The sequence below is a fragment of the Aquarana catesbeiana genome, linkage group LG02 (assembly GCF_042186555.1).
Source record: "Aquarana catesbeiana isolate 2022-GZ linkage group LG02, ASM4218655v1, whole genome shotgun sequence".
In the NCBI taxonomy this organism is placed as follows: Eukaryota; Metazoa; Chordata; class Amphibia; order Anura; family Ranidae; genus Aquarana; species Aquarana catesbeiana.
In genome coordinates, this window is record NC_133325.1 from 315,159,913 (window position 1) to 315,304,091 (window position 144,179).

Genomic DNA, 144,179 nt, shown 5'->3' on the forward strand with positions numbered 1-144,179 from the left:
CGTCTGCTACCGTGAGTGTTTCTGAAGGAGATGTCGCTGTTACCGCTTCATCAGCGGACATCACTCTTATTTCTACTTCTACTACACCTATCCCCGTTGCACCTGTCCCAAGGAAGGTGGGATATGTGAAGGCTTCCCGCGGCCGTGGTCGAGGCCTGCCCCAGAGACTACCCGAACTGGAGCCGGAGCAATATATGGATCCGGAGAAGTCCACGTCAGGAAAGGGTGAGAGATCAAAGGGGAACATATCTGGGACTCTTTGTAAATATTTGCCAGCGGACGAGTTGAGAGACTCGGAGATAGATTCTATGTCAAATCTCTCCTGTGATGATGATTTGTTTGAGACAGTGTCACAGGAACTATTGTGGGCCCAAGGTGAAGATGTTGCTTCTGCCCTTACTTTCTCAGAATGGATAGCCATCGATTCTGGGAAGACATCACCTTGTGTGGAGCCGCACAGCACTACTAAAGAGACATTGTCTAAAGTTGTAGTTTGCTTGAGTTTGAGCCGATGCCCATCGGATCTATGGTGCGTAAATCACCAAATTCTTGTGTCCATCCTGGTTTGGGGAAAAATAGAGCTTTACCTAGACTTGCCCGTTTACAGAGAGTGCTCATCAAATGTGTTGCCACAGAATATGATCTGGAATTTCCTTACGTTACTCAGGAAATTATGCAGGAAATTGAGGCCAACCGGGAACAGTGGTACTGTGAAGCTGTCTGGGACTATTTGTCTGTACCAAAACCTTTCCGGAGAACTGGGTATTCTACTACTATGGATGAACATTTCAATGGATGTTTGCTGCATTGGAACTATGGTCGGCACATCTATGCTGACAAGGTGGTCATTTGCAGACCCGGAAAAGATGACATTGTTTATTTTATCACCACCGTGGATAAACAAGGGAAGAAACTGACATTACCAGATCCCGGTTTTATTGGTGATTATGCAAAGAGACTGTTGTCTTCTGTTCTGCTAAAGGAAAAAAGAAAAAGAACTTTGGGGTATATAGCCAGATAGTGTCAGGGTTTAGAGAACTCCGTGGTCAAGAGACTTTATTCACCTCAGCACTTCTATATCCAAAGACTTTTTGCTAGCTGGATTTTCTTTTACTGAAAAAGCTATAATTTGCTCAGAGATAGGGATGGACTTTTCAAGTTACTTTTAGGTCATTTTCATTAGAAGAAAAATATATGTGGAAGAAAGTGTCATTCTCTGGGGAATGAGGCTTTGCCCCTAAATTGTTTAGTGATGCTACTGTACATTTTTGTGTGCGTTTAACTGTGTTTTTTTTCAGGAACAACTAGATCTCCTATCAAGCTGTTAGGCTTTTCAGCTAGAGAGATAGTGGGGTTTTGTGACATTACTGAAGTGAATACGTTGTTGTATAAATGTTTGAAGCTGTAACATTTCTTACTGCCTTTCTATTTTCTCATTCAAGTTTTCAAAGTTCAAATACCTACTCTCAGGCTTGAGAGTTATACTTTGGCAGACGTTGAGGACAACATCTATTGTAGTGGGGGGAGTATGTAGTGCTGGTAGATTTTTTAATCTACCGCTTATATGTAAATTTAGTAGGTCATCTGTTCTGTACATAGTTCAGATTCAATCTATTGTTAAATTAGCCTCTGTTCCAGTTTGGCTGTGTTGCGTGCACTTCCACATTGTGCCTGCGGGTGTCGTTGTCACCGTAGGTCGGTGTTGGAAAGCAACAAGCTGAAGTATATGAGTGCTCTTCTTTCTCAAAAGTAACTCGGTAGAGGTTGTCCCCTGCGGTGCATTCTGGGAGGGGGTATTTAAGGGACAGACACCATATTTATTGGTCTCTTTCTTTCCACCTGCTGGCCCTCCTGGCCGACAGGTATGTGCTAGGAGTCCTACCTCGTGGTCCTGCAGCATGCGGGTGGGCCCAGAGGTCTGTCTGGGGCCTACTGCAACTGCTGCGGAGATGGTCCTGGGCTGTCTGTCCTGCGGGAAGAAGCCGGACAATTGGGAAGAATCCAGGGGTGGACCCGTCTTGGAAGGATCATGTGGAGCGCTGGTCTGGAGAGGGGCCTGGTGACTCAATTGGAGGAAGCATCTTAAGTTAACCTACCACATAGTACTGCTGGGTCGGCTTAAAGGTTCTGGTACTGTGTTGCTGTTCATCTAAAACTACTACGTCCTGTGGCAGAGGATCGTACAGTTTTGTTCTACCCAAGTCTGTGGCAGAGACTTTCTGTTCGTGCTGCGCTCCGGCTGCTAGGTCAGTGAGAGAGGCCTATCCGGGCGGGCAAAGATTTAATCCTGAACTAAAGATACATTCATCCCTGAGATTTCAATTCCTTAGTGCTACACCAAGAAAAGGTATTTGAACTTCCCTGCAACTCTTCTTCTACCTCTTTCCTGCTACTTCTTCCAGTTATCTCCCATTAAAGCATTGGAAAAGTACTAAAGTGACTGGAGCCTACATTGTCAGATAATAAGCTCAAAGTGGACTCTAAAGGGTTGATTTACTAAAGGCAAAGACTGTGCACTTTGGAAAGTGCAGTTGCAAACGGCAAGAGCAGTTGCTCCAGAGTTTAGTAAATGAGCAGAAGCTCTGCTGACTTTCATCAACCAATCATGTGCAAGCAAAAATGCTGTTTTTTTTTTTTTTTTTTCCTTGCGTGTGATTGGGTATTCTTTACAAAGTGAAGCTTTACCTATTTACTAAGCTCTGGAGCAACTGCAATTGCAGAGTGCAATTGCACTTTCCAAGGTGCACAGTCTATTGGCCTTTAGTAAATCAACCCCTAAGTCTGGTATTGGTGAAACTACAGGTAAAAAGGTGATGGTAATAGCCCACTTTAAATCATCAGCTCCACCGTAAAGAAGAAACGAACACACTGGTTTGTAAAAACAGTGATGCTTTGTGGCTGTTTTAAGATCTAGACAGAGGAATAAATAAAGCGGTGGTGCATGTAGTGAGTGGAATGTAGAAGGCTGCGCTCCACACAACAGACAAAGGCAGCTGTTCTTCCTACCTGCCCGGCTCATGACACTCACAGGGGAGGGGCCATGCAGCTGTCGGGGGCGTGGTGATGACTTCCAGGGGCGGGAGCTGAGCGGGGTTGGTGTTAGGGGCGGGGCGGTGGAGGAGCGCTGCCGTTGAGTGTAGAAGTTATGGACGCTTCTCCTGATCTGTCCCGGCATCTGGTGAGTCAGACTTTGCCCGTTCCGCTGTGTATGTGTGGGTGAGAAGTCAGGAGGGAGGTGGCTGGCAGCCTGGCACACTGCTGTGTGTATGTGATTGTGTGCGATGGCACAGCCAGCATTAGTGTACATAGAGTATGGGTGGGGATGTGACACACCCAGAATAAATGGACATAGTGGGGGGTAGTGTGGCGATCAGATCACTCCTTCCATACTGTACTGTGCTCTCCTGATATACTCCCACTACATGGCTAGTATTGATCACTGTGATAGGAGTCCTCTTCTCATTTCTGAGCACCATTGTCCAATCAGTGACCACAGCATGGAACTTTCTACTTCTACTTTTGTCTAATCATTTAGATGTGGGAGGGATTGAATCTTTCTATATCATATTCAATCAGTAGGGCTGATCAGCATCATCTACAATGGGGCACTCTATGGGCTGCATGGTAATGACACACAGGATATTGGTTTTACTATTAGGAGACACTGAAATCACAAAGAAGAGTTTATGACTTGTAGCAACTTTTCTACATATTGTTATTATTATTATATGGGATTTATATAGCGCCAACAGTTTACACAGCTCTTTACAATGCAAAAAGGAGACAATACAGATATAATACATTAAAATACAAGAGCATTAAGAGGGCCCTGCACAGAAGAGCTTACGATCTAATATATACATATATACAGACAGAGCATGTTCCGGATGGTAAGCTGTGTCTGGATCTATGACTGATTGTACAGTTAGTGGTGTACAGCTTTTCTCTTGGCTCATACATGTCCAGAAGAATGAATGACCACTCACAGGACATTTATTATTAGATTGTAAGCTCCATGAGCAGGGCCCTCCTATTCCTTCTGTAGTCAACAGTGGTGGCTGGTGGTTTTATTTTTGCGGGGGCGGCAAACAATTGCACAGCACCCCCTCCCCGGTTGATTGGCGGCAGCGGCAACCCCCCACCCCATCGGTTGCAGGCAGGCTCCTATGGGCAGCGGGTTGCGGGCTCCTGTGTCCTCCTCTCTGCATCATGGCGGCTTCCGCCATGCGGCTCCTCCCTCCCTCCTTCTAGGCATCCAATAGGATCGCCTGTCCTTTCAGCCAATCGGGTGACTGACGTCAAAACCAGCATCCTGATTGGCTGGGTGGAGGATCAGTGATACAATGGTGAATATTGATTCGCTGTTGTAACACACCTGGGTGGGCTCGGAGCGCACTCTCTGCAAACCAAGCCCACCTGATATTGAAGACTATTAGAGTCTCTGGCTCTAATCGGTGCTTAAAAAAAAAAAAACAGCCCCTCAGTATTGGAATCCATGCGCCGGTGTCCTGAAAGAGGCCAGACGCATGGGGGGGGGGCGCCCTTAATGGATGGGCTGCCCCTAATGGATGGGCTGCCCCTGGTAGTCAACTATATTGTAATTGTCCCCCCCCCCCCCCCCACCACATTGTAAAGCACTGTGTAAACTGTTGGTGCTTTATAAATCCTGTATAATAATAATTATTTATTACAGGGATTTATATAGCAGGAGCACTTTACATACTGCACATGTACATCACTCCCTGCCATCAAGATCTTCCAATCTGAGGTCCCTGTCTCACATGCCTACATACACTAAAGACTCGTACACACTATAAGAAAATCCGGCGAACATTTTCGTCCAAAGCATTTTCTTCCAATTTTCATATAGTGTGTACACAACTTTCAACAGCCGGTTCCAAATTTTCTAAGGGACAAACTCCAAAATTTTTCTCGTATGGGAACAGAACGAAAGATTTAATGTGTACCATTTTCGTACAAGAACAATTTAGGAAAGAGAGACTGCGCATTAACCACTTGCCGACCGCCTAACGCACATATACGGCGGCAGAATGGCACGGGCAGGCAGAATCACGTACCCGTACGTGATCTGCCTCCCGCGGGCGGGGGGTCCGATCGGACCCCCCCCCCGGTGCCAGCGGCAGTCGGCATTTGACTGGGAGCGTCGGGAGGCGAGGGGGAGACCATCCGATCGTGGCCCCCCCCCCCCCTCGCGATCGCTCCCAACCAATCGGAATCCTCCCCTGCCTGTGTGTAGTTTCACACAGGCAGAGGATGTGATGTCATCTCTCCTCGGCTCGGCAGTTTCCGTTCCAGCGCCGAGGAGAGAAGACATGTAAGTGCACAACACACACACACACACACACACACACACACACACACAGTAGAACATGCCAGGCATACTTTACACCCCCGATCCCCCCCCCGATCGCCCCCCGATCCCCCCCCCAATCACCCCCCCCCCCCCCGTCACAAACTGACACCAGCAGTATTTTTTTTTTTTTTTTCTGATTACTGCATGGTGTCAGTTTGTGACAGTTACAGTGTTAGGGCAGTGAGTATTACCCCCCTTTAGGTCTAGGATACCCCCCTAACCCCCCCTAATAAAGTTTTAACCCCTTGATCACCCCCTGTCACCAGTGTCACTAAGCGATCATTTTTCTGATCGCTGTATTAGTGTCGCTGGTGACGCTAGTTAGGGAGGTAAATATTTAGGTTCGCCGTCAGCGTTTTATAGCGACAGGGACCCCCATATACTATCTAATAATTGTTTTAACCCCTTGATTGGCCCCTAGTTAACCCTTTCACCACTGATCACCGTATAACCGTTACGGGTGACGTTGGTTAGTTCGTTTATTTTTTATAGAGTCAAGGCACCCGGCGTTTATTACCGAATAAAGGTTTAGCCCCCTGATCGCCCGGCGGTGATATGCGTCGCCCCAGGCAGCGTCAGATTAGCGCCAGTACCGCTAACACCCACGCACGCAGCATACGCCTCCCTTAGTGGTATAGCATCAGAACGGATCAATATCTGATCCGATCAGATCTATACTAGGGTCCCCAGCAGTTTAGGGTTCCCAAAAACGCAGTGTTAGCGGGATCAGCCCAGATACCCGCTAGTACCTGCATTTTTCCCCTCTGCCCAGCCCACCCAAGTGCAGTATCGATTGATCACTGTCACTTACAAAACACTAAACGCATAACTGCAGCGTTCACAGAGTCAGGCCTGATCCCTGCGATCGCTAACAGTTTTCTTGGTAGCGTTTTGGTGAACTGGCAAGCACCAGCCCCAGGCAGCGTCAGGTTAGCGCCAGTACCGCTAACACCCACGCACGCAGCGTACACCTCCCTTAGTGGTATAGTATCTGAACGGATCAATATCTGATCCGATCAGATCTATACTAGCGTCCCCAGCAGTTTAGGGTTCCCAAAAACACAGTGTTAGCGGGATCAGCCCAGATACCTGCTAGTACCTGCGTTTTGCCCCTCCGCCCGGCCCAGCCCACCCAAGTGCAGTATCGATCGATCACTGTCACTTACAAAACACTAAACGCATAACTGCAGCGTTCGCAGAGTCAGGCCTGATCCCTGCGATCGCTAACAGTTTTTTTGGTAGCGTTTTGGTGAACTGGCAAGCACCAGCCCCAGGCAGCGTCAGGTTAGCGCCAGTACCGCTAACACCCACGCACGCACCGTACACCTCCCTTAGTGGTATAGTATCTGATCGGATCAATATCTGATCTGATCAGATCTATACTAGCGTCCCCAGCAGTTTAGGGTTCCCACAAACGCAGTGTTAGCGGGATCAGCCCAGATACCTGCTAGCACCTGCATTTTGCCCCTCCGCCCGGCCCAGCCCACCCAAGTGCAGTATCGATCGATCACTGTCACTTACAAAACACTAAACGCATAACTGCAGCGTTCGCAGAGTCAGGCCTGATCCCTGCTATCGCTAACAGTTTTTTTTGTAGCGTTTTGGTGAACTGGCAAGCACCAGCGGCCTAGTACACCCCGGTCGTAGTCAAACCAGCACTGCAGTAACACTTGGTGACGTGGCGAGTCCCATAAGTGCAGTTCAAGCTGGTGAGGTGGCAAGCACAAATAGTGTCCCGCTGCCACCAAGAAGACAAACACAGGCCCGTCGTGCCCATAGTGCCCTTCCTGCTGCATTCGCCAATCCTAATTGGGAACTCACCGCTTCTGCAGCGCCCGTACTTCCCCCATTCACATCCCCAACCAAATGCAGTCGGCTGCATGAGAGGCATTTTCTTTATGTCCTCCCGAGTACCCCTACCCAGCGAACCCCCCCAAAAAAGATGTTGTGTCTGCAGCAAGCGCGGATATAGGCGTGACACCCGCTATTATTGTCCCTCCTGTCCTGACAATCCTGGTCTTTGCATTGGTGAATGTTTTGAACGCTACCATTCATTAGTTGAGTATTAGCGTAGGGTACAGCATTGCACAGACTAGGCACACTTTCACAGGGTCTCCCAAGATGCCATCGCATTTTGAGAGACCCGAACCTGGAACCGGTTACAGTTATAAAAGTTAGTTACAAAAAAAATATAAAATAAAAAAAAAATAGTTGTCGTTTTATTGTTCTCTCTCTCTCTATTCTCTCTCTCTTGTTCTGCTCTTTTTTACTGTATTCTATTCTGCAATGTTTTATTGTTATTATGTTTTATCATGTTTGTTTTTCAGGTATGCAATTTTTTATACCTTACCGTTTACTGTGCTTTATTGTTAACCATTTTTTTGTCTTCAGGTACGCCATTCACGACTTTGAATGGTTATACCAGAATGATGCCTGCAGGTTTAGGTATCATCTTGGTATCATTCTTTTCAGCCAGCGATCGGCTTACATGTAAAAGCAATCCTAGCAGCTAATTAGCCTCTAGACTGCTTTTACAAGCAGTGGGAGGGAATGCCCCCCCCCCCCAACGTCTTCCGTGTTTTTCTCTGGCTCTCCTGTCTCAACAGGGAACCTGAGAATGCAGCCGGTGATTCAGCCAGCTGACCATAGAGCTGATCAGAGACCAGAGTGGCTCCAAACATCTCTATGGCCTAAGAAACCGGAAGCTACGAGCATTTTATGACTTAGATTTCGCCGGATGTAAACAGCGCCATTGGGAAATTGGGAAAGCATTTTATCACACCGATCTTGGTGTGGTCAGATGCTTTGAGGGCAGAGGAGAAATCTAGGGTCTAATAGACCCCAATTTTTGCAAAAAAGAGTACCTGTCACTACCTATTGCTATGATAGGGGATATTTACATTCCCTGAGATAACAATAAAAATGATTTAAAAAAAAAAAAAATGAAAGGAACAGTTTAAAAATAAGATAAAAAAATAATAATAATAAAGAAAAAAAAAAAAAAAAAAAAAAAAGCACCCCTGTCCCCCCTGCTCTCGCGCTAAGGCGACCACAAGCGTCGGTCTGGCGTCAAATGTAAACAGCAATTGCACCATGCATGTGAGGTATCACCGCGAACGTCAGATCGAGGACAGTAATTTTAGCAGTAGACCTCCTCTGTAAATCTAAAGTGGTAACCTGTAAAGGCTTTTAAAGGCTTTTAAGAATGTATTTAGTTTGTCGCCACTGCACGTTTGTGCGCAATTTTAAAGCATGTCATGTTTGGTATCCATGTACTCGGCCTAAGATCATCTTTTTTATTTCATCAAACATTTGGGCAATATAGTGTGTTTTAGTGCATTCAAATTTAAAAAAGTGTGTTTTTTCCCCAAAAAATGCGTTTGAAAAATCGCTGCGCAAATACTGTGTGAAAAAAAAAAATGAAACACCCACCATTTTAATCTGTAGGGCATTTGCTTTAAAAAAATATATAATGTTTGGGGGTTCAAAGTAATTTTCTTGCAAAAAAAAATTATTTTTTTATGTAATCAAAAAGTGTCAGAGAGGGCTTTGTCTTCAAGTGGTTAGAAGAGTGAGTGATGTGTGACATAAGCTTCTAGATGTTGTGCATAAAATGCCAGGACAGTTCAAAACCCCCCCAAATGACCCCATTTTGGAAAGTAGACACCCCAAGCTATTTGCTGAGAGGCATGTCGAGTCCATGGAATATTTTATATTGTGACACAAGTTGCGGGAAAGAGACAATTTTTTATTTTTTTTATTTTTTTTTGCGCAAAGTTGTCACTAAATGATATATTGCTCAAACACGCCATGGGAATATGTGAAATTACACCCCAAAATACATTCTGTTGCTTCTCCTGAGTACGGGGATACCACATGTGTGAGACTTTTTGGGAGCCTAGCCGCGCACGGGACCCCGAAAACCAAGCACCGCCTTCAGGCTTTCTAAGGGCGTAAATTTTTGATTTCACTCTTCACTGCCTATCACAGTTTCGGAGGCCATGGAATGCCCAGGTGGCAAAAAACCCCCCCAAATGACCCCATTTTGGAAAGTAGACACCCCAAGCTATTTGATGAGAGGTATAGTGAATATTTTGCAGACCTCACTTTTTGTCACAAAGTTTTGAAAATTGAAAAAAGAAAAAAAAAATTTTTTTTCTCGTCTTTCTTTATTTTCAAAAACAAATGAGAGCTGCAAAATACTCACCATGCCTCTCAGCAAATAGCTTGGGGTGTCTACTTTCCAAAATGGGGTCATTTGGGGGGGGGTTGTGCCACCTGGGCATTCCATGGCCTCCGAAACTGTGATAGGTAGTGAAGAGTAAAATCAAAAATGTACGCCCTTAGAAATCCTGAAGGCAGTGATTGGTTTTCGGGGCCCCGTACGCGGCTAGGCTCTCAAAAAGTCCCACACATGTGGTATCCCCGTACTCAGGAGAAGCAGCTGAATGTATTTTGGGGTGCAATTCCACATATGCCCATGGCCTGTGTGAGCAATATATCATTTAGTGACAACTTTTTGTAATTTTTTTTTTTTTTTTTTGTCATTATTCAATCACTTGGGACAAAAAAAATGAATATTCAATGGGCTCAACATGCCTCTCAGCAAATTCCTTGGGGTGTATACTTTCCAAAATGGGGTCATTTGTGGGGGTTTTGTACTGCCCTGCCATTTTAGCACCTCAAGAAACGACATAGGCAGTCATAAATTAAAGGCTGTGTAAATTCCAGAAAATGTACCCTAGTTTGTAGGCGCTATAACTTTTGCGCAAACCAATAAATATACACTTATTGACATTTTTTCTACCAAAGACATGTGGCCGAATACATTTTGGCCTAAATGTATGACTAAAATTGAGTTTATTGGATTTTTTTTAGAACAAAAAGTAGAAAATATCTTTTTTTTTTCAAAATTTTCGGTCTTTTTCCATGTATAGCGCAAAAAATAAAAACGGCAGAGGTGATCAAATACCATCCCTATTTGTGGGAAGAAAAGGACGCAAATTTCGTTTGGGTACAGCATTGCATGACCGCGCAATTAGCAGTTAAAGCGACGCAGTGCCGAATTGTAAATAGTGCTCTGGTCAGGAAGGGGGTAAAACCTTCCGGGGCTGAAGTAGTTAACAGAAACAATAAACAAAAAAAAATCCTTTGTTGTACAAGAATTTTCGTACCAATTTTCGTTCATCAGTTCCGATTTGTGAGGAAGATCGGACGATCGTTGGCCCGGTTTTCCTATAGTGTGTACCCCACTTTACTGACATCATATTAGACAGGAGCCAATACACCTCCTGGAGTTTGGAAGAAAATCCAGACAAGCACAGGGAGAACATGCTAACTCCATGCAGATAATGTGCAAATTGCACAATTTCAGCAAAGTAGAAGTGTGACCCTCTAAGCCACTGTACAGCCTATAATGTTTTAATGGGACTGTACACCCCATTAACACCCATCATACCATAAGAACACCCCTAAATAATAAAGTAAACCCATAGCAAGGATTGTGTTAAGGCTTCACGTACACTGGCCGCAGGAAAGAATATCGCTCAATTCCTCCATCAACAAAAATAGTATTGATGGGGGAATCCCTCCCCTCCCCTGGAGTCATTGTGTTCTTTTGGTGGGGGAAGCTGTCCCCAGCAGAAGAACACAGTGATTATTGATAGCAGCTGTAATAGCCACTAGCAATAATTGCATGTAAAATCCAACAGGTTGGTTGTATCCAAGTTGATTGACCAACTTTGTACATTCAGCTTACCCATACATGGTTCAAATCTTGGCTGGTTCCTGCTGAACTGGCCAAGATTCAAACCGTCTATGGCTGGCTTTAAACTCAAGCAGCAATATCTTATACCAACAAATAACAGTTTAGAAACCACTGTGCACCCACAAAGTGGGTGACATTACCCAAAAGTCAGGTTACCAACCTGGTCCCACCTCCCCACCACAGCTTAACCCCTTGGCACCAGCCGTACGCAAATATTTGGCCTCTCAGCGCCTGGTCCTTAGTGCAAAGAGGTCGCATATTTGCGTGAATTGCTGCCACTACACCTGTGCTGAGAGCGCACTCCTGGCACAGTTACAATCACCTAACCGAAAGCTCCTGATTGTTCCTTGCGATCGGGAGTTTTTGGAACACGTGACCGCCAATCACATCGGTCGTGTGATCTTAAGCCCGCCCTGCCTCCTGGCGTCATAAACCTCTTAAAGGGCCGTGAGGCGTCGGTGCTAAGAGGTTAAACAATCGTTTTTTTCAATCTAGCATTAAAAAAGACTATATCTCCTACATTTCTATAATTAGGCACACCCTTTAGCGAGTACAGTAAGCAGCAACAGACATATCCCCGGTTGTACAGACCTCAAAGATCTATTTTGCAGAAAATGATTGGCTGAACACCACAAGTGCTCTTTTTCTTGCCTCTACTTTTCCTTTGTATTGGCTTTTTAAAAATAACAAATGCAGTAATCTAGAGGCTGGATAAAAAGTTAGTGCAACATAACACTTTTGGAAGTAAAATAGTACATTTTATATAGAGATGTACACATCAGACCAAAAAGAGGGCAACTGAGGCTGCATAAGGGACAAAAGGTCCAGTTGGGAGCTATGACAGAATACTGCTAAAGAGAGCTATGATGGAACCCTCCAGTTCACAATAAGACCCCTTTCACACTGAGGCGCTTGAAAACTGCTCATGAAACGGCGAGCACTTTTGAGGCGCTTCTCAAGCATTGTTAGCGGTGCGCTTTTTTGAGGGTCACGTGGCTCAAAAGAACCACTTTGAGGTGCTTTTCAGGCGCTTCCCATTCATTTCAATGGAGAGGGGCACTTTTGAAGCATTTTTTTTTTTTTTTTAGTGCTTCAAACATGCTCCAAAGATGCTGCTTGCAGGAGTTTTTTCACCGCCCTGCCAGCGCACCGCCCCAGTGTGAAACCATTAATTGATCTTAATGGAAATTCGTTTTCGTGAGCTTTTCAGGCTCTTTTTTTTTTTTTTTTTTGTTTTTGTTTTTGTGTGAAAGCGCCTGAAAAACACCTCAGTGTGAAAGGGGTCCAAGAGAAAAATTTACACTCTCGACTCTTGACACTCTCTCCAGTTCACAAAAAGAGAAAAATTCAAGTCACCAAAACTGAGTATACAGATCCGCATAGCCATCAATTCACATTTTTACCATGAACTGAAGCTCAGGCCTAGAAAACCACTTACTTGCAGACACAACCAATTACCGTTTTATTTAGGTCTATAAGTTTGAATCCACCCAAATAATTTCCTTCTATGTGGACCTTCCCACAATTGCAACAAATAGGGAATGTGATCAGCCATTCCAGATCCATACACCATATACCACACAAAAGAATTGGAATTTTACCAGGAGGAAAAATTTAAATCCTTTGCACCAGAAAACATATGAATGGACATACTAATTCATACTAATTTAATTAAATGAAATTCATTACATTTTTTTCTTTTTTTAATAATTATTAAAGGCGGGGGTGCATAATAAATGAAAGAGCAGGAAGGCTCTAAAGAGCACCCATCTACTCAAGCACTGAATGCAGGCCTGATGCACTCCCAATGTAGCAGCTGCATATCCTGCACCATCAACACCCTTTTAAAGGACAGATTTAATAGATCTGCTACTAAATGTTTTGCTACCCTGAAAATGTCTTACTTTAACACCTTCCTGGCCGGCCTATAGACAAATGGCCGTGTGAGACATTTGCCATTCTTGGTAGACATACAGTATCTCACAAAAGTGAGTACACCCCTCACGTTTTTGTAAATATTTGATATCTTTCCAACACTGAAGAAATGACACTTTGCTACAATATAAAGTAGTGAGTGTACAGCTTGTATAACAGTGTAAATTTGCTGTCCCCTCAAAATAACTCAACACACAGCCATTAATGTCTAAACCGCTGGCAACAAAAGTGAGTACACCCCTAAGTGAAAATGTCCAAATTGGACCAGATTAGCCATTTTCCCTCCCCAGTGTCATGTGACTCGTTAGTGTTACAAGGTCTCAGATGTGAATGAGGAGCAGGTGTGTTAAATTTGGTGTTATCGCTCTCACTCTCTCATACTAGTCACTGGAAGTTCAACATGACACCTCATGGCAAAGAACTGTCTGAGGATCTGAAAAAAAGAATTGTTGCTCTATATAAAGATGGCCTAGACTATAAGAACATTGCCAAGACACTGAAACTGAGCTGCAGCACAATGGCCAAGTCCATACAGCGGTTTAACAGGACAGGTTCCACTCAGAACAGGCCTCGCCATGGTCGACCAAAGAAGGTGAGTGCACATGCTCAGTGTCATATCCAGAGGTTGTCTTTGGGAAATAGACGTATGAGTGCTGCCAGCATTGTTGCAGAGGTTGAAGGGGTGGGTGGGTCAGCCTGTCATTGCTCAGACCATACGCCACACACTGCAATAAATTGGTCTGCATGGCTGTCGTCCCAGAAGAAGCCTCTTCTAAAGATGATGCACAAGAAACATACAGTTTGCTGAAGACAAGCAGACTAAGGACATGGATTACTGGAACCATGTCCTGTGGTCTGATGAGACCAAGATGAATGGTTCAGATGGTGTCAAGTGTGTGTGGCGGCAACCAGATGAGGGGTACAAAGACAAGTGTGTCTTGCCTACAGTCAAGCATGGTGGTGGGAGTGTCATGGTCTGGGGCTGTATGAGTGCTGCCGGCACTGGAGAGCTGCAGTTCATTGAGGGAACCATGAATGTCAACATGTACTGTGACATACTGAAGAAGAGCATGATCCCTTCCCTTCGGAGACTGGGCTGCAGGGCAGTATTCCAACATAACGCCTCCAAACACACCTCCAAGACGTCCATTGCCTTGCTAAGGGTAAAGGTGATGGACTGGCCAAGCATGTCTCCAGACCTAAACCCTCAATTGAGCATCTGTGGGACATCCTCAAATGGAAGGTGGAGGAGCGTAAAGTCTCTAACATCCACCAGCTCCGTGATGTCATCATGAAGGAGTGGAAGAGGATTCCAGTGGCAACCTGTGAAGCTCTATTGAACTCCATGTCCAAGAAGGTTAAGGTAGTGCTGGAAAATAATGGCGGCCACACAAAATATTGACAATTTGAGCCCAATTTGGACATTTTCACTTAGGTGTGTACTCACTGTTGTTGCCAGCAGTTTAGACATTAATGGCTGTGTGTTGAGTTATTTTGAGGGGACAGCAAGTTTACACTGTTAACCTACACTCACTACTTTACATTGTAGCAAAGTGTCATTTCTTCAGTGTTGTCACATGAAAAATAAATATTTACAAAAATGTGAGGGGGTGTACTCACTTTTGTGAGATACTGTAGGGTTGCCACCTCATCCTTTTAAACCCGAACACTTATTAATTACACAGGTTCTGAGGCCAACTTAATGCAGATAAGGCAGCCAAAGAACCTTTGTAATTAATATATGTTCGGTTTTAAAGGGATGAGGTGGCCAATCACAGCAGATCACATGACAGTTGTACACAATGAATGGCTTCAATTCATGCCATTCATTATGTACTATTGTGTTGAACTCTGTGATTGATCATATGGTACAGACAGGGCCAATCACAACCCTTTGGTACCATGTGATTAGCTGTGGCCAATCACAAAAGTAAACACTGAATGAATCGTTTTCATGCAGTAAAAAAAAATGGTGGCTTATAACATTGAAATTCACTGTTACAAGCACAAAAAAAAATCCTGATCACCTACCCAGAGTAGTACAGTGCTACTGTGGTTACACTGTATTGCTCTGTTCACAGTAGCTAAAAAAAAAAATCTTAAAAAAAAATGTAATAAAAAAAAAAAAAAAAAATTGAAAGAGATTTTTTTTTTTTTTTTTTCTTTATATACTGTCACCAGTTAGTGTCCCTGATCACCGTGGCACCAGTTATATGATGATGCTGTACTGCACTTGTAATAGTATGTAGCAAAAAAAAAAAATAGAAAATGTTTTTTTATTTTATTTCATTTTCCAAAGAATTGTGACAAAAAATTACAACTTCAGAAAACTTGCCAAGCCTCTTGCTTTCCAGAAAAAAGGGGTCATTTTGGGGATATTTGTACTGTCCTGGCATTTGCAGACCTCAAGAAATGAGTATTGCATCTAGGCTTCCTTGGTTGTTTTTTTCCTTATCCCTGACTTGCCATGTCTTGTTCTGCACCATGTTTCTTTTGGAAGCAGCCATTTTGATAGAGACAGGCCATTGCTTCCTCATGTCAGAGCCTCCAGGATGGAGAACAGAGGGCAACAAAGTAATGACATCACCAAAACTCGCTCCAAATCTCCTGAGATTGGCAGTCCTAAACAGTAAGGATGAGCTCAGGCGTGTTCGCAACTCCACATGCCCGTGCCGGCCAGGAAGCTGACACTCCACAGTGCTAATCACAGGCAGTGAGACACTTCCCGATCCGCGGCTGCAAAGATTGGGAAATGTCTCACTGCCTGAGATTAGCGCTGCGGAGTGTCAACTTCCTGGCTGGTGCGGGTACGTGGAGTTGCGAACATGCCTGAGCTCATCCTTGCTAAACAGTAGTGCCTTAGATCTTACACTGCAGATATACAGCAATGAGACTGTAGACAAAGGAGAGCCTAGGCACACTCACTTACCAGGAAGTGCACTGCTATTTTCCGGAAAAAATATCAATTTTCCATGGTACTAATTAGGCACTATTATTTACTTTATTAAGGTACTATACCATCAATTTATGCAGCGCTTCACATATTGCATATGCCCTCAAGGAGGTTATAATCTAAGGTAGGGCTTATCTACACTTGCAATTTGACGGGTGATCTGCAGTGAATCACTTTTCATAGGGCATTTGACAAGCAGTAAGGCCTGTTTTAACCCCTTAAAGTCCACACCACAACTATGTTCGTTGCACACAGTTGTGCAGTAGTTGTGTCTCAGCCCCAGTTACAGTGACAGAGGGGGGGGGGATTTTTGTGCTGCAATGCAAAGCATCAGAGCTGTGATGGTTGTGGGGGGCTCAACCATCTCTTTTTTTACTTTTTGGTACACTAAAGCCTCGTACACACTATTTTGTTTTTTGTTTTCTTGCTCAACCTAGAGGGTTGAAAGAAAACAAAACCCTGTCAGCTCTGGTTGGAGCTGCTGTACTAAGGTTCCGATGTTAGTACATTGATCTCCCTCCGCCGAGCTGAGACGGGGGACGGTCCCCCCGCCAGAACACTCTGATCAGCGCTTTCCGCCATTGGCGGAGAGCGCTGATCACGAGCTGGGCAGCTGCTGGTTTTCCAGCATGCTCGCCCAACAGAGGCCATCCAACCCTTACACACAGGCCGAATGTCGGCCGGTTTTTATTGTACTAGCGATATCGGCCAGCATTCGGCCCGTGTGTACGGGGCTTTACCTTATTAGTGTACCCTCCTCCAGCACTGACTGATCTAGGCTGTCAGTCAATACGCCATCCCCTGCCATCTCTTCTGCCACTGCTCTTAGGTTATTTGTACTTGCGGGCATGCTCCACATCGTGTACACAAAAAAAAAAAGAAAATTCTATAAGGAAGAAGTTTTTGGCAGAAGTGACTTTGCATGTCTCCTGCCAAAAAAAAAAAAAAATCGACTTTTTTTTTTTTTTTTTTTTACAGTTTTTGCAATTTTTGAAGCTTAGCTCTGCCTTCAGAAGTGGCATGTGTTTTTGCAGTTATCGCAGCTGTTTTGTTGCCTGTGCTCTACTACATTGCCGCTAAACAGAGAATGCCATAAACAAGTGTGATAAAAGTCACACCCAGCATGCAGCTTCTGTGCAGACACTGGCCTCTCTGTCCTCCCTAGCCCTGGGCTTTTCCTTCTTCATTCATTGTGTGAGTACATAACTAAGCACTTACACAACCAGAAGAAATGAAGGGAAAGGCTGCTCCCAACACTGCTTTGGCCAAACATGATGTTTTCACACATCTTTCCTATCTATATACAGCTGGAAAAATGGGTACCTGCTCTCTGCTGACTGGCATTTACAGTACTACAAAATGGGGGTTTGTATAATGACAGTGTTTCTTAAAGTGCTTGTAAACCTCAGACATGCAATATGAACAAAGCATATCCCTCTATAGTGTGTACTTGTTTCACTCCAGAGCACTAAGTGTCATTTCTGTCCACTGCCTCGTTCTTCTATAAGCATGAGTCACTTCTTCTGATGAGTTTTCCTGACACCAAGAGAAAAAAGGTAACAGGGAAGGGACCTCCTGCTGATTGACAGCCTCAGCTCTGTTCCTGTGTGCTGTGTGAAAGGAGGGGGGGTGTCCCTATCTTCCAATCAGCTCTCAGAGCTCTATTAACTAATGTAACATCAGGTCTCTGCCCCATGCTTTTCAGAGCCGGGAGATAATGTGTAATTTCTGTACTTTGAATGGATGTGGGGGAAAGATTGCTGTAGATAAACAGGTACAAGTTACGTAGGAGAATTTGTTTCATCTCTGTGTATCACCTGAGGCCAGTCGCTTCACTGGGTATATGTAAGGGTTTACAACCACTTTAAGGCCCCATTCACACCTAAGCGTTTTGTAGCTCAGAACTCTCAGCAAACAAAATTCCATGTCGTTCAATAGTGGGCGCTTACATATGAGCGCTCAGGCACCTGAAGCTTGATGCCTGACGCTCTAAAAAAGCTACATGAGTTACTTTTGAGGCAGATTTTGGCATTTTAGCCCCCATAGACTTCAATAGGAATGTCAGTAAATGAGCGTATTTTAACCACTTGCTGACAGCTTAACATAGTTGTACGGGGCAGGGTGGCTCTCCTGCTCCAAATCATGTACCTATAGATCACATACTGTCAATTGATGACCGCCTTCACCCGCTGATTGGCGAGGAGGAAGACAGGACAGAGCTCTGTCTATGTAAACAATACAGAGCTCTGTCCTGTCAGTGGGGATGTTGTAGTTTTGTTTCCCTGCAAAGCAGGGAATAAAAACTGTTGCATCCCTTAGTAAAAGCAGCAACAAAGCACACACACACTGGGTATGCGCACGTTTAACCTTTTGATTTCCCTAGATGTTAACCCCTTCCTAGCCAGTGTCATTAGTATAACGACAGTGCATATTTTTAGCACTGATCACTGTATTAGTGTCACTGGCTCCCACAAAGTGTCAGTTACTGTCAGATTGCCCGCCATACTATCCCAGTCCCACTGTAAGTCACTGATCGCCGCCATTACTAGTATAAAAAAAAAATTCCAGTGCGTGTGATATAAATCATTGTTCGTAGATGCTATAAACCATTGTTTGCGTAAACCAATTAATATACACTTTTTTCTTTAGCAAAAATGTGTAGCATAATACATATTGACCTAAATTAATGAAAAAATTATTTTTTTTTTGTCTAAATTCTGTCTTTTTTCATTTTTATAGTGCAAAATAAACGCAGAGGTGATCAAATACCAGCAAAAGAAAGCTGTATTTGTGGGGAAAAAATGATACAAGTTTGTTTGTGTACAGTGTCGCATGACTGTGCAATTGTCAGTTTAATGCAGTGGCAAAATGCAAAAAACAGCCTGGTCATGAAGGGAATTAAATCTTCTGAAGGTCAAGTGTTTAAGGGGTTTTTTTTTTCGGCGTGTAGGAACTGGTCTTCTTCCCCTAGTATATCATTTTGGCTGAACCAAAAGTGCCCCAAGCTTGAATACACATGTAAAACACTTGAAATACACTTCTGTACACACAAAAGCATGCAAATGAAGATTGCTGAAAACACCTGAAAATCGATCTGTCTCACGCCTGCACGCTTCCTAAATATGTGACAATATACACAAAAATATGTGTTTTTAAAGCTTGTTTCGGAAAGGTGCTGCAATCGTATGTTGTGCTTGGGGTGCCATTAATAGTTAATGGCACCCCAAGTGCGAGTAGCAGACATGAATTTTGCCACGCGACAAAATGTGCCAAAATGCTCACTGAAAAAACTCCAGATGCTCAATGACCAAAATAGTTCTTGAGCTACTTTGGGGCAATTGTTGCGCACAGGGCAGCCCATTCAAGTGAATGGGCTGCCCTGGTCATGACACGCGTTAACGCTTGGAAAACTCGTCAGTTCCTGCTATGCTCAGGTGTGAATGGGGCCTTAACGCGTAGGCCAGTGCAAAATATAAATACCTGTAGATCTGCCAAAAATGCACTCGGCTACTAATGGGATTGTACACCCCATTAACACCCATCATACCATAAGAACATACCTAAAATATAAAATAAACGCACAACAAGGATTGTGGAAAAGCTTAGGCCGCGGCCCCTTTATTGGGTTTAAAACTATTTTAATTATGAAGTGATCTTTAACCTTTAATACCAAACAGAACCGCTGTTAACCATTAACCTGACACAGAGGACACTTGGCAGGGCAGACCCTGACACAGAGGACACTTGGCAGGGAAGACCCTGACACAGAGGACACTTGGCAGGGAAGACCCTGACACAGAGGACACTTGGCAGGGAAGACCCTGACACAGAGGACACTGGGCAGGGCAGACCCTGACACAGAGGACACTGGGCAGGGCAGACCCTGACACAGAGGACACTGGGCAGGGCAGACCCTGACACAGAGGACACTGGGCAGGGAAGACCCTGACACAGAGGACAGTGTCAGCCCTGCCCAGTTTTCTTTTGCTAAACTACTCAGTCACTCCCACTCCTTACTTTCCCACTTACTTTCCTTGAGATAACACAAGAAGTGTGCAGAGGACACAAGACCGCTCTGATTTTCTAATGTGATCAACAGGTCGTTTTTTTTTTACTTTTACTTTAGTCAAATTGACATAAAGAACACTTTCAATGGTATATTTTGAAAGACCAAAATGAACAAATAAGTGAAGTATGTTGTTAGGATTTACGTACACTGTACCCCCCCCCAACAACCACCCAACACATGAATGCAGTGGCAAAAGGGTGGGCTTTAACATCCACATGGCGCATATATGCGTCACTGGGCGGCCATTGTTTGTGCTGAGTGTGCACTCACTGCATGCTGTCAGCACAAAGACAGCTCTCAGTCTGGGGTAAAGTATGATAGCTGGCGGGACTAGCGTCCAATCATGTGACCACTGTGACAGTGATCCCTCCTGCAACCCCAGCATTCTGAACTGTTTAAAGGGGCATCAGGGTGGGCAAGAAGGGGTTAAGGGCTTCTTCACACCAGTCCACTTGTGTATTAGAAGTGCGGGGTGATTTTGATGTGCGTTAGTGTTTACATTTTTTTTTTTCTTTTTACATTTTATTGAAGTCTAACTCCATTAAACCCCCAGTGACACGCAGTTCCAAATCACATGATGAAGCGCACCCTACTGCCAGCAATGGTACTGTTCAAATTGGTGCGATGCCCACTTCGCGGTGTCGCACTGATTTGAAAAAGAAGTTCCTGCACTATTTTAGCTGGAAGGACACGATGAGCCCTCCCAGCTTGCAGAACACTATGATTATTGCTAGCTGCTATAGCTACTGGCATTAATCATATGTAAAACTTCCAACAGGCTAATTGTAAAGTCAATCAATAGACTGACTTGTAGTAAGGTTTAGAGTGTGTGTGTGTAAGGTTAGTTCTGGTCACATGTGATGGTGGAGGGTCTCATCCATAAATTCATAAGTGGTATGATTGTATAGTAGGAATTTAAATATTCCCCCATTAAGCACATATCACATAGTTCATATAAAAAATATACAAAACTATTTCGTCCAATAAAAACGTGTTTCCTATATGCATTTGTACATAGATGCCCTCAATTGACATCTACCACATGAATGGAGAACAAAGTAGTTTAGTTGAAATAGGAAAAAGTTGGGGTCGACGCGTTTTGTGGGAATACCACTTTCTCTGGACCTCCTGTCTCCTATATTAACACAAGGGAATCAGTCAACTCTGAATACAAAGAATATATATTTGGTTCAAAGTACATTCACAAAAAAGAGAGATTAAATTATGAAAATGACAAAACCTACCATGCGTAGTATTGTATAGTAACTATCCCTGGGGTGAGGAGGAAAGAGACCCCCCAAAAAAGAAAGGAAAAAAAAAAAGAGGGGGGGAAATGAATCCTCTTTTTTTTTTTTTTTTTTAAATATACTTTGAACTAAGTATATATTTTCACAGTTGATTGATTCCTTTGTATTTATTTAGGAGATAGGAGGTCCTGAGGAAGCGGAAAATGCATATTGAAAACCTGTTTTTATTGAAAATGTTTTTATTGGACGAAATAAAGTTTGATTATTAATAATAATAATAAAATATATATATGTGAACTATGTAATATGTGCTTACCGGAGGGATATTTAAATTCCTACTATACAATTGTACCATGATAGAGCGACTTGGATGCAACCACCCTGCCCATACATGGATTGAATCTCGACTGGTCCCTGCTGAACCGGCTGAATTTCGATCCATGTATGGCCGGCTTAAGAAATTTGTTTGTTCCATCCTGCTCCCATCAAATTTTCTCATCACCATGGTCAAAAATGAACGTCCATTTGATCCCATTAACAATTAGAAGATTAGTTGGAACGTTCTTTTAAAAATTTTGAAATTCTACTAATGTATGGCCAGCTTAAGATTTAATTTCCTTTCTATAACCTCTCTCCCCCACCTATTGCTTTTCCGTTGCAAATAATGTGACTCAAAAAAAAATATGACTGATTGCTATGGCTAGAACACAGAATACATTATATTATTGGAGTAGTTTGTTTTGTACTTCCTTTTTTTTTTCAGTAAGGCTCACCAGAAGGATAAGAAAGAGGAAAAACAATTTACAGTATCATGTTCTATGCTCCAGGATATACAATAAATCACATTGTGGCAGCTTCCTGTCACCAAAAACTGAAGAGCTGACAATGAGGCTGTACTAGTATATTGATGTATCTGCCTCAGAGAGTTACACGTCCATGTTTTTTTTTTTTTTTTTTTTTTTTTATACAAAAGACATGAAAAATCTTGTGGTCTTATTAGTGAGGAGTTCATTGCAATTCAAATTAGTGGTGCCAGCTGGTGGCCCAGGGCCAGTGCTCCTTTGGCAGCTCTTTTTTCTGGGAAGAATGTGTTCTAATAAATACCTTTTTTTTTTTTTTTTTCCAGCTTTAGCTGTTCACAGGTTTTAGTAAATCTAGAGGGGGTAATATAAGAACATTCATAAGTGCTGCACTGAAAATACTACTGGGCGATACAGCTCTGCTGGTAATTCATGAATGCAGGTCGCTATAGAGCTCTGGTGCCCAGGCTGTGAACCCAAGGCCTCAGCCAGCCCCTTGGTACTCGTGTGGCCCTCAGGCCCCAGCAGCCAGTAGTGGGAGCTTTGTTTTGTAAAGGGGATGTAATGAAAGTGATCTAGCGGTCTTCTATAACATACAAGCAAAAGAGATCCTCTTTGCTTAACCCAGTCCCCAGTGCAGGTAACGAGATGCACCAGTGCTTGCCCAACAGCCCCTGTAGGCAAGGTTCAACCAGTGAAAGTCTAGAAAGCTGGCACATGTCAGAATATGAAGGCTTTATTTAGACATGGGGTTAAAAGCAGAGAGCCAGTGACTGATAGTCAGCAGCTCTCTGCTCAGGGAGCCCTGAGAACCGAGTGATTGGCGGTGTTAGATCACTTGGCTCTCACTGTTAGAGCTGGCGCAGGGGACAGATGCAGCATCAGACTGATGCTACAGCCACCTAGGTAAGTATGGTTGGGGAAAAAAAAAAAAAAAATCATACTTCTCTTTAAAGTGGTTGTAAACCCTTACAGACCACTTTTGACTACAGGTAAGCCTATAATAAGGCTTACCTGTAGGTACTGTGGATATCTCCTAAACTTGCACGGTTTAGGAGATATCCACTGTATCAGCATGTGCTGACGTCATTGGCACATGCACACTGAGGAAACGGACTGAACGTGCCGTTTCTTCAGCTGATGTGCCGTTACCGGCAGCTTCCACGCACGCGCGAGGGTGGCGTCATCGCGGCTCCAGCCAGTCACAGCGTCGGAGCCCGCGATACGTGGAAATAACTCCGGGAGACATGTCGCCGACCAGAGCAGTGTGTCGGGACTGCTGCGGGGACTTCAGTCTAAGATAAGTATTTCATAATGAGCTAGTATGCTATGCATACTAGCTCATTATGCCTTTGTCTTGCAGGTTTTTTTTTTTTATTTTTTGTTGTTTTGGGTTTTTTTTTTTCCTCATGGGTTTACAACCACTTTAACAAGAGTTTTTCTTTAAGTGCTTCTGGTGTAAAATTTGAGGATTAATTTTTCAACAACTGTCTGCAAATACAGAGGTCACTGATGGCTTATTTTAAAGCTCGTTCAGCAAGTTTGTAGCCTAGTCACATGTTTACTTTAAAAAGAAGTGTAGGAAGCTGTATGTTCTCCATAGAGAGAACAGCAGTCTCATCAACAAAAGTAAAGACTTGATTTAATCTTTTCTTCTCTCCATCACTCAGCCCTTTCACCCTTCATGGCTCAAATACTCACATTAATGACAGTTTGCCAAGTGTGCTTGTGCAATTACCAATATGGCATTTGAGCTCAATGATGTCACAGGGATCTCCAGGGACTCCCCTTCATAGATGCTTCCTGGGCCCTTACACATCATTCTCCTGTTGGTACCCCATACCTCTCCAGCTTGAGGCTAAGGAGTGAGAAAATTGGGGGTGCTTCTTTGTTTACCACAGCCAATGAGTTTAACCCAATAAAACAAAATATTATGGATATGATGAATTATTGAGCTATGTAATGTGAAAGGCTGGACCGTATGGGATGCACAGTAATGTGCACCAGTTTGCAGTGTGTTGCAGTGCCATACATTCGTTTTGAACCTGACCCCAATGCACTGTTACCGTAGTGGGCAAGGCAGCGGAAGGGAAAAAATCCAGTGCGCTATTAATGTATGATACTTTACTCTATTTGACTATTATTATCACATACAATTATTTTGCTTGAGAGGCTACTTTTGCATGCAGTAAGTGCTTTGTGCAGCTTGATGAATCAGTGACAGCAATTATTCTTGTCTGGAAATAAGCCTAGTATGTATCAACAGTTTTCTTTCAGTTCAACGGAGAAAATAAAACCAAAGAGCTCGGGAGAATATCCTGTACTGAGAAGCTGATGTTAGTACAGCGAACTCCCCGCTGAGCTATTGTGTTCTGGCAGGGGGATGCCACCCCACCATCCGAACACACCAGTCATTGGCTGAGAGCGCTTATCAGATTCCGATCGTTAGACCTTTTTCGGTCATGGCCTTTTGAGAGAAACCCAATGTTTAGCAGGCTTCTGTCGGACCAGCTGCTGTACACATGGGCCAAATGTCGGCGGGTTTTCATTGAACCAGCTGATACCACCCGATATTTGGCCCATGTGTATGGGCCTTAAGTGTGAGCACGGCACTTTTGTGCTTCAGAGAAATGTTTAGGCAACACCAATTGATAAATTGCTTAAAGCTGACCTTCACCCTACTCCAGTAATTTCCACAATTTTCTTCCCACTCCCTTCTGTTACATAATGGTATTTCTACATGAATAAATATCTGATTATGTGGAACTTGGCCCCCACTTCCGTCTTTCATGCCTAGGCCAACTGCCAGCTCCCCACAGCCTCCAAAAATACCACGTCATGCATCTCAGAAGGCTTCTGGGCAATCTACAGCGTGTACATAGTGGCACATCATCAGGGGGGCATCACTTTCTGGTTCGTGCAGTCAGCCTCCTGATGATGTGGGGCGGGAAGAGCCGACTCCCAATGATGTAGGAGAGGAAAATGGCGGCAGCATGGGATGTGGTATGCAGCAATGGATCCTTGATGGACAACACTGGAAACGTTGGTAGGTTGAGTATAATAATGAATGGAAATCAAGTGAAAAAGATAAGGATTTGAAAAAAAAAAATACTAATACATAGAAATGAGGATGAAGTTACTGTGTACAGGCTGCCATTGAAATGCAAACATGGGCACCAGAAGATCATAGCTTTTCACAAGCCATAATTCTGTAACTCCAAAGTATATCATTGAGGGTTTGACGTAAGAAAAACACAACTTGGGTGGGACGATACTTGGATTTAGGTACTTGGATTTAGGTATAAAAACTGTGAGGAAGGAAAAGCGGCGATGCTATTTATCATTTTCCTGGTGCATTACTAAAGTCCTGAATAATAGGACAGGCTGCTACACTTGACATGCTTTCCTTGCAGAAATCAGTACATTCATATTTTGAGGTTGACTAGCTCGTAAAGCAACACGCCACACAAAGACAGCCAAATCCCTATGATTACTCATAACCACATTTTAGAAGGATTACTTTCTAATACAAAACAATCGCCAACATTCTTTAACTTAGAATGTGTTCCGAAAACAAAGGACAGGCATCATTATTTGTCAAAGTAGAGGACCTTTGAAGCTCATTTAAGGCTTTGAATTTCATGTAAAATCCCAGTTACCGCAGTTAGCGCTCTTGTGGAAAATCCCACTTGCTTGATTTTTCTTTGGCTAAGATACACAGGGAAGTAAAAGCAGTTTTGTCTTTCTGTGGAGATCATGATGGAGAGAATGCTTTACTGTAGCTCATTTTAACTTTCAAATATCCAATTTTCCCATAAGACCTATTGAATATTTGATGCAAACACTGGCTAGAGCATGCATCTCTAAGAGGTGTTTCCAGGGTATGGCAGCTATGGCACACTCTCTGGGCACCTCCTGAAGCGGGACGCTGCAGCAGCCAGGGCGTCTTTTTTTTTTTTTTTTTCTTTTTGCTTCTACCGCCTGCCCAGCCACCCAGTTGTCTCCAGCACAGCCAGATTCCTCTCCTGGGTCTCCAACACCCCCCCACCACCACCACCAGCTGTGCTATCATCTGGTTACTGGGACCACCCAGCAACCTAGAAACTAGTAATAACACACTTGTTGACATGCAGTTGTGCAGCTCCTGCCCTCCGTTTAGAGTCTGCTCCACCTCCCATCCTCTGCCATGCTGTGTAAGATAGGATTGTAAAGGGGGGCTGTAATATGAAGGCAGCTAAAGACCCTGATGTGAAGGGTGGACTGAGAACACTGATGTTAAAGGGGACTGTGATATTAATGGGGGGCTAAAAAAACTGATGGGGGAGGGCAGTGAATTGGGGGGACTGTGATGTGAAGGGGGTGATGTGTATGGGGACTGTGATGTTAAGGGGGAGTTGTGATGTGTATGGGGGCTGTGATGTAAATTGGGGTGACTGTGATGTTAAGGGGGAGTTGTGATGTGTACGGGGGATGTGATGTAAATTGGGGTGACTGTGATGTTAAGGGGGAGTTGTGATGTGTACGGGGGATGTGATGTAAATTGGGGTGACTGTGATGTTAAGGGGGAGTTGTGATGTGTACGGGGGATGTGATGTAAATTGGGGTGACTGTGATGTTAAGGGGGAGTTGTGATGTGTACGGGGGATGTGATGTAAATTGGGGTGACTGTGATGTGAAAGGGAGGGCTGTAATATGAAGGGGTGGGGACTGATGTAAAGGGGAATCTGTGATGTGGAGGGGGGCGTGATGTAATTTGGGGTGATTGTGATTTAAACGTTGGGCAGTAATGTAAAGGGGGTGGTGGTGGTGCAAAAGTGGGGGGGGGCTCTAATGTAAAGAAGGAGGGCTGTACAGTAATGTCAACGTTAGACTGTGATGTGGAAGGGATACTGTAATATGAAAGGGGGGGGGGGGGCTGTGTTGCGACGAGGGGGACTGTGATTTAAAAAGTGGACCTTCGTCAATTTTATTTCAGTACCCCTAGGCCAACGATGGCAAACCTTGACACCCCAGATGTTTTGGAACTACATTTCCCATGATGCTCAACTACACTGCAGAGTGCATGAGCATAATGGGAAATGTAGTTCCAAAACATCTGGGGTGCCAAGGTTCGCCATCACTGCCCTAGGCTAAAGTGAAAAGTACTCCTTCGGTACATTATCCTCTTTAGGTCAGTCTCTTGTCTGGTGTACTAGTGGAATAAACTAAACTGCATGTCGGTTCATTGTCAGCCATCGCAGTCAATAATACGTAATGCTAAGAGGAACTGACTTTAGTGGGCTATATTTTTCCATAGCTGCTCAGAGGAGTTCATTCATTCTGGATTTTCCTCAGTGCATTCCTATTTAGTGAGGGAACATATAAGTCATTTATTTCTGATTCTGTAACTAGTAACTGCCACGCATTATTTTTATTAAAACTCTGTTTTCAAAGGGCTGTTCAGCATGTCCTTTTCTTTCTATTGCTTTTAATGTTTGAGCTGTTAAAGTAGAGCTAAATTTATTTTTTTATGATTATTATTTTTTATCTATCTATCTATCTATCTATCTATCTATCTATCTATCTATCTATCTATCTATCTATCTATCTATCTAATATATATCATTTTTACTGCAAAATTTCTGGAATTGCAAGTTACAAATTGTCTGTGCATGCATACCTGTAAATACATTCTACCTTTTATATTATCCATATCTCATCTTGCCTAGTCTGTTCATCAGCATTAATTGGGAGATTAATGTTAAATTGTTTCTTATTTCTGCTTCCTGGTAACATCCTCCATGAGCATCTGAACCCCTCCTTTCCCCCCCTTACTTCCATTTTGTTTCAGTGCAGTGAAAAAAGCAGTGCACATTAGTTATGTCTACTGCTCTATGCACACTACACATCTCATGGCCCATAGTCCCTCTTATGCCGTGTACACACGAGCGGACTTTACGGCAGACTTTGCCCGGCAGACTGGATTTCGTCTGACAATTCGATCGTGTGTGGGCTCCAGCGGACTTTGTTTTCTCAAAAGTTGGACGGACTTAGATTTGAAACATGTTTTAAATCAGTCCGTCGAACTTGAGTCCGGTCGAAAAGTCCGCTCGTCTGTATGCTAGTTCGACGGACAAAAAGCCACGCTAGGGCAGCTATTGGCTACTGGCTATGAACTTCCTTGTTTTAGTCCGGTCGTATGTCATCACGTACCAATTAGACGGACTTTGGTGGATTGTGTGTAGGCAAGTCCGTTCATTCAGAAAGTCCGTCGTAAAGTACGTCAAAAAGTCCGCCGGGCAAAGTCTGCCGTAAAGTCCGCTTGTGTGTACACGGCATAAGGCTTCATGTACACGGGGCGTTGTTCAACCTCTCCTGAACGATTTAGCTTGACAGCTAGAAACCGGCGTCTAAAAATGTCCGTTTAGCCGCGTTTGCGTCTAGAAGCGTTTGAAAAAAAAAATGTTTTTTTTTTTCAAAATAGGCAAAAATGAAAAATGCCTGTAAACAAAACACGGCTAAATGCGAGTTACCGCCTTTGTTGTTTGAAATGCCTTTAAGCACTTGTCTACCAGGCACTTACACCCCCTTCCTGCCCAGGCCATTTTTCAGCTTTCAGCGCTGTCACACTTTGAATGACAATTGCGCGGTCGTGCTACACTGTACCCAAATACATTTTTTATCATTTTCTTCACACAAATAGAGCTTTCTTTTGGTGGTATTTAATCACTGCTGTTTTTTTTTTTTTTTTTTTTTTTTTATTATTACCAAAAATTTTGAGAAAAAAATGTTTTTCACTTTTTTTTGTCAGTAAATTTTGTAACTAAGTAATTTTTCGCCTTCACTGATGTGCGCTGATGAGGTGGCACTGATCGGCAGTGATAGGCTGAACTGGTGGGCACTGATGAGGCGGCACTGATGAGGAGGCACTAATATGCCGCACTGATAGGTGGCACTGATGAGCACTGTTAGGCGGCACTGGTGGGCACTAATAGGCGGCACTAGTGGGCACTGATAGGCGGTACTGATGGGCAGCACTGATTGGCGGCACTGATTGCCAGCACTGACTGGCATCGCTAATGGGCACTGATTGGTGGCACTTGTGGGCAGTGGTGGGCACTGATTGCTGCCACTGGTGGGCACTGATCGCTGGCATTGGTGGGCTCTGATTTATGACACTGTTTTTCACTATTGTAACCAGGGCACTGATTACAGCGGCCATTCTGGGATGTCATCATATGACGGCGTCCCAGAACAAGAGCCGCACCGATGCGGCAACCGGTTAAACACAGCTTCTGAGCGCATTTTTTTTGGGTTCCCAAAAAGCCTCTAACCTCAACTCCCTAGAAACAACTAGAAATGACCCAGTGTACATGTACTGATAAGATAACATAGAGGAGAGTTCAGGAGCAGTTGAAAAAAAATGCCCAACTACTCCTCAACATCCGTTTACCAGCAGCAGTGTACATGAGGCCTAAGGAACGAACAAGAAAGGGGGGCTACGTTCCTACATACAGTGGGACCATAGAGAACAAATGTAGCCACCCTCTAACAGGAAAGTAGTTCACAGCAGAAACAAAAGGAATTTGGAGGAGGCTGAGAGCAATAGAAGAATACAGACTTGAATAGATTTTTTTTTTTTTTTAAACCAGAGGTTTTAATGCTGCATTTCTGTTTGATGAAAAAAAAAAATCTAAATTTTAAAGTTTTGGTTTGAATCCTTCAATGCAGCACATCTTGCTCTGGAAATATCGCACTGGTTTTAACATGAAATTTCAAAGCGCTTCTGCAGTTAAGCAAACTTTCCTTCTGCTTTAGGATCCCTATATGTAACTATAAAGTGATTGTAAAGGCATTTTTTTTATTTAAATAAAAAACAAAACAAACATATCATATATACCTACCTTAGGGGTGTACTCACTTTTGTTGCCAGCGGTTTAGACATTAATGGCTGTGTGTTGAGTTATTTTGAAGGGACAGCAAATTGACACTGTTATACAAGCTGTACACTCACTACCTTTACATTGTAGCAAAGTGTCATTTCTTCAGTGTTGTCACATGAAAAGATATAAATTATTTACAAAAATGTGAGGGGTGTACTTACTTTTGTGAGATACTGTATATAACAGAACTAAAATGGAGTTGTTGTCTTTAGTGGCCAATAAGCTTTAATTATCCAATTTTGGGTAAAATAATCAAGGAATCTGGTCACTATGGACAACAACTTCACTTGTGATTCCTTTATTTCTATTTTCTGTAAATATGTGTGTTTTTCACTGGAAAGATGGTTGATTTTCCAAAATTTGCCTCCCCGCCATTCTGCTTGGCTGACACGGGAGGTTACACAGAACTGAGGCCTGTCTGATTAGGTGAGAGAGCTGAGTGCCTAAGCAGCTGTAAAGTGTGGGAACCTCCCAGCAAACAAATGGATTATCGGAGTAATGAAGAGAAGGTATGTATAGACAGCTGCATTAGAATGCTATTTAGCTGCTAACTCCAGGAATTCAGTGTCTGTTTAAAATGTGCTGGCTTATAAAGGGTTAAAGTGACACTAAATTATATTCTTATTCTCAAAAAAAGAATCCATACACATCCATCCCTGTAATCTATTTATTAATAATATTGCATCTTATTGTTTTTCTGCCTCCTAAGATCTTCTGTGCCCTCCCAAACTAATGCTCTTTGCAGGGTACAAATACTCTGAGAGCAAAAGAAGCTGCTTTTTTTGAGCTAAGAATACATACTTGAAATTTTTTTTTTTCTGGCGTAAATGGAGCACATGTATTCATAAAGGAATTTTAAATGTTGCTCTGATCGAGGCTGGCTATTAAGTACATGCCAGATGGTACTTGGTCCTGGAGCGTGCGTCAAAAATGTACCCGGGATCGTCAGCCTCCTGTTTTAGGGGTTGTGGCCAGATAGGTACAGTTCTGGACACACGGTGGACACTAGAGGTCGACCGATATGGGTTTTCTCTGGCCGATACCGATACCAATATTTAGAAACTGGGGCGGCTATATGATGCCGATTTTTGTGGCCGATATTTTAGGCCGATTTAAAAAAAAAAAAAACAAAAACCCTCACCCACTCCTCCCTGCTTGCTCCTGTCACTCTACCACACTTGATGTCCTCAGTACAGATGGCACTGGTTGGCTGTGGCAGGTGGCACTGGTTGGCTTAGGCAGGTGGCACTGGTTTGGAACTGGCAGGTGGCACTGGTTTGGAACAGGCAGGTGGCACTGGCAGATGGCACTGGTTTGCAACTGACAGATGGCACTGATTGGCACGTGGCACAAGTTTGGAACTGACAGTTGGCACTGGCAGGTGGCACTGATTGGCAGGTAGTACTGACAGACGACACTGGCAGGTGGCACTGATTGGCAGTGGCACTGGTTGGCACTGATTGACAGTGGCACTGGTTGGCACTGACAGGTGGCACTGGTTGGCGGTGGCACTGGCAGGCACTAGGTGACACTGGCAGGTGGCAGTGGTTGGCACTGGAAGGTGGCACTGGCAGGTGGCACTGGTTTGGAACTGGCAGGTGGCACTATTGGCACTGGCAGGTGGCACTGATTAGCTTGGCACTGGCAGGTGGCACTGATTGGAGGTGGCACTGGCAGACACTGGTTGGCATTGGCAGGTGGCACTAGTTGGCACTGGCAGGTGGCACTGATAGATGGCACTGGTTGGCATTGGCAGGTGGCACTGGTTGGCGGTGGCACTGGCAGGTGGCACTAGTTGGCACTGGCAGGTGGCACTGACAGGTGGCACTGATTAGCACTGGCAGGTTTCACACTGAGCCGAGTGTAAACTGTGTGTGAAACTAACAGAGAGGAGCTGTCAGAATTGAGCTTAATGTCGGGGTGGGCAGGAACCGGCCGGGGTGGACGGGACCCAGCAGCTATCAAACAGCAGCCAATGATTGAGCTGCTAAAGAAAAGGGGCGGGGCCACATACACATGGCGGCCCACCCAGATCCCATCCTATTGGCTGTGTTTGATAGCTGCTGGGTCCCGCCCACCCCCAACATCAACCTCAATTCTGACACATCCCCTCTCTCTCTCCTCTGCGTTACCTGTCAATTTCACACACTCAGCAGCTCTGGCAAGCATCAAGCGCCGCGCTGAGTGTGGAGAGGGGAGGAGGAACACCCAGTGTTAAATATCAGCCTAATTTAGATAATAATTGGCCCATGCCGATTTATCAAAAATGGCCAAATATCGGCCGATATATTGGTCGACCTCTAGTGGACACATGGTGTCCCAAAGTGCGCCGTTTTTAGATGAGGGTACACTCTTTTATTTTTTCAGTCATAATGATTAATATTTTTAAAGATGCAAGCATTGCCCTGCTAAACAAAACAGTTGAAAATGTACCAAGACACACGCAGACACAGAAAAGGCGGCACTTATGGGCACTGATAGGTAGCACTGATAGATGGCACTGATGGGCACGAATAGGAGGCACTGGGCACTGGTAGGTGGCACTGATGGGCAGCACTGGTGACATTTATAGGTGGCACTGTGGGCATTTGTAGGTGGCGCTGGTGGGCACTGGCAGGTGGCACTGGTGGGCACAGATGACTTTGCAGCTGCTTTCCTTGATTGTGACCGACGTCCCTCTGACAGCCTCTGGTGATCGGCTTTTTTTTTTCTCCTCACGCTAACAGTTTGAGGAGAACAAATAGCCGAATACCGCCTCTGTTTACATCACATGATCAGCTGTCATTGGCTGACAGCTGGTCACGTGGTAAGGGGTCGGGACCGACCCCTTACTCCGATCTGTGATCAGCCGAGTCTCATAGACTTGCTGATCAGAGCGCGCCGCGTGCACCCTGTAGGGGGCGCACAGGCTGCTTGAGCACGGGAGGACATCTGTTGACGCCCTCCCGGCAGAGTAGGTCCGCGCTGTAGCCGTCATTTGGCTCTAGCGCTGACGAGAAGGGGTTAATGAAACATAAAGATCCCACTGATGGCCCTGTGACCAGTCTGCAACACCCCCTCCCCTTCCCTCCTCTTCTTTTTTTTTTTTTTTTTTCATTCTATCTTACCAATGTTCAACAAATCGTCAGTACTGGGGAGTAGTATCCCCCATAAATGACTACTATAAGTAATATGACAATGGGAGAGATCGTTTAAATTGTTTAATGTACGCAAATTGTCTCAATCTAAAGATCTCTTTGGAGAGGACACGTAGTTCTGACGTGTTAAATGTCATAATCCCTCTATGTATTATAGGCGGACCAGATAAGCCCTCTCTGTGATGATCTTTATTCATTCATTAGGGCAGTGATGGCGGACCACCAGATGTTATAGAACTACATTTCCCATGATGTTCAACTACACTGCAGAGTGCATGAGCATCCTGGGAAATGTAGTTCTAAAACATCTGCAGTGCCAAGGTTCGCAATCACTGCCTTAGGGCATTATGGGGATAAGTTAGTAAGCCCCCTTTTTTTCCCATAAAGGTGATCTCCCTCTTAGTGGGGGATCATAGGGGAGACCAGAGTCAGTTTCTCTTCTATGCCATGGCTCTTTTACATCCCCTCTATTATTACATGTGTCTTTTTATAATATGTCTGCAGGTTTTTGAAGGTACAAAGCTTAGTGAGGATTGTTTTGTTCTTTACTTTCCAAATATTCAATAAAATCAATTGAACGGAATTTTTTTTTTTTTTGTTTTAAACTAGAATTTAGTGTCGCTTTTAAGTCCAGCGAGGTGTATGCCACCTCGTGGACTCACCTTATTTTTTTTCATGCAGTTGGGCTGTGCCTGCACTGCATGGGTTAACTGCTCATTTTCATCTAGGGGATTGCCGAGCGGAGCTATACTTACCTAATCCGCCGACCGCGAGACCGGCCCCCGCCGCTCTGAGCCCCCCCCCCCCCGCACGCTAGTGAGCTTCTGAATGGACTGTTCCTGATGTCATCACACCAATACAGTGGCCCTGGACACATAAACAGTCCACTGCTGGATGTGGGTGAGCGCGATTTTCCTGAGAAACGAAGGACTGGGTAAGTACAGCTTTCCCTTGCACCCCTAGACCAAACAACATTTTTTTCCATGGAGTTCTGCTTTAACGATTTTACATTTTTACTGAGCACTGGGAGTACAGCCATCGCCATACCTGTGGCGCTCCTACACTGGACCGTCTGGTCTCAGATCATGCAGCTCCAGAGTCTTGTGCAGTTGCTCTGCCCACCCCCTGCTCTCCACTTGCCTGATCATGGAACGCTTTGTATTTATATGTACCCATTCACAAAATCCAAAACCTTCTGTGAGTGGACAAGGGAGCAAAGGGGTGGCCGGAGCACCTGCAGTGTGAGAAAACAGCATGACTCTTGTCAGAGCACCAGGAATAAGGCACTAGGTGTACTCCCAGTTGTCAGTAACACCGCAAACTGTAAAAAAGAGATAAGTCCATGAGGTGGCATGCATCTCATTGGACTTAACCCAGTGTAAGCTTGCACATTTTAAAAATTCCTGAAGTTCTCTTTTAAACCAGGCACACACAGTGTATTGGCTGTGTTCACACACTAATTTAAGATGATCGGAAACTAGTTTGATGCAGATTTTTAGTGGGAGTTGTTCTTTAAAGGTGATGAATAGGCTAACATTCTGAGCCACTGTCCTGAAGCAGGAATACGAATCAGGAGTTCTGATTTCACTTGCTGCATGCTTCCAGGTCTGTGACTTAGAGCTCAGAGGGTCAGCATTACAGCCAGACAACTAGCATTTATTTTTAGAAGGAGGTCTCTAATGGCAACCTATGTATTTCTCACTTGACTTTATTCCCTTTCACGGTCTGTAAATTTACCTGCTGTGTTAAACTAGCAGCTGCTACCAGCTGTTGTATGATCAGCTATATAGTTTCCATGTCATGTAAGCAATGCCTGTCGCTACAACTCTGAAAAGTAAATACACCTTGTAAAAAGAGTTCTTTATCTTAACAAAACATACTAGTGTACTTTTAGTTACTTGCTGTACTGCAGGCCAGTAAATGTTTACAATCGCACAATAAAAGTATGTGAGTACAATATGTGTATTGAAATTCTGGATGGGGCTGGGTGTGACTGTGGGGAGGGGGGTTGTGGAGCAGGGTAGGGGAACAGACTGTGTCTCTTTTTGGGGCAACTATGGAGGGGGTGGGGGTCTTTCTTGGAGGCTGAGGACATTGCAGGGTTACTGCGGGAGATTGGAGGGCACTGTGGGTTCTGGGGTACACTGTGGGATACTGTTGGGGGCACTATGGGGAGTTGGAGGCTTTGCAGCAAACTACAGGGCGCTGTGGGAGGTTGGACAGCACTGTGGGGGCTGAGTGCTCCTAGGAAAACTGGGGGCACTGTGGCACACTATGGAAGGCTGGATGGCACTATTGGAAAGGGGTGGGGGGTGCCCAGAATGAGAGAGGTCATGGACTGGCAGTGGGTCACAGCCAGTTGGTTGAGACCCATTGCTGTAGACTAAAAGCATGAAGGAAACCTTAGACCAGTGATGGCGAACCTTTGCACCCCAGATGTTTTGGAACTACATTTCCCATGATGCTCATGTACTCTGCAGTGTAGTTGAACATCATGGGAAATGTAGTTCCAAAACATCTGGGGTGCCAAGGTTCACCATCACTGCCTTAGACCATTTGTTAAGCCTGCCATTGATGGTGTTATTTTCTTTCCCACAACAACGTGTCGCTTGATTCCCCCAGCAACACAGTGTTGATAGGGGACTCCCTCCTGTGGAGCTATTTTGTTCTCCTGTCAGGAGTGGCTCCCCATGCCGGGAGAACACACAGTGGTTATTGCTAGCTGCTGCCAATAATCGTATGAAAAATTCGACAGGCTGCTGAACCGGCCGAGATTCGAACCACATCAATGGCTGACTCACGGATCAATTCCAGGGATTAATGCTTGCACAAATAAAATTTCCATGGGATACTGCAATTCATTAGGAGTCCTCCATTAACCTCTTGGTGCTGACCACAAAATCAGAAAAACTCCGCGCTTAGGACACAAAGGCCCCTTTCACACGGACGGATAGAATGGTGCTTTTAGCTGCGGATTTTCTAATTTTCTACCGCAGCTAAAAGCACACAATGCTTTCCTATGGCCCCATTCACACACTGCGTTTAGCTGCAAATTAGATACATGCGGTTCTGTGCGGATAGAAAAAATAGAATTGACTGCGTCCAGCAGCGATTTAGCGCAGCTATCCGCACATAACCGCAGGTAATCGCAGTGCACTGTGTCAGCTGTGGATAACAGCGCCGAGCTGCTCATCGGGAAAGGAAAAATGATTTTTCCTTTCCCAATGAGCGACAAGCACGGGGATCCAACTCGGATCCCCGCCAATGCCCGGCACTGTTTGGTATGAATCTTGAGGGGGAACTCCATGCCAAATTTTAAATAAAAAAAATGGCGTGGGTTCCCCCCCAGGGGCATACCAGGCCCTTCTTTCTGGTATGGATTTTAAGAGGAACCCCTACGCCGAAAAAACGGCGTGGGGTCCCCCCCAAAATCCATACCAGACCCTTATCCGAGCACGCAGCCCGGTCAGTCAGGAAAGGGGGTGGGGACGGGCGAGCGCCCCCCCCCAACCCCCCCCCCTCCTGAGCCGTACCAGGCTGCATGCCCTCAACATGGGGGGGGTGGGTGCTTTGGGGGAGGGGCCCCCCCACCCCAAAGCACCTTGTCCCCATGTTGATGAGGACAAGGGCCTCTTCCTGACAACCCTGGCCGTTGGTTGTCTGGGTCTGCGGGCGGGGGGCTTATCGGAATCCGGGAGCCCCCTTTATGGCCGGCCCCCCCACTCTATGTGAATGAGTATGGGGTACATGGCTTCGGGGGTCCTCACGGCTTCGGGGGTCCTCTTCCGACTTCGGGGGTCTTCTTTCGGCTTCGGGGGTCTTCTTTCGGCTTCGGGGGTCTTCTTTCGGCTTCGGGGGTCCTCTTCCGACTTCGGGGGTCTTCTTCTGGCTTCGGGGGTCTTCTTCCGACTTCGGGGGTCTCACCGGTTCTTCTCCGCGCTCTCCGGGTCTTCTGCCGGGCTCCTTCGCTATTTTCTGCTCTTTTGCCGCTCTTTTGCTATAGCGGAGGAGCCCGGTCTGCTGCCTTCTGCCTTCTTCCCTCTTCTCCTCTTCTCTTCTTCTCTTATTCTCTTCTTCTGATGTTGACACGACGCTCTCTCCTGGGCGCTCCGCTCTGACTTATATAGGCGGTGACCCCGCCCCCTTATGCCGTCACAGTCCCTGGGCCGCAGGGCACCCCCTCCCCCAAAGCACCCACCCCCCTCCATGTTGAGGGCATGCGGCCTGGTACGGCTCAGGAGGGGGGGCGCTCACCTGTCCCCACCCCCTTTCCTGACCGACCGGGCTGCGTGCTCGGATAAGGGTCTGGTATGGATTTTAGGGGGGACCCCACGCCGTTTTTTTGGCGTAGGGGTTCCTCTTAAAATCCATACCAGACCGAAGGGCCTGGTATGCCTCTGGGGGGGGAACCCACGCCATTTTTTTATTTAAAATTTGGCGTGGAGTTCCCCCTCAAGATTCATACCAAACAGTGCGAGTCGGCACCCTGTCGGGTTGCCATGGAAATGGCAAACCGCAGCCAAACGCGACCGCAGCTAATCGCACTGTGCAAATGCAGCTAATCGCAGTGCCTGGATTCTTGAACTCCACAGGAAAAAAAACATGCTTTTAACTGCGGCAGAATAGCCGTCCGTGTGAAAGGCGCCAAAAAGGTTTTCAGCCTCCCCTGATAGACCCCCTAGGGGGCTATTAGATGAATGAAGTAAATGGATTGGGATAAATGGCGCTCCCTATGCTTGGGGGGGATAATTCTCCCTATTTATACAAAAAAGTGTGCTCACCACACATTACAATGCTTACATAAGCAAAGAGTGATAATCAGATAAATGCAGTTATATATTTGGTTATCACTAGTGGATTATAACTCTTTGCTTATGTAAGCATTGTAATGTGTTGTGCGCACACTTTTTTGTATAAATGGGGAGCATTATCCCCCCAAGCATAGGGAGCACCATTTACCCCAATCTATTTACTTCATTCTTGGTGCTGACCGCGTGCAAATTTGCGGTGTCTCGTGGGTGAGCCTTGGCACTATATTTGTATGCAATATTGCAAAAACAGCTGCGCTGAGAGTGCGTGTCCTTTGGCACAGTTATTGGCAGCTAATGGAAAGCCCTGGCAGTCACATGATCCTAAACCCTGTCCTGCCTCCCAGCATCCAAGACCCTTTAAAGGGCCGGGAGGCGCCAAGGGGTTAACGTGACTTGGGGATTCACATTGATTAAATTGGTGTGAGCTCCTTTACCTCCAAGAGGGGTAGACATCTACACAATGATGAAGACAATGCAGGATCTGTGCCAGGATGGTTCATAGTTGGTGGTAATGGCCATCCTAGCAAGTCCATCTCTCTCCCTGCATAGGTACCAGGACTGGATGTAATGGAAACGCTAAGCTAAGCAGTGTGCATGGGGATTGTACAGGACTGGGTGCACTGAAACTACTGTTATCCTGCCAATTTTGTGAGGTTTCACTTATTTTGTTAATATGCATACAGTGGCTGGAAGTGGACCAATCAGATACAGTATCTCACAAAAGTGAGTACACCCCTCACACTTTTTTGTAAATATGTTATTATATCTTTTCATGTGACAACACTGAAGAAATGACACTTTGCTACAATGTAAATAAGTGAGTGTACAGCTTGTATAACAGTGTAAATTTTCTGTCCCCTCAAAATAACTCAACACACAGCCATTAATGTCTAAACCGCTGGCAACAAAAGTGAGTACACCCCTACGTGAAAATGTCCAAATTGGGCCCAAAGTGTCAATATTTTGTGTGGCCGCCATTATTTTCCAGCACTGCCTTAACCCTCTTTGGCATGGAGTTCACCAGGTTGCCACTGGAGTCCTCTTTCACTCCTCCATGATGACATCACAGAGCTGGTGGATGTTAGAGACCTTGCTCTCTTCCACCTTCCGTTTGAGGATGCCCCACAGGTGCTAAATAGGGTTTAGGTCTGGAGACATGCTTGACCAGTCCATCACTTTTACCCTCAGCTTCTTTAGCAAGGCAGTGATCATCTTGGGGTCATTATCATGTTGGAATACTGACCTGTGGCCCAGTCTCAGAAGGGAGAGGATCATGCTCTGCTTGCAGTATGTCACAGTACATGTTGACATTCATGGTTCCCTCAATGAACTGTAGCTTCCCAGTGCCGGCAGCACTCATGCAGCCCCAGACCATGACACTCCCACCACCATGCTTGACTTTAGGCAAGACACACTTGTCTTTGTACTCCTCACCTGGTTGCCGCCACACAGCTTGACACCGTCTGAACCAAATAAGTTTATCTTGGTCTCATCAGACCACAGGACATGGTTCCAGTAATCCATGTCCTTAGTCTGCTTGTCCTCAGCAAACTGTTTGCGGGCTTTCTTGTGCATCATCTTTATAAGAGGCTTCCTTCTGGGACGACAGACATGCAGACCAATTTATTGCAGTGTGTGGCGTATGGTCTGAGCAATGACAGGCTGACCCCCACCCCTTCAACCTCTGCAGCAATGCTGGCAGCACTCATACGTCTATTTCCCAAAGACAGCCTCTGGATATGACACTGAGTACGTGTACTAAACTTCTTTGGTCAACCATGGCGATACCTGTTCTTAATGGAACCTGTCCTGTTAAACCGCTGTATGGTCTTGGCCACCGTGCTGCAGCTCAGTTTCAGGGTCTTGGCAAACTTCTTCTAGCCTAGGCCATCTTTATGTAGAGCAACAATTCTTTTTTTCAGATTCTCAGAGAGTTCTTTGCCATGAGGTGCCATGTTGAACTTCCATTGACCAGTATGAGAGAGTGAGAGCGATAACACCAAATTTAACACATCCCCATTCACACCTGAGACCTTGTAACACTAACCAGTCACATGACACTGGGGAGGGAAAACGGCTAATTAAGCCCAATTTGGATATTTTCAATTGGGGGTGTACTCACTTTTGTTGCCAGCGGTTTAGACATTAATGGCTGTGTGTTGAGTTATTTTGAGGGGACAGCAAATTTACACTGTTATACAAGCTGTACACTCACTACTTTACATTGTAGCAAAGTGTTTTTTTTTTCAGTGTTGTCACATGAAAGGATATAATAAAATATTTAAAAAAATGTGAGGGGTGTACTCACTTTTGTGAGATACTGTATGTGCCTTCATTTGCCTCATTGCTTTAAAGCGATTCTAAACAATATTCTTATTCTCCAAAAATAATCCATATACATCCACTACTTAATGGCCCTATAATCTATTTTTCGTGACCTTGTTTCTTGCTGTGTTTTCCTGCCTCCTTGTAACGTTTTCTTTATGAGCTCACAAACCTCACCTATTCCCCCTCACTTCCATTTGTGCACTATGAGCAGTGCATGTTAGTTGCAGTCATGTGCACTGTTCTATGCACACTACAAATCCCATTTTCCATAGTTCATCTCAGGAGCGAGCAAAAGAGGGTGACTATGTTCTTACATATAGTGGGGCTGCGGAGAACAAGCTTAGCCACCCTCTAACAGGAAGTCAGCTCTCAACAGCAAAAATAAGATTTTAGAGATTTGGAGGAGGTTTCAGAAATAGAAGGTATTTTCTTTTTTGCGTTAGGAATGCATACTTGAACAGAATTTTTATTTTTTAAACCAGAGTTTAACAGCTGAAACCCAGGCAAACTTCTTTTTCTTTCCCATGCAGTGGGGCTGTGCCCGCACTGCATGGGTTAGCTGCTCGTTTTTCTCTAGGGGATTGCAGAGCCAAGATATACTCGTCCAATACTCTGATCCTCCCAGCGCAGGACCGGTGCCTGCGGCATATACACCCCCCCGTCGGTCTAGTGGTCCTGTGCAGTGGACTGTTCCATCTGCTGGTTCTGAACGTGAAGATGTCAGGAACAGTACACTGCTGGACTTGGGGGGAGCGATGTTTTCCAGGGGATCAAAGGATCAGGTGAGTATAGGCGCCATGTTTACCCCTAGACAAAATGAGCCCGGAGTTGGGCTTTAAGGGCCCGTTCATACCAGCCTTGCTTAACACATAGGGGGTTATTTACAAAAGGCAAATCCACTTTGCACTACAAGTACACTTGGAAGTGCAGTAGCTGTAAATCTGAGGGGTAAATCTGAAATGAGGGGAAGCTCTGCTGATTTTATCATCCAATCATGTGCAAGCTAAAATGCTGTTTTTTATTTTCCTTGCATGTCCCTAGTAGTGCAAAGTGGATTTGCCTTTAGTAAATAACCCCCATAGATTTACTATGATGACAGTATACACCACAAACACCAAGGAGTGGGCAGAAAGGGGTTAAAATAATACCATGGAGTTACCCTTTATTCTTTTTTTTTTTTTTTTCTTTTCCTTTCTTCTTTCTTTTCTTCCTCCTTTCTTATCTATTGATCTTTTTAGCGTTTCCCCATCTTTTTCTTTTTTTTTCTTTTCTTTCTTTCTTTTCTTTTCTTTTCTTCCTTCCTCTCTTCTCTTTTGTATGTATCTATCAATCTATCTTTTTTTTTTTTTCCTTTTCTTTTCTTTTCTCTCTCATTTCTTTCCTTTCTCTCCTTTCTTTCCTTTACTTTCTTTCTTTCCCTTTCTTTCTTTTCTTTACTTTCCTTTCCTTTCTTTCCCTTCTTCCTTCCTCTCTTCTCTTTTGTATGTATCTATCGATCTATCTTTTTTTTTTCTCATTTTTTTTCTTCTTTTCTCTTTTTTCTTTTTCTCTTTCTTTCTTTTCTTTCTTTTTCTTTCTTTATTTTCTTTCTTTCTTCCTCTCTTCTCTTTTGTATGTATCCATCGATCTAGCTTTTCTTTTTCCTTCTTTTTTTTTTTTCTCTTTTCTTTTCTCCTTTTTCTTTTCTTTTCCCTTTTCTCCTTTTCTTTTCTTTTTTCTTTCTTTTTTCTTTTTCATTTGTTTTCTCTTTTCTCTTTCTTTTTCTTTTCTTTTTTCTTTTTTGTATCCTACCTATAATAATATAGCAGGGTGTTTTAGGATCCCCTTGCAAGGTCCTGTAGAAGTGTGTGTCGATGTCATTGTGTGAGCAGTGTCTGTAGTAGCTCAGAACAGAGGAAGTTTAGGCTGGTGCTTGTTAGTTACAGAGCCACTCCTTATATGTGGAATTCCTGTGCACAGTAATGCTTTCCATATGTGCCATTCCCAGTCCTGCTCTTCTTGATGACATAAGAATGTGGGCTGCTCTAAACAAGCCTGCTTCCTTCTCTGCGCTCTACAACACAGAACTTCCTTTATCAGGATGTATTGTAAAAAAACCGCACAATGACCCAAGGCTGCATTCTTTTACAACAGAACTGTGACTTAAACACTCATCGCATTTGATGCTTCTATATATAAATATTGTGGCTCTATTAAGAAGGAGATAATAAATCTGGGTTGAGGCTTGTGGTCGTGACTTCCTGATGTGTCATTGTTTGATCATAATGCTGTCATTTTCATGCTTCACAAAGCAGACAGGTGGTTTAATTGCTTTAGGTTCTATAGCATGAAAACAGATGCTGTAACATTAGCTATGTCACACTATGGGGTTGATTAACTAAAGGCAAACAGGCTGTTCGCTTTGCAAGGGAATTTTTTTTCCAGAGCTTAGTGAATGAAGGGAAGCCTCACTTTGCAAAGAATACCCAATCATGTGTAAGGAAACCGCATTTTTGCCTGCATATGATTGGATGAAAGAAGTCAGAAAAGTCAGCAGAGCGTCACCTCCATCACTAAGCTAGGTGAAAATTCCTTTGCAAATTGAACAGCCTATTTGCCTTTAGTAAATCAACCCCCTATACATTTATCTGTATATTCATCTGCATCTGTTAGTATTTATTTAATTCATCTTGGCAGTGCAGAAAGCAGATGAATAATGGTAGTGTATATTTAGAGTGGGAAAGCTGCCTGCTGTAAACTGCATACAGGTCCTTTTTAAAAAGTCAGTCCAACCAAATTTGGTAATTCATTCTCTGCATTTTGAGATTCATTTTAGGCTGACACACACTAATGCCGCGTACACACAATCGGAAAATTCGGCCAGCAAAAGACCGATATGAGCTTTTGGTTGGAAAATGACCGTGTGTATGCTCCATCGGACTTTTGCTGGCCGAATTCCAGCCAGCAAAAGATTGAGAGCATGTTCTCAATTTTTCGGTCGGAAAAAGTTCCTATCCGAAAATGCGATCCTCTGTAGCAATTCCGACGCGCAAAATTCCTATGCATGCTCGGAAACAATGAACTTCATTTTCTTGGCTCGTCGTAGTGTTGTACGTCACCGTGTTTTTGACGGTCAAAAGTTCAGCGAACTTTTGTGTGACCATGTGTATGCAAGGCAAGCTTGAGCGGAATCCCGTCGGAAAAGCCGTCATATCTTTTTCCGACCAAAATTCCAGATCGTGTGTACGCGGCATTATAGTGCAAGTCTAATGGATTCCTCCATCGACAGCTAATCTACCTCTGTGCCTATTGCATTTTGACAGTGGTCTGACCAGGAATTGATTTGGATGCAGCCACTTTTCGACTGACCATTTGCTGCCTGGCTCCTTTGATTTTTTTTTTTTTTCCCAACCATGGGATGTCAGGCACAGAGCAAATTTCGGACAGCTCATAAGGAACTGGCCACATTTTGTACAATGTATTGCCAACTTTAGACTGCTGAGTGAACATCACATCCATACTGCTGGGGGATTGATACTACATAGTGAGTAGGAGCATGTACAGGAAATACAATGAAACCTTTTTGTTGAAGACTCCGATAAGAAACCAGAGCATGAGTCAGCTCACTAGAACCCACATATAGATAAAATGTAGGTTTAAGAGCGAATGATCATTTTGATGAATACAGGTGTTAACATAGAATCCATGAGATATTAAAGAGGATCTGAGCTGTGGAAACCTTGCCCTCAAAAGTCAGGCAGAACGCTAAGAAACACTAACCACTTTTGCTTAATACTGATGATGATGCCTTGGTTTGCACAGTCTCTGTGTAGAGGTGATCATCTTGGTAGAGGCAGGGTTTTGCATCCTTGTCATATCTGCCCTCTATATGACTAGTGAGGAATATTCAAGTTGCAGTGATGGAGGACGCATATATGCACAGAATGAGAGAAGCACTGCAAGTCCTCAGGTACAGCTTCCTCTCCAGCAAAGACAACATTGAGCAGCACAGTAATGATATCACCAACTCTAACTCCAACTTTCCTATTTCTAGCAGTCAGAGGCAACAGTGCTTTAGATGATTTCACACTGCATATATACGGTCTTGAAAGCACAGAAAAAGCACTGCTATTTGTTAGGAAGCATTCAAGACAAAAAGTAAACCCTTCGGGGTATGTTTGTCCTAAACTCCAGGAATTTTCTGTATTATATACTTACATTGATCCAGCTTGGCACAGTTCAAGTTTGCATTGCTCATACCTGATGGGCCACTGGGGGAAACTGAAAATCACTGTAGTAGTTACTGCTACTACAGTAAAAGCCACAATAGTCCAGGTTCAACTACTACAGTGATTGTCAGCTTCCTCAGTTGGTTCATGAGATATGCAGAAAGCTGGACACAAGTATGCAATACACATAATTCCTTGAGTTTAGCTTTAATGCAACGCACATTGACGCGGAACGCAACACACAAAAATGGCGGAATGTAAATGGGCCTTAATAGACCACAGAACTTCATTCTTTGAGGTCCACTTTAAAGGAGAAATAGGGCCAAAGCTTTTTTTTGGCCCTACTTATTCTATGGATCCCAGGAGTGTAGTTTATTCTGCGCTCCTGTGACCCGTTTTCAACCGACAGCAGGCTAAAGCCTGCTTTGGGCTGAGGCCACAGAGCCGGAACAGGCTCTATAAAGATCCCGACCATATGGTCAGATTTGGGATCCACCCAGAGGCTTGACTGGCAGCTGGCTCAGCCTCTCAGCGAACCGCTAAGAGCCTTAGCCAGCCACACCTGCGCCCTCCACAGCCCAGCGCTCTAGTGAGCACTGGAGGGGCAGAGCAGAGGGCGGTGACTAACACGCAACACTCTCCGCTCAGAGTGGTGGGAAGAACTGAGCGATCAGCGGTGTTTGATCTCTCAGTGCAGAGCTGGCAGCGGACCGATGCTGCATCCACCTAGGTGAGAATTTTTTTTCCCCCCAAACCAATACTTCTCTTTTAAAGTATTACTAAAGGCATTTTTTTTTTTTTGCTTTGGATAGAGTGGAGATAGATGAGATTAGAACCCCTGTCATGTTTGTTTTTGTTTTTGTTTTTTTTTGCTGTCTGTGCCCCTTTCAGAGAGACATCCTCTCAATTTGCCCTGTTTACCATTATCACCAGGAGTGAAAGTAAAAGAAAATCCCAAAATTGTGGGTTGTCATCAGAACAGGAATAGAGGTGAAATCTTCCAATGGGGACACCAGCACTGGTGACAGCCAGGGATTATCTGACTTTGGAGGGGTTTTCCCTCACTTCCTCTTTTTGCGATGAGATAGGAAGTGACAGTAAATCTCCCCAATAGGACACAGTTGGGAAATAACTGACAGAGCACCCTTCCTTGCTCTACTAAAAATTAAAAATAAAGCTTTGCATTCCAAAAATTTAATATATTGCAGCTAACCAATCCTTACATGTGGTGACTGCTTTGGTTTACTTTTTTCTTGTCTTTTTCCCCTCTGTTTTTACCTGGTGATCTGGCCAGTAACACACCTTCCTGTATTAGAGTGCCCCCACTCTGGAGGAATGAGAACAGGGGGCACAGCAGACAGCAGCATTGTCAGTCTAGGGGGAGGGGGGTGTTTAGTTGCACTGGGAGATTTAGATGATTGAAGCCAAACACCAGCTAAAATTTTATAAGCACTTACTACAAGTTTTATTCCATTTTGTATAAAGGTTTCACATAAATAAAAGCTGACCATTAAAGGCACACCTGTCCAGTGTTAAAGCAGTAGCAAACTGCAGTTGGTGAAAAAAAGAAAATGTTTCCCTGCAAGGTAATGCCATCATGTGCTAGTATGCATCACATAGCACATTATGAAAAACTTGCCTTAAAACGAAGCCCTCCAGTGCCGAGCTGACAGGGCTTCCATCTTCACCCGGTCTTCTTTTCAGATTCGCAGCCTTTGGCTACATGAGTGGCCAGGGGCGCGATGATGTCACTCCTACGCATGCGTGTGGGAGCCGCCATTTACAGCATGTCCTCTGAAGGCTAAAAAAAAAAAAAAATTAATGCAGCCATCACATCTAAGAATTGGTAAGCTGCAATATAATAAATGTTTGTTTGCTTTTGGGTTTAATACTGCTTTACCTTTAACGCTGAAACCTAGACTAGAACAAGGGCCAAAATCTGACTGATTGCTATAAGCAAAAGCGTGGTTTTTAATAGACATTATTGTGGATCATTATAATGTTTTCAGTTGGAAGTATGACAAATGATGCTAACGCAGCACTTAAATCCTGGAAGTCATGGTTGATAAAGTGCTGCTGCACACATTTGGCTGGGTTGTATCAGCGGGGCTCCTATTTCAGGTTGTCATTGTGTGCTCTCTCTGGAATGCATATTTCTTTCCAGAGCTGTGAATAAGTTTAGAAGAAGGTCACTCACATGAATGTGTTTCCTGTCAGGCTCACCAAAGCCATCGCTGTACTCAGCCAGTGTCAGAATGTAGGCATTATTACATGAAACTATACAGACTTCATTGTGTGGATGAATCACCTAGGTGTTGATTAATGTCCTTCACAGACTTTGTTTGGCCTGGGTTTGGTGACTTGTGACGTAATTATCACTTATTGGGGAAATATTGAACCTGGATACTCTGCTCTGTAGTGAGGAATCCTACCCCCCGCCTCCTGGCAGCGTTTCACTTTTCCAACCCTTGTCACTTTTGCTGAAAAAGTATAAATAAAGGCATTAGAAGTAAAGAAATTTAATCCTATATACTGAATTATAGTGTGTGTGTGTGTGTGTATATATATATATATATATATATATATATATATATAATGTGTGTGTGTGTGTGTGTGTACAGGTATTTATATAGTGCCAACCCTTTACACAGCACTTTACATACACATCAGTCCCTGCTCTCAAGGAGCTTACAATCTAAGGTCCTATCTCTCATTCAATTCATACATACACATACCAGGGCCACATTAGACATGAGACAACTAACCTACCAGTATGTCTTTGGAGTGTGAGAGGAAACCTGACTACCTGGGGAAATCCCACCCAAGCACAGGGAGAACACAAACTCCATGCAGATAGTGTGGTAATTTAAAGTGATTGTATTTTGCTTTGGTCAAACTGTGTGTAAAAAAAAAAAAATGTCTGTACACTGACTTACCAACCCCCTGGATGTCACAAAGTCCTGGTGCTCCTCACCATTCCCCATTTCCCTTGTAGATTGTGTTTTATACAAAAGTGCAGCTGACACCCACATTCGGTTAACTTTGGTTGTATGTGGGATATATCACCACCACACCAGTTATATGATGACGCTGTACTGCACTGCTGACAGTATGTAAAAAAACAAAAAAATTGATAACACAAAAATACAACTCGCAATGCCTCTTACTAAATACCTGGGACTATCTACTTTCCAAAAATTGGTAATTTGGGGGATATTTGTACTGTCCTGAGATTTTTTTGGCCTCAACAAATGAGATCTTAATCAGGATTGATCAATTTTCAGATATACGTACCATAGTTTGTGGACTCTATGACATTCCTACAGACTAAATAATATACACTGAAAAAAGGACGTCAATTTTGTTTGGGTGCAGTGTCGCACGACTGCGCAATTGTCAGCTAAAGCGACGGAGTGCCGAATCACAAAGAATGGCCTGGTCATTCAGTAGCCAAATCTTCTGGGGCTGAAGTGGTTAAATAAAAGAAAGCTCTAGTTGTGTGAACAAAACAATAAAAATGTAGTTTGGGTACAGTGTTGCATGACTGCACAAGTGTCATTGAAAGTGCGACAGTGCTAAAAGCTGAAAAATGGCCTGGGCAGGAAGGGGGTAAAAGTGCCCTGTATTTGGGTTAACCACTTTCAGCCCTTACTGACGTACCTGTAAGTTTTTTTGAAATGTAGAACATTCTGGAGTTACTAATAATTTGGCTTAGTCTGACTTTTTACCTTGAGTGTGAGAGGTCAAGTCACTTTACAAAGAGGATAGAGTTGAATTCCATATCAACTCATCAGAAATCATCTGTCATTTGTCTTCCTACATTTAACCTTTTGCTATGTATAGTTGCAAATTAACTTGTCAACTGCTTGCATTTTCAGAATAACGATCTGATTGATATGAATCTTGTGGGTTTTTTTTTTTTTCTTTTTGCTATGTTTATTACTTAATTGCACAGACCAGTTTTGACATGTTGGTGTGCATGTCGTTGTCAGTGCTTAGGCCTCATGCTGATGGGTGTATGAATGTGTGCCCTGAATATGCTGGATTTTTTCTGCCAGAACTTAATGTCATGTTTATGGATATATGGTTTTGAGCGAAAAATGCATTCTACTGGCCAGAATATTACTTTTTATTCTGACTGCTTGAGTACATTTCCTCATAAGCTCATCTCTGAATGTTTACTGTGGTGCATTTTTTATGCCTAAATGCTGCTCTTAAAAATACTGGTCCAAATGCCTGATGTGAATGGCCACATAGGCTAACACAGAACTCTGAACTCCATTTAGAGGCATAAAAAAAAGTTAGATGCCTCCTAACAGCATTTTATCTATCCGTGTGCATGAGGCCTTATAGTAAACCAAGCATTTGTGAGAAGAGACTCTGCTGGTAGTCATCAGATTGCATTCTGAAAATCAAGTGCTTATTTGGGGGTCATGGGGTGACACATGCACTGTAGAACCGTTGTTCAGTCCATATGTTATGACACCATTTCTAATCCTATTTACTATGACACCATTAATCAGCCCATGCACTATGGCACCATTGATCCTCCCATGCGCTTTTGGCATCGGTGATCGGTCCATGCGCTTTTGGCATCGGTGATCGGTCCATGCGCTTTTGGCATCGGTGATCGGTCCATGCGCTTTTGGCATCAGTGATCGGTCCATGCGCTTTTGGCATCGATGATCGGTCCATGCGCTTTGGCATCGGTGATCGGTCCATGCGCTTTGGCATCGGTGATCGGTCCATGCGCTTTGGCATCGGTGATCGGTCCATGCGCTTTGGCATCGGTGATCGGTCCATGCGCTTTTGGCATCGGTAATCGGTCCATGCGCGTTTGGCATCGGTGATCGGTCCATGCGTCTTGGCATCGGTGATCGGTCCATGCGTTTTGGCATCGTGAATGGTCCATGTGATATGGCACCATTGATCTGCCCATGTGCAATGACCTGATGAATCAGCCAAGGATTTCATCAGTAACATACATGAACACCAGGGGAAACCTGTATATCATCGATTTAATCTTTTTCAGGATATCAAGATTTCTCCTTTTCCAGTTAGTAGAACTGTAGGAAGGGGTTACTTGGGCTCCTCAGAATTCCTGACTATTAAAATATTGCAATAATCTGATCTCATTGCACGTACTTCTTAACAGTTGGCAATCACAGATATTAGCCTACAATACTCAGCTGTCATTTCAGGACTACTGACTTCATCTTACAATATAAAACTATATATCTGGATAATATGATACTGTAGGAAGAGATTCATGTTCCGAATTCCTTCTGCTGCTTGTTCATATTGCTGAAAATCCCAAAGCAATATGTTTTCCCGGTCAAGTTAAAGTTGGATTTATGTAACCTGAGCATTATGGAACCCAAGGAATCTCTATCCAGTTATCCTTATCCCAATTGAGCTTTGGTTTGTAAACTGGATTTTTGTTGTGCACTAAAATATGTAAAATGGTCAGAGAATGGAGGTTCTGCTGGTAACCATGGGGTGCATTAATTATAAAATCACATACACCCAATAAAAAAAAAAACTCTACTAAAGTTTTTCAAAGGCTTGCAACTCTTTCTGTGAAAACTATTTCTATTGTTTTCTGTAAAGTGTTATACTGTATGTTGGTGCCATATGAGTTAAAAAATAAAAATGTGTCTGGCAAGTCGGCAGCAAGTCCAAAGCCAAATAACTGAGGCAGAAAAATAACTGATGCAACTCTGATGAGTTTGGCAGCAAGTTCAACATGATATGACAACTCAACAACTCTCATTATTGGAGGCTTTCAGTCTTGCCATGAATAAGTTGTGTAATGACTCTGTATGATGATGAAGAATTATTATTGGACATACACATAGTTTGGTTCTGTGTACTGATGTACAGTCAATTTAGCTGCTCTCCTATTGCATTTAAAGGGAATGTGTAGGACATATTTACACGGGTTACCTAAGCAAGATTTTCGATGTCATGTTTTTGGCATGCTTGCTCTTCTGAAGTTTTGTTATTCCAATAAAATGTATCTAAAACTTTTTTTTTTCTATTAGTTTTGGACGGAGTAGGGAAGGGTTAGAACCTTGTCATTGGATTTTTAGTTTAAAGTGGTTGTAAAGGCTTTTTTTTTCTTTTATTAAAATAACAAACATACTTACTCATATACCTATACACTAGATATACTATATACTACCTATTATATACTTCCCTGCTCTCTGCAATGGTATTGCACAGAACAGCCCTAAACCACCTCTTCTGGGGTGTAGCCCCCCACCCACATGCTCTTGGCTTTTCCTCTTCTTGGTGCATCAACGTAGGAAGTGGCTCCCTATGGTGGTGCACCAGGAAGCTCAATCTTGAGCCAGTCTGTGTGCATCTATTGATGCACACAGTGCAGCTTGGCCCCGCCACTGCTCCCTCCTCATAGGTTTTGATTGACGGCAGGAGTATCCAGTGGCTCCCTCTGCTGCTTCTGTGTTCTGTGAATGCAGGGAGAGAAGAACTGCTGCCGTGCACAGCACTGGATTGATCCAGGGGTCAGGTAAGTGTTTAGAGCAGTGGTCTCCAAACTGCGGCCTGGGGGCCAGATGCGGCCCTTTGCTTGCTTTAATCTGGCCCTTGGGGCAATATTCACCCCCACTGTCAGCAACAGTGCAGCAATAGTTCCTGCCACTGACCCAGACAATGGGGCACTAGTCCTCTTACTGACTCCAAATATGGCATACTATTCTCTGCATTGATACCAATAATGGGGCACTATTCCGCCCACTGACACCAACAGTGGGGCACTATTCCTCCCACTGATACCAGTGATGGCACTATTGCTCCCTTTGATACCAATAATAGGGCTCCATTCCTCCCACAGACACGAACAATGGAGGCCAAAGACCATTCTATTGCTCAACTCACCAACCAGTCTGCTGACCAACCAAATTAGCCTGTCTAACCGTCTGTTACAAGCAGGGGTTTAGTTAGCACACATTTGCAAACGCATGTGAAAGCTGCAAGGCCTCGTCAAGGCACCCTGTATTACTTGCAGTCCTAACACTACAAAATTTATAAGTGTCTCCACAGTGGAAGCACATGCATTGAATGGATAGGTGTGAGACAGGTGAGCCTGGAGGCCGCCCTAGCCCCCTTAAAGGGACAGGAGCACACTGGACACCCTCTCGCTGGGTGTCCAGTGTGCTCCTGTCCCTTTAAGGGGGCTAGGGCAGCCTCCAGGCTCACCTGTCTCACACCTATCCATTCAATGCATGTGCTTCCACTGTGGAGACACTTATAAATTTGGTAGTGTTAGGACTGCAAGTAATACAGGGTGCCCTGACGAGGCCTTGCAGCTTTCACATGCGTTTGCAAATGTGTGCTAATGAACAATGGGGCACCATTCCTCCCTTTGATACCAATAATAGGGCTCCATTCCTCCCACGGACACGAACAATGGGGCACGATTCTTCCCACGGACACGAACAATGGGGCACGATTCCTCCCACGGACACGAACAATGGGGCACGATTCCTCCCACGGACACGAACAATGGGGCACGATTCCTCCCACGGACACGAGCAATGGGGCACGATTCCTCCCACGGACACGAACAATGGGGCACGATTCCTCCCACGGACACAAACAATGGGGCACGATTCCTCCCACGGACACAAACAATGAGGCACGATTCCTCCCACGGACACAAACAATGGGGCACGATTCCTCCCACAGACACAAACAATGGGGCACGATTCCTCCCACGGACACAAACAATGGGGCACGATTCCTCCCACGGACACAAACAATGGGGCATGATTCCTCCCCCTTCAATCACAGTGACACCATGACATTTTCTTCTCACACTGTCCACAGTTCGGTCCCTCTAAAGTTTGAAGGATCATAAACTGCCTCTTTGTTTAGAAAATTTGGTTTATAAAAGGTAAATGACCAGCTCAGTATATCAGTATTCTCCTTTCCTTTTTTTTTTTTTTTTTTTTTAAAGAGGGAACTGTTATCACATGTGCCCTTTAATAAATATTGGGTCCATGTTTGCCATAGCAGCCATGAGCTTTGCTCATTTTCAGGTGCAATTGCACGGGCCTTCACAATTTGCTGCTGAACTGTTGCTACAGCGTGCTGCGTTGTGTTATATAGAAGTCCTAATTTCAATGATGTAACATGGTTTTAAGATAATATCTGCTGCAACTTGAAAACTTTACTATATTCTTTTACTTTAGGTTTACCAATCAAACCTTGGAATGAGAGCCCCACAGAGCCCCTCCAGTGACTATAATCGAGATGGAAGAAAAGTAAGTTTCCCTAGTGTACTGTGGTGTTGAACTAAAGTATTTTATATTCATAATTGTTCATAATTAAGAAAAATGCTGTTATTGACAAGGATTTATTGCTAATAAAAACACTAAAAAAAATGCTTTATAATATATATTATGTTGAATGTTCATTACAGTGACGTGATATGTAAAATATGTGAAAGAAATACCAGTATTTTTATATATTGTATGAACCTACTATAGTTAAAAAAAAAAAAAAAAAAAATCTGCATCAGACTGCTGTCTCATACAGTATACAAGTTGATTGTTAAAGGAAAAGTACAGCCAAAGCTCATTTGTCTGTACTACTACTGTGGATCTCAGGAGTGCAGTTTGGTGTACACTCCTGTGATCCGTTTTCATCATACAGCGGGCGGAAGCCACAGAGCCAGTCCAGGCTTGGGAAAGATCGTAACCATATGGTTGGGATCCGCCCACATGCCTGGACTGGCACCCGGCTCAGCCTCTCAGTGAGCCACTGAGAGGCTGAGCCGTCAGCTCCCACCCCCTCCGCAGCCCAGCGCTCCAGTGAGCAGGGGGCAGAGCAGAGAGTGGTGACTGACAGCCGCTAGCTCTCTGCTCAGGGAGCTCTGAGAACTGAGTGATCTGCAGTGTTTGATTGCTCGTTTCTCAGTGTTAGAGCCAGCGGGGGACAGATACAGCATCGGACCATTGCTGCATCCACCTAGGTAAGTATGATTCCAAAAAAAAAAACATTCTCATACTGCTCTTTTAACTTAAAGTTGTTGTAAACCTTAGATATGAAAATTGAACAGAGCATATCCCAGTGTGATTTCTGTCTCCTCTCTTTTCCCTCTGCTGTCTGCATGGGTTACTTCTGACAGGTTATCTTGACACCACAAATTCTTGGGAGAGGGTCTGCTCCCCCTCAAGCACACAGCAGGTGATTGACAACCTCAGCGTTGTATGATTTCCTATAAGTGTGTAGGGAGGGGTGTGTCCTTTCCCTCCACTCAGGTCTCAGGTTATACTCAACTCTCCTCTCTATGATGAGAGGAGAGTTGAGCAGCCAGCAGCCAGATCCCTGGCTGCTGGAGCTGAGAAAAATCCTTCTATCTGTGTGTTTTAGAAGGCTGTAGAGGAGGGGGATATTACAGACAAACAGGTACAACTTATGCAGGAGAATTTGTTTGATTTCTGTGTATCACCTGAGGCTTGCCACTTCACTGGCTATATATAAAGGTTTACAACCACTTTAAAGTTATTTTTTGTTGTTTTTTTATTTTTTTATTATTATTTTAGATGGCGTAGAAAAGGGTTAGAAACCTTGGCTGTTTGTGCTGCTCTTAGGAGATTTTCTCTCACCTGTTCACTTATGTTTTTTCGGAATGATATTCTTCATTTTCTTGTAATGTACCATATGCAAACCCCATTATATCGTCATTAGCCCTAACCTGTGCCACTAGTGGCTCTATTGCCAGGGCAAATAATAGTGGGGCGAGGGGGCAGCCCTGTCTGATTTTCTTCATTTTCAGTTTAAAATGTAACAATAGATGATTTTTGTCTCCAGCAGAATGAAAATGGCCGTATCTTGCCTCTATCTGGTCACGTGGGCTTTGACAGTTTACCAGACCAGCTTGTTAGTAGATCCGTCCATGAAGGATTTTGTTTCAATATCTTGTGTATTGGTAAGTTCAAATGTATGCAATTCAGCTAGCAATAACACACTGATGATGAAAATTACAGTATGATGATTATTTGTATTCACTTTATCAAATGCCGGACTGTGGTATCCTGACTGTTGTATGTAGTTGTGTGATCATTGAAATGGGTAGAATAATTTAGTGGAAAAATATAAATAGTAGAACTTTTTTGATATCCCAAAAGTAGAAATAAAGTATTGAGAGCTGGAGCCTTTACTATTTTTCCAAAGGACTATGAATGTCAGTATTCCCTGACACCTCACTGGTGGTCACCTACAAATTAAGGGGTTTTATAGTTACATAGTTAGTCGGGTTGAAAAAAGACACAAGTCCATCAAGTTCATCCAAAAAAAAAGAACAAAAGCTCTAGCTCTCAACTGTCTGAGATCCCAACTTTGGACAAAAAGTGTGTATGGACAGGGCAATACACACATTCTCCAGCTAGTCCATACTAAACCCTATACATGAGTGTATTGTGCCTATGTAGAAACCATTTACCTTATTTTGCTTGTGTTTTTGTTCTTCATCTTTCTCTTGCTATACTTCTGCTTTAATGGTATATTTACTTTGCTGTTTATTTGCTTTATGTGTCTCTTTCTGCTTTCTCTTCTGCATTTTCTACTCTAATCCTGGTACTGCTAAACTGGTGCTTTTGTATTGGTATAATGGGTGTTATCGCACTGTATGCTGTGAACAGATGACATTATTGCATGGACATTTCAGCCCAAATTTATGAGTGAACATGTATCTGCACTGCACAAATGGCGAGGTCCCTTGGTTGATTTTGCGATCTGATACTTCACCCACATCAAGCAATTGCTGGAGGTTACATTGGATGTTGTCCAATCAGAATTGGCTGACATCCCGTAACATAATTTGACTACCCAACCCCTTTTCCTGCAGATTCATGGCGGCTATAGTTCATCCTTTCAATTAGTGTTAGTGATTTTCCAGGACATGTGCAGAGTTCTTGCCAACATCTGTAACATCATATAGATCCAGTAAAATCCTGTATTGTATACACTTGAGCTGTCGCAGGATCAATACTTACAGAATGGGTGGAATTCCCACTTCATGTTTAACAAATTAACTTGCCGATCTTTCGTTAAAATAAAAAAGCAACTTTTACTGCAGCTCCCAAGGGTGAAAGGGGAGCAGTGTCACTGGCAGCAAGTTTGTTCTGATGGAGGTTTGCAAGATATGTATATCTATATCTGCTTTCACTTGCTGCCATCTCTCTATTTCCATTTTTATTTCTTCCTCTTCCTCAAACCTGTCTTGCACCACCTCGTAATCTGGGGTTGTTGCCTCCTTCTCTTTCTTTTCACATTTCACTTCGCTGCCTGAGGACGTCCTCCCGTGCTCGAGCGGCCTGCGTGCCCCCTGTGATCAGCGAGTCTATGAGACTCAGATGATCACAGATCGGAGTAAGGGGTCGATCCTGGCCCTTTTCCACATGATCAGCTGTCAGCCAATGACAGCTGATCATGTGATGTAAACAGAGCCGGTAACCGGCTATTTTTTCCTCCTCACGCTTGTAACGTGAGAAGGAAAAAAAAAAAGCCGATCACCAGCGGCTGTGAGAAGGACATCAGTCCCAATCATGGAGAGCCTCTGCAGAGGCTTCTCTGCCATCTACCAGTGCCCACCAGCGCCACCTACCAGTGTCACCTATCAGTGCCCACAGTGCCACCTATAAAAGTCACCGCCAAAGTGCCTCATCACCAGTGCTGCCTATCAGTGCCACCTACCAGTACCCATCAATGCCACCTATCAGTGCCACTCATCAGTGCCGTCTTATCTGTGCCTATCAGTGCCGTCTTATCTGTGCCTATCAGTGCAGCCTCATCAGCGAATATCAATGAAGGAAAAAATGATTACTTATATGCAAAATTTTATAACAAACTATGAAACTTTTTTTTTAACATTTTCAAAAATTTGTCTTTTTTTTGTTTAGCAAAAAATAAAAACCAAAGTGGTGATTAAATACCACCAAAAGAAAGCTCCATTTGTGTGAAAAAAATGATAAAATTTTCATTTGAGTACAGTGTAGCATGACCGCGCAATTGTCATTCAAAGTGAGTGTGACAGCACTGAAAGCTGAAAATTGGTCTGGGCAGGAAGGGGATTTAAGTGCCCAGTAAGCAAGTGGTTAAATATCTCTATGCAGTGGTAAATATAAATAACCAACTATATAGTTAGGGAGCAAAATATCTAATCCTCTCTGAGAAAATCAGACAGAAGAGATATACGGTATATACTATTAGGAGGGCATATACACTGTATATACTATTAGAGGGGATATTCGGTATATACTCTTAAAGAATGAATCTGGTAAATATCAGACTCAGAGATCAAATTTTTTTATTTAAAGAAAAAAAAAACGTTAGACTGTTTTGCCGATTCAGACAGAACTGTAATATATTATATGCTGGCCATACAAAAACAATGTCTTCCTTCAAAAAAAATAGTCATTTTAAGAACGTTTGTTCGATTTTCGAATTGTTGGTGGGGCCAAATCGACGTTCGTTTTCAACCACGGTGACGGGAAATTTTAGAAATAATAGAAAACTTCTTGGTGAAAGGAATTTGCAGACCGTGTATGTGGTTTTCATTCAGAAATTACATTTAATTTTAAAAACAGAATGTTAAAAACAAGTGAAAATTTCAAACAACATTCTTTCATTCAGCGAATGTACAAAGATTTTTCATCTGAATATTCTCGTCTGAAAATTGATCCGTGTGGCCAGCATAAGGCTCAGTACACACCTATGCAGTTTGCTTTTGATCCGTTTCTGCAGTGCTTTTTGCTGTGCGTTTAGATTTTTGTGCACGTGATTTTACTGCGATTTCTGTTTCTGCAATCTTTTTTGGCCAATTTGTTGTTGGGCAGGTTAAAAACACAAATTGCTGCAAAAACATATTGCATTCTTTTCTGCAGCTTCTCCATTGAAGTATATTGAACCAAATATGTTTTGCGTTAAAAAAAGTCCCTGACCCTTTCCAAATACGCAGCGGCTGAAAAAAAGCATAGATGTGAACGTGTCCCATAGGAAACCATGTAAATGAACTGTAGTGCGTTCCTGCAAAAAGCACCAAAAAACGCATAGGTGTGAACCAGGCCTAAGACGTTTAATAACATAATGGGGTTAAAAAAACTAAAATGAGCCCTTTATAGTACAAAAAAAACAGATAATCACTACTGTAAGGGGTTCATTTTTTTACTGTGAAATTAATATTTACAATAGCGATTATTTGCTCTTTTTGTACTATAAAGGGCTAATTTTTTGTTTGTTTGTTTAACCCCATTATGTTAGTGGCCGATTTAATCGATTAGTATTTGCATAATCGATTAATTGTTGATTAATCGATTAGTTGTTTCGGCCCTACTCCAGGGCCTTAGTACATGAGGTAAGGCTTCACTTTGCAAAGAATATCCAATCATGTGTACGGAAAATAAGAAAAACTGCATTTTTGCTTGCACGTGATTGGATAATAGAAGTCAACAGAGCTCTAGCTCATTTACTAGGCTCTGGAGCAACTGCTCTTGCAGTGTCAACAATACACAAATACATGGTAGGATTTTAAATACCCCTCCAGTAGACACCTAAATACATCAAGTAATTAAAAAAAATATATGCAGATCTTTAATTCATCCAATAAAAAGACTTACTAAAAACATACATCATATATGCATGGGCATTGATACTACCAATTCTCTTTCATCCGCTAAAGGGATGAAAGATGCATAGCATGGTAGTCTTCTGAGATTAGGAAATGTGGTTCGATGCGTTTCGCAGAGGCATCCACTTTCTCAAGACCTGCTATCTCATATAAAGGTCCCCTAGATTGACTACCGCTGCTCTACAAGATGCCGTTTGCTTCTTGGGATACTAACTATGCATAAAATACAGAATTTATTGCTCACAAAGTGTGGAGCAGACATGATTGGGTCATGTGACCCTGGAGGAAATTGCACCATGTGTAAAAGAATACAGCTACATTTTGGGTGGTCATGTGACTATGTGCTGAATTTGTTTGCTGTTGTTTAATGCCCTTGGATAATAATGTGCTAAAAAGGGATAAAACACTACAAGACTATGATTCATTTTTAAATATGTTTACTTTGCAGGGGAAACTGGTATTGGAAAATCAACATTAATAAACACACTGTTTAATACAAACTTTGAAGAACATGAATCCACTCATTTTGAACCATCAGTAAAGCTCAAATCACAGACCTATGACCTCCTTGAAAGCAACGTACGCTTGAAATTGACCATTGTAAATACAGTAGGATTTGGGGACCAGATAAACAAAGATGACAGGTTTGTTTGACATTTGTCTGACCATGTCGTTTCATGCCTTCAGTTGTCCCTACATGTCAGAAACATTTGTAATATGTAAATGTAAGTAAATGGATGCTACAACAACTGTTTTTATAATTTTTTTTTTTGTGCTAAGTACCAGTGCAATAATTTATGGCAGTCCTGTTAAAAATCTGTCTTTCATATGACAACTGACATAAAGCTAATTACCTCAGCTTTCTGCATGATATAATATGGGGGGTTATATATATAGGTATATATTGTGTGTGTATATATAGATATAGGTATTCTATCGGGTTGAGGTCAGGACTGTGCAGGTCAGTCAAGTTCCTCCACACCCATCCATGTTTTTATGGACCTTGCTTTGTGCACTGGTGCTCAGTCATGTTGCAACAGGGAGGGGCCGTCCTCAAACTGTTCCCACAAAGTTGGGAGCATGAAATTGTCCAAAATGTCTTGGTATGCTGACCCCTTAAGAGTTCCCTTCACTGGGACTAAGAGGCCAAGCCCAACCCCTGAAAAACAACCCCACACCATAATCACCCCACCCCCCCTTTTCACCAAATGATTTGGACCAGTGCACAAAGCAAGGTCCATAAAGTAAAGACTATGGTCAAACATTCACATAGACACACTCCTAAACCTTGTGGGCTACCTTCCCAGAAGAGTTGATGCTGCTATAGCTGCAAAGGGTGGGCCAACTAAATATTGAACCCTACGGAATAAGACTGGGATGCCATTAAAGTTCATGTGCATGTAAAGGCAGGTTTCCCAAAACTTTTGACAATATAGTGTATTTGTGTGTCTACAGCTTATCATTTATATGTAGGCTGCATGTTTCCCTAATAGAATAAAACACTTCTCCAGGCAAGCAGTAAGTTAATCAGCCCCTCCGCAAACCGATCAGGTGCTGTTCCGATCCGTGATCGTGAAACTCCAAAGAGAAAGGTAAACCAGTTGACCACACTCCAAATGATGAGGAAATTTCAAAAGAGTTTATTGAAGTCTTCCATATAAAACACTTACAAGCATCACAGCTTCAACCAGGGAAACAGCAATTAATGCATTTCATGCAGAATGTACATTTTGTGTGAAAAGCATTAAATGCTGTTCTTCTGGTTGAAGCTGTAAGGTTTGTGTTTTATATGGAAGACTTCAATAAACTCTGTTAAATTTCCTCATCGTTTTCAGTGTGGACAAAAAGTTTACCTTTCTTTGGAGCATGTTTGCCTAAACCATGCTAGTAATTGTTTCATTTTGCATATTATTCCTATTCATTCAGTGTTCATATTATTTCAGCTATATGCCCATCGTGGACTACATTGACACACAATTTGAAGCCTACTTACAAGAAGAATTAAAGATAAAGCGTTTATTGTACAAATATCATGACACCCGTATTCATGCATGCCTTTACTTCATTGCTCCCACTGGACATTCACTTAGATCCCTCGATCTGATAACCATGAAGAAGTTAGACAGCAAGGTAATTTTACAATTTGTGGTCCTATTTTATTGGAGCTCTGGGTGTGTATGTCTGTCCCTGTGTGTATGTTTGTTTATTGCATGCAAGTGTACTTTGGTCATCAGATTTCAGCTTCATATTTTTCAGGGGTTTGAATAAAACTGGGGTCCATCTTTGGAGAAAGTTAAAATCCTCCCTTGCACCTTTGGGGTGTCTACTTTCCAAAATGGGGTCATGGGGGGGGGTTGTGCTATCTGGACATTTCAGGGCCTCTATAACTGTGATAGGTAGTGAGGGGCAAAATCACAATTTTACGCCTTTAGAAAGCCTGAAGGCGATGATTTGGTTTTTGGGATCCTGTACGCGACTAGGCTCCCAAAAAGTCTCACACATGTGGTATCCCCATACTCGGGAGAAGCAGCAGAATGTATTTTGGGGTGTAATTCCACATATAAACGTGCCATGTTTGAACAATAATATATCATTTAATGACAACTTTGTGTAAAAAATTTTTTTTTAATTTTCCCAAAACTTACGGCAAAATATAAAATATTCCATGGACTCAACATGCCTTTCAGCAAAAAGCTTTAAGTGTCTACTTTCCTAAAGGGGGTCATTTGGGGGTGTTGTGTTATCTTGACATTTCATGTCCTCTGAAACTGTGCTCGGTAGTGATCACCATTTTATGCCCTTAGAAAGCCTGAAGGTGGTGATTGGTTTTCGGGGTCCTGTACACAGCTAGGCTCCCAAAAAGTCTCACATGTGGGTTCCCTGTACTCAGGAAAAGCAGCAGAATGTATTTTGGGGTGAAATTCCACATATGCTAATGGCATGTTTGAGCAATATATCATTTTAGTGACAACTTTTTGCAAAAAAAAAAAAGTTTGTAATTTTCCCGAAACTTGTGGCAAAATATAAAATATTCTATGGACTCAACATGCCTATCAGCAAATAGCCTGGAGTGTCTACTTTCCAAAAAGAGGTCACACATTACCACCTCTTCTAACCACTTGACGACAAAGCCCTTTCTGACACTTTTTCATTTTAATGCACTAAAACACACTATATTGCCCAAATGTTTGATGAAATAAAAAAGATGATCTTATGCCGAGTACATGGATACCAAACACGACATGCTTTAAAATTGCGCAGAAATGTGCAGCGGTGACAAACTACATACATTTTTCAAAGCCTTTAAAATCATCTACAGGTTACCAATTTAGATTTACAGAGGAGGTCTACTGCTAAAATTACTGCCCTCGATCTGACCTTCACGGTGATACCTCACATGCATTGTGCAATTGCTGTTTACATATGACACCGGACCGACGCTTGCGTTCGCCTTTGTGCGTGGGGGGGGGGGGGGCTTTTTTTTTTTTTTCTATTATTATTATTATTATTTATTTTGCTATATTATTTTTAAACTGTTCGTTTCATTATAATTTTTGTTTAATCATTTTTATTGTTGTCTCAGGGAATGTTAATATCCCCTATTATAGCAATAGGTAGTGACAGGTTGAAAATATTGGGGTCTATTAGACCCTAGATCTCTCCTCTGCCCTCAAAGCATCTGACCACATCAAGATCGGTGTGATAAAATGCTTTCCCAGTTTCCCAATGGCGCTGTTTATATCCAGCGAAACCTAAGTCATGAAATGCTCGTAGCTTCCGGTTTCTTAGGCCATAGAGATGATTGGAGCCATTCTGGTCTCTGATCAGCTCTATGGTCAGCTGACAGAACCACAGGCTGCATTGGGTTCCCTGTTAGGAGAGGAGAGCCCGAGAAAACCATGGAAGACGGTGGGGGGGGGGGGGGGGTATTGCCTCCCACTGCTTGTAAATGTAAAAGCAGTCTAGAGTACGTCAGTCAGTACGTTGCTGGTCCTTGTTGGGCATATATTGTAATGTTCTTTTTCACATGCAGCATGTGGGCTGAACGCAAAAAAAGAGATTGATCGGTGGCCCACCATTGGAATACCGCCCTTCATCCACCCATTTCTAATAATGGGCATACATGCACCATTTTTTTTTTTTTAACTGTGGTGGTGAAATCGCCTCCTACAGCGCTTGAGTCGCTGATTTACGTATTGTGAGAGCAAACGCTGTTGCTGTCAAGATAATTAAATCTGCAAATGCTGCAGTTATGTGTTTAGTGTTTTGTAAGTGACCGTGATCGATTAATACTGCACTTGGGTGGGCTGGGCTGGGGCGGAGGGGCTAAACGCTGGTGCTCGCAGGTATCTGGGCTGATCCCGCTAACACTGCGTTTTTGGGAACCCTAAACTATTGGGGATGCTAATATAGTTCTGATCAGATCAAAGATATGGATCCGTTCAGACACTATACTACTAAGGGAGGTGTATGCTGAGTGCGTGGGTGTTATCGCTACTGGCACTAATCTGATGCTGCCTGAGGCAGCGCAGACCCTAACTGACGCTAAAACATAACTGATATCACCCGCTGGGTGATCAGGGGGTTAAACCTTTTATCAGTTAATATACAACGGGTGCCCTGACGCTATAAAGAAAATAGCTAAATAACCAGCGTCACCCGAAACACTAATACGGTGATCATTGGTGACTGGGTGATCAAGGGGTTAAACCTTTATGGGGGGGTGTTTAGGGGGGTCCCTAAACCTATTTGGGGCTACTACTAAGTACCCTAACATTGATTATTGTCACAATTGACACCAGTACAGTGATCAAAGAAAAATGTGAACACTGCACTGGGTGACACTGTGACAGGGAGTGAAGGGGCTAACTGGGGGGGTGGCAAGTTTGCAGTGACAAGTGTGCCTATGTGTACTGTGTCAGTGTAGTGTGCAACTTACGATGTCTTCTCTCCTCTCTCTGGAACGGAAAAGAGTTCCACGAGGGGAGATTACATAATTTCCCCTGCCTGTGTTTACACTTACACAGGCAGGTGAAGGATTTCATTTGCCAGAACCAATCACCAGGTCCAGGCCAGAGATCATTGGCCTGGGCCTGGAGACTGGTCAGTTCTGAAGCAAATCCGATCAACGCGGCCTCCGTAAGGTAACGTCGCTTCGCCCAGCCGAGCCAACCTGCCCCAGTACAACTGCGGCGGCTGGTCCGGAACTGGTTAAATAGCATAACTTGCAGAAAATCACAGAAAAAAAATCTGTGGTACAGTTTACAATTGTGTATTGCTAAATAACAATTAGTCATATAAACAATGGAAGGATAAAAATCCTAAGATTAAAACACAGATAAAATGTACATGTATTGTCCTACTATGTTATTATATAGCAGAAGTTTAGTTGTCTTTCTTAAAAACAAAATGTTGTACTGAGAACATCAACATCTAGAAAGAAAAGAGCACACAATAATTATAACATTCTTTTTTTAACTTTTAGACCCCTTTCACACTGGGGCACTTTGCAGGCGCTACAGCTCTAAAAGCTCCCTGAAAGAGCCGTTCCTGTGTCTCCAATGTGAAGGCCCGAGGGCTTTCACACTGGATCGGTGCCCTGGCAGGACGCTAAAAAAAGTCCTGCTAGCAGCATCTTTGGAGCGGTGAAGGAGCGGTGTGTATACTGCTCCTGCACCACTCCTGCCCATTGAAATCAATGGGTAGTGCGGCTATACCGCTGGCAAAGTGCTGCTGCAGCAGCGCTTTGTGGGTGGTTTTAACCCTTTCTCGGCCGTTAGCGCCACAAAATTGACTGTAAATCGCCGCTAAAAAATAGTGGCGCTTTACCGCAGACGCACCCACCGCTCCAGTGTGAAAGGGGCCTTAAGGTAATACTTGGCTAACCAGACTTTCAAGCGGACCTTGCACTACCAATACACCACACCAAAACTCAATTTGTCAAATCCACAAGAAAGGTCTGAAAGCAGTTTTCCTGCTTCTCCCCCCATCACCATGCTAAAGGAAGGAGCAGAGCTACATAATGGCCATCTGACATTTATGTTTTGTGCTGCAGATTTCCTGGTTTACTATGAGATTAACAAAAGTTTGCTGTATGTAATGTACTCCTGACCACTACACTTTGCAATCTATGTTGTACCTGACCTTCTATGAACCATCCTAAGTTGCTGTGCTGTATGTGACATACATCTCACAACTACACTCCATACACTTTTCTAGCGCTCTGACCGCTCCACTCAGCTGCATATGAATTATTTCACATCATTCCACTCTGCACATTGTCATAAACTGTATGCTGCTAAGCCTTTTACTGTTATCATATTAATTACCCTCAGGGCCTAGCTGGTGATTTTTTATTGGTATGATAATCCCTAAAGAAGGATAGACTTTGGAAAAAAACATACATACTCTCCTCACTGCTGCAGCATTGGTGTGATGCTGCAGCTGTCCCACATTGTCTCTAAAACCTGAAACTGAGCAATCACATAACCGCTGATCACTCAGCTCTTGGTCTTCTCAGAGTGGAGAGCACTGGCGGTCAGTCACTGCTCTCAACCCTGCTCTTCCGGCGCTCACTGAAGCACCAGACAAGAGAGGGGGCGGGCACGACTGGCTCCGGCCCTGAGCCGCATGCTGAGAGGCCGAGCCAGCTGACAAGTGGGCAGTTTTGTGGATCCCGCCAATATTGTTGGGATCCTTGCAATGTCTGGAGCGGCTCTGCCACATCAGCTGATAGCAGGCAATAGCCCGCTATTGGCTTACTCTGAATAACAGGAAAACATAAATAAGTGTATCCCAATTATCCACAAAAAGTATGGCCAAAAAAAGCCTTGAGATTTGGGGTGTGACCTGTTGGCAAAGAAATGTGTATCATAAATTGTGCCCCTGTGTTGCAGTGATCCCAATACTATTATCCATCTTTAGTATCCACACGTGCCTAAAAAAGCATAGGAATTCCTTCCTCCCTATTCACTACAATTTTATATATGGGAAAATAGAAACCTCTGTGACTGCAGGCAACTGAGGTCCCCATCTTGGCTCATTGTCCGCCCAGTAACCTTTCTCATTCCTCCAAAGCTAAGAATCTTTTTCTACCCTATTGCTATATAAAGTGCTAGAAGCATTTAGATTACAAGCCAGTGCTCAATGCCATGAGTCCTATTTATTATAAGAAAATATAGATAGAAATATATTCCTTATTACAAGAGTATTAGACACACATGCTTGTTCTACCATGGAGATGCAAAGATCCAAACCTATGAAGTAACCTTTTATCAACTAATCGGAATAGTTGGGAAGTAATTTCTGGTTGGTTGCAACGACTTACAGCACTTGTATATTCACTTAATTGTAATTTGCCTATTCTCATTACTCTTTCCATTGATTTTAAATATGACTTCATTTTGTAAATGTTATCCCAAGCGTATCACTAAATATGAAATATATTTTTCAAAGAAATGTGTTTTATTTCAAATTTGTTGCTTAAACCGATTTGAATGTTTTAAATCTGTACTCCTCACCTGAATATAGGTGTCTTCATTATGTAGCCTTTCATGTTTTTTTTTTTTTTTTTTTTTTTTTTCCTAGGTGAACATTATTCCTGTGATAGCAAAAGCAGACGTGATCTCAAAGTCAGAGTTGCATAAGTTCAAAACAAAGCTGATGAGTGAACTGGTCAGCAATGGAGTCCAAATCTACCAGTGCCCAACAGACGATGAGACCATTAGTAAATTGAACTCCTCCATGAATGTAAGACTTCAGCACCACATTTACACTCTATTATTACAGTGCATGTAATGCTCCATTTTTTTATTGTAATAAATATGTGATGAGTTACTCAGTGAATGCACCTTCATTCTAGTGTGGAAAGAGTAGTGTGTGCTGCTTTATGGAGGACATAACTTTTCTGCAGCTGTAAGCCAAATACTGAATGCTCAAAGCAGCCATACTTACAAAATGTTTGGGCCTCTGCAAATTAAATTTGCCAAATCACATCTGTGACTTTCATTAGGACATGAGCTTATAGTATTTAAGCATATGACTACAGAAAAGTGTTTTTCTGTTTGTGGTTACTACTTAGCTCACATCCTTACAAAACTCACCATTAAAGATTTAAAATTGGGCTGAATATACATCACTGTCATGGGTACAAGATCTTTCGCAGTTGACATTTCAATGTATTGGATGCAATATAAATGTCACAAAAATGCACAATGCATATAACAACATTCATTCTAAAGCTGTTTGTACGCACACTGCCTGGTTCCTCTGATTTTGACTGCTTTGCAAAAGGCACAGCCTCATCCAATACAAATTGTCTCTCAAAATTTATTTAGAGAAAAAGATTTACAATGAGAACTGTTGTTACCAGATGTGCTGCTGGATACATTGTTGCTGCATTGGATTGTAGCCTGGTATTTTGGTGTCCGTTTATGAAGCAGTGAAATCTATTCACTGCTTCATTCTCCGGCATTCACAGTGAAGATCTTTCTCCTCTGTGTGCCAGTTTATGAAGCTTTGTAGATCGCTTCACCTTTGGAGGAGTGAAGCGATCTACAAGCGCTTCCAACAGTGGAGAACGGCCCCTAATACTGGAATCTCGTGAGACTTTACGAGATTACAGTACCAGAAATTCACTGAAACACCAAGATGTCAGTTTATTAAGCAGTGATAAATTATCACCGCTCAATACACGGACAGACGGCGTGGATTAATGTTAATAAAATAACGAGTCCCCCTATATTATATATATATGTATACACACACACACACACACATTATATATACATGTATATATGTATGTATATATATGTATACACATAAATATGACATGGGGACATGCTTACAGTGTTGGGGGGTCTGAACGAGGCATAAGGAAGTTAAAAATCTTCCTCCTTCCCCCTCAGATCCCCCGAGATTCTCTCTTCACTCCCCGATTCACCACCTCTGAGCTGGTGAACCTGGGAGTGTGAATTCTGACACAGATCGCCAGTGAAGCGGTGAGATCACCGCTTCATAAACTGGCCGTTACTGTGTCATTCAATGAGGATTCTCCATGTGTAGAGATAATCGACGGGAGAACAAGTTCAAACACTTCTCCCCTCCATTATCACTGTTTCATAAACTGTTTATGGACTGTGATCAGCGGTGATCCTTGGGATCACCGCTGATCACTGCTTCATAAACGGACACCTTTATTGACACATTGTTCTCTGAATAACCGCATTAACCATTGAAACAGTAACTGGTCTGTGAGAATTTTTTTTATTTGGTGTGATACTTCTTGGGGGGGGGGTTCCTCCAACCAGCCCCGACATCTATGGAGAGACCGGAACCATGAGGCTTAATGTACACGGGACATTTTTTACAACCTCTCCTGCACGATTTAACTTGACTGATAGTAACACACATTTAAAACGTCTGTTTTGCCATGTTTACATGCCGCGTTTTAGCCGTGTTTCCGTTTAGAAGCGTTTGAAAAAAAAGTTTTGTTTTTTTTTTCAAAATAGCCAAAAACGAAAAACGCCTGTAAGCGAAACATGAATTACCGTGTTTAGCCACGTTTAGAAGCGTTTGCCACTTGAAATGCCTCTAAACTCAGCGTCTGAACTCATTTTTTTGCTTTCCAAAAAAGGTCTCTAAACTCAACTGCCTAAAAACGACATTAAACGAACCTGTGTACATGTACACATAAGATAACATTGGATGAGTTCAGGGGCAGCTGAAAAAAGCATCCAACTGCCTCTGAACATCCGATTACCAGCAGCAGTGTACATGAGGCCTTTTATAAGTGAAGCTTTAACCTTTAGCATCCACCCATTCATCTCCTATATCCTAACACCAAAAATTAGCACATAACCCAAATCCTTAAACTAAACATGCCAGCTAACCCTAAAATGCTAACAGTAAACAAACTTGCAATTTTTTTTTGGTAACCTGTTTTTTCCTTATGTAAAAATATACTTTTATTAAAACTTTTTTTTTGCAGGCACAGCTACCATTTGCAGTGGTAGGTAGTATGGAGGAGGTTAAGATTGGAAACAAGATGGTAAAGGCCCGGCAGTATCCTTGGGGGATTGTACAAGGTAAAACCCTTTGTTAGAAATATAATATAGAAATATCGAATGTAGGAGCCTTCTTAACAGAAACCGTGTAAAATATCTTCTGCTGTTTAATATATTTTTGCCCACTGATGCATATTTACATTAGTAGCCTTTCAGCTGCTAGTCAATTGAGCGCAATATTGTAGACTAGACTGCTGTTACCCTCTGAAACATAATGGGGTTGCTATCCTAAAAGTAAATAGGCTGTTTGCTTTGCAAAGTGAATTTTCACTTTGCAAGGGATTTTTCCCTTTTCATAATGAAAAGAAAATCCTAAGTTTAATTGGACCCAATGTGGGTAAAAGCAAGGCTGTCGTTTTGAGGTATGTAAAGGCTGCTACTTCATGAATAAAAGTAAAACTTTGGAAATATAATACGTGTACTTTGTAATTCTATAGTTTATTTTTCAGCCCTAATACATTAGATGCTATAGACCAGTGTTTCTCAGCTTTTTTTTTTTTGTCAAGGCACCATTTAAAATTATACACAGTCTCGCGGCACCCCATTCTAAAATCTAAAAAAAACGAAGCTAATAGTTTTACATAACGCAGCAACATCCACACATGTAGGACATCCAACATTGGACGTGATTTATCCTTCCAATTTAAATATACCTTTTGTAAACTGGTACTAGTATTTCAATGTTTCTCCTCTCTGTTTTTCCCCCTCACTCAGCTAATGTGACACCAGTGCTGATGGAGAGGGGTAAACAAGGATGCTGTGCAGGCGCCCAATGTCCTCCTTATCAATCAATGTTGTCATTGTTTGTTAGGATGCCGGTGGCTAGACGGTTGTAATGGTGCACAATGAAAACCTGTGGCTTTGTGTAATTAACAGGCAGGCTCGATCCAGCCACTGGCTTGTATAACATTTTTGGCCAGTTGTGCAAGGTAACCTTTGAAGAAACCTGAAGGTACCCCAGGGTGCTGGGTACACTGGTTGAAAAAGGTGGCTATAAACAACTTGTAGTAATAGGGGAATCACAAATAGGCATGTAACATTTGTACTTCACTCAACATAAAGTGTAAAGGCCTGTCTGTTCAACAAAAACGGGCTGACATTTGGCCTGTATGGTATACAGCAGCCTGTCCAACAGAAGCTGAACATCCGTCTTCCTTCGAACGGGCATGCTGGAAAAACAGTAGCCAATCCGCATTGCTGCGGGCGCTGACTGGTGTGTTCTGGTGGGGGGGCAGTGCCTCCTGTCAGAACACAGTAGCTCAGTGGGGAGATCGCTGTACTAATATTGCATCGTTAGTACAGTTTCTCAGTTTTTTTTCTTTTTTTCGTTCAGCCTGCTGGGTTGAAGGAAAAAAAAAACTGCCAATGTGTACCAGGCTTTAACATTACTTTGATCAGTTCTGTGTATTGAACACCCCTGTATACTATTGATAACAGTGGGTGTAGATTTAAATAGGAGTACCGGATAACAATGCTCGGCCTCAGGGTAGAATGGTAACAGTTCCCACAAGTGAGGGACCTCCCAACTGGTAAATTCGGCTGCTGTAGTCAACAAGGAGAAAAAGAAGCCCAGCTCAATCCAGTATCAATTAGGCTTGGCTGGATTTAGCCTTTCTGAAAGAGGAGGAAATGAGTCTGCCATTTCGACTTCCGTATACTGTATCTACCTGGAAACTTTTCATTACATCATAAAGTAGTTAAAAATATTTAAAAAATTACTTTTCACTTGATGAAAACCTGTGTTATCCTGTACGCATTAGGATTTGTTGGACCCTTAGAAGTCTCTTACAGATTTGACAGCTTGGCTGACAAAGCAGTGGTAATTTAAACCCATCAATTATGTTGTGTAATTAAATCTCTACAGCAAGCTAATGATTTTCCATGCTGATCCTTCATTAGGTCAAATTAGGTGAACAGTCCAGCAGTGAACTCAGTGTACAGACTACTGTCTACTGTTAGAATAATTACTACTTTTTATTTCACCTTGATTGTGTTTTCTTTTGATTCCATATTTGAAAAAAGCTGGATTCTTTGTATTAAAGCTGATCTCCATGTTTTATTTAACGTTACATCGTTTGTTTGGGCCAAGTTGTTCCAAGTGAACTATTTACTTCACTAACAGATGCAGTGCTGTAAAAATGTATGTAGCCTCAGCTGTGTTCCAGCAGGAGGAGAGGAACTTCCCATCCCATAACCAGGACAAATCGGGTTGGGCAGAAGTGTAGCTCAGCCATTCACAGGGAGCTTTGCATTCTATGAATGATGACAAAGCTTCCTCTGATTGGCTGAGATGGTGATGTCACCCATCTGCCTCAGCCAATCAGAGGAAGCTTTGCATTAGTTCATAGAATACAAAGCTCCCTGTGACTGGCTAGCAGCGCTCAACCCAACTCCATTTACTTTGTGATAGCAGGGACGGGAAGTTCCCATCCCACAGGCAGGAATACAGCACTGTATACAGCTCTGTATATAATCACTTTTCTGTTCTTCACCATCTAGTGGAAAATGAGAATCACTGTGATTTTGTGAAGCTTCGTGAGATGTTGATTTGCACTAATATGGAGGACCTGAGGGAACAGACTCACAATAGACATTATGAACTGTATCGACGCTGCAAGTTAGAGGAAATGGGATTTCAAGACCTGGGTCCTGGAGATAAGCCTGTAAGGTAGGTTGCTGTCTTTTTCATTCAGTCATCCCGTATATTTATATGATCTGTTTTGGAGTAATATTATTGTAATGTGATTGGCAATTCTAGCTTCAAACTGAGGACCATGCAGCAATGGGGTCCCAAGTTGTAATCCTGGCGAGAACACTATCTGCAAGGAGTTTGCGTGGGTTTCCTCTATGTACTATGGTTTCCTCCCACACTGCACACATGCTGGTTGATTAATTGGCTCCTGTTCAAAAAAAAATTATCCCTAGTATATGTATGTGTGCATGTAAGATACGGACCTTGGATTGAAAGCTCATTGAGATCAGGGACTAATTTGCATGTACTGGCTGATGTGAATATGTAAATTGTTGCCACTGTATAACTACCTATAATACAAAAATGTTTACAGTGTCTAAAACTAAATTACATGACTGATTTCAAAAGCAATTTTCTCTCATCTGTGCAATCCAACAAGCTACATTTCTAATCTAATGGTATTAATACAGATAAAACCTAATCAAATACCACAGTTGCTGTCACATGATGGGAAATGGGTTACCTGGGCACAGGGCCCATGCAAAGCATGCAGGGAAATGTCTGGGTTATGGTTTGTGGCCTCACCCTGCACCTGTTGCTTGCACAGCTGTTTGGGACTGTGCTCCGCTGAGTCAGCCTTGCTAGGAATTTTAGTGATTGTTTTCTCAGAGCTGGCACAAATGGAAATAATAAACTAGTGCTTTGGTACTACACTGTAACTAAGGGAAAGCTAATTCTTTAGCCTAGGGTTTGCTGACTGGAATTTCTGTTCCATGTAGTTGATACTAGTAAAAATGAAGGAACTGAGGCATAGATATTTGAATAAGTAGCTAAACAGGTAAGGTTGAAGTTAAAGGGGGTACGGAGTCTTTATAATGTTTCTGTGCATGTAATCCATTTAATATAAATCATCATATAGATAGTGTTTCTCAATCTTTTTTCAGTTGCGGCAGCCTTTGGGCTTGTTTACATTTGCAGTTGGGCAGCTATAAAAACATGCAGTAAAGTCACATTTTTACCACTCCCCCCTTAAAGGGGTTGCAAACCCTCTTGTTTTTTCACCTTAATGCATCCTATGCATTAAGGTGAAAAAACACCTGGCAGTGATCGTCCCCCCAGCCCCCCTGTGTTTCTTACCTGGAACGTGACCCCCGGGGGGCGGGGCTGAGTCCTGCATTCGGCCTCTATGGACGCTGAATGCTGGACTCTGGAGCGCTCCCGCAAGGTACTCCCCAGGGAGAGCGCTTCTCCCAGGGGGTTATCTGATGTGGGGAGGAGCCACGAGAGCAGGTTTTTGGCCACTCTGTACAAAATGAGCTGCACGGTGGAGGTATGTATGATATGTATGTTATTTTAACCGCTTGGCATCCGCGCTATAGCCGAATGACGGCTACAGCGCGGACCTACATTCCCGGGAGGACGTCATATGACGTCCTCCCCTGTGCACGCTCCCTGCGCGCGCCCTGCAGGGCGCGCGCCGGGCGCGTTGTGATCACCGAGTCACTGAGACTCGGCTGATCACCGATCTATGTAAGGGGCTGGTCCCGGCCCCTTACCATGTGATCAGCTGTCAGCCAATGACAGCTGATCACATGATGTAAACAAAAGATCGGTAATCGGTTTTTTTTTTTACTCACGCTGACAGCGCGAGTAGAAAAAAAAGCCGATCACCGGATCGGATGTGAGGGACATCGGTCCCCAAGTGGAAGAGGCACATCTGCCTCATCAGTGCCCAATAAAAGTGCCACCTAATAGTGCCCACAGTGCCACCTAATAGTGCCCACAGTGCCACCTAACAGTGCCCACAGTGCCACCTAACAGTGCCCACAGTGCCACCTAACAGTGCCCACAAGTACCACCTATCAGTGCCCACAAGTACCACCTATCAATGCCCACCTGTAGTGCCAATCAGTGCCACCTGCCAGTGCTGCCCATCACTGCCACCCATCAGTGCCCATCACTGCCACCCATCAGTGCCCATCACTGCCGCCTATCAGTGCCCATCACTGCCGCCTCATCAGCGTACATCAATGAAGGAAAAAAATTACCCGTTTAAAATTTTTTAAAACAAAATATAAAAAAATAAACTTTTTTTTTAAAAAAAATTCAGTTTTTTACATTTTTTTAATAAAAAGTAAAAACCGCAGAGGTGATCAAATACCACCAAAAGAAAGCTCTATTTGTGGTGAAAAAATGATAAAAATTTCATTTGGGTACAGTGTTGTATGACCGCGCAATTGTCATTCAAAGTGCGTCAGCGCCCAAAGCTGAAAATTGGTCTGGATAGGAGGGGGGTTTAAGTGCCCGGTAAGCAAGTGGTTAAAAAAAACAAACCCTTACAATCACTTTAAGTTGGAACGGGAACGTCCAGGGGTGTACACACACTAAGTCCAAAGTGCTTTGTGCGTGGGTATCTTTTCAGAGGAGCGGCAGTTGTTGCTGCTAGTGTAGAGTAGACGTTCCCTTAAACAGATTCGTTCCCCATCTGCCTGGTGGATCGGATCGAATGGCAGTTGGGTATAAACGGACAGAATAAAGGTGGATAAAGCACCTAGACCTGATGGCATCCACCCATGGATCCTAAAAGAATTGAGCTCTGTAATTTCAAAGCCATTGTATCTAATTTTTAGGGACTCATTAATGACGGGAATAGTACCACTGGATTGGCGCAGGGCGAACGTGCTGCCTATATTTAAAAAGGGATCAAAGTCTTTACTAAGTAACTATAGACCTGTTAGTTTAACTTCTATAATCGAGAAGATACTGGAGCATTTAATAAAAGACCACATAGACGAGTTCTTGCTGGAAAAAAACATTTTAAGCAACAGACAGCATGGGTTCATGAAAGACAGAAGTTGTCAGACAAACCTGATTTCTTTTTATGAATATGTAGTTAAAACCTTGGACAGAGGGGTGGCAGTGCACGTGGTATACTTGGATTTTGCAAAAGCGATCGATACAGTTCCGCACACACGACTCATGTGTAAGGTAAAGTCTACAGGCTTGGAAATATCAGTTTGTTAAATGGATAGAAAACTGGCTAAAAGACAGAATTCAGAGAGTAGTGGTTAATTATTCTTACTCTGAATGGTCTAGGGTTATCAGTGGTGTACCCCAAGGTTCAGTGCTGGGACCCTTACTCTTTAATATCTTTATAAATGATATTGGGTCTGGGATCAAAAGTAACATTTCTGTCTTTGCAGATGACACCAAGCTATGCAGTGTAATAACGTCCTTACAGGATGTCTCCAATTTACAAGCTGACCTCAGTGCACTGTCTAATTGGGCATCTATGTGGCAGATGAGGTTTAATGTTGAGAAATGTAAAGTTATGCACTTGAGGGCTAAGAATATGCATGCATCATACATACTAGGGGGAGTACAACTGGGGGAATCTGTAGTGGAGAAGGATCTGGGGGTTTTGGTAGATCATAAGCTCAATAATAACATGCAATCCCAAGCTGCGGTTTCCAAAGCGAGCAAAGTCCTTTCTTGTATTAAGAGAGGTATGGACTCCAGAGAGAGAGATATCATTTTGCTCCTGTTCAAATCATTAATAAGACCTCATCTGGAATATGCAGTTCAGTTTTGGGCACCAGCTCTCAAAAAGGATATCGGGGAACTGGAGAAAGTGCAGAGAAGGGCAACCAAACTGATAAAAGGCATGGAGGAGTTCAGCTATGAGGAAAGATTAGAGGAACTGAATTTATTCAGTCTTGAGAAGAGGAGAATAAGGGGGGATATGATCAACATGTTCAAATATATAACGGGTCCATATAGTGAACTTGGTGTTGATTATTCACTTTATGGTCAACACAGAGGACAAGGGGGCACTCTTTACGCCTAGAGGAAAAGAGATTTAATCTCCAAATACGGAAAGGATTCTTCAAAGTAATAGCTGTGAAAATGTGGAATAGACTCCCGCCAGAGGTGGATTTTGGCCAGCTCTGTAGATTGCTTTAAGAAAGGCCTGGATACTTTCCTAAATGTACATATTATAACTGGGTACTAGCATTTATAGGTAAAGTTGATCCAGGAAAAAAGCCTCTTGGGGGATCAGGAAGGATTTTTTCCCCCTGCTGTAGCAAATTGGAGCATGCTCTGCTGGGGTTTTTTGCCTTCCTCTGGATCAACTGTGGGTATAGAATTGGGTATATTGGATTGTACGATATTATTATTTATTTATTTTTTTTTTTTTAATGGTTGAACTGGATGTGTCTTTTTTCAACCTAACTATGTAACTATGTAAAAGGCCCTTTTCACACTAGCAGAACGATCGGATCCGTCAGTTTTTCAAGTGGACCCGATCAAACCCTCCAGTCCCCTCTATGGAGAAGTGGGTGTCAATGGATATGTGTCTGTTGACACCCTCCCGACATCTGATCGTATTCACTAAAAACAGATTAGTTCCCCATCTGCCTGGTGGATCGGATCGAATGGCAGTTGGGTATAAACGGACAGGCAGTCAGTTTACATCCAAATACTCATAGAGGAGAGTGGACTGTGTCCGCTTATGCAGAGCCAACACAGACCAGCCATCTGCCTGCTAAGCAGGGATCAGCGGACAGATTCCCCACTGAGCATGCGGACTCCATTGGAGCCTGCATCGTGTGTAAAGAGCCTAAGAGTATGCAAAATCCTAAGTCTAAGTTGTAGAAAAACGTATATGTTACTTATCAACGGGAAACCTAAGTCTGGCACAATGCACACAACCGCATTATTGAAATTGGCTTCACATCAAAGCCTCTCCATCAGATTCCCCCTACACTAAGTCTTGTCATCACATCAGAATCGCCCCACCCACCATCACAGAGCCCCCCAATCACACAGTTTCCACTTCACATCAGGGCCCTACATTTTGGCTCCTGCAGCACGGTTGAAGGCGGGAGGTGGAGCAGTCTGGAGGAACCAGACTTCCGTACTCTCCTAAATGCTAGGGGGTGTCCCCGTATGCTGTCTGCCCTGGATCCGCATCATGAGTTGCCAACATTATAGCGAAGTGACGCTGATCCACGGCAAACTGGGTCCTCTGAGGGGGAACCTAAGTGGCACCATGGTTGAGAAAAGCTTGTTTCTGTGTGTGGTTTGAAATGATGTGAGAACATTGGACACCCATATTTGCACAAGACATATTCAGACTGTACTTTGATGATCCTCTCATCCACCAAATGTTAGGAGTCAGGGTTTGTATGACTGAAAATAATAGACTGTCTGCAGTCCTGTGACATGAATCCTAAAATGCTTTTGGTTACAGAGACCAAGAGATCTTTTGTTTAGGCCTGGTCACATAAGAGAACTCAGCAGTGATTTTTTTTTTCCCTTATTCATGCTAGTCAAGAGACTTTTCTTACTTAAAGAGGTGTTCTGCTCCCCCCCCCCAAACGAAAAATTAAAAGTCAGCCGCTACAAATACTGTAGCTGTTGACTTTTAATATTAGGACACTTACCTGTCCAGGGTTCCCGCGATGTCGGCACCCCAGCCGATTATCGGATCAGCGGTCGGGTGCTGCCGCCGCCTTATCTATTAAGGGGAACCGGCAGTGAAGCCTTTGTGTTTCACAGCCGGTCCCCTCGCGCTGCACTTTATAATTGGCCTGGTGGCGGAGGAGGGGGGACCTGTCAAACTGAAAGGTACCAAATGTGGCATTGGAGGGAGGGAGAAAGCAGAAAAGCGGAAGTTTCACTTTTGAGTGGAACTCCACTTTAACATGATTGTTTGGTTTTTTATGTTTTCGTGGTTTTCATGTGTTGTCAGTTGGTTAATGTGAAGTGTGGATTTTCATGATAGGTCCACTTTAAGTATCAAGAGTGAGATATGTGTTTGTGTTTAGTAGCAGACAGGAATCTGGGCATGCATTTTACTGGCTGAGCAAAGGGCCGATACAAATGGGTGACCAAGCTTTCTGTTTCAAATTAGGATCTGTGGTGTAGGGGGTTGTACAGCTGTTTCATTCACCATTTTGTCTGGTTTCTAGTTTGGCCATTAGAGCTAAGGGGAGACCTGTTTTTTAGAGCTGTTAATTGCAGTCCATTCCTGCGTGTCACAAACATATGTTCCACGTGTACATTCACTGGCTTTGCCCTGGAGCTTCCACTCCTGTACTTAGATGCGTAATTCACAACATCTTTACAGCTTGGATTCAGGCCGAACAATCTGATAAATAATAAAACCTGTGTTTTAAATAAAACATAGTCTTTTGTCTTTTTGTAATGGAGAGTTCTCTGCTAAGGGTGACTTTTTTGATTAATTTGTAGAACGGTACAGTACATTGTCATGAGTGGTAAAGAAGCTCATATCCATGGTAAGGAAGGTTGTGAAAACGTTCCGTTCGGTATCCTAGAACAGTGGTCTCCAAACTGTGGCCCCTTGGCGGGATGTGGCCCTTTGCATGCCTTTATCTGGCCCTAGGGGAACTAGTCCTCCCTCTGATACAAGGCACTATTTCTACCAATGACTGCACACCATTTCTTCCACTGACCCCCAAGGATGGGACACTATTCCTTCCACTGACACCAGTGATGGGACGCCACTCCTCCTACTGATACCAATGATGGGACGCCATTCCTCCTACTGATACCAATGATGGGACGCCATTCCTCCTACTGACACCAATGATGGGACGCCATTCCTCCTACTGACACCAATGATGGGATGCGATTCCTCCCACTGACACCATTAACAGGATACCGTTCCTCCCACTGACACCAATGACGGGACACCGTTCCTCCCACTGATACCAATGATGGGACACCGTTCCTCCCACTGATACCAATGACGGGACACCGTTCCTCCCACTGATAGCAATGACGGGACACCGTTCCTCCCACTGATAGCAATGACGGGACACCGTTCCTCCCACTGATAGCAATGACGGGACACCGTTCCTCCCACTGATAGCAATGACGGGACACCGTTCCTCCCACTGATAGCAATGACGGGACACCGTTCCTCCCACTGATACCAATGACGGGACACCGTTCCTCCCACTGATACCAATGACGGGACACCGTTCCTCCCACTGATACCAATGACGGGACACCGTTCCTCCCACTGATACCAATGACGGGACACCGTTCCTCCCACTGATACCCATGACGGGACACCGTTCCTCCCACTGATACCAATGACGGGACACCGTTCCTCCCACTGATACCAATGACGGGACACCGTTCCTCCCACTGACACCAATGACGGGACACCGTTCCTCCCACTGACACCAATGACGGGACACCGTTCCTCCCACTGACACCAATGACGGAACACCGTTCCTCCCACTGACACCAATGACGGGACACCGTTCCTCCCACTGACACCAATGACGGGACACCGTTCCTCCCACTGACACCAATGACGGGACACCGTTCCTCCCACTGACACCAATGACGGGACACCGTTCCTCCCACTGATACCAATGACGGGACACCGTTCCTCCCACTGATACCAATGACGGGACACCGTTCCTCCCACTGATACCAATGACGAGACACCGTTCCTCCCACTGATACCAATGACGGGACACCGTTCCTCCCACTGATACCAATGACGGGACACCGTTCCTCCCACTGACACCAATGACTGAACACCGTTCCTCCCACTGACACCAATGACGGGGAAAACCATTCCTCCCACTGACACCAATGACGGGACACCGTTCCTCCCACTGACACCAATGACGGGACACCGTTCCTCCCACTGATACCAATGACGGGACACCGTTCCTCCCACTGATACCAATGACGGGACACCGTTCCTCCCACTGATACCAATGACGGGACACCGTTCCTCCCACTGATACCAATGACGGGACACCGTTCCTCCCACTGATACCAACATTACAAACACAGCAGAAGCAACAAAGACGTTTACATACAATTTCATTAAACCATTTAGGTAAAACATGGTTAGATCAAGAGAAAAATGAGGAAGTAAGCTTGTAAGAACAGTCAAAATGGTATGCCTCCCATTTAACAACAATAGGGAGATTGGAGGGTGGGGAAAAATGTGTGATCCTAACGGCTATCAAATTGGTGAAAGGGAAAATAGTGACGACATAGGGAAAGATGGTTTGGCTTTAGGATATAGGATAGGTAGTTTTAAAAGATAGGGAGGGTTGTAAAATGATTAAACAGGCGAAGCCAAGGGTTTAAGAGGGCCTAAGAGGGAGGGCAGTTCTCAGCTGTATTTAATATAGCCCAAGAAATCTCTAAATGGCTGTGAGTCTTTTATATATAATCCAAGCTGACCAAATATTTCAAAATCTTACTGTGGTATCTCGGTCAGGGGTCATTGGTTGTTCCACGTGCATTATACAATTTAGGCAGCCCATAGATAATACAGCTTTTTTCATTCAACCAGCGGGTTGAATGAGAAAAACTGACCCAATTTCCCCCATCCACACATCCTCCCGCTGAGCTATTGTATTCTGACAGTGGGGAGACTCCCCCGCTGTCAGAATACACTGATCAGCATTGCAGGGAAAATCCGACAGGGCAGTTGTACAGAAGTTGATCGATCAACTTCTGTACAACCACAGTGCCCATACATGGATCAAAATTCAACTGGTCCCTGCTAAACTGGCCGAATTTCAATCCATGTATGGCCAGCTTAAGTGACCTCAGACACTCAAGCAGATTAGGGACCTGAGACAACTTGGGGTCTATTTATAAAACAATTTGCTGTGTGGATGCCTTAGCATTTGCACAGCCATCACAAATAATCTCTGTAATATGTCTTACTGTTTATTTCCTATGATAATCAGCTCCATCTAGTGGTCAGAATGTGGTATTTTATGGAAATATCTCAATCATTAGCCAATAGATAGAGCTGAATATCATAGGTAAGAAACATATTTGACACAAATACTGTGATTTTTGTGCAAGACATTTTTTATCACTGAATGCCTAAAGTACCTTGGTATTTCCTGACAAGCAGAAAACATAAATAATCAATGTTAACAATGCATAAACTAGTATTATGCATTGTTAACATTGAAATGATATCACTCACTGTCTTTGTGGTGACTTGGCTGCATTATTGGCTATTTTTTTTTTTTTGTTTTGTTTCAGGAAATAGATTATTTTAGAATTAGGAAATCGGTTACAGCATATTTTAAAGGGAATCTGCTTCCTAAGCAGTTTTGCACAGCAGTGAAATAAAGTTCTCAGGATGGCTTTATGGGGGCCTATATCCTGTTTACTTCTCTTTGGCCTGAATTAGTGCTGCTGTCTCCACCCCTGTGATACATGCTACCAACAGTAATTATATACTTTCCTTGCCATTGTCATCCTTCATCGCTGTATGTGTTTGTTAATTTTTCTGTGATGCATATTCCTCTAACAGCTTCCTCTATTGGAATTTGAATGTCTTCAGTTGTAATGGAGGACGACTATGCAATTAACTGAATGTCTAGTCTTTGGGCCTACCGTGTAATATTGACAAAGCATCTTTCCATCTGTTCAAGTTATGTCAAGGTTCCAATTGCTTATCTAGATCAGGGGTCTCCAAACTTTTTAAACAAAGGACCAGTTTACTGTCCTGCATACTTTAGGGGGCCGAACTGTGGCCAGTGTGAGAAGAAAATGTTCTGGTGTCAGTGGGATTAAACAATGCACTGCTATTGGTATTGGGGGTAGTAATACTGCCCAATCATTGATATCACTGGGAGAAATAGTGTCCCATTGTTGGTGTCATTGAGAGGAATATTGTCCCATTGTTGATGTCAGTGGGAGGTATAGTGCCCCATCATTGATATTACAGGGAGGAATAGTGCCCTATCATTGGTGTCAGTTGGAAAAATAGTGCCTCAACGTTGGTGTCACTGGGAGGAATAGTGCCCCATCGTTGACATCAGTGGAAGGAATTATGCCTCGCTGTTTGTGCCAGTGGGAGGAATAGTGCCCCATCATTAGTATCTGTGGGAGGAATAGTGCCCTATTGTTGGTGTCAGTGGGAGGAATAGTGTCCCATCGTTGGTATCAGTGGGAGGAATAGTGCCCCATCATTGGTATCAGTGGAAGGAATAGTGCCCCATCATTGGTATCAGTGGGAGGAATAGTGCTCTATTATTGGTATCAGTGGAAGGAATAGTGCCCTATTATTGATATCAGTGGGAAGAATAGTGCCCCATTATTGATATCAGTGAGAGGAATAGTGCCCCATAGTTGGTATCAGTGGGAGGAATAGTGCCCCATTGTTGGTATCAGTGGGAGAAATAGTGTCCCATCATTGGTATCAGTGGGAGGAATAGTGTCCCATCATTGGGAGGAATAGTGCCACATCATTGGTATCAGTGGGAGGAATAGTGCCCCATATTTGGTGGAGAGTAAGAGGATTAATGCCCCATTGTTACTGACAATCAGGGAAATAATCCCCCCAAGAGCCGGATAAAAGCAAGCAAAGGGCCACATACAGCCCCCAGACCGCAGTTTAGAGGCCACTGGTCTAGACAATTGTAGTGGCAGTCTAGCATATTGAGATACACAGAACTGTATGCCTATCAGTAGTGGTTAGTGATGTATATATTTGACTGCCAGTCACACTACAGGAATTCAAATGCTAGCCACCTGCTGAAACAAGAGCTATCTTATGCATCCTATGCTGTACTCCTTTTATTGTTTAGAACATCTGATCCCCCTGATATCCTTACAAGTCTTAATTACAGGTTTGTTTGACTAGAATGATAAATAGGTGTGACCTCTGCACTTTTGGGACACTGACAGCATTCCTGACATAGTTATGTGTTAGACCCTTAACACTTTTACAGCTGTGCTACACATAGTTTTTTACTGCCTGACCTGGCTACAAGACCAAGGTGAGATGAGAGGTTGCAAATCTGGCAATGGGCTTGATTTACTAAAGGCAAATGAGACATTCAGTTTGCAATGAAATCTCCACTTTGCAAGGGCATTTTCCCTTTGCTTAGTGCAGCCTTTCCCAACCACTGGGCTGTCTAGGTTTTTCAGGGGTGCTCGCAAACTATGATACTAACAATGGTGTAACCGTATATATGCAGCATAACAGAAGTGAACTTCCTGTTGTAGCACATATATACACTCACCGGCCACTTTATTAGGTACACCTTTCTAGTACCAGGTTGGACCCTCTTTTGCCTCCAGAACTGCCTTCATTTTTTGTGGCATAGATTCAACAAGGTGATGGAAACATTCCTCAGAGATTTTGATACATATTGACATGATAGAGTCACGCAGTTGCTACAGATTTCTCAGCTGCACATCCATGATGCTAATTTCCTGTACCACCACATCCCAAAGATGATCTATTGGATTGAGATCTGGTGACTGTGGAGGCCATTGGAGTACAGAACTTATTGTGATGTGTCAAGAGGCCAGTGGTGAGATGATTTGAGCTTTGTGACATGGTGCATTATTCTGCTGGAAGTAGCCATCAGAAGATGGGTACACTGTAGTTATAAAGGGATGGACATGGTCAGCAACTAGGCCGTGGTGTTTAAATGATGCTCAGTTGATACTAAGGGGCCCAAAGTGTGCCAAGCAAATATCCCACACACCATTACACCACCACCAGCCTGAACCATTGACACAAGTCAGGATGGATCCATGCTTTTATGTTATTTACTCCAGTGTTGTCAGTGTGTGTTAGGTGCAAAAAGAAGGTGTTCTATTTAGTGACAGTGTGTTTAGGTTGGGGAAATAAAGCAAAATGAGCACTATTGTCTCTTACTACTATGGGTAGAAACATCAAATATTGCATACATATTTGGTATCCTCATGCATGTCAGGATCGGCATAAAATAAACAACTAAAGTGTCCCTTTTTTTTTATTTATTTTTTTTTATTTTACTGTTTTGCGCCAGTGATCTAATGAAAAACATGAGATATACTTTAATAGCATATAATAAATGAAGGCCCTCTTTGTCCCTAAAAAAAAAAAAAAATAAAAAGGTATAATTCAGCCTGTTTGTCTTTTAGTAAATCAACCCTTATGAATTGAACACTATTTATCAATTTGTGTTTCCCTGGCTTTGTCATGATATATAGATAGATAGATATAGATATATATATTTTCCCGTGACTGTGTTGAAGTAACATCTCTTTATTGCAGTAAAGGCATACTATGTCTCTTCTTCAGTAATGCACACTTACCTGCCTGCTTGCAGTTTTCTGTTTATTGTACACTGGTCTGTGAATGTGCAGCTCAGCGTGCTTTCCTGGCATACTCCTACTGTGTAGGATTGACTGACTTTTACTCCAATATGGAAGAGGTCTTACTTACCTCCACTTTCCTTTTTTACCAATATGGTATTTTTTTTTATGAATTTGTTGCAACAATAGTGCTGTACAGTAAAATATTGTACAAAACATGCCATAGTTACCTGCTCTGTGCAGTGGTTTTGCACAGAGCAGCCCCGATCCTCTTCTAGGGTCCCCTACCAGTGCTCTTAGCTCCTCCTGGTCTCGGTGTGCCATCATAGGAAGCTGCTTCCTATGGTGGCACATCTTCGGGCTCAATCTCACACACATCACTGCTCAGCCCTGCTTTCTGCTCACATGATTTGATTGAAAGCAGCAGGAGCCAATGGCTTGCGCTGCTGCCTCTGTGAGCAGATAGAGAGGATAGAGCAGCTGCAGACAGACTTAGCGCTGGATAGAGATAGGGCTCAGACAAGTATACAGGGGGTATACAAACACTGGGATACTTTTTGCTTTAATGCAGGAAATACATTAGGTGAAAAATGATTGGTTACTATGCATGGCTACTCCAGATTCTGTCAACTCCAATCAATAAAATTTATTGTAGTATTAGTATTATTATTGTAAACTTTCTTTCATTTGTAATTTTTAAAATTTTATTTCATTACTTTTGTCCTTGTTTCCTTTAAATCTTGGACCAGACTTCACAAGCCAGATCTTTTTTTTTTTTTTTTTAGTGTGTGTTTGCTGCCATCTAGTGTTTAGTTATTAGTGCAGATTAGTTTAAGGGCCAGCTTATTCTATATTTACATAGTGTGGATCGCATTAGAATACTATTATTATTATAATACAGATTTATATTGCGCCAACAGTTTGCTCAGCGCTTACAATGTGAGGGCAGACAGTACAGTTACAGTACAACTCTATACAGGAAGAATCAGAGGGCCCTGCTCATTAAAGCTTACAAACTAAAAGGGAGGGTTAAGTGATACAAAAGTTAGTAACTGTGGGGGATTATCTGAAATAAAAGTACAGTTGTTAGGTGGAGGCAGGATAGGCTTCTCTAAAGAGAAAAGTTTTCAGGGATCATCTAAAAGTGGATTAGGAGACAGATTGGGGTAGGGAGTCCCAGAGGATGGGGGATGCCCGTAAAAGCTGTCATTAACATGGCTGGCCCAGCTCTCCTTGCTATTTCCATATGTCAAACTGCACCTAACTGGACTAAGACAACGAATAACCCACATGCGCCTGTATTAGAGGATCATGCTGTTACAGAGCAATTACAGCAATTGCCTTCTGCTCTTCCTTTTTGTGTGGTTGCCCTGGAATACATCATGAAACAAATAACCAGAATGGCTCTAATCTCTATTCATATGCGCAGAATCTTAAGGCTTGGACAGTGGAAGCTGCCTGTAAAACACGTATGCCCTTTCAAGACATCTGTTTGGTCAGTGACATTTTCTGTTCTGGGTCAACGGACTTGCCTACACACGATCACACAAAAGTCCAACGGATTCGTACGTGATGACGTACACCGGACCAAAATAAGGAAGTTGATAGCCAGTAGCCAATAGCTGCCCTAGCATGGGTTTTTGCCTGCTGGACTAGCATACAGACGAGCGGATTTCTGGGTCCGGCGGAGTTACGACGTAAAGATTTGAAGCCTGTTCCAAATCTAAAGACCGTCAGATTTGCGACTGGAAAAGTCCGCTGAAGATCCGGTGAAGCCCACACACGATAGGATTGTCCGCCGGATTTGGTCCATCGGCGTCCGTCAGACCAGTCTGGTCGAAAAGTTCGACCGTATGTATGCCCCATAAGGGTTGGCTCCTTTCACCTAATTCCAATCTAGAACTCTCCAGCATAACATTCTGTCAGCATAGAAAAAGCAGTCCCTTTCCCTGGACCTACCCATGCCCCTATCCAGCTGAGCATGAACTTCCTTGTCTTCCAAACAGTGACAGTTCAGGGAACATGGTCAAGAGAGAAAAACAAACTGCTCATCAACATCTTGAGGCTCAGAGCAGCCACGTTTTCCCTTCAGCACCTTTATGGGTCCAAGGTATACTTAATTTGGGTGCAGTCAGACAATGCCCACCACAGTGGCAAATATCAACAATCAAAGGGGCTTGAGAAGCCTGGCTGCCTTTTTATGGAAGCAAACCAGATGCTGTCATGGACAGAAACATACAGTCCAGCGATTTCTGCAGTCCACATCCCAGGAGTGGACAACTGGCAGATGGATTATCTCATCCACCTCCGCTTGGCCGAAAGAGAATGGTCTCTTCATCCACATATGTTCAATCTGCCATGCCAGAGATGGGGACTCTGAATGTGGACATCCTAGCCTCCAGTTACAGCAACAAGCTAATTCTGTTTGTTGCCACAACCGGAGATCCTCTAGCTTTTGCCTTGGATGCTCCCCTTGTCTCAATTTAAGCAAATTTATGCTGCCACTGCAAATTCTGCTTCGTCTACTCCACAAAATATAGCAAGAGAGAAAAACAGCGATTCTACTTTCACTGAACTAGCCCTGAAGAACCTGGTACACAGACATACTCGGACTTCTAGCATATGATCCCTAGCATCTTCCCAAAAGGCCAGAGCTGCTATCTCAAGGCCCTCCATTCCACCTTGCTTCACAGTCCCTGGCTTTAATAGCATAACTGTTGAAACCCAGGACTTCATGGATTTTTAAATCTGTAATTCCTACATTGCTGAAAGTAAGAAAAGCCACTTCCAGGAAGATCTATTATTGTACCTGGAAATCTTGCTTTGCTTGGTGGAAGTTCAGTCCCAGAGATTACTCTGTGCCTTGCATTCTGGCCTTCCTACAAACAGGTCTTGACCAGAATCTAGCTTCTAGCATCCTAAAAGGGCAGGTATTGGCCTGTATCTATCCTCTTCCAAAGACCTCTGGCTTCACACTCCTGTGTTCACCTTTTATTCAGTGTTTCTCATGTTAGGCCCACCTTGCAGCTCACCATGCTTCCCTGGAACCTTTATTTGGTTCTCTCTGCAAATTAGAAACCACCCTTTGAACCCATCACAGATATCCCCTTGGAGATTAGTAAGTAGCCTTTTTGGTAGCATCAACGTCTGTCAGACTTGTCTCTGATTTGGTGGCCTTTTCCTGTAAAGAGCCTTTCCTCTTACTTCACAATGATAGGGTCGTATTATGCCAAAGACTATCCTTTCCTCCAATGGTGGTTTCAGCATTCCATCTCAATGAGGACATTGTCTGTCATCTTTGTGCCCTGCTGCTAAGCATGCAAGAGAATTCTTCCTATACTGCCCAGTAGTCAGAGCCATTAAAGTGTACCGAAAAGCTACTGCTTCCATTAGACAGATTCACTGTTTGTTCTTTCCTCTGGGCCTCGCTTGGGGCACCCTGCTTCAGAATCTACCATTGCACTGTGAATCAGGAACTTTTTTGCCATTGCTTTACCCACTTCAGCCCCGGAAAGGATGGGACGCTTTAACTGACATTTGCGCAGTCGTGCAACGTTGTACCCAAACAAAAGTTATGTCTTTTTTTTTTCCCCTCACAAATAGAGCTTTCTTTTGGTGGTATTTTGATCACCTCTGCGGTTTTTATTTTTTGCACTATAAACAAAAAGACGACAATTTTGAAAAAATATATATATATCTTTTTACTTTCTGCTATAATACATATCCAAAAAATATATATAAAAAACAAATTTATTCATCAGTTTAGACCAATATATTTTCTGCTACATATTTTTGGTAAAAAAAAAATCACAATAAGCGTATATTGATTGGTTTGCACAAAAGTTATAGCGTCCACAAAATAGGGGAAAGACTTAGGGACTTTTTATTTTTTTATTGTTTTTACTAGTAATGGCGGGGATCAGAGATTTTTAGTGGGACTGAGACATTGTGGCGGACAAATCTGACCCTAAGTGACACTTTTTGGTGAGCAGTGACATCAATACAGTGATCAGTGCTATAATAATGCACTGATCACTGTACCAAATGGCACTGGCAGGGAAGGGGTTAACACTAGGGGGCGATCAAGGGGTTTAGCCTTCCCTAGGGAGGTGTTTCTAACTGTCAGGGGGACGGACTAACTGGGAGTAGAGAGAGATCGCTGTTCCTGATAACTGGGAACAGCTAATCTCTCTCTCCTCCCCTGTCAAAACATGGATCTGCCTTATTTACATAGGCAGATCCCTGTTCTGCCTCTCTTCATCGAGATTGCAGGTGGCTGGCGAACATCAAGTCCGCCGGACCCATGGGCAGGCTCCCGCAGCATACACGGGCCCGCACCACATGCACAGACCGACGTACAGCTACGTTGGTTTGCACAGCCGAGCCGCCTTGCCGCAGTATATATGCGGAAGGTGGTCAACAAGTGGTTAAACAAAAACCTCCTCTGTTGCCCAAATTTGTATGGCTGCCACCTGGTCTTCTGTTCATACTTTCTCAAAGTGTTCAATGTAGATGTCCAGTCTTCTGTGAATGCAGCTTTTGGCCGCAAGGTTCTTGCAGCAGCACTCTGAACTTTGGTTCTTGGCCCCTGTTGTTTTTTTGGGTCTGTTGGCACAGTTCCATTTGCCTAGTTGTTTCCCACCCTTGTATTTATTGCTTGGGGACATCCCATGGTATATGAATGAGTAGCCTGTGTTCTGTACTGTACAATTACAATAAAAGGAATTTTAACTTACCTGTAAATTTCCTATCTCGGAGTACAGTAAAAGGACACTTTCCACCCTCCCACACTCCTTTGCTTTCTAAATAACTGAGGATTCACGTAGTGGGGTAAGGTTATAGTAGAGACACCCAAAAGTTTGCCAGTGTCAAATTACCTAAAGGTACCAGCCTATTATCCATGGTGTATGAATAAGTTGCCTGTGATCTGTGCTGTGCTCCAGATATGGAATTTACAGGCAAGTCAAAATTTCTTCTTTTTTTTTTTTTTTTTTTTTTTGTGCCCCTGTAGACCTAAATGAGTATTTAAAGGGGTTGTAAACCCTCGTGGTTTTTCACCTCAATGCATTCTATGCATTGAGGGGAAAAAACCTACTGTAGTGCACCAGCTCCCCAGAGCCCCCTTTTACTTACCTGAGCCCGATTGTTCCTGCGTCGGGGACGAGTGCACCCGCTCCAGCCGGTGTCTCCGGTCCTGATTGGATAGATTGATAGCAGCGTAGCCATTGGCTCTCGCTGCTGTCAATCAAATCCAATGACACGGGAGCCGGGGCCACGTCCTGCTGTCTGGGTCATGCTGGAGTTACATTTTCCCTGCATTTCGCTCCATTCTTGGCATCCTCCAGGAACGGACAGGGACTGCACCGTGCAGTGCACATGCACCACACTCAGTGTTTTGCTATCAGTTGATTTTGCAGAGGATTTTTTAAAGCTATTCTACCAACAAACTGTGGGAAATGTGTGTAGATGGATGAAGCATCATTTGGTGCAGTGAAAGTTAAGCAGATAGAAGAAAAGATTGTGTGTATTATATTCTTGGCTATAAGGCATCAAATGATTGTGTTATTTTCTTTCAGTCTGCAGGAGACCTATGAAGCAAAGCGACATGAATTCTTTGAAGAGCTCCACAGGAAGGAGGAAGAGATGAGACAGACCTTTGTGCAGAGAGTCAGAGAGAAGGAAACTGTGCTGAAAGAAGCGGAGCGGGAGGTAATTTTATTACTTCCATTACTTCCCAGTTAGTAGCAGTATTTTGTGAGTTAGGATCTGGGCTAAAGGTTTTATCTTCCCAAGGAAAAATCTCCCACTCTCCACAATCACTCGTTATTCCTGTCATCGGTTTTTTGCAGCACCTATATTTGTGAGCAATTATTTTCAAGGATGAAGCACTTGAAGGGCAAAATTTAGAACCAAAATATCTGATGAGCATATTGAGAATTTGTACTCCATCCATCGAGCCAGATATTGATGCGTTAGTTTATAAAAAACAGTGTCAAATATTGCACTAGTTTTATGTTTCCCTCTTTTACAGTAAATACAGTAAAACTTTGGTTTGAGACTAACTTGGTTTGAGAGCGTTTTGCAAGACAAGCCAAATTTTTAAATACATTTTGACATGATATACAAGTAGTGTCACGTCACAACTGAGTATAAAAGAGAAAAAAGGCGCCTCTAAGTGTAGCAATATGGTTACATTTAATGAAGGTACAAACAGTTAACAATTACTGATATAAATAACGTAAAACTTAATTTTTTTTAGTAATACATTTTACAGTAAAACCTTGGATTGTGAGCATAATTCGCTCCAGAAACATGTTTGGAATCCAAAGCACTTGTATATCAAAGCAAATTTCCCCATAAGAAATAATGGAAACTCAAATGATTCGTTCCACAATCATTTATTCATAAGTCCTTCAGTTTACAGTCTATATAAAAAGATTATAGCCATGTGATAGGTTGTGTAACCATAAAATGTCCATCCACAAGGGGATTAGAAGCAAAATTCAGCAGGAGCTAAAGAGTATAAAATAGAAGAGAGACTCCTCTAAGTGAAGCAATATGGTTACATTTAATGAAGGTACAACTTTTAGCAACTCACATGGTTGATTAAAACAGGCACATCTAAGTATGCAGGCATCCGGGGTAAAGCTGTCCACATAGACCATCCTCCGCACTGCCATCGACATCATCTCTTCCACGCTGCTCTCCACGAGTGGCTCAAGCCTTGCTTTCAGACCGCTTTCCTGCAGGGTAGTCTTCCCAGTCTAAATTGCATACTGACGGTGGTGAGAGCCGGCGGTGCGGGGGATGCTCTATGTGGACAGCTTTACCCCGGATGCCTGCATACTTGGATGTGCCTCTTTTAATCATCAACCATGTGAGTTACTAAATGTTGTACCTTCATTAAATGTAACCACATTGCTACACTTACAGGCGCCTCTCTTCTCTTTTATACTCTGTATCTCCTGCTAGATTTTGCTTCTAATCCCCTTGTGGAGGTTTCCATTTGTGGATGGACATTTTATGGTTACACAACCTGGTCACATCGCTATAATATTTTTATATAGACTATAAACTGAAGGACTTATGAATAAATGGCTGTGGAACGAATCATTTGAGTTTCCATTATTTCTTATGGGGAAATTCGCTTTGATATACAATTGCTTTGGATTCCAAACATGTTTCTGGAACGAATTATGCTCGCAATACAATGTTTTACTGTAAAATGTATTACTAAAAAAAAAATGAAGTTTTATTACTCAGAGAGGTACGTTATTTATATCAGTAATTGTTAACTGGTGATCTGCTCATCATCTATTCTTCTTGATAGAGTGAAGGAGATTTACTAAATATGGTGCAGCTGTGCATAGTAACCACCAGCTTCTAGGTTGTATTGTCAAAGCTTCATTGAACAAGTTGAAGTTAGAAGCGGATTTGTTACTATGCACAGCTGCACCAGATTCTGAATGCTCATGTTTTAGTAAATCTCCCCCTGTGTGTGGCCCAAGACAATTCCTCTTCTTCTAGTGTGGCCCAGAAAAGTCAAAAGGTTGACACCCCTGCCCTAAAGTAACAGAGAAAGGCACAGAAGGGTCAACCAAGCTATTGTGGCATTTTCATTCTTTCGCAGACACAGAGAACTTGGCATGTAGAACAGTAAACAAGATTAAGCAGCAATCTTTCAGAGTATACATTTCAAACTTCCTAAATCGGAGGATTAGAGTGTGATGGTGTGCAGAGTACAATTACCCATAACAACCAAACTTAAGTTTACTAAACCCAGATTTAGGAAAGCTTCTTATGTTGTTATTTTTCTGTTTACTGCATGTTACTTGATATAAGCTTTGTTTAGTGTTCCATTCTCTGCCCATAGGCAAAAAGGGGTGGCGTATGAAGGCTATGGCACAATGGAAAGTCCTGTCTTCCAAAGTGCTATTATAAACATTAAAGTGGTTGTAAAGGCTGAAGGTTTTTTACCTGCATGCAGGTAAAAAACCTTCTGAATGTTGCTCCCCCCACAGCCCCCGCTAATACTCACCTGAGCCCCCTCTCGATCCAGCGTTGTGCACGGGAGCCTCGGCTGTCTCAGGTCTCTCTCTCCCCATTGGCTCCCACTGCTGTCAATCGTAGCCAGTGAGCCAATGGGGAGAGAACTGGGCAGAGCCGCAGCTCTATATGCTTTTAGCTTTGTTGAACTTTGAATGACAATTGCACAGTCATGCAACACTGAACTCGTATAAAATTTTTATGATTTTTTTTTAAACAGATAATTTTTTTTTTTTTTTGGTGGTATTTAATCACCAATGGGTTTTTTTACTTTTTGCTAACAAATGAAAAAAATTTTTGGGGAAAAAAATGTTTTTCTTAGTTTCTGTTGCAAAATTTTGAAAATAAGTAATTTTTCTTCTTCAATGATGTACGCTGATGAGGCTGCACTGATGGGTACTGATAGGCTGCACTGATAAGGTGGCGCTAATGGGCACTGATAATCAGGGCACTGATCAGTGTAAATAATGTGCTGACAGGCTTGCCAGTCAACACTAATCCTTTCCTCACACAGACACAGTGTGTGAGGAAAGGACTTCCGATAACTGGCAAGTCTGTTTGCATTTGATCAACTGTGTAAACGATCACCTTGTAAAACAACCCATTCACCTAAAAATAGAAATGAAAAGCAAAACATTTTTGTATAGATCTAAAAAAAAAAACACAAATACTTTTTTCCCTTTTTTTATATATCAACGGCAGCTGATTTTTTTTTTTTTTTTCCCCAGCATGTCCCTTAGACAGAAGTCAATCAAAGCTTCTGTCGAACTGGGACAGCCACACACTAACCGCAGTCAGTATAGCTTAACTGCTGCATTTGTTATGAACATGTCACAAGATTCAATCTATCCTAATGCAGGGCTCGACAAATCCCAGGCGCCATGTTGCCACGGCAACTAGAAATTGCATTCTGGCACCTGGGCTTTTGTCAGCCCATTCACTGTTGCAGGGATGCACAATTTGTATCGCCCGATGCCCGGGACATATAGTTCCAGGCGCCGGGCAGGTAGTTATTTTTCCACACTTAGCCCTGCTGCAGGCAAGGATCAGGGCTCACTTGTCAGGTGGAAGCATTCAGGCGGCTCCGCTGCGGCCCAATTGCTTCCACACAGGCGGGTAAAGTGCCTCCCCAACCGCGCCAACCCCCTGCTATGTATCCTGGGCTTCACTTTCCCATCTGCGGGCCCAGGACCTTCACATCTTGGTCCCCATTGAGTTTCCCCAGCCAGCATGGGCCAGTAAGGAAAGTAATGCAGTGCGATCTGCATTACATTCAGTGGAACACAGGGGAGACATGGAGGGTCTTTTAGACCCTCCATGTCTCATTAAAGAGAACCTGTCACGCAAAAGTCATCACATAGGTGACCTTTTCTTCTATGTGATGAAAAAAAAAAGTTACATAAAAAAAAAAAAAAAATTATTTTGATTGTAAACAATTAACGTTACACCCAAGCACATAAAATCCCCCACATATATGCATGTACAAATGTAAATACACGCCTTGGGGCACCTATGCATGAAAACGTAATTGCAATACACGTTGCATATCGCTGCACACAAGCACAAACTGGCTCCTAACTTTCTCCTAGATTCACAGCAAATTTGTCAAGCCCTGTCCTTCTTCCCTCATCGTGGAATGTGGTGGCACCGAACAGGTTATACTGTAAAAACGGCACCTTTGTTGCAGTTAAGGTTGCAGTCATGTTGCAGTCAGGCTTTATAAAGAACAGGGCAATGTGCTTACAGTGAGTAAAACAAAGTGTAGACCTTTTTTATATATGCTAATGTGGGTATTTCTTTTAAAACAGTTAGTAGCTAAATTGTCTGCATCAATATCTGTAGAATGTTACATAGTTATTGTACTCTAGACCAGACTGAAGGCCGTCTTTTTTTATCTGTTTGTGATGTATGTACAGCTTCAGAACAGATTTGAACAGCTGAAGAGGCTTCATCAGGATGAAAGGGCAAGTCTTGACGAGAAAAGGAAAGACTTACAGGAAGAAATGAATGCTTTCAGTAAACGGAAAGCTGCTGCAGAGCTCCTGCAAGGACAGGCGTTTGGAACCGTGGCCAACACCAGTTTAAAGAAGGATCGCAAAACGTAAGTGTCTCATTTCACTTTGTTACAAATCCAGTCATAGTAAATATTCCTATTTACAAAGTAAAACTTTGCATCAAAATTAAACCCTGCTGTCAAAGTAAGAGGGAGATGCATGAATACAATATGGAAACACAAATAATAAAATATAGGAGCACGAAATTGCACAGATCATGCAATCTATTTAATAATTAAAATAAGATGCTTCCATTAAACTTACAGAGAAACCTGAGCCCTTTGGACTTAAATATTGCACATATAACAACTATCAATGTAAGTATACCTGTTGGGATCACCCAGAAAAGGGGGGGTGGCCCTGAAATGCATCAGTGGTGGTGTTGGCTCACACTGGAGTAAACTACATATAACCCGCTCGGCAAATTGGAAAATCACAGGTGCCCCAGGAGCCACGCATCAGATCAAGACCATCAAGTGTAATAGTAAATGGCAGCCTCAGTCTGTACCCCCGCCAGGCCATGCCCTCAGGGTGGAGAGAAACGGGCTGGGGCATGGCCTGGTGGGGGTCCAGGCTGAGGCTGCCATTTTACCATTGCACAGCAGGTCTTGATCTGATGTGCGGCTCACAAGACAACTATCATTTTCCAGTATTGTCCGGGGCATAGGCGAGCTCCCCTCCCCTCCCGGCACACACACATCTTTGGTCTGCTCGGGATATTACCTGGGCTGTACTTTGTCAGGTTGTCTTTTGTGCTAGTTAAGGGGGAAACTGGTGATTTTTACAGAAATGCTTACCTTAATAGACGTCACACAAGTAATATTTAAACCTGTGAGCTCAGGATTCCATGTAAGTACACATCAAGCATCTTATTTTAAATACTAAATGAATGTGCACAGTTTACTGTGCCTGCATCTTGGTGTTATGTGTTCCTGTTTCCATTGTGGCAAACCCGCAATCTGCAGTGGGTGTCAGTGTTAATGACACCCTAAATGCAGGTTGCAAATGCAGTGCGCTTGCCTGCATCGGATCGTATGGTTGCTGTGTGTTTTTTAAGGTAGTGCATGAACTACTTTTGGTGCGGTCCATCACAAATTCAGCCCACTAGGGTCGCATCTGAATCGCACCTGTGCGATTCAGGGTGTGAACCAGCCCTCAAAGAGATGACAGTATTTAAGTAATAGCTATAACTGCAGTTTTTCCCTAATTTTTACTCTGTAAATGCAGTCTCTTAAAGCAAACCTTTAACCACTTGCCGCCCCACCAGAGTACATTTACTGCAGCAGGGCAGCAGCTGCAGGCTCAGTGACGTACTGGTACATCGCTGAGCACCTATACTCTGGTGTGCCCCCTGGGGAGAGAAGCTGCGTGTTATTGCCCTGGTGTGTCTGCCTCTGGTTTTATTACTAATCAGTAACCCAGAACAACTATGAGAAAAGGGCTTCCGTCTTTTCTCCAAATTTCTTAGAAGTATGGGAATCCCCCCCCCCATATTCATACATACCTAGGTGGATGCAGCATCGGTCCATTGCTGCATCTGTCCCCCACCACCTCTTCACTGAGAACTGATCGATCGAACATCGCTGATGGCTCCGTTCTCTCGACTCCACAAGCAGAGAGATGCTGCCTGTCAATCAGCAGCTCTCCTGCTCTGCTCCTCCACGCTCACTAGAACGCTAAGCTGTGGAGGGGCTGAGACAGCCATCAGTCAAGGCACCTGGCGGATCCAGACTTTGGAAGTCGGGATGACGCAGTGCCTGAACTGATTCCTGTTACGTCAGCAGAGAGCAGACTTCAGACCGCTCTCTGCTGAAAATGGGTCACAGGAGTGCAAAACTAATTGCATTCCTGTGACACATAGACGAAGTACAGTCAAACGAGCTCAGGCTGGACTTTTTTTTTTTAAATCAGTATATTTGCTCTGGGCCAGTAAATCAAAAAGTACTGTAGATTTAGCATAACAGCCAGGCAGCTAGCATTTTCAGAAGGAGATCAACAATTGCAATACTATATTTCTATTAGGGAAAATTGCTCTGGAGTGGATGAGAACTATTTGATTTGTTAGATATAACTGTTGTGGGGATTTATTCATACAGATGTTATAGAATTTTACCAGAAATGTAAAGTTGATATTCAGTGTAAGACTTTTAAACCCATTTATGCTATGTTTTGCAGTTTCATGTGATTGGATGATGCTGCCATAATCACCTGTGGCAATGGTTTTAACTCCGCCTGTTTTTAAATGGGTCCATGAAGCCCCCATCCATTTCTGAAAAGAAAGAACAGAAATCTGTGTACAATAGCCAGTGACAGAAGATAAGGAACAAAGCAAATTTCCATCTAGACATTTTTCATTGTAACCCCGTCAAATCCAGATGGCTGCGTGGATGTTATGCTCCCTTCTGGAGCTGCCTGGTACCAAAGAATACAAGGGGAGACGTTTGCAGCTGTAGAGTCCAGGAATCATTACTGATGGTTTTTCAGGATAACCAAAATATTTGTTGTGTAGGTTACTAAGGAAATGGGACATACACAAACTGGAGACATGTTAATGTGCCCACAGATAATTCTATACGTATAATCTGCTTTGTTCAGACATGTTACTGTTTTCTAACTTTTTTTAGTTACAGGAAATACATTTATATTCATATCTATTCTGTAATATTGTCTGTGGACTTTGAAACTTAGGTCATTTTGGATTTCCCTGTGTTTTGACATATCACTAAGATGATAATTGTTTGAATTGCAGGAGTGCTTAAACAGTTGCCTAATCCAAATGTATATTTTAAAACTGATGTTATACTGTATAGGCAAGTATACTTATAAACGGGAACTTTTTCACATGAATACATCAAGTTCTTCTTAATAAGTCGTGTTGTATTGATTGCATAACAACTACCCAAGCTGACATTTTAACATTGTGTCTGGTAAAGAGTTGTGTCTGCTTATACCTGCAGCAGGTTTCAGTGTCCCCTTGTAGTGCCAAAGCTTGCCTGCCTCCCACACATCATCATGATGGGTTAATATAAATATATGGTGTCTGGAAAGAGAGAAGAAAAGCTCTTACACATAGGCATGCACAGGGTGTGTGCCTGGGCACACCCTAATCACTGTGTGTGGTGCCAATTCTGCCTACTGCTCTGGCTACTCCCCTCATTTAAGGATAAAGAACAAGGGAAGGGGCTAGTAAATATGTAATGTATGTATGTAATGTAATCGCTTCTCAGCCTTTTGGCTAAGATCAAGTGTAGTATCTGTTCTTATCTGTTTCCAGAAGAGGCGCTGTGCTACTCTCAAAGGGGAGAGCCAGCAATTCCAATGGTGTTATAGTGCCTGGAAAGGCGGTTTCAGCATGAACTATGGCACGCTGCCAAACAGATACTGGGAGCTGGCCGATGGTTGAGTCTGAGCCGTCCGGAAGGGTGCTCCTGGTGAGGATGGGTGCTGCATCTGGGTCTGGCCGGAGGGCCGGGTCCCTAGCCTTCTGGCCTAGATTGTGGTAGCTCTAGCTACGGACAGTTATTCGAGAGAGAACACTTACTCCTCCTTTGGGAGGGGGGGAGTGATCAGTATTTCCGGAATGTAATTAGGAAAGAGGGATGGGAGCGACGATGAAGCCTGATGGTAAAGGGCTCTCACCAAGCTCCCTGAACTTCATGCCTTTCTGCCTGGAGTGGGGGCGGCTGTGGTCTGGGCCGCTGGTCAGGGTTGGTCCTGAAAGCCTATGGAGTATGTGCCCCTGGAGTGGCAGTCCAGGGGTGCCAAAAAATCACTGTGAGTGAGAGTCACTTTGGTTTGAGGGACCACGGTCACTGCACCATAGAACACGCTTTTTTAGCACCTGCCTCTTGGGCCGGGCCTTTTGGCTGGGACCAGAGGAATTTTTTTATTCCTGGCCGGAGGGCCTGGTCATTGTTTCACACAGTGGCCACTTTTTCACTCTCCTCTTCACTTATTCCTTCCCCATTTTATTTTATTTATTAAGCCTATGTTTGTCACTTTTTGTATTTTTATGTTTGTACACGGTTTGTTGTACTGTGTGATGAGTAGGGTTGCAGGTCCTCGGGCCAGCCCTGAAAGTCTTGGGAGGGGGTGGATAATAGGCTTTTTGGCTTGGTTCACCCTCTCTCATGGGGTCGCCCTACGGGGGAGCCTCACCTAGTACTTGGGTGGGTCTGTTTCGACAGGCCCTCCAGAGAACGGGGTCCGTCTGGTTTTGGCCAGAGGGACCAATTGTAAGTACCCTTGTCCCCGTCTGGAGCCTAACGCCCCGGGGGATTCAGGGCAAGGCACACTTGTGTACCCGTTTGCTCTTTTTTGTGTTTCATTCTTTAGGTGTGTGCACATTTCTTTCTCGAACATCACGGAACACAGAGCCACAGTAATTACTGATGGGTTATATAGGTATCACTGGTGATTGGACACTGGCACACCCTATCAGGAAGTTCAACCCCCTATATAATCCCTCCCCCTTGCAGGGATACCTCAGTTTTTACGCCAGTGTCTTAGGGGATGGACGTGTAAAGATGTCCTGTGCTGAGCTCCAAAGGGAATATCCTAAGATCCTATACTGGGGCAAGCCAGGCGAACCGGATCCATTCAAAGTGTCCTTTCATGGCCGAATTGAATGGTACCCGGGCCTCGTGTCCGAAGAAACGAGGTTTTACCCGTAATGCTTCTCTTTTTAGAGAGCTGGACCCCGCAGATCAGAAAATGGCTTTAAACTTCCTAATTTCTGGCTAGGTGCTTTACGGTTCCAGAACTGTTGGATCCCCCTATTCGTAGGGGGCCCCAGTCTCTGACGGTTTTTTCAAACGGAGCCCACCGTGAGAGGTGAAGATTGGGTCTGTGTAAACAGCACCCTGCGGCTGGATAAGGTAAGAGGAGATTCCACAGAATTTTTGAGTTCTAGTGGCTTTTCTCCTTTAAGGTAAATGCATGCTATGCCTATTGTGACCACCGGGGGCTGCCAAGAGCACAAACCTGCACATGCTGACTGTCTGTCTCAGGTGTTTTCATCGCTGATTATGTCCCAGCGTCTCAAGCAGGCTGCAAACAGGTAAGATGGAAAGGGGGATTTCTCATGTTTGAATGTTCCCCCCCAGGCTAGAGAGGGGCCACAGGGGTCTAGAAAGTGGTTATACCACCCGGGCTCTGCGGCCTAATGGCCACCATCTCTGAAGATAGCCGTTCAGGCAGATCTTGTTACCAGCCTCCCCCCCATCCCCAGCCTTTCTCCAGAAGCATGATAGGAGAAGCGCTCGTTTTTTTCAAAACTCGAGGGGGGGGGGGGGCGGTAGAGGAGGGGGCGGGACGTCAGCACAGAGTGCTTAGACTCCCACTCAGGCCAGCTGCAGGCTATTAAAGGCACTCTGTACAGGTGCACTCAGCCTTCTGAGAGACACAGAGCTGACGGTCGCATGTAAGGTGGGACACAGGCATTCTCCTAGGCAGCATTTACTGAAGTAACACCAGACTGAGCATTGGGTAGCAAGGCTTTTAGCCAGACTACATCGCTCAGCGGGCAGTGTTCATTTGTATACCTCACACCTTGTTGCTTTGCACTATGGGTAGAAGAGGTTCAAGCACCCCAGGAACCAGAGACACTAGGGGATCTCGTTCAGGTTCTGAGGGCCCCCTGTCGGCAGCATCCTCCCCCCCTAAAGATGGGCCAGGGATGGCTAGCCAGGGAGAGCCATCGGGGTCAGGGGCTACACCTGCTTCTGGCACTTCAGCCCCTGTATATATTACACAAGAGGTTTTTTCCTCAACCATTAATGGTCTAGAGGAAAGATTAATGGCCGTGATTACGTCTTCACTCAGTGGAAGAAAACGCACTAGGCTTTCCTCTGTTCCCCAAGACCCTCAGACAGAGGAGCTCTGGGATAAAGGAGATGAATCCCTTTCAGAGGTTCAGGATGGGACGGATGATTCCTCTTCGGAGGAATCAGGTGGAGAGGGACCCTCTGCGACTTCCCACGAGGAGAAAGTCTTAGTGCAGATCCTCACTGGATTGGTCCGCTCCACATTTAAGTTGCCCATACCTGAAACTGCTAAAGAATCCTCTTCTGCTTTGGGGTCACTGAAACCTTTCCAAGCAGCACATGCTTTTCCTGTTCATACTTTACTTGAAAAGCTCATTTATTCTGAGTGGGATCACCCAGACAAACGTTTTTTTCCGCCGAGAAAGTTTTCAACACTTTATCCGATGGAAGAAAAGTTTATTAAAATGTGGGGAATACCGGCTATTGATGCCGCCATTTCCTCCGTAAATAATAGCCTGACTTGTCCTGTAGACAATGCTCAGATGCTCAGGGATCCTGTAGATAAAAGGATGGAATCCCTATTGAAGGATGTTTTCTCCTTAGCAGGATCAGTGGCCCAACCTGCAGTAGCAGCGATTGGAGTCTGTCAATACTTAAGAGACCATGTTAAGCAGGTCATCAAAGTATTACCTGAACAGCAGGCCCAGGGGTTTGCTAACCTTCCAGCGGCCTTATGCTTTGTGGTTGACGCCATTAGAGATTCTATCGTGCAAACCTCCCGTCTTTCACTGGGGTTGGTGCATATACGTAGAATCCTATGGTTAAAAAATTGGTCAGCCGAAGCACCATGTAAGAAGCTACTGGCTGGGTTTCCATTTCGTGGTGCAAGGTTGTTTGGAGAGGACTTGGATAACTATATCAAGAGAATCTCTTGTGGGAAAAGCACTCTCTTACCTGTCAAGAAGAAGAGTAAGCGTCCCTCTTTCAAACGGACTCTTTCCCCAGCGCCGGGGGCTTCAGCCTCCAGGCAGTCTCGACGGCCGCCTCCATCGGGGTCCAGAGACAAGAGTCAACCCCAGGGACAAAAGAAGTCCTGGGGAAAGAAGCCTACTAGGCAAAACACTAAGACCTCTGCATGAGGGGGCGCCCCCGCTCACTCGAGTGGGTGGAAGACTGCGACAGTTCTCAGAGCTCTGGCAGGAGGACTTCCAGGACAGATGGGTAATCTCCACGGTAACCTTAGGGTACAAGCTGGAGTTTCAGGAATTCCCCTCTCCTCGGTTCCTCAGATTAAATGTTCCCAGAGACCCAGAGAAGAAGCAGTCGCTCCTTCTAGCGTTAGAGCGACTTTTGTCGCAGGAGGTCATTATGATAGTTCCCGCAAAGGACCAGGGATTGGGCTTCTATTCCAACCTTTTTACGGTCCAAAAGCCAAATGGGGATGTCAGGCCCATTCTGGACTTAAGGGATCTGAACCGATTCCTAAGGATTCAATCCTTCCGCATGGAATCAATTCGAACAGTAGTTCCCACCCTGCAGGGAGGAGAATTTCTGGCATCAATAGACATCAAAGATGCATATCTGCATGTGCCCATTTTTCCTGCTCATCAGAAGTTTCTGCGCTTCGAGGTAGGAGGGCGCCATTTCCAGTTTGTGGCTCTGCCTTTCGGGATAGCCACTGCACCTCGAGTGTTCACAAAGATCTTGGCTCCTCCTCTGGCCAGATTAAGGGCTCAGGGTATAGCTGTCATAGCATACCTAGACGACCTGCTCTTGATAGACCGGTCGGTAGCCTCTTTGAATGGAAACTTGAGGACCACGGTCAGGTATCTAGAACACCTGGGTTGGATCCTCAACTTAGAAAAGTCTCCTAAAAGCAGTAAGAAGACTGGAGTATTTAGGTCTGATTATAGATACAAGCCAGGAGAAAATATTTCTACCCCAGGCAAAGATCACTGCTTTGAGAGAGCTGATTCTGACAGTAAGGACCAAGAAGGGTCCCTCAGTCCGCCTTTGTATGAGGCTACTAGGGAAGATGGTGTCTTCATTCGAAGCAGTTCCCTATGCTCAGTTTCACTCAAGAATCCTGCAACACAGTATTCTGTCGACCTGGAACAAGAAGGTTCAGGCATTAGACTTTCCGATGCACCTGTCGCATGCGGTGCGTCAGAGCCTCAATTGGTGGCTCATACCCGAAAACCTGCAGAAGGGGAAATCCTTTCTACCGGTTACCTGGACGGTGGTAACAACAGATGCCAGTCTGTCAGGTTGGGGAGCAGTTCTGGAACAGGCTGCGGTCCAAGGGGTATGGTCCAAGACAGAGAGGACCTTACCCATCAACATTCTGGAGATCCGGGCGATACATCTAGCTCTAAAGGCCTGGACTATCAGGCTACAGGGTTGTCCGGTCAGGATCCAGTCCGACAATGCCACAGCAGTGGCTTATGTCAATCATCAGGGAGGCACCCGGAGCCGAGCTGCTCAAAAAGAGGTGAACCAGATCTTAGTCTGGGCAGAGATGCATGTGCCATGCATATCGGCAGTTTTCATCCCGGGAATAGAGAATTGGCGGGCGGACTATCTAAGTCGCCAGCAGTTACTTCCAGGGGAATGGTCTCTGCATCCCGACGTCTTTTGGGCCATATGCCAAAGATGGGGGGTTCCAGATGTAGATCTCTTTGCATCCCGATTCAACAAAAAGATAGACAGATTTGTGGCAAGGACAAAAGATCCTCTTGCATGCGGGACGGATGCGTTGGTGATTCCGTGGCATCGGTTCTCACTGATTTACGCATTCCCGCCTATTCTGCTACTACCACGACTCCTTCGCAGGATCAGGCAGGAAAGGAAGTCGGTACTTCTGGTGGCCCCCGCTTGGCCCAGAAGGACTTGGTATGCAGAAATAGTAAGGATGACGGTAGGTTCCCCATGGACCCTACCGGTATGCCCAGACCTGTTATCTCAAGGTCCAGTGTTCCATCCTGCCTTACAAACGCTAAATTTGACGGTTTGGCTATTGAGACCCACGTTCTGAAGAGTCGTGGGCTCTCAGGTCCTGTCATATCTACCTTGATTAATGCAAGGAAGCCAGCTTCCAGGATGATTTATCATAGATTCTGGAAGGCTTATATAACCTGGTGTGAATCCAGAGGTTGGCATCCCAGGAAATATGTCATAGGTAGAATCCTTGATTTTCTACAGATGGGATTAGAGATGAAGCTGGCCTTGAGTACCATCAAGGGCCAGGTCTCTGCTTTATCAGTATTATTTCAGCGGCCACTTGCTTCGCATTCTTTGGTCCGAAACTTTATGCAGGGGGTGATGCGTCTTAATCCTCCGGTTAAAGCGCCCCTAAACCCCTGGGACTTTAATTTGGTCCTGGCTGTGTTACAGAAACAGCCTTTTGAACCAATAAGTCAGATTCCTTTGGTCTTGTTGACAAGGAAATTAATTTTTCTGGTGGCCATCTCTTCTGCTAGAAGAGTATCAAAATTAGCAGCGATTTCCTGTAAGGAGCCTTATTTGATTATACACAAGGATAGAGTGGTACTACGCCCTCATCCTAGTTTTTTACCAAAGGTGGTTTCTGATTTTCATTTAAACCAAGACATTGTTCTACCTTCCTTTTTTCCAGATCCCTGTTCTCCGGAAGAGAGATCTCTACATTCGTTGGATGTAGTAAGAGCAGTTAAGGCCTATCTAGGGGCAACTGCTCAGATCCGCAAGACGGATGTTTTGTTTGTGCTGCCAGAGGGTCCCAGTAGAGGACAGGCAGCGTCAAAAGCTACCATTTCTAAATGGATTCGACAGTTGATCATTCAAGCTTACAGTTTGAAACAGAAGATTCCTCCGTTTCAGATCAGGGCACATTCCACGAGGGCTATTGGTGCTTCTTGGGCAGTGCATCACCAGGCCTCTATGGCTCAAATCTGCAAGGCCGCAACCTGGTCTTGAGTTCATACATTCACCAGATTCTATCAGGTGGATGTGAGAAGGCATGAGGATATCGCCTTTGGGCGTAGTGTGCTGCAGGCAGCGGTACAGGGTCCTCAGGTCTGATTGCACTCTACTTGGTCGTGGTTCCCCCCCCTCAGGTAGCATTGCTCTGGGACATCCCATCAGTACTTACTGTGGCTCTGTGTCCCGTGATGTTCGAGAAAGAAAATAGGATTTTTTAAAACAGCTTACCTGTAAAATCCTTTTCTTTCGAAGGACATCACGGGACACAGAGGTCCCGCCCCTCTTCTAATACACTATATTGCTTGGCTACAAAACTGAGGTATCCCTGCAAGGGGGGAGGGATTATATAGGGGGTTGAACTTCCTGATAGGGTGTGCCAGCGTCCAATCACCAGTGATACCTATATAACCCATCAGTAATTACTGTGGCTCTGTGTCCCGTGATGTCCTTCGAAAGAAAAGGATTTTACAGGTAAGCTGTTTTAAAAAATCCTATTTTTTTTGGCACTGGGTGAAGTTTTTGGGTGTGTTATGCACGCCATAGGCTTTCAAAAAAAGAAAAATTACCGGCCCCTCCTTTTTCTTAATGAACACAGTGAACACACTCGCTCACTGTGTCCATTCATAACTGAAACATAGTAGACTGTGTTTCAGTTTGTGAATGAACAGAAAGCCACTCGGCACAGAGCACTTCACGTTCATTCACTGCCTCGTACAGCAGAGGCTGCAGAGAAAGGCATGTGTGTTTGAGCTTTGGGTTGCACACCCTAATGTAATAGGCTGCGCACACCTATGCTCTTACATGAAGTGTTGCAACTGACTGGCGTTTGGGCAGCTTGTGTTGGTTTGGCTGCAGAAAGGGCAACATACATATTCTGATTACCCCTGCTGCTATTTATTAGTTTATTTTAGGTACCCCTTAAAATGCTATATTAAACTCAAAATCCAAAATATGATATATGGCAGCTTACCGATCATTTTCTTTTTTTAGGCTTTTTCCCTTCTGTTTTCATCTGGTGATCTGGCCAGTAACACACCTCCTTTATCCAGTGTGCCTCCACTATGGATGAATGAGCACAGGGGGCACCTTTGGATATCAGCAATGTCAGTCTTGGAGGGAGGGGAGTTTTAGATGTACTAGCAGCTTCAGATACACTAACAAATTGAAGTCAAACTTCAGATTACACTTTAGATTCAGTAACATTATTTTGGGATAAAGGTTTATCCATAAATAAATAAAAGTTGATCATTGTAGGCACCCGTCAGTGGAAAATGGTTTGTCTTATCTCTGTAAACGGATACATCTTCAAGAGAGCAGGTTCTGTTAAAAAAACAGACTTACTGGATGGGTCACCTGATGAAAATAAAAGAAAGAAAGCTTAAAGTGGTTGTAAAGTCAGAAGGTTTTTTATCTTCATGCATTCTATGCATGAAGATAAAAAGCCGCCTGTGTGCAGCAACCCCCCTAATACTTACCTGAGCCCCATCTCTGTCCAGCAATGTCTACGAGTGTCATGGCCATTAGGGACTCTCCCTCCTGATTGGCTGAGACACAGCAGCAGCACGATTGGCTCTAGCTGCTGTCAATCAAGATCAGTTAGCCAATCAGGAGAGAGGGGGATGGGTCGAACCATAGCCCCGTGTCTGAATGGCTACACAGAGCTGCAGCTTGGCTCGGGTGCCCCCATAGCAAGCTGCTTGCTGTGGGGACACTCAACAGGAGGGAGGGGCCAGGAGCAGCAAAGAGGGACCCGAGAAGAGGAGGATCTGGGCTGTTCTGTGCAAATACACTGCAACAGGGCAGGTAAGTGTGATGTCTTTAAAATCTTGGAAATGCATTAAGATACTTGCACCTTTCATTAGTATAATTCAGCAGTTAGAAAGTAATTCAGGTGTCCACCACCTCACAAAAAACAAACCTGGCATAAAACCCCAAACCAATAATCATTTTGCATGCAACCACACACTTTCGTAAGGTAAATGGGATCCATTACTAATGCTAACTGCCCAATTATCATGAATGTTTTTAATTATGGAATAATGCACTCACACTATGCACTTACAATATGTTAAAAACAGGAAGAACAGCAGGGAATGGACTATCACTCTGAACCTTCAGTGACCCAATGAAAGCCGTTAAATTTGATTCTTTAGAGATGCCTTGCTTTTGTATGTTTTGAATAGTATTAATTATATAAAGTATATTTTAGGGTGACAGACCTTCTCCTAGAGAGGAAATTGTCACTGGTTGAAGACCTTTGGTATAGTTCCCACTTTAAAGCAGAAGAATAACCAAAGCTATTTTAGCCTTACTTCTCCTATGGATTCCAGGAGTGCACTTCAACTTTGCAGTCAGGATCCACCCAGATGCCTGGGCCAGCAGCTGGCTCAGCCCCTCAGCATGCAACTGAGAGCATGAGCCAGCCCCTTCCACCCCCTCCACAGCCCAACACTCCAGTGAGCGCTGGAGGAGCAGAGCACAGAGCGATGGCTGACAGTCACTGGATCTCTGCAGACTGAATACCGACAACTGAGCAATCAGCAGTCTTTGATCGCTCAGTTCTCAGTGTAGAGCTGATGGGGAACAGATGCAGCAGGGACCTGTGTTCCAGCATTCTAGGTGAGTATGTTTGTTTATTTTTTTCTATTCCCCAATTTCTCTTTTAATTCAGAGAGACATAGTTTCCACTTTAATTCAGAAGGATAATAAATTACTTTATCAAGTCTGTAAGCTTTCATTATACTGGTATTTATGTGCTAAGATGCTTAGGAGTCACAGTTTCATATTTAATGATTAATGGCAAGTTATAGATCACATGTAGTTTATCATATAAACTATCACTGTATTATGACTATTGACCTTAGGCGACTTCATACCCATTCACAGGCAGTTTTGAATAGTGCAGGCATTTTACCTTGTAAAACATTTTGACCATATACTTTGAGGGCCAGTTCACACCAGATGCAGTTCCGTGCGTTTTTTTTGCTGCACTAAAAATGCATGCACAGTGTTTTCCATGTATTCCAATGGCTCTAGTCCACACCAATGCAGTCAGTTTCTGCACCGGAAAATGACTGGAACTGACTGCACTGGTGTGAACTAGAGCCATTGGAATATATGGAAAACACTCTGCATGCATTTTTAGGGCCAGTTCACACCACAAAAATGCATTCATAAGTTCCGGATCAGTTTTTGCTTACAGTTCACACCACACGCAGTTCCAGTGTGTTCTTGATACAATTTGCTAGGTTCCAGTATAGTTCTGTGCAGAAAAAATGCAGCATGCGCTACTTTTTTTTTCTGCACCAGAAACTGACTGCATGGTGTGAGCTAGAGCCATTGGAATACATGGAAAACACTGCATGCATTTTTAGTGCAGAAAAAAAGCGCACGGAATTGCATCTGGTGTGAACTAGCACTTAATGTAGTATAGAAATATTGAATAACAGGCCTTAGAACGCAAAAAGAATGGCCCTATAAAAGACGTGCATTACCTGTAATAATCCCATCAAATTATTGGTGCACTTTCCATATTGTTAAATTCATCATTTAAATAAAAAAAAAATAAATGATTGCAGTGAGCATCGTACGAGGAACCAGACTTAGAGCCAAAAAATGGGACGATAAGGGAACAATAATCTTCTGGTCCTTGAATATAATATAGGACCCTATGGAACCTGTGTGTTTGTGATTATATTTTTTCCTTTTAAATGAAATGAATATTAGTCATCTTTCCACAGCTGATCTCCCCACCTATACCTTTGAAACACATACTGTATATGTGGACTTTATTACCAAGTGTTTTTTTTACGCATTCATTATTTTCAAAATACATTTTTCTACATGTATTGCAAATCATCCAACACAAATTGGAACAGCAAAAATAATACAAGAGAAACCACCCTTAGTTGGGTGCAATAAAAAATTTTAATTTACAATCTCTTACTAAAGAGGACCTTGTGTTTCATCATATGGAGGAACGTAAAGTGAGAAACTTATATTGTATGCGTCCAGCCCGAAGGATAGTAATACAGGTCGCCAATTGCCGTAGAAAGCAATGCAGGTGACCCTACTTGTATATCATTGAGTTGATCATTTCTCCAGCTATGTCCGTCACATGTTCTACATTGGAAAGTTACACCAAGAGGTGCAAAATACAAAAACATTGAGAGAGGAAAAACAAACAAACAAAAAAAACATTATATATAAGTAATAAATAGGGGGTAGAGAGGGTATGGGTGGGCTATGGGTGTATTCGCTCCACTTCAGCGCCTTATGGTCCATAACTGATGGTCAACCTTTGCCAGGGGTATGGAATACACAAACAGCATACACACTTTTCTAGTCTCTGCATCACTGGGTGAAGGAGGCTGCTGACCTGCCAAAACGTGCTCAAACTCATCGGTGCAAGAATACGCAAGCCAGTAGAACCAGGTTCTATTAAATTTCTCTTTAGTTCCGTTTAGGGCGCCATCAGACTCTCCATATGGCGACTATCCTCAACCTCATGAAACCATTGTGTGAAAGAAGGGACTCTTGTGGATTTCCACAATGGTGGCATGAATGAACGAATCGCTTTAACCAAATGTCGCAGCACTGATTTCTTGTACACCTTCATCAGCATTGGGGTATGGTGTAAAAGAAAGAAAGCGGGTGTGTAGGGGACTTTAGCATCAATAGATATCTGCATAATGGCATGGGCTCCCTTCCAGAAGGGCTGGGCAAGACCAAAATATGTGTAGCATATTTCCCCCGTTGGCAGCACAGCGCCAACAACTGTTGGAAACCATTGGGTACATTTGTTGCAATGCAGCTGCGTTCGATACCACCCTGTCAGTATTTTATATGCTGATTCCTGGTACCTATTGCTGACGGAAAATTTATACGACAGGGACAACATTTTCTACTGTTCCCTAGCGGATAGTTCCAAGCTGAAGTCCCTTTCCCACCTGTCCAAAAAAAGAGTTGAGTGTGAAGTTTCTAAGAGTAGTAATTTATAGGTAAAGGAGAGAGCATGTCTAATTGGGTCCACCGGTCAAAATTCCTGTTCAGATGTGGTTTATGGATGGTTCTACGATGACGCATCGGCCATGATTTTAGAAAGTAATGTAATTGCAGTAGTTGAAAATTACTTTTATGTTAAAACTTTGATCCCGGAACATTTAAGTGGTGTCTATCTCAGACGGGTGTCAGTGGTGATAACAGAAGTCATATATTGCTGGTGTCATTGAGAAACATTAAGCCATAGATCATTATTGTTACTGGGTTAAAATAAGTGCCATATTGTTGGTGTCAGTGGGAGAAAAGGAAGCCCCAAATTGTTGGTTGAGTAAATTAAGTACTAAATTGTTGGTGTCAGTGACAGTAAGAATAAGCTTTAGTGTGCAGTGGTTACTTACCTGAACATGCACTACTGCTCTGACTCTACCGTAATTTGAAACTACACACTTACTGTTAGGCAACAGATCACTGTGACCAATAGTCTGGCATAATTACACTTCGCTTTCAATCTGCACAGTGTCCTGGATCCTGTGGAACAACCCGCGGCATGTGGGCTTTGTAGGATAAGGTCCAAAATCTCAGGACTGGTCCGCAGGATCTGAGACACTTCGCTACTATTCTGTAGTATGAAAAAACTTCCAAGCATGTGCACAGAGCCCCATGTGTGCACATTATTACAACTGCAATCATTCTGTTCTCTGATGCTTTTTAGAAAAAAAAAAAAATTGTCTTTTTTGCTAGCCATGGGCACATGACGCAGTTTCATTCCTACATATCAGTGATGGCGAACCTTGGCACCCCAGATGTTTTGGAACTACATTTCATGATGCTCAGCTACACTGCAGAGTGCATGAGCATCATGGGAAATGTAGTTCCAAAACATCTGGGGTGCCATGGGTGGCCATCACTGCTATATATCAATGTTTCTCAACTCCAGTCTTCAAGTACCCCCAACAGGTCATGTTTTCAGGATTTCCCTCAAATGAAATGGCATTGGTAATCAAATCACCTGTGCAAAATAATGGAAAGCCTGAAAACATGACCTGTTGGGGGTACTTGAGGACTGGAGTTGAGAAACATTGCTATATATTATGCACATTTAAAAATACTAACAGCGTTTCCATAAAGAACCCATAAACAGAAGGAAAATTATGTTTAACCACTTCAGTACCAGACACTTTCCAACCTTTCTGCCCAGGCCAATTTTCAGCTTTAAGCGCTGTCACTTTTTAAATGACAATTGCGCGGTCATGCTACACTGTACCCAAACAAAATTTGTATAATTTTGTTCTCACAAATAGAGCTTTCTTTTGGTGGTATTTGATCACCTCTGCGTGTTTTAGTTTTTTTAGGAAAAAAAAAAAAAACTAAAATTTTGAAAAACAAAAAAAAAAGTTTTTCTTTGTTTCTGTTATAAAATGTTGTAAATAAGTACGTTTTCTCCTTCACTGATGGGCACTGATGAGGCTGCACTGATGGGAACTGATAAGGCAGCACTGATATGCAGCACTGACGGGCATTGATAGGCGACACTGATGGGCACTGAAAGGCTGCACTGATGGGTACTTATGGGTTGGACTGATAGGTGGCACTGATGGACACTGATAGATGGCACTGGCAAGCATTAATGATGGGCACTGATTGACACCATGTCTGGGCACTGACTGGCATCCCTGGGGTGGCATACCTGGTGGCCATCCCTGGTGGTCCTGGGCGGGCATCCATGGGGGGCTGCTCTGATAATCAATTAGCGCAGACCACCACCACCCCCCCCCATGAGGAGAGCAGCCGATCGGCTCTTCTCTACTCGCGAGTGAGGAAAAGCCAATAAACGTCTTTTTCCTGTTTACACTGTGATCAGCTGTGATGGAACACGGCTGATCATGTGGTAAAGAGCCTCCATCAGTGGCTCTTTACTGAGATCGGTGCAGCGGTGTGTCAGCCTGACACGCCGCACCACCGATTGCTTCATGCCCCCACAGACGCGCGCCGGCTGTTATCCTAAAAGACGTCATATGATGTCCAGTCAGGATAACTGAACCACCGCCCAGCCATCATTTTGCTATAGGCCGGGCGGGAAGTGGTTAATTTAGACTATGCTGTGGCCTGGCTGGTGTAGGCCCTTAAGTCTGGGTTCACATATGAGCACGCAGCGGTTTCAGGTCCAATTTTTGGCTGAATTCGGACCTAAAACGGACCAAAAGATGCACAGGGCTCCTGTGCAATTCACACCGGAGCCGCTGCAGAGATGTGTGAACCGGCTCCAGAGAGCCAGTCACAATCTCCTGCTGTGCTCATGAGCCACTGGAACACTTTCAGAAGTGGCAGGAGGGGATGCCACTTGCCGGTGTTTCTCGGGCTTAACATTTTTACTGGCGTGCCTGAGAAACGTTCTGGCAGTGCGGCCAGCTGGTCACAGAGGTGATGAAAGACCCAATCATCTTTGATCGCCTCTATGGTCTTGGAGGACCGGAGCAATGTCATGACGTCACTTCCGGTCCAGAGTGGAAGTAAACACATTTTTTTTTAAAGCAAAAAATAAAATTTTTATTTTTTAATATATATTTTGCATTTAAAGGTAAAGGAGAGATTTGGGGTATTTTTGACCCCAGATCTCTCCATAAAGAGGGCCCGTCATTTATTTTTTAAAATTTTATTTCAGGTACTTATAAAACGCCGTCAATTTACGCAGCGCTTTTACATATACATTGTACATTCACACCAGTCCCTGCCCGCAAGGAGCTTACAATCTAAGGTCCCTAACTCACATTCATACATACATATACTAGGGCCAATTTAGACAGGATCTAAATAACCTACCAGCATGTCTTTGGAGTGTGGGAGGAAATCCGGAGGAAACCTACGCAGGCACAGGGAGAACATGCAAACAACATGTCTTTGATAAAAATAAAAAAGCCCAATAATTGTATATTAATTGGTTTGTGTGAGTCATGCGACACGTCATCCTTCTTTCTATTACAAGGGATGTTCACATTCTTCGTAATGGGCATAAAAGTGATTAAAAAAAATGAAAGGAACAGTGTAAAAAGAAAAAAAAAAATTGAAAGCGCCCTCATCCCTCTGTGCTCGCACAGAAGCGAACGCATACACAAGTCGTGCACACATATGTAAACGGTGTTTGCACCACACATGTGAGGTATCGCCATGAACGTTAGAGCGAGAGCAATAATTCTAGCGCTAGACCTCTCTAATTCTAAACAGGTAACCTGTAAAAAAAATGTAAAATCGTCAACCATGGGGATTTTTAGGTACTGTAGTTTGTCGCCATTTCATGAGCGAGCACAATTTTAAAGTGTGGCATGTTGGGTATCTATTTACTTGGCATGACATCTTTTCATATTTTACAAAACTTGGGTTATATACAGTGGGGAAAAAAAATTTGATCCCCTGCAGATTTTGTAAGTTTGCTCTCTTACAAAGAAATGAAGGGTCTATAGTTTTTATTATATGTGTATTTTAAATGATAGAGACAGAATATCAACCAAAAAGCCAGAAAAAACACAATACAAATGTTATAAATTAAGTTGCAGCTCAGTGAGTAAAATAAGAATTTGATCCCCAAGTAAAACATGACTTAGTACTTGGTGGAGAAAACCTTGTTGGCAAGCACAGAGGTAAGATGTTTCTTGTAGTTGGTCACCAGGTTTGCACACATCTCCGGAGGGAATTTGGTTCACTCTTCTTTACAGAACTTCCCTAAATTCTTAAAGGGTAACTCTACTTTTGTGTGGGGGAAAAAATGCAAATAAAGAAAAAAATTATATAGCGTATACAATTGGGACACAAGTCATATTGTAATTGAATGTTATTAAAAATGACCTTTCCTTTTCAGTCTGCAGCCACTGTAATTTTCTGAAAATGCAACCTGGAGGTGTTCAGTACACAGAATGTTTACAGAGCGCCCCCTAGAAACATAATTTCCTGCTTGTGTGATAGGCTCACTGATTTTCCCAGAAGTCTGCACTAAGATACAAATCATATTTCCAGCATCCCCTGCAGCAAACATTTTATTTTTGGTGAGATACTCCCAATAGGAAATCCTGTCTAAAGGGATGCAGACCCTGCAATTTTCCTCATTAGAGCCCTATAGCTGCTGCAGCTGATTGATAATTATGAAACCACTCCCATTAGACTCACTCAGCACAGAGGAGCAAATAGGGATTTCTTCAGAATAAAAAAAAAGGTAGGAATCTGCAACAAAGATTTAAGATACACCTATGATAACAATTATAAACTCTTCATTTATTTGTAAGTGGACAAACTTACAAAATCTGCAGGCGATCAAATAATTATTTTCCCCACTGTATGGTGTGTTTTTAAATTTTTTTTTATTATTCTTCATTAAGCCACTGCGCAAATAACGTGTGACATAAAAAAATTGTAATGATCAACGTTTTATTTCCTAGGGCAGTGATGGCGAACCTTGGCACCCCAGATGTTTTGGAACTACATTTCCCATGATGCTCATGCATGTAGTTCCAAAACATCTGGGGTGCCAAGGTTCGCCATCACTGTCCTAGGGTGTCTGCCAAAAAAAAAGAAATATATAATCTTTGAGGGTAATAAATAATTTTCTAGCATAAAAAAACAGATTTAGCCCCCTTTCACACATATACGACTTGTCCCACGATTTTGGACTGCAAAATCACATGACAAGTCATTCTCCATGATTTTGAATGATTACCATTCATATTGGCAAGACTTTAAGTCGTGCCGACTTCAAAGTAGTTCCTGCACTACTTTTTTTCTGAAGGATCAAAGTCGGATTCCGTATTAACTGATCCGACTTTGGCATGTGACTTGTGCATAAAGGGGAACTCCGAGCCAATTTTTTTTTAAAGAAAAAAAACAGCATGGGTTCCCCCTTCATGAGCATACCGGGCCCTTCGGTCTGGTATGGATTTTAAGGGGAACCCCCACGCCGAAAAAATGAGGACCCTTATCCGAGCACCAGCCTGGCCAGTCAGGAAAGGGGGTGGGGACGAGCGAGCGCCCCCCCCCCCTCCTGAGCTGTACCAGGCCACATGCCCTCAACATGGGGGGGTGGGTGCTTTGGGGCAGGGGGGCGCCCTGCGCCCCCCCCACCCCAAAGCACCTTGCCCCCATGTTGATAAGGACAAGGGCCCCTTCCTGACAACCCTGGCCGTTGGTTGTCGGAGTCTGCGGGCGGAGGGGCTTATCAGAATCTGGGAGCCCCTTTTAATAACCCATTCACTTGGGGGGAAAAAAGTGTCAATTAAAAAACACACTGGACCAGTTTTTAAAGTAATTTATTAGGCAGCTCCGGGGGTCTTCTTCCAACTTCTCTGGTGTCTTCTCCCGCTCTACGATGCCTTCTGCCGGGTTCCTCCGCTATCTTCTTCCAGCTCTTTTACTAGCGTTGTCCCGGTCTTCTCCGTCCTCTTCCTCCCTCTTCTCTTTTCCGATGTTGACACGACACTCTCTCCCGCTGTAATGCCGTGTGCACGGTGCGCAACGATTTGTATAGGCATTTATATAGACTTATGACATCAGAGTCCCATCATGCCCCGGGCTGTGACATCATAAAGGGGCGGGGGTCACCGGGTGACATCACCCGGTGACCACGCCCCATGCCTATATAAATCGTTGAGCACCGTGCACATGGCATTACAGCAGGAGAGAGCGTCGTGTCAACATCGGAAGAGAAGAGTGAGGAAGACAACGGAGAAGACCGGGACAACGCTAGTAAAAGAGCTGGAAGAAGATAGCGGAGGAGCCTGGCAGAAGGCACCGTTGAGCGGGAGAAGAGAGCAGAGAAGTCGGAAGAGACCCCCAAAGTCGGAAGAAAACCCCTGGAGCCAAAAGAAGACCCCTGGAGCTGCCTAATAAATTACTCTAAAAACCGGTCTAGTATGTTTTTTTATTGACACTTTTTTTCCCCCCAGGTGAATAGGTAGGGGGTACAATGTACCCCATACGCAAACACATAGGGTGGGGGTCCCAAAGCACCCACCACCCCACATGTTGAGGGCATGCGGCCTGGTACGGCTTAGGAGGGGGGGTGCTCGCTCATCCCCACCCCCTTTTCTGACCAGCCAGGCTGGTGCTTGGATAAGGGTCTTGTATAGATCCATACCAGACCGAAGGGCCCGGTATGCTCATGAAGGGGGAGCCCATGCTGTTTAAAAAAAAAAAAAATGGCGTGGAGTTCCCCCTAATTATTTGGTAATCAAAGTCCCGTTCCTGCTCATTGAAGTCGTACTTCAAGTCGTGGGGCAAAGTCGCATTCACAGTCGTATGACTGTCTTGTCAAAATCGCGGCCGTGAAATCGCGGCAAAATCGCGCGACTTTGGAGTAGCACAAGTGTGAAAGGGGCCTTAGGCTGGGTTCACACTAAACAAGGATGCAGCTGACAGCAGGGGGTCCGGTGCGTCTCTGTTCTGCATTTCACGCCAAATTTTTGCCTGAATTTGGACCTAAAACGGAAACAAAGACGCATAGGACTTATGTGCAGTGTGCTCCACAGCCGTCATGGAGATATGTGAACCGGCTCCATAGAGTTCGCATAGGTGTGAACCCAGCCTTATACTTGTAAACAAAAAGTGTCAGAAAAGGCTTGGTCTTCAAGTGGTTGTAAAGGATAGTTAATCCTATATTTATCTTTAGTCTCAGATCCAGCGATTTTACCACTGACATGGACCTAGCTAGCTTCTCCTCCTTCTGTGTATGCTCACAAAGGCTGTATTGGGGCTACAGACAAGTCCAGGCTGCCTGCAATTGAAAATTAAGAAATTCAGTGAATGCAAAATGGGTTTGTGCTAGATCATTATACAAATGTATGGCCATATCTGTTAGTAAATCAGGCCATTGTATTGCTCCAGTAGGGTTGCCATCTAGCCCATGAAGGAGTGTTTTTCTGCACCTGGGAGTTACAGGTGTTTACACAACCTGTACAATTCAATAACAGGCTGACAGACACCATGGCTGTACATACACTCACCGGCCACTTTATTAGGTTGGTATTATCTAGTACCGGGTTAGACTCCCTTTTTTTTCGGCCCACCCCACCCAGGGCCGGATTTGCGACAGGCCAGGCCTCGGGGTGGGCCGGTTGTAACACAGCGGGAGACTGCTGTGTCACTGAGCTCACTGTTAAAAGTTTGGGCACGCTGTGATAAAAGTCCTGCCCTCCTCCTAGACCAGCTCGTGTGATAGAGGCAGTGTTCTGTCTATCACACAAGCTGGTCTAGGTAGGAGGAGGGCAGGACTTTTATCACAGTGCGCTCCAAACTTTTTGCAGTAAGCCGTGACACAGCAGCAGAAGATGCCCGATGTGCACACACACGTGAGACATTGTTTGGCACAGTAAAGCTGTGAGGGGGGCTTGCAATGATGGTGAGGGGGGGCTTGCATTAATGGTGAGGGGGCTTGCACTGATGGTGAGGCGGGCACTGATTGGGCTACTTTGGCGAGCATTGATGGGCACTGATCAGACTGCATTGATCAGCAGTGCAGTCTGTATGTCTCTTTGTGGGCAAAGTTATTGCTGGTATATTGTTTTTGTAGCGCTGTATGTATATATATATATATATATATATATATATATATATAGGTATTTTCCCATTGAAATACTGGTAAGTTTGTTGATTTAGCTTTACTTGTTCTTCATTTTAAATATTGTATTTGTTCCCATTTTGTTTTTTCACTTCAAAATAAGATATGTGCAGTGTGCATAGGAATTTGTTCATAGTTTTTGTTTTTTTAAACTATAGTCCGGCCCTCTAACGGTCTGAGGGTCAGTGAACTGGCCCCCTGTTTAAAAAGTTTGAGTACCCCTGGTATAGACATTGACACAAATACAAACCAAGTTACAATTGTAGTTTGCAAAGAAAAAAGGTGTGCATTACAAAACATTCTATGCAGGTAAACATGAAACTCTAGAACATGCATTGGTTTCTGATAAAGTACACTTTATGACAATCAATGTTTGTTATAGGTAACATCCTATTGGGGTAATCCTCACCTACTTTTCCAACTTTTCTCAAAAAAGGAATGACCAAGCAATACCTTGAGGTATTGGAAAGGAAAGAAGATTAAGAATAAGGAAGGGATAGGGGCGGGGGGTGGGAAGCAGGATGGACGAGGGGGTAGGACATGGGACGGGTATTGGGGGAAGAAGACACGGCGGTAGCTAGGCTTTCAAGTTATCCCAAAGGAGAGGGGCGCAAACCCAGAGGACATCAAGAGGAGGATTGGGAGCCTAATAGACGTTGACCCTCATCAGAATATATAAAGAGATTCCAATTATCCCAAGTCTGCTTATATGCCTCTTGCTTATGTTGTGCTGTAAAGATCAAATCCTCCATTTTCTTAAAGCGGGGTTCCACCCAAATTTTGAACATTATCTCTATGCATTCTCTTCCTTGCCTAGATGCTGACATGCTGTGTAAAAAAATTTAAATCGCCGTAATTACCTTTTTTTTTCTAATCTTCTTAGCACTTCCTGGTTTTCCTCCCATGGGAATAGGCGTGTTTCTAGCCTCTCCCAGACCTCCCACAGTCCCCTGGGAGCTAGTCTCAGGCTTCCCAGCATGCATTGTGCAACAGCGTCATCACAACATCTCGGTGAATGCTGGGAGCACAGGAAATCCAGGAAATACATGCTTGTGGGCTTCAAATGCCCACAATGAAGATGGAAACCGCCTTCAGTGAATTTTATAAGTTATTCTTTACAACGAAATCGGACACAGGCGGACTTATTACACAGAACATGTGAGTAGATAATCATGAGAAGAAAAGTTTGTGAATAAACTCCAAAAAAAAAAAAAAAACGATAGATAGGTGGACCCCCGCTTTAATTTCCTCCACTCTCCTCAACCATAATGTTATGGGCGGAGGGAGGCTTTTTTTCCACAAGATGGGAAGGCATCCCTTTGCTGCATTGAGTAAGTGACGTACTAGTGACTTTTTGTATGTCTTGATGGGAATCGAGGAGAGATGAAGAAGATAAAATGCGGGATCATCTGGGACAACATAGTCAGTGAACTTTTGTGTGATGCGCCTGACTTCCCCCCAGAAGTCCTGTAACTTAGGGCATGACCAGAAGATATGAATCAGAGTTCCCTCTCCCTCTGTACACCGCCAGCACTGTCCAGATGTAGCCGGAAAGCATTTCCTTAGTCTGGAGGGACTCAGGTACCATCGGGTGAGCAATTTGAAATTAGTTTCTTGTATTTTAGAGCAAATGAGGATTTGAGGGAGAGGGCAATGATTTGTTTTCTTTGTTACATAGTTACATAGTAGGTGAGGTTGAAAAAAGACACACGTCCATCAAGTCCAACCTATGTGTGTGATTATGTGTCAGTATTACATTGTATATCCTGTATGTTGCAGTCATTCAGGTGATTATCTTATAGTTTCTTGAAGCTATCAATGCTTCCCCGCTGAGACCACCGCCTGTGGAAGGGAATTCCACATCCTTGCCGCTCTTACAGTAAAGAACCCTCTACGTAGTTTAAGGTTAAACCTCTTTTCTTCTAATTGTAATGAGTGGCCACGAGTCTTATTAAACTCTCTTCTGCGAAAAAGTTTTATCCCTATTGTGGGGTTACCAGTACAGTATTTGTAAATTGAAATCATATCCCCTCTGTGAGGGTGAAAAAGTGCGGTGTAGATCTCTTTCCCAACTTGCCAGACAGGTTAAATGTGGTTGTGTCGCAGGTGAAATCAGCAACATATATGTTTGTGACAGGATGTGGGCTAACGGAGTGTCCTCTGAGCAGAGGGCGTCAAACGACGTCTGTTCCCGAGTGAAGTTTCGTGGATCTGGGAGAGAGTGGAGAAATTGATGCAGTTGCACCGCTTTCCAGAATGGGAGGTGGTACACTCCCGCTGGGTTACTAAGGTCTGAGATGGTTGGCCATTTCCCTCCAGAGATAAACTTAACCGCACAGTCCCTACCCGAGTCTCTGAGGGAAGAGAATTCTGCCGAACGTACGCCCGGGTCAAATTTTGGGTTGCCCAGTATGGGAAAAAGGGGAGAGTTTTTTGACGTAAGGGATGCGTGAAAAGCAATTTGGTGGCTATTCCTCAGAGTGGTCCCTATGAGTGGGTGAGATTTCAGCCCACATGTGAGGTCACTAAAGCACCACAATGCTCCCCCTAGTGGTATACTTAATTGTAATTGCTCAAGCTGTATCCATTGTTTGGATGCTCCATTTCTCCTCCAATCCAGTATACGTCCCAGGTGTGAAGCCAGATAATATAAACGTATATCAGGTAGTGCTAATCCCCCCATATTGTTTGGGGAGAGTCATCTGCATGCGGCGTAAACAAGGCCTTTTATGTGCCCATACAAATCTGGTAATAGACTCCCTTTTACCTTCAGAACTGCCTTAATTCTTCATGGCATACATTCAACAAGGTGTTGGAAACATTCCTCAGAGATTCTGGTCCATATTGATATGTTAGAATCACGCAGTTGCTACAGATTTGTCAGCTGCACATCCATGATGCAAATCTCCCATTCCACCACATCCCAAAGGTGATCTATTGGATTGAGATCCCGTGACTTTGGAGGCCATTGGAGTACAGAACTTATTGTGATGTTCAAGAAACCAGTGGAGAGATGATTTGAGCTTTGTGACATGGTGCATTATCCTGCTGGAAGTAGCCATCAGAAGATGGGTACACTGTAGTCATAAAGGGATGGAGATGATCAGCAACAACACTGAGGTAGGCGGTGGTGTTTAAACAATGTTCTATTGGTACTAAGGGGCCCAAAGTGTGCAAAGAAAACATCCCCCCCACACCATTACACCACCACCAGCCTGAATTGATACAAGGCAGGATGGATCCATGCTTTCATGCTGTTTATGCCAAATTCTGACCCTACAATCTTAATGTCACAGCTGAAATCAAGACTCATCAGCCAGGCAACATTTTTCAATCTTCCCATTGCCCAATTTTGGTGAGCCTGTGCAAATTGTAGCCTCAGTTTCCTGTTCTTAAGTGACAGAAGTGGCATCCGATCTGGTCTTCTGCTGCTGTAGCCCATCTGCTTCAAGGTTCGATGTGTTGTGCTTTCAGAGATGGTATTCTGCATACTTTGGTTGTAACGAGTGGTTATTTGAGTTTCTTTAGCCTTTCTAGCATCTCAAACCAGTCTGCCCATTCTCTTCTGACCTCAAGGCATTTTCATCTACACAGCTGTCACTCACTGGATATTTTCTCTTTTTCGGACCATTCTCTGTAAACCCTAGAGATGGTTGGGCATGAAAATCCCAGTAGATCAGCATTTTTTTAAATACTCAGAGCAGCCTGTCTGACACCAACAAGCATGCCACGTTCAAAGTCACTTAAATCACCTTTCTTCCCCATTCTGATGCTCTGTTTAGCAAGTTGTCTTCACCACGATTAGATGCCTAAATGCATTGAGTTTCTGCCACATATATGGCTGATTAGCAATTTTTGTTACCAAGCAATTGAACAGGTGTACCTAATAAAGTGGCCGGTAGTCTGAGTGGTTAGCTGTGTACAGGGATGGATGAGCAGCCTGTGGTCAGGGATAATTATTCCTCCCTTACACATGTGCAGTTACATCCATACAGCTGCTGCATCTGTCGGCCTGTCATTAATTTGTACAGACCGATGACTGTGTCCGAATGCAAACAACTGTGACACCCAAGCACAGAAGTTAGTAATAAAAAAATAGATCACAAGGCTAGCATGTCTTCCAAGAACCAATGTTGCCAACCGTCAGTATTTTTACTGGCAGCCAGTAAAAATAGGCACTTTTTTTCCTGCCAGTGACAGAAAAAGGTTGGCAGTAAAAATATGTCTGTGATGCTCGGCTCAGAACTGCACATGCACAGTTCCGGAGCAGGCTGAGACTATCCAAGTGCCTGCTACAGTGTGTTTGGGCAGCACCGGCAGGGGGACGGGTCTGGCAGGAGACGGTGCCTGAGCCTGATGTCATGATGCAAGGGAGCCGAGCAGAGCAGCCGGGGCCTCGTGTGCGGGTCTGTGGGACAGGAGCAAGGTAAGCCAGGAGCAGGACTGTCAGTGCTGTGTGGATTGAAGGGACCACCTGGTGTGGAGATAGGATTGCCGACTCTCCGGGATTCACCCAGACAGTTCGGGTTTGGAATCATGCGTTCGGGTTTCAGACTGCCTGAAACCCAGACACATTATTCAGAGCAGACTGTGGCTTCCCAGCAGGGCTGCAGTTGTGTAAGCCAAGAGTGTATGTTACACTCTCTTCACACTGCCCAAAGCCAGCACTAACAATTCCCCCTCCAGCCACCCAGAAGGGAGAGGAGAGAGGGCTTGATCTACTCCTCTTCCTCCTGCCCCTACTCCTCTGTGTCTGCCCACACTCCAAGCCCCGGTTCTGTGCCTCAGAAAAGGAAAGTGGGGGCCAGAAATCTGAAGTCCAACAGCCTCAGCTACATCTGGGTGAGAGGTGCTGACTGCCAAAGAGTGAGCTCCTCTCTCCTGCTTCTGAATGAGTACACTAAGGTAAATCAGGGTTCTCAGAGCACCCCTTACATCAGAGTTGCCACCTTTTCTTCAAGTCAAACCCGAACACTTCAGCATCGCACAGCAATTTTTTTTCATATTATACATAGATGAACTATGCATAGATGTTGCTATTAACCACTTCTTTACCCACGTATAGTCATATGACGGCCTGAGATGGGATCTCCCATCCTGGGTGGCCCTCATATGATGTCTTGGGCTTCCCGGCCTTCCCGGGGGTGCGTGCACGCCCGCCGCGTTGCTCGGGACCCGGTGCGTGTGGCCGCGATGTCCGCCGGGCACCCGTGATTGCCCGTTAACCGGGCCAGACCGTGGATCTGTATGTGTAAACACACAGATCCACGTCCTGTCAGTTGAGAGGGGACCGATCGGTGTTCCCAGTACAGAGGAACACTGATCGGTCTCCTCCCCTTGTACGTCCCCTCCCCCTACAGTTAGACCCCTTTCACACTGGGGCGGTTTGCAGGCGTTATTGCGCTAAAAATACCGCCTGCAAACCGACCCAAAACAGCCGCTGGCAGGAGAAGAAAAAAACTCCTGCAAGCCGCATCTTTGGAGCGGTGAAGGAGCGGTGTATTCACCGCTCCTAAACCGATCCTGCCCATTGAAATCAATGGGGCAGCGCGGCTATACCGCGGCAATACCGCAGCTATAGCCATGCTATGCGAGCGGTTTTAACCCTTTTTCGGCCGCCAGCGGGGGTTAAAACCGCACCGCTAGCGGGCGAATACAGCCGCAAAAACAACGGTAAAACAGCGCTAAAAATAGCGCTGTTTTACCGCCGACGCCCCCACCGCCCCAGTGTGAAAGGGGCCTTAGAATCATTCCCTGGGAAACATAATTAACCCCTTGTGTCCCCCTAGTGGTTAACCCCTTCCCTGCCTGTAACATTTACACAGTAATCAATGCAATTTTATAGCATTGATCGCTGCATAAATGTGAATGGTCCCAAAAATGTGTCAAAAGTGTCCAATGTGTCCGCCATAATGTCGCAGTCACAAAAAAAAATCTCAGATAGCCGCCATTACTAGTAAAAAAAATAAATAAATAAAAAAATTTTAAAAATGCCATAAATCTATCCCCTATTTTGTAGACGCTATAACTTTTGCGCAAACCAATCAATATACGCTTATTGCAATTTTTTTTACCAAACATATGTAGAAGAATACGTATCGGCCTAAACTGAGGAAAAAAATTTTTTTTTTTTTTTTAAATTGGGATATTTGTTATAGCAAAAAGTATAAAATATTGTGTTTTTTTTTTCAAAATTGTCACTCTTCTTTTGTTTATAGCGCAAAAAATAAAAACCGCAGAGGTGATCAAATACCACCAAAAAAAAAAAGCGCTATTTGTGGGGAAAAAAGGATGTCAATTTTGTTTGGGTACAGCGTCGCACGACCGCGCAATTGTCGTTTAAAGTGCGACAGCGCTGAAAACTAAAAATTGGTCTGGGAAGGAAGGGGGTGAAAATGCCCTGTATTGAACCGGTTAAATAACATTTCTAATCATATGAAGTTAATCACAAGAGTCCCCCTTTACATCAGAGTCCACAGAGTTCCCCCTTTACATCAGAGTCCACAGGGTGCCCCCTTTACATCTAAATCCGCAGAGTTCCACTTTTACATCTGAACTCGCACAGTTCCCTTAAGGGTGGGGACTCTGCAGACTCTGATGTAAGGGAGAGCCCTGGGGACTTTAACATAAGGGATGCTCTGGTGTACGGAGAGGACTCTCATGTAAGGGGGAACAGTGTGGCCTCTGGTGTAAAGGGGAGCTCTGATGTAATGAGTGCGCTGAGAACCCTGATTTACCTTAGCATACTGACTTAGAAGGAGGAGAGAGAAGGGGGAGGGGGGAGACTTCAGTCACAGACAGATGGATGGTGAGCGCACTCACCCCTTGGCAGTCAGCACCTCCCCTCCAGAGGTATCTGAGGCTGCTGGACTTCAAATTTCCCATCCCTACTTTCCTTTGCTGAGGCACAGCGCCGGGAATTGGAGTGTGGGCAGACAAAGAGGGGTAGGGGTGGGGGGAAGAGGAGCAGATCGAGCCCTTTCTCCTTTCCCATTTGTATGTGGAGGGATTGTTAGTGTTGGCTTTGGGCAGTGTGATAGAAAGTGTAACAGAAACTCTCAGCTTAGACAACTACAGCCAGCAACCCTGCTGGGAAGCCATAGTCCAGTCTGAATAATGTGTCCGGGTCTCAGACAGCCTGAAACCCAGACACATGATTCCAAACCCGAACTGTCCGGGTGAATCCTGAACAGGTGGCAACCCTAATCAGAGTTCCCCTTTACACCAGAGGCCACAGTGTTCCCCCTTACATCAAAGTCCTCTCTGTACATCAGAGTTCTCAGTGTTCCCTCTTAAATCAGGGTTCCCAGAGCATCCCTTATGTTAGAGACCCCAGAGTTCTCCCTTACATCAAAGTCTGCAGACTTGTCCCCCCCCCCCCAATGTAAAAAAAACTTTGATGTAAAAGGGGAACACTGTGGACTCTGATGTAAAGGGGGACTCTTATGCTTAACTTGATTTAAGAAATGTTATTTAATTGCAAAATATATGCATAGTTTATATAAAAAAAAATAATTGTTGTGTGCCGCTAAAGTGTTCAGGTTTGACTTGAAGAAAAGGTGGCAACCCTATGTGGAAAGAGACTGTCACTGTGTCTCCGGAGGGGACGTGACGTGTCGGGGAGGTGTCATCATCTGTGTTGCTGTACACTGCTGTCAGTGTCACCGTGAGAGTCATTTCATGTGTGTGCCGCCCATTCTAATTTCTGGCCCTCCTGAGTTCTGTCCTTGAGCTACTTACTATATCAAAAATAAAAAAAGAAATGTTTGTTTTGCCTTAATATCCACCCTAAATCACATTGCTGATTGCATATTGTACTTTTTTGTAGCATAAATACTGAAATTTGCACTTAAAACTGACATTTTGAAAATGGCAGTAAAAACCTGGTTGTGCCACTAAATTTTGGGTGTCATGTCAGTGAATTTCAATTTGGTAGGTTGGCAACACTACCCAGAACAGGCAGTCATTGTACCTTATATATTTTTAACCAACATAAGACTTTCATCTTATTTATATAGATATATATGTCTGAATTTTAAGGAACAAGCGACCAATCGCTATAATTATTAACATAAAGAAAAGTTCCAGCTTCAATCATTTCCTAGTGCCAGAATCAAACATGGCCGCTTCTAGCACACGTGTCTCGGCTTAATGACGGGTGTGATTGTCGCCGAGCTAGTGACGTCCAGCCTGGGAGGCGGAGCTGGTTATTGCAGCGTGTTCTGGTGTTGGCGGAGGTGTAGTTGCTGCTCCGGGTGTCGGGATGGCGGTGTACCATGATGAGGTGGAGATCGAGGACTTCGAGTATGACGAGGATACGGAGATGTATTATTACCCCTGTCCGTGCGGGGATAGGTTCGCCATCTCTAAGGTATGATGAGCAGTGCTAGCCACAGGTGAGAGACCAGGCACACGTCACTTGTTACATGACTCACAGCATCAGTGGGAGGGGACAGCTGACACCTGGGGCGTGGCCTGTCATTTCTTATACAATCTATACATGGCACTGGGGGCATCTGAGGTCAGTTCACCTTTATAGTAAGTTTTGCTGTACAGCTTATAGCCCCCCAATTGTAGACAAAAGCTTTATTTAAATGACACACCTGTTGGCTTCCATGAAGTAGTAGTATTGTAAGTGATGAGTGCCATCTTGTATATAAGCTGTGGGAATATGGTACGTTGAGTGCGCCCCCCGTAGTCACCTCTAGCAATTTTAAATGCATAGTTTATTTGCACAACATGCATTGAGAAGCCTATTGATTTTAATGGACTACCCTACTTGTGACAAACGCCGCAAACTAACTCATGAAGCTTTTTTTGCTGCATTGGTTGCTTGTTCTTGTGCATGGGAAAAATGCGCAAATTGCTTCCTGTGTTTGACGTGCCCTTAACAATGACACCACAAACGGGACGCGCATTTTTTGCACATTCCCAGAATGTGCAGATGTCAGCGGAGGTTCTGTATTGCTCATCCACACATGCTCAGTGGGCTCTCCCCCATCCACCAATTCACACATGTGCAGAACTCTCTCCCTCCTTGTCACATCAGAGCAGTGTGGATTTGTGGCTGAGCAGTACAGTAGCTCCGCACTCCTTCCTGTGGTGATGGCGGCACGCTCAACATGCCATCCAGCCTATCTTATATGCAGGACGCCACTCAGAATACTACTCTTGGCCAGGTATGTCATTCAGCCCCCCTTCACATTGACTGCAGCTTTGAAATTGTGCGACTTCATCTGAAATTGCACCATTTCAAAGCCACATGTCATTGTGGCTTTGAAGACATCTGTGTGGCTTCATGCACAGATGTCTATTCAAGTCGCACCGGAAATCCCCAAAAGTAGTGCATGTACTACTTTTTCAAATCGACGCAGCACCACAAAGTCAGCATTGCAACGATTTAAACAGTGCAATTGGTGGCAATAGGACTTCAAATCACATGACAAGTCGCTCCAATGTGAACAGGGGCTTAAAGGAAGCTCAACTTGTCAACATTGCACCATGATTTACAAACTATTGGGGCTCCTTGACTGCACTGCAGATTTTATTATAACAGTGAGCTAACTCTTTAACCACTTAAAGACCAGCCACAGTTGTACTGTGGCAGGTTGGCTCTATTACCTGAATCGCCGTCATGCAGCCCGTGCGCATGGCCGGCGGGCGTGATGTCTGCCAGCCACCCGCCATCGCTCCCCACAGAACGGGGATCTGCGAGTGTAAACATGGCGGATACCCGCTCTGACAGGGGTGCTCAGAGTGATCGTCTGTATCTAGTGATTAGGAACAGCGATCTCTCTCCTCCTCCAGTCAGCCCAGCCCCCATACAGTTAGAAACACTTCCCAGGGAACACATTTAACCCTTTATCACGTGTATAAAACTGCGCTTAAGGACAGGCCTATATGGCAAAAAGACAGGTTGCTGCCCCCCTTACGCAGAGTACTCACGGTGGGTGCCCTGCTATTCATACATAAACTATCAAAAATATATGGGTATAATTGGCGCTACCTGGAGAACCTAAATACTAGGTATGTACAGGAACAAAACCTTTGTAACTGATTATATTATTACACTCTTGCACATCATTATAGCAGTAAAAGGCATCCTATAATCCCTTCACCTTAGAATTGTTTCATGTGGGGATAAGATATATTATATAGGTGTGGCCATACTGATATAATAGCTAGTATTGTGCAATATTAGGACCAGTTCCACTATATATATATATCAGTATGCACTATATAGGCTATATATAGGCAGCCAGCCAGTGGAGTAAGCTATACCTCAAATAGTGCAGTAAAAATTATAGCATGTACTACAATACATCACCATACATAAACATTTACATCAACCTCAAGATGAAAATTACTCAGAAAACATTAACACTTCATATGCTGAAAAATGGATTAGACTGCATTAATCACAAGCCATATCTGCAAAAAGTTTTGAAATAGAAATCGCATACACGCATTGCAGTTCATAATTTAAGACCTGGACCCAGTATGAACTGCAGCATTTAAATCTCAGTAGAGTATAATAGTCCCATAAAGTATCACTATATCAAGTCAGGAACTCCCAGGGGTGAACTTTGGTGCAGGAAAAAATTGCCTGGTGACTTTTGTGCTCCCCCTTCTGATTTCCTACTCACCGACTCCCAAAACCCCTGCAGGGGTAGTACGCCTGTAGTGTTTATGGATGGGACTCTCCGCTTTCTGTTTTCCGGTGTATGCTGATTGGTGAAGGTATTGTAATGCCCTCATGCATCAAAAAATAAAAAGAGCTTCCATAGCTTGATAAAGTAAAAAAAGTTATTTTCCTTAAAAAATGTGTTAGACAAAAAAATCCCAAAAACTAAAGTCTTCCTACCCAGTTAGTCACTGGGATAGGATAACAACAGTTTCCTGACAGGTAAAACAAGTTAAACGGTCACTATATCCAGAGCGTGTATCGAGATGGGGGGGTATGACAGCTGAACGCTGCACCTGCGTTCCACCCACTCATATGCCCGGAGGTGACGTAAAGAGCGTGGTTCCGTCGTGCGCAGGAGTGTGGTACCGTCGCTGAGGACGTCATGTGACAAAGCGCGCACGACGGAACCACGCTATTTACGTCACCTCCAGGCATACGAGTGGGTGGAATACAGGTGCAGCGTTCAGCTGTCATACCCCCCATCTCGATATTCTTACAGGCCTTAAGTAGTTCAAGAGACGCTAAATGATATCGTTATTCTCCAAAAATAGTTCATACACATCTACTACGTAATGGTCTTGTAATCTATTTTTTCTTGCTTTCCTATGTGAGCTCCTGAACCTCTCCTTTTCCCCCTCACTTCTGTTTTTTTTTGGAACAAACAAGTTGCACTGACCAGAACCAAGAAAAATTTAGCCTTTATTAGTGTGTAACCCAGATTTCTCTAGCCAAAGAAAACCTTTCACAACCTGATGCATGTTGACCCTGTTTTGTCTGGTAGATTTTAGCGGCTGGTGACGTTTCTAACGCTTGGGTTGTCCATATTTTATTTGCAGGAAGATCTGGAAAATGGGGAAGACGTTGCAACGTGTCCTAGCTGTTCATTACTTGTCAGAGTCATCTATGATAAGGTAGGTCACACGCTCCACTCATTGGGTCAGAGATTTTCATGCCACTTGGGTTTTTTTACCTTGAAATATGCATTAGCATCCCTTACTGAGCTGTTAATAGCCGCATTATGTCTGTGCAAATGAGGAATGTTGTTCTCCAGCAGGATCCAATCCTGTTAGACCCTATGCTTCCAAGAGAACCTTGCGCATTACATTTTTGCTTAGACATTCTTCTTAGGGCTTTTCCAGCAATCATTCATGGATCCAAATGCTGCAGTTCTCCTAAAAATAAAGTTAGAATAAAAGCTCTCCCCTAGTCTACAGGGTGAGGGTACTTGCTTAGCAAATCCATAAAGTGGAATTGAATCACCAAATCCATAAGACTGAATTAAAGTATAACTAAAGGCAAAACTTTTTATTTGTTTTGGATGGAGTGGAGAGTGATTAGAACACGCCAGGCTTTATTGCTATCTGTACCCCCGTTAGGGTGATTCACTCTCCTTTATTTGTCCTGTTTACTATTACCATTGAAAGTAATGGAAAATCCCAAATTTTGGGTTGTCCCTAGAAAAATAGAGGTGAAAGCTTTCAATAGGGACACCCGATCTGGTTACCTGGGGGTTTCCAAGGGATTCCCTTACTTTGTAAGGATTGTCTCACTTCCTGTTTGGCTTTGAGACAGGAAGCAAAAAGAAAGCTCCTCAAATGGGACACGTTGGTGAAAAAACTGATAGGGGTTATAACCCTCCCTTACTGTCCAAAATGGAGTGATACTTCATATCTTGCACAGACGGGGCCCAATAAGCCCAATACAGCTTTATGCTGGAATAAATCATCTTTAATTTATCTGTGCTACACTGATTCAAACACACAGCGTAGCTCCACATTATTATTTCACTACCTGCTCCAAACAGTGCATGGCCATTACTCCTCTTCATACTTCATATTAAATCTGTAGAAGATAGAATAAACAATACCAGCCTGAAGTGTTTTAGACTAAATGTTCCTTTTTGACAATTTTTTGAGTACATGTCCCATACCTTCTTTTATACAGGTTAAACAAAACTTACATCAAACAAATACAAAAAGATTTCTAAAATCAAACTTGCCAACCAGCCAGCGACCAACCAAATTGACCTGTCTAACAATATGCGTTAAAGTGGAAGTAAACTCTGCAGGGATTTACTTCCTCTTTTGTTCCTTGCAAAGTAAAAGCATAATGGGCTAGTATGCACTGCATACTAGCCCATTATGTGCCACTTACCTGCAAACAAAGCCAACAATGTCCCCACTGGTGGGCGCATCCATCTTCACCCCCTCTTCCTTCCGGGGTCGTGGACTCCAACTCTGAGACTGGCTGGAGTTGCGTGACGTCACTCCCGCGCATGCGCGCGGGAGATGCCGGTCACGGTACGGGCTCTTTAGAAACGGCACGATCATGCCCTTTCTTCAGTGCGCATGCGCTGATGATGTCGGCGCAAGGGTATATGGTAAATATCTCCTAAACTGTGCATGTTTAGGAGATATTTCCAGTACCTACAGGTAAGCTTTATTATAGGCTTACCTGTAGGTAAAAGTTGTGTAATTAGGTTTACAACCACTTTAAGAACAGGGGTTTAGTCTGCACACATTTGCAAATACATGGGTAAACTACAGGCCCCGTCAAGGCGCCCTGCTTTTTGTAGTCCCTAACTCTAACTTCCGTGCCTCCACAATGGGAGTACATGCACTTTAATGGATAGGCAGAGGGCATGTGCTCCTGTAAGGCACCCACCCCTTATTAAAGGTACAGGGGCACATTAAATACAAAAAAGTGGCCACTGTCCCCACCTATAACTGGTCTATTGCAGCAAGGTGCACTGGAAGGGCGACGTATGCCAAAAAATACAAAGAGATTTCCAAGCCTAACTTACCAACCATGTGCTCCCATTTGTGGAGGCCCAGAAGTCAGGGTTAAGGATAGAGCTGCACGATTAATTGTTAAGAATCGAGAGTGCAATTTTTCCCCCCTCACGATCTTAACCACACAGCCCCGGAAGATTTTACCCCCTTCCTGACCAGAGCACTTTTTGTGATTCGGCGCTGCGTCGCTCTAACTGACAATTGCGCGGTCATACAACGTTGTACCCAAACAAAATTGATGTCCTTTTTTCCCACAAATAGAGCTTTCTTCTGGTGGTATTTGATCGCCTCTGCGTTTTTTATTTTTGCACTATAAACAAAAAAAAGCGACAATTTTGAAAAAAACGCAGTATTTTTTACTTTTTGCTATAATAAATATCCCCCAAAAATATATAAAAAAAACAGTTTTTTCCTCAGTTTAGGCCAATATGTATTTTTCTACATAATTTTTGGTTAAAAAAAAATCGCAATAAGCGTATATTGAATGGTTTGCGCAAAATGTATAGCGTCTACAAAATAGGGGATAGTTTTATGGCATTTTTTATTAGTAATGGCGGTGATCTGCGATTTTTTTTTTTTTTTTTTTTTTTTTTTTTTTTATCGGGACTGCGACATTATGGCGGACACATCGGACATTTTTGACACATTTTTGGGACCATTGTCATTTATACAGCGATCAGTGCGATTAAAAATGCATTGATTACTGTGTAAATGACACTGGCAGTGAACGGGTTAACCACTAGGGAGCAGTGAAGGGATTAGGTGTGTCCTAGGGAGTGATTCTAACTGTGAGGGGGCTGGGCTTGAACACACAGGACAATCATTGCTGCTCTTGATCACAGAGAGCAGTAGATCACTGTCTTGTCACTAGGCAGAATAGGGAATGCTTTGTTTACCTAAGCATCTCACCGTTCTTCCTCTCCGTGACACAATCGCGGGCACCTGGCAAACATCGAGTCCACGGTCACGGAGACTGTGGTGGTGCGCTCGCGACACCGCTTCTTAAAGGGGACGTACCTGTAAGCCCTTTTGCCTGCCAGTGCCATTCTGCCAATGTACATCGGCGTGCGCTGGTCGGCAAGCGGTTAACTAAGCATTTTCCCGATTCTATGCAGAGAGTTCTCTGCTCAAGCCGACAGCGGTAAAAAAAAAAAAAAAAAAAACAGGAAGTCTGCAAAGTTTCACAACATTCCTCAGCCACGGAGCTAACTATAAACATTGTAATATTTTGTTCTTTAGATCAAAGGAATGAACTTCGGTCTATAAGGCTTAGTGCCGGTTCACACAGGGGAGGCTTCAAAGTCGCCAGACTCTGAAGCCGCCCCCTACAGGGCGACTTCAGCGCGGCTTGCAAAACTACTTCTGTATAGAAGTCAATGCAAGTCCCTCTGAAATCACCCCAAAGAAGTACAGGAACCTTTTTCTAAGTCGGAGCGACTTGAGTCGTTCCTATTGGAACGGTTCCATTGTACAGAATGGAGCGCGACTTGTCAATCAGCTAAGTCGCCTGACAGGTCGCCCCTGTGTGAACCGGGACTTAATGTACATGGGATGTTTTACAACCTCTCCTGAACGATTTAACTTGACAGATTGTAACTGACATTTAAAAACATCCGCTTTGCCGCGTTTACATGCCATGTTTGCGTTTGGAAGCATTATTTTTTTTCAGATAGTCAAATATTAAAGCCTGTAAACAAAATGTGGTTAAACGTGAGTTACCGCATTTACAAGCTGTTACAGGTGAAGTTTGAAATGCCTCTGAACATCCATCCTGAACGCATTTTTTTGCTTTCCAAAAAATGCTTCTAAACTCAACTGCCTACATGTACTGATAAGATAACATAGAGGAGAGTTCAGGGCAGCTGAAAAAAATGCTCAACTGCTCCTAAACGTCCGTCATCATTATTTCTTGCTTGAAAATTACGCAGAACCCCAAATATATATACAGGTCCTTTGCTCCATAACCGCTTTTTCTCCCTTTTTTAAAGGGTAGCATTTATTAACTTATCTTTTGCATTTATAGCATTATCTTTGCACCTAACTCCTGACGAATGGTAAAGAACCATGAAACGCGTTTTTTTAGGGTGCCTTGACAGGGTCAGCGTACTATTTATCTAATTTTATCGGCCTTTATATACTACTTATGTACCTAGATTTTATCAAGTCCAATGTTATGTATACGTATTCTTGTGTGTGTACATGGCAGCTCTTTTGCATATGGTTTATCACCAGCTATAGACGCATTATGTATCTTCTGATTATGGAATGTTATATTTACCTCTATTTAATCAATAAAAAAAATATATTTATACTTTATGCAATATTTATCTGTAGTGACAGCCCTCATTTAAAGTCCCACTATTTTTCCCCTCTGTGGTTACATATGTATATCATGGATGGGGGTTTGTAACCAGCTATAAATGCATTATGCATCTCCTGAATATAGAATGTTCAAATGTATTTGTATTTGATCAACAAAATGATATATTTATACTTTATGCAATATCTGTCTGCAGTGACATCCCTCATTTAAAGTCCCACTATTTTTCTCCTCTGTTTTTTATATATAAGGGTGAGCTATCGATCTCAACTTTACTTTTACATATACACACACCTGATGGAATAGTCCTTCTGTAATTGAAGGGAGGAGATTATTTACACTGGCATGAGCCTGTCTACATATAAGTATTTCTCAACATTTTTACAGCTGCAGCACCCTTTAAAATGATCAAGGAACCCCATTCAAAAAACAAAACAAAAAAAAAACTAATAGTTTTACATAATGTAGCAACATCCACACATGTAGGGAACACAACATTAGAGTTGACTTATTCTTTTAAAGCAAATGCACCTTTGCACACTGGTACTGACGAGTATGCCAAAGTTTCTATTCTCCCTTACTCGGGTAATGTGACCTCAGCGCTGATGAGAGGGGTAAAGAAGGATTCTGTGCAGACGCCTGATGTCATCGTTATCAACCCATTACATCATTGGTTGTTAGGATGCAGTTTTAAAGGCGCACAATGAAAACCTGTAGCTTTGTGTAACTAAAAGGCAGGCTTCATCCACCCGCTGGCTCCTATAGAATTTTTAGGGCATTTTGCCAAGGCACCCCTAAAGAAACCTGAAAGCACCCTGGGTGGAAAAAAAAAGCTGCTACACACTAATAACTTGCAAAGATCAATTTTTTTTTTTTTTTCACTTCAGGTGGTTGTATTTTACAATAAAAAGTAACCTCTTGCTCTAGGTTTAGTTCTTGTGATGATATCTAGGAAGGTCTGTGATTAACATATAAGGTCTTAGTTAGTTTTTCTCTGAAGAAATGTGATACTCAGATGCCTGTCCAATAAAATCTCAGCCCCTAGACTTGGCTCCCTCATCCTAAAATCATGAACCTGCAGCCTCTGCCTAGCTTTCTCTAATCCAGCAACCACATAATGGCCAGCAAATTGGCTTGGAGGTCATTGAATACCATTGTGTAGTGCAGTAAAAGGTTGCAAAATGCAGCCTTCATCTTGGTGTGTGTTTGTTTGTTTTTGTTTTTTATTGTTTTCCCCCTGAAATACTGTGCAACCGGTATTGTGGAATAGGCATTAGAATCTATCTGCAGTATTGTTTTTTGTTGGTGATTTTTCAAGCACTGATATGACAGAACTGGGTAATAACATTCATTATTTTGTTTGCAGGATGAGTTTATGAAAGGGGAAGCTGTTCCTGAACCAGTTTCTGGCAAAACCGAACTGTTAAAGTGCTGATCATGAATTTGTAAGCCTACCCCTCTGTGTGGATGCTTCTTTGCTGCTGCTGGATTGCTGTTTTAAAGCCTCCCTTTTGGATACAAGACAAGTTACAGTTGGCTGCGTTCCAGCTTGTTTTAAAATGTGTCACCACAGCACTAATGCAAGAGTTTTTCATTGCTGCAAACGAAAATGCTTTTCTGTGGGTTACAGTACTGCAGAATAACATGTCTTCATTAGATCAAAATTGTCTTTGCTTCCTTCTGTAAAACTTGTGATAAATCCACAGCTGTTTCTAACCAAATGCATGATGCTATTTACACTTTTTCTGAACCGACAGAGCAAAAATAGAACCCTTGGAGAACTTTACACATTTACTGTAAGCTGTATATATTTTAATAAAGTTTTTATTTTATTTATATTTAATTTGCTGGTAGCGTTTGAGATCTTTGTCAAATATAATGCTTGTACTTAAAACCGTAGTAAGCTGTGTTTTAAAAGAGAAAAAAAAAAAAAAAAGGTTCCCCCAGCAGGCTCATGTCACCATAATGTGGTGCATACTAGCACATTATGCAAGACTTACCTAAAAAATGGAAATGCCATCTTCAACTGGGATGTGCTCGGGAGTCACGGTCGTGGCACAGCTCTCTCAATGGACAGCATGTCATCCGTTGAGAGCGCAGTTCACATGCACTGGTGACGTCACCGGCTGCTACACGTTTATATATTTCTTGAACGGTGCACGGTTAGGAGATATTTTATTATAGGCTTACCTGTAGGTAAAAAACAAGGGGAGTTTACTACCACTTTAACTACTGTAATCCACAGAATAATATTTGTGCTTCCCAACACTGACACCACCTACAGTTGTATAAATAAATTAAGATGTCTGTGAAGGTTACGGTCTTAAAGCAGAATTCCACCCAAAAATGGAACTTTCGCTTTAAGTGCTGGTGACCCCCTGACATGCCACATTTTGCATGTCTTTTTTTTTTTGAGGGGGGGGGGGGTAGCGGGTACCCTGTTTTTACAGGCACCCAGCTCCCACTTCCTCCCCTGGCACTGGAAGGAAGGTCCCAGAAGAATGCTCAGCCATTCACAGCGCGGCTCATGCATGCGCAGTGTGCACCCGGTTGTGAAGCCACAGCCAGGTGCCCACAGTTAGAATGCCGGCACCGCAAAGAGGAGGGGGGAGAGGAGCAAGGCTTCCTGCCCCCACATCGCTGGACCGTGGGACAGGTGAGTGTCTGATTTATTAAAAGTCAACAGCTACACTTTTTGTAGCTGCTGACTTTTAAATGGGTGGAACTCCACTTTAAAGTGGACCTTTCATTAACCTTAGTCTGCATAGCATGAGTAAATTCCTGACATGTCACATAATACACAAACTGCCTTACCTTTTTTAAGAGGTCACCCTGCAAGCAGAAGGAAGAATTTTCTACAGCCCCCCCCCCCCCCCCCTCCCACCATGATACCTGAACCCGCGACATTGCATAATTTGTAGCAAGTCACAAGGTTGGAGGCTGAAGCAGGGGGTTGATCTTTGTCAGACATTTGAGAACAGAGTCACCAGAATTGTGCTGTCTATGAGCCATTAGCTTAGTTCAGGAAGTAGATTCTAACCCTGGATAGTGCAATGTCCGAGTGAGTGCTGTGTGAGGTAAGCGTTTGTATGTTCTCCCTGTACCTGCGTGGGTTTCCTCTGGGCACTCCGGTGTCCTCTCACACTCCAAAGACATGCTAGTAGGTTAATTGGCTCCTATCTAAATTTGCCCTAGTATGTTTATGTATGAATGTGAGTTAGGGGCCTTGGAGTGTAAGCTCCTTGAGGGACTGATGTGAATGTACCATATGTATGTGAAGCGCTGCATACGTTTTTGGAATTATATAAATACCTATAGTAAATTATAAATAAGAAATATCTGTAAGTGTTAAATCTACAGTTGCATCATACTTTGCATCTAAAATAGTAAAATAAAGTGTAAATACATTGTGCTGTTTTACTATTTTAGATAGCTTTAGGGGTGATTATACTAAAATAGAGCAGCATAGCTGATATTGTGCACATAGAATATATCTATAGGAATAGCACAGTTTGCTAATTTTAATTAATTTTACTTAACATGCATGCACCTATGAAACATGTTTGATGTTGATGCTAGGTCCAATTTAAATGGCTAATCCTGCTAAAGAAAATGTGTAGGCACAAAACTGACCACTAGATGTCAGTATGCATAAATGAATATTTTCTGTACATACCAGATTCCATCGCTTGCTTCTGTCCTGAGGTCTGGTTTTAATTTCAGAAAAAAGAATGGTGTAGAAAATCATTGATGGTTGTATACATTTGTGTGGGGCTCTAGACACAGATGTCTTACTCAGGATCTTAACTTGTAAAGTTATGGGCTATGTTGTTAAAAAAATTTCTTTCTGTGTCTTGTTTGTTTTTTTGTTTTTTTTTTTTTTTTTTTTTAAATGAATAGAGCAAGGAAAATTTTAAAAAAATTATAAAAGCCATAGATTCCAAACTAAAACCTTTGCATGCACACTTTAACATACTCATTTTGCATGCAAAATGGGGTCAAATATTTGGTTCAGTCTTCACAACTTCTAAGTTGTATATAGAAAGAGATAGCCAGTGATTGTTTTCACCCTTCCACTTGAAAATGATAGATTTACAGCAAAAAATAAAGCCAACATTGTAGAGAGCTGTGCTAGTCAAGTTTCACAGACTACATGAAACAGACACTTCCCCATAAAGCTAGACTGTGCCATACACTCAGACTGCCCAATGACTTTAGAGATTTCATGATACATTGCCTCATAAATTAATGGTAAAGAGGCTGAGCAATACAAAGCCACCGCCCCCTAAATAGTTGGTGCCAGAGGCTGTGCGATAGAGACACAGCCCCATAAATAGATGGTGCTTGTGCGATACAGAGACTGTGCCATATAAATAGATAGTGCCTGTGAGATATGGAGACTGTGCTCTATAAATAAATGGTGCCAGAAGCTGTGCGATACAGAGATACTGCCCCATAATTAGATAGTGCCAAGAGCTGCGCAATACAGAGACAGTGCTCCATAAATTGCTGGTGCCAGAGGCTGTGTGATACAGAGACACCGCCCCATAAGTAGATGGTACCAGAGGCTGCGCAATATGGACTCACTGCCCTATAAATAGATGGTGCCAAAGGCTGTGCAATTCGATGTTATGCTCATAAAGCAAAATTGTGATGAAGAAATTGATTTTGCAGTTCGGGCTGATGTCTTAGTTGACAGATTTATAGAGGCTATAAGGTATTTTTTGGACCAGGTGAGAAGACACGTAAAGGAGATGGATAGGGAAGAGTTGTTGAAGAGTAAATAGAGGGAGAAGGAAGACTTTGGTGTACTGTTAATTATAGTTTATAATAGACATAGGTTAATAGAAAAAATAGGAAACATTGGCCAATATTGCTTAGGGGTAATACTCTAGCCAAGGCACTTCCACAACGACCTAGTGTACAGATGCCTTCCCACAGTAAGGGACAAAATAGTAAAAAATGTACCAGACCATCACGTTCTTGGTCTCCAGGTAGGATTCTACAAATGCGGTAGGTGTGTTACATGTAAAAGTAGAGGAATAAAACTAGACACATTGAATCCAAATGCCTGTGTGGACTCCAGTATGTAATAAGAACAACGAGAGAATTGGGATGTGGCTGAGAAAATGTGAATAATATTAGGAAAGGATTCCGGAAACATAGTCTCTCTAATCATTTTAGGTTGCATAATAATCGAGATCCTACATAGTTGACGTTCAACGGGGTAGATAAAAATGGCCATTGGAGAGGTACTTAACATGATGAAAGCTGTCTCGCGGAAGGAAACAAGATGGATCTATGAGTTAGGGACGTTATCCCCCTAGGGGCCTTAATATAGAGATAGATTTAAACTGTTTCATTGCTAATTTTTAGAGTTATAGTATTTTATTAGTTTATTGGGATTTAAGCCGTGTATAAAACAATCCAAATGATATACACTCAGTTTCACGCCATTTAATAATAATATTTAAAGGGTAACTGCACTTTGTAGGGGGAAGAAAAGCAAATAAAAAGAAAAAACAATATAGCATATACAATTGTGACTCAAGTCATATTGTAATTGAATGTTATTAAAAATTACCTTTCCTTTTCAATCTGCAGCACTGTAATTTTCTGTAAAATGCAATGCAATATGGCTACCTGCAGGTGTTCTGTACACAGAATGTGTATTGAACGCCCCAGAAACATAATTTCCTGCTTGTGTGATTGGCTTACTGATTTTCCCAGAAGTCTACACTAAGATACAAGTCAGATTTCAGGCATCCCGTGCAACACTAATGTCATATTTGGTGAGATACTCCCAATAGGGTATCACATCTAAAGGGATGCAAACCCTGCAGTTTTCCTCATTAGAGCCCTGCAAGTGCAGCAGCTGATTGATAATTATTAGATTAATTTCCACATGGACACAGAGAAACACACAAGTATTTCTTCAGAATAACAAAAGGTAGGAATCTGCAACAAAGTTTGTTACAAACCGAGAGGGGAATGTTTTTTTTCTCGGCAAAGGTGGAGTTGCTTTTTAACCACAGTAATACTCGGAACTGTAATTATATGCGCAGCCATTAGGGAACATTTGTTAGTTTACAAATGGAGATTTGTACTACTGGGAAAAAGGTTAGCAACCCACTCCCACTAGTAAAGTTTTTTTAATTGGTTTATTTACATTTTTAAGGTATGCCAAATTAACGGCTCACGCAGATCTACTACGGCACAATGGCTCTCCTGGGCAAAACCCGTATGGGTACGTCCTTTCCTTTTACAGCCACCAGAGGGCATGCGCCAGCTGCACGGCAGGGGACCTGATGCGCGTGGCCGGCGGGTGCAATCGCCGCTGGCCACGTGCAATCGCGTGCACGAGCTCCTGCACGGGGATTTGTGTGTGTAAACATAGGAACAACGATATGTCTTCTCCCCCAGTCAGTCCTATCCCCATACAGTTAGAACACACTGAGGGAACACACATTTAACCCCTTGATCGCCCGCTAGTGTTAACCCCTTCCCTACCAGTGACATTTACACAGTAATCCGTGCATATTTATAGCACCGATCGCTGTATAAATGTCAATGGTCCCAAAAATGTGTCAAAAGTGTCCGATCTGTCCGTCGCTAAAAAATGGCATATCACCGCCATTACTAGTAAAAAATAAATAAATGCCATAAATCTTTCCCATAGTTTGTAGATGCTATAACTTTTGCGCAAACCAATCAATATGCGCTTATTGCAATTTTTTTTTACCAAAAATATGTAGAAGAATATATATTGGCCTAAATTGATGAAGAAATTTGTTTAAAAAAAAAAATTGGGGGATATTTATTATAGCAAAAAGTAAAAAAATGTTTGTTTTTTTTCAAAATTGTCGGTCTTTTTTTGTTTATAGTGGAAAAAAAAAAACGCAGAGGTGATCAAATACCACCAAAAGAAAGCTCTATTTGTGGGAAAATAAGGACGCAAATTTAGATTGGGTACAACATTGCAAAACCGTGCAATTGTAAGTTAGAACGACGCAGTTCCAAATTGTAAAAAGTGCTTTGGTCAGGAAGGGGGTAAAATCTTCCAGGGCTGAAGTGGTTAAGTGATTTTATGTTTATTTTACTTTTTATTTTTATCGTATTTGTATTTTTTCTCTATATCACACCATTTTCACTAAGCTCTTAGTAAGAAGTTTAGATTTAGTTTGCACATTTTAGAAGAGGTGTCAAAACAACAAACTTTGCATGTACCCAGTGGATGGAGTTTTACTTCCGCATTAGCCAAGTTCACTGGCTACTTGTGCACTTCTTTGCTTACCTTAGTTGGAGCCCTTCTCACACCTAACATCTTAGCAGGCTTCCTTGTATAGATTTGCAGGTACCTGCATGCTCATTGGACCAAAGCAGACCACGTGACTGTATACCTGCAAGCCACCACATTTTAAAACAGGTCTACCTGTTTTAGGCATGTGACTGTGGTTACTAAACGAGCGGCTCTATTTAATACAGTATTTGATATGAATAAATGAAAGATGTTTTGATAAATGTATGCCAAGAAGTTTACGCATCATGGAAATCAGACTAAAACTAAAGTTGCTGGAATAATATAAAATTTCCACTTTACACAGAATGCTACAATTATTTATTTCCTTTATAGAAAAATGCAAATATGCACCTAGAATGCCGGGTGCTATAGGGTTAACACAACTGCTAGTTTACTACTACTGTACTGTACAGAAATACGATTTAAATCCACGTTGAACTTCCAGTGACCAGTATGAGAGAGTGAGAGCGATAACACCAAATTTAACACACCTGCTCCCCATTCACACCTGAGACCTTGTAACACTAACGAGTCACATGACACTGGGGAGGGAAAATGGATAATTGGGTTCAATTTGGACATTTTCACTTAGGGGTGTACTCACTTTTGTTGCCAGTGGTTTAGACATTAATGGCTGTGTGTTGAGTTATTTTGAGGGGACAGCAAAATTACACTGTTATACAAGCTGTACACTCACTACTTTACATTGTAGTAAAGTGTCATTTCTTCAGTGTTGTCACATAAAAAGAATAAAGTATTTACAAAAATGTGAAGGGTGTACTCACTTTTGAGAGATACTGTATGTCACCACTGTCTTCTAGGAGATCTTGACCATTAATTTAGGATATCTCAGGGTCACATTTGAACCAACTGGCATGATGATCCTCACCTTGCTACCATGGCAATGTATAAACAATACTAAATCACCCTTGATCTCATAAACGCATATGCAGGATCAAGCACAGTCATCATTGGTGGGCCAGCAAAGATGAAGAAAAAAAGAGGCCAGCCACCAGCATTTATTTATTTTTAAATGACTGTGCAGGCTTATGACCTGCATGGGGGTGGGGGAGGATACAGACTGCAGACATTCCTAAAGTGCAAGAAAGTGGCAAGTTTGTACTCTCCTATCCTCTGGATTTCTCACCACAATCTGCCCGTCTGTCTCCTACTCTATCCACCTTTTAGGCTATGGGTCTCCAAACTTTCTAAGCAAAGGGCCAGTTTACTGTCCTTCAGACTCTAGGGGGGCCAGACTATGGCCATTGGGAGTAGAAAATATCCCAGCATCAGTGTGAGTAAACAATGCCCCTTCTTTGGTGTCAGTAAGACAAATTTTTCCCAATCATTGGGAGGAATTGGGCCCCATTGTCAGTCTCATTGGGAGAAATTGTGGCCCATCATTGGTGTCATTGGACCCCGTTGTTAGTCTCAATAGGAGGAATTGTGCCCCATCATTGGTGTCATTGGTCCCCATTGTTGGTGTTAATGGAAGAAATTGTGCTCAATCGCTGGGGTCATTGGGAGGAATTGTGCACCTTTTCTGGTGCCATATGGGTGGGAATAGTGCTCCATTGCTCGTGTCAGTCGATGAAATAGTGCCCAAAGGGCCAGATAAAAGCAAATAAACGGCCACATCCAGCCCCCAGGCCGCTGTTTGGAGACCACTGCTTTAGACGATCCCTGAAAAGCCATCTCTTCAGAGAGGTCTATCTGGCCTCTAACTAATAAACGGTCCTTTTTACTTTCTCACCAGCTCATCCTCCACAGTTAGTTATTAATAAGGTTGTCCCGATACCACTTTTTTTTAAGACCGAGTACAAGTACCGATACTTTTTTTCCCAAGTACAAGCCGATACCAATTACCGATACTTTTTTTTAATGCCATGTGACAGTGGCACTAATATGCAGCACTGATGACGCATGGACTGTCAGTAGTTTTTTATTTTTATTTTATTTTTTACAATTTATTTTTTTAAATTCCTTTTTACTATTTTTTTTTTTTTGCTATTTTTTTTTTATTTTTTATTATTTTTACAATTTAACCTTTTAAATATTTATTACAATTCCTTTTTTTTCTATCAGCCCTGTTTAGGGGCTTTGGTGAGAGATCAGGGGTCTTCACAGACCCGTGACATCTCCCCTTTGAGACATGGAAAGGGACTGAGGATAGAGATTCCCCAGTCCCTTTCTCAGCAGCCTCAGCTGCACTGAAGATGAATGGAGAGGAAATAGAGGCTTCTCTCCATTCATAAACTGAAGCATGGTAAACTGTTTTACGGAAGGGAGCCACGGAGGGGGGAGGGGAGAGAGAGGAGGAGAAGCGGCTGTCAGCTGCTATATTGAGATCTATACAGGGGGATCAGTATAACTCCCCCACCGCCGCACCGATCATCCCTGACTGCCCAGGTATCGGGTCAAGCATTGGAGCATTTGCCCGAGTACAAGTACTCAGGCAAATGCTCGGTATCGGTATCGGGACAATCCTAGTTATTAGCTATTCGTATCACTTCCTTTTAGATTGTAAGCTGTAACAAGTAGGGTCCTCTGATTTCTCCTGTATTGTAAATGGTACTGTTTCCCTCCATTTTGTAAAGTGCTGCACAAACTGTTGGTGCTATATACAGTTGTGCTCATAAGTTCACATACCCTGGCATAATTTATGAATTCTTGGCCATTTTTCAGAGAATATGAATGATAACGCAAAATATTTTCTTTCACTCATGGTTTGTGTTTGGCTGAAGCCATTTATTATCAATCAACTGTGTTTACTCTTTTTAAATCATAATGGCAACAGAAACTACCCAAATGACCCTGATCAAAAGTTTACATACCCTGGTGATTTTGGCCTGATAACAGGCACACAAGTTGATACAAAGGGGTTTGCATGGCTATTAAAGGTAACCATCCTCACCTGTGATCTGTTTGCTTGTAATTAGTGTGTGTGTATGGAAGATCAATGAGTTTCTGGACTCCTGACAGACCCTTGCATCTTTCATCCAGAGCTGCACTGACGTTTCTGGATTCTGAGTCATGGGGACAGTAAAAGATTTGTCAAAGGATCTGAGGGAAAAGGTAGTTGAACTGTATAAAACAGGAAAGAGGTATAAAAAGACATCCAAGGAATTGAGAATGCCAATCAGCAGTGTTCAAACTCTAATCAAGAAGTGGAAAATGAGGGGTTCTGTTGAAACCAAACCACGGTCAGGTAGACCAACTAGAATTTCAGCCATAACTGCCAGGAAAATTGTTCGGGATACAAAGGAAAACCCACAAATAACTTCAGGTGAGATACAGGACTCTCTGAAAACATGTGGTGTGGCTGTTTCAAGATGCACAATAAGGAGGAGAAAGATGGACTGCATGGTCGAGTCGCCAGAAGAAAGCCATTACTACGCAAATGCCACAAAGTATCCCGCTTACAATACGCCAAAAAGCCTCAAACCTTATGGCACAAAGTCATTTGAAGTGATGAGACCAAAATTTAGCTTATTGGCCACAACCATAAAGGCTTCATTTGGAGAGAGGTCAACAAGGCCTATGATGAAAGGTACACCATTCCTACTGATGTTTTGGGGATGTGTGAGCTACAAAGGCAAAGAAAATTTGGTCAAAATTGATGGCAACATGAATGCAGCATGTTATGAATAAATACTGGAGGAACATTTGCATTCATCAGCCAGGAAGCTGCGCATGGGACGTACTTGGACATTCCAACATGACAATGATCCAAAAACACAAGGCCAAGTCGACCTGTCATTATCTACAGCAGAATAAAGTGAAGGTTCTGGAGTAGCCATCTCAGTCTCCTGACCTCAATATCATTGAGCCACTCTGGGGAGATCTTAAATGTGCAGTTCATGCAAGACAGCCCAAGAATTTACAGGAACTGGAGGCTTTTTACCAAGAGGAATGGGCAGCTTTTCCATTTGAGAAGATAAAGAGCCTCAACCAAACATACCACAAAAGACTTCAAGCTGTTATTGATTTTAAAGGGGCAATACACGGTATTAAGAACTGGGGTATGTAAACTTTTGATTAGGGTAATTTGGGTAGTTTCTGTTGTCATTATGATTTAAAAAGAGTAAACACAGTTGATTGATAATAAATGGTTTCAGCCAAACACTAACCATGAGTGAAAGAAAAGTTTTTGTGTTATCATTCATATTCTCTGAAAAATGGCCAAGAAATCATAAATTCTGCCAGGGTATGTAAACGTATAAGCACAACTGTAAATCCTATATTGTAATAATAATAATAATAGTATTAGTTTTACTCCATCAATCACATTAGTGTGGCCAGGTTGGTTAAGGAGATTGGGGGGGCGCTAGTCGCTTTAATTCGCTACAACTTAGGTAGACAAACATTGTGATAGAAGCACTGAGATTAAACCTACATTCACATTGCTGCGGGTTAGAAATTGTGCGAGTTCAGCTGAACTTGCACGATTTCAACCAGGCAATGCAGTCCGACTTCAGCGGCGATTTGACAGACATCTGTGCGGGTTCCTGCACAGATGTCTATACAAATCACCAAAAGTAGTACAGGAACTACTTTTGGGAATCGGTGCGGTGCCGCACCGATTTGGACGGTGCCATTGCCGGCAATAGTCACCGATTTGGCATGCCAAATCGTACCAATGTGAACCTAGTCTAAAACAATTAGGGAAACAGTCAAAGTCCATTGCTTTAAGCATGGAAAAATGTATGTTTTATGTTTATAATGGATTGGTATGTCTGTAAGACCTTTGATACACAACCTCCTAATAGGATTGGAACATGATCTGGCAGCATTTATTCTGTTTATACATTATTTAACTAAATGGCTCAATACAGATGTTTGAATCATGTAATGCCACAGGAGTATAATTAGAAGCTTTATGCAGCATTCAGGGTCCCTGACACATTTACTGTAGGTTCTGTGATTTCCATTTTAGTTTATTTTTATTTTGAAAGAATAAAGGTGTCTTAAAGTGCTATTTAAAGTACATGTAAATACTAACAATAGACCTCTGTTATCTGCTCCATTTTGGCGTGCTAAATATACCCCCTTAGCGCCGACCTTACGCACATATGCGGCCTCGGCTTTAAGGGGTTATACCGGGATGCTGCATGCATAGAGCGGGCAGTTGGCTCTTCAGGGATAACCACCGATGCGGCTAAAAGCCACTCGGCTGTTAACCCGAAGGAGCGAGAGAGAATGCCCCCCCCCCTGCTGTCTTCCCCCGCTCTTCCCAGGCCTCCTGTCCCACCGGGAAACCCGATCAACGACGGCACCTCTGCCGCTAGAGCGAGACTGGAAGGAAGCCGGAAATGGCTTTGTTCCATTCTCCTTTGTGTAAACACGGAAGCAACGTCACAACGTCAATTCTGGTTTACTCGGCTGTCAATGGCGCCATTTAAAAAAATAAATGATAATATTCAGAATCGCCATTTTTGGCGATCTGAATACTTTGAAGTGCAAAGGAGGGATTTGGGGTCTTTTAGACCCCTGATCCCTCCGTAAAGAGTACCTGTTTCCACCTATTACTGTCACAAGTGATGTTTATATTCCTTGTGACAGCAATAAAA

The 144,179-nt window shown here is 43.4% G+C and overlaps 2 protein-coding genes and 1 pseudogene across 3 annotated transcripts; all 3 read left to right on the plus strand.

Moving 5' to 3' along the window:
- Positions 1-3,026: 3,026 nt before the first annotated feature.
- On the plus strand, positions 3,027-96,056 carry LOC141127879 (septin-10-like). Of its 2 annotated transcripts, none has more exons than XM_073614741.1 (11): positions 3,027-3,178; positions 52,768-52,839; positions 54,392-54,509; positions 58,657-58,852; positions 60,152-60,338; positions 65,796-65,957; positions 68,197-68,293; positions 70,772-70,940; positions 88,664-88,796; positions 93,050-93,234; positions 95,363-96,056. In XM_073614741.1, exons 1-11 carry the CDS (start codon positions 3,146-3,148, stop codon positions 95,370-95,372), a joined length of 1,362 nt encoding a protein of 453 aa, XP_073470842.1. In that variant the 5' UTR covers positions 3,027-3,145; the 3' UTR covers positions 95,373-96,056. The 2 variants fall into 2 exon arrangements, with proteins under 2 accessions (XP_073470842.1, XP_073470843.1); XM_073614742.1 differs by having other exon boundaries at positions 54,395-54,509.
- Positions 96,057-96,402: 346 nt separating this feature from the next.
- LOC141130804 (U2 spliceosomal RNA) lies at positions 96,403-96,502 on the plus strand (annotated as a pseudogene).
- Positions 96,503-123,672: 27,170 nt separating this feature from the next.
- DPH3 (diphthamide biosynthesis 3) lies at positions 123,673-133,152 on the plus strand. The gene is made up of 3 exons (XM_073614743.1): positions 123,673-123,881; positions 127,034-127,108; positions 132,676-133,152. The coding sequence occupies exons 1-3, from the start codon at positions 123,774-123,776 to the stop codon at positions 132,742-132,744; spliced, it is 252 nt and encodes an 83-aa protein (XP_073470844.1). The 5' UTR covers positions 123,673-123,773; the 3' UTR covers positions 132,745-133,152.
- Positions 133,153-144,179: the final 11,027 nt, after the last annotated feature.

Bases quoted from the DNA above. Each gene is read 5' to 3' on its own strand.
- LOC141127879 (XM_073614741.1), top strand. From the start codon at position 3,146: ATGGACGCTTCTCCTGATCTGTCCCGGCATCTG. The intron at 65,958-68,196 runs GTAAGACTTCAG...TTTTTTTTGCAG, and splicing joins AATTGAACTCCTCCATGAAT to GCACAGCTACCATTTGCAGT. The intron at 70,941-88,663 runs GTAGGTTGCTGT...ATTTTCTTTCAG, and splicing joins CCTGGAGATAAGCCTGTAAG to TCTGCAGGAGACCTATGAAG.
- DPH3 (XM_073614743.1), top strand. From the start codon at position 123,774: ATGGCGGTGTACCATGATGAGGTGGAGATCGAGGACTTCGAGTATGAC. The intron at 123,882-127,033 runs GTATGATGAGCA...TTTTATTTGCAG, and splicing joins ATAGGTTCGCCATCTCTAAG to GAAGATCTGGAAAATGGGGA. The intron at 127,109-132,675 runs GTAGGTCACACG...TTTTGTTTGCAG, and splicing joins TCAGAGTCATCTATGATAAG to GATGAGTTTATGAAAGGGGA.